General features: G+C 39.3%; 3 protein-coding genes across 3 annotated transcripts; 2 read left to right on the forward strand and 1 right to left on the reverse strand.

Annotated features, from left to right (window-relative positions):
• Positions 1-60,135: 60,135 nt before the first annotated feature.
• On the reverse strand, positions 60,136-71,040 carry LOC137287028 (parkin coregulated gene protein-like). The gene is made up of 5 exons (XM_067819130.1): positions 70,843-71,040; positions 68,112-68,246; positions 66,920-67,091; positions 61,483-61,632; positions 60,136-61,165 (listed from the first exon to the last, which is right to left on the reverse strand). Exons 1-5 carry the CDS (start codon positions 70,888-70,890, stop codon positions 61,005-61,007), a joined length of 666 nt encoding a protein of 221 aa, XP_067675231.1. The 5' UTR covers positions 70,891-71,040; the 3' UTR covers positions 60,136-61,004.
• An 81-nt stretch (positions 71,041-71,121) lies between these two features.
• Positions 71,122-101,683, forward strand: LOC137287027 (small ribosomal subunit protein uS15m-like). The gene is made up of 7 exons (XM_067819128.1): positions 71,122-71,357; positions 81,519-81,581; positions 88,290-88,368; positions 92,400-92,448; positions 97,169-97,253; positions 97,445-97,503; positions 98,115-101,683. The coding sequence occupies exons 1-7, from the start codon at positions 71,210-71,212 to the stop codon at positions 98,526-98,528; spliced, it is 897 nt and encodes a 298-aa protein (XP_067675229.1). The 5' UTR covers positions 71,122-71,209; the 3' UTR covers positions 98,529-101,683.
• Positions 101,684-122,810: 21,127 nt separating this feature from the next.
• Positions 122,811-124,601, forward strand: LOC137287030 (nuclear apoptosis-inducing factor 1-like). Its single transcript, XM_067819132.1, has 4 exons — positions 122,811-122,994; positions 123,663-123,795; positions 124,100-124,247; positions 124,459-124,601. Exons 1-4 carry the CDS (start codon positions 122,845-122,847, stop codon positions 124,520-124,522), a joined length of 495 nt encoding a protein of 164 aa, XP_067675233.1. The 5' UTR covers positions 122,811-122,844; the 3' UTR covers positions 124,523-124,601.
• The last annotated feature ends 19,578 nt before the right edge of the window (positions 124,602-144,179 follow it).

The raw sequence follows: 144,179 nt of genomic DNA on the forward strand, positions 1-144,179 counted from the left end.
ATGCCTACACGGTTTCAGTCGAGCTGATTTATTAGAATCCCACCGGGATGATTGTCAAGGTGTGGGGCAGACGGCCATACGAGTCGACATGCCTAAGGAAGGTGAAAATATCCTAAAATTCAGTAACCACAAGAACCAAATGTCTGTACCTTATATTATATACGCCGACTTCGAAGCCTTAGTGGCTGCCGCCGGCGAGGCTCCCAGTGGTAGCTTCACCCACAAGACACAAGAGCATAAAGCCTGTTCGTTTGGATACATTGTCGTCCGTTGTGACGGGGAAACGAAAGCTCCGGTAGTGTATAGGGGCCCTGACGCGGCTGAAAGGTTTCTAAAGTGTTTGCAGGAGGAAGAAAAAATTATTAGGAATGCATTGTATAGAATCGCTCCCATGCGTATGACCCGAGTCGACAGGCTAGCTCACGCTAGTAGCACTAACTGTCACGTGTGCGACTCACCACTTAACGGTGATTCGGTGAGAGATCACTGCCACATAACTGGTAAGTATAGAGGCGCCGCTCACAGCGCGTGCAACCTCAAGCTTAAAATCAACCCTAGGACAATAAACATCCCCGTTGTCTTTCACAACTTGAGAGGGTACGACTCACACTTGATCATGCAGGCCATCGCGAAAATCGATGGTAATATAACGTGCATCCCCAACAACATGGAGAGATACATCTCCTTCAGCTTAAACGGACTTAGGTTCATTGACTCGTTTCAGTTCCTCCTGTCGTCACTCGACAGTCTGGTCAAGGCCAACAATACCTTCCCTATCACCAATCGATACACAGACGCCGAGACTAGACCCCTGCTTATGAGGAAGGGTGTGTACCCCTATGAGTACATGGATAGTTGGGCCAAGTTCACCGAGACCAGACTACCCCCTATTGACTGCTTTTATAGCAAGCTGAATGAGGCGTCCGTCTCACGAGATGATTACTCGCACGCGACTAACGTATGGAATAAACTGGGTTGTAAGAACCTGGGTGATTATCACGACCTGTACTTGAGGACAGATGTACTGCTGTTAGCCGACGTGTTTGAGACGTTTAGGCAGACATGTTTAAAGCAGTATAAACTCGACCCCGCATGGTATTACACCAGCCCAGGTCTGTCGTGGGACGCCTTGCTTAAAAAGACCGGAGTTAATTTGGAATTGCTCACAGATTACGACATGCACCTATTCATTGAGAAAGGCTTGCGAGGTGGGATTTCCATGGCATCCAAACGATACGCGAAAGCAAATAATCAATACGTGAAAGGTTACGATCCTAACAAACCAACCAATCACATTCTATACCTCGACGCAAACAACCTGTACGGCTGGGCCATGAGTCAGTATCTACCTACAGGGGGATTCGAATGGGTACCCCACGTTGATGTTATGGAGGTTGCACCAGATTCGAACAAAGGGTATATCCTCGAAGTTGACTTAGAGTATCCCAAGGAATTACACACATCGCACAACAGCTATCCCCTTGCACCCGAACGTATGAGGGTTAACACAGACTGGATGTCTGAGTACCAACATAACTTGTCAGGTGGTCGTGTGACAGACGTTGAAAAACTCGTGCCTAACTTAATGAATAAGACCAAGTACATCGTTCACTATCGCAACCTACAGCTGTACCTGTCGTTGGGTATGAGGCTGACCAAAATACACAGGGTGCTCATGTTCGACCAGAGCCCATGGATGGAGCCCTACATCAGAATGAACACAGACCTACGAAAAAAAGCCACCAGTGATTTTGAGAAAAATCTCTACAAGCTCATGAATAACTCGGTGTTTGGTAAGACTATGGAAAACCTGAGGAAACGCGTAACCGTGAAGCTGGTTAGATCTAGTGAGGAAGACAAGCTCAGGAAATTGATAGCCAGTCCGGCATTCAACCGTAGTAAGATATTCACAGACAACTTGGTTGCCCTACACATGAAGAAAAGTCACATAAAATTCAACCGGCATGTTTACGTGGGGATGAGCATCCTCGATTTATCCAAACACCTGATGTACGACTTTTACTACAACGAGCTCAAGAAACAGTACGGCGACAGGTGTGAAGTGCTGTACACTGACACGGATTCCCTGCTGATGGAGATTCGAACCGAGGACGTGTACGAGGACATGAAAAAACACCTCGATTTATACGACACCAGCGATTACCCTAAGACCCATGCCATACACAGTACTGTAAATAAAAAAGTCCTAGGTAAGATGAAGGACGAGTGTGCTGGCACGCCCATAGCCGAGTACATAGGGTTGAGACCGAAGATGTACTCCATACTGAAAGCCGACAATAGTGAGATCCGGAAGGCTAAGGGGGTTAAGAAGTATGTGGTGAAACAACACATCAAACACGCCAGATTCAAGGAAGCCCTGTTCAAGACCCGTACCTTTAGGCATAAAATGAACACACTTAGAAGTGATGGACATAAGATATACGGACTGACTATAAACAAGACGTCCCTGTCGCCTATGGACACGAAACGTTGGATAGCTATTGATGGGATAAACACATATGCATATGGACATGAAAAAATTTGAGGCTATTTACTACAGCCCGCGTGGGTACTGGAAAGGAGCTAGCGCAGTAGATAAGCTAGCTAAAATAGCGCGAGTACCCCCGGAGGAAGCCAAAGCGTGGCTTGAAAAACAAGCCCTGTGGCAGATCTATTTACCGGCACCACGCTACGTGCCTAGAAGGAGGTTCGGTATTAACATACCTAATAGCATTCACCAGGCAGACCTACTGTTCCTACCCAACGACAAGAGGTACAAGTATGCCTTAACCGTAGTGGATGTAGCCAGTCGTTACAAGGAAGCCGAACCCTTGACCACGAAAGATTCGGCCCAGGTAGCCAGAGGATTCGAACGCATATACAAACGCAGTCCGCTGACGTGGCCAACAGAGCTGCAAGTTGACCCCGGACGGGAGTTCATGGGTGCCGTGTCACAACTGCTAGCCAAACACGATACAAAGGTCAGGCGTGGCACGGCCGGAGCCCATCGCAGCCAAGCGATAGTTGAGAGATTTAATAGGACTTTGGCTGAGCGCTTGTTCGGCTATCAGTATGCTAGGGAGATGACCACCCCCGGAAAACGATCGACTGAATGGGTCACGAGGTTACCCAAGGTGGTGTCGGCAATCAACCATGAAGTCACCCGTCTCACCGGTAAGAAACCGGCAGACGCTATCAAACTAAAATCAATAGTTGCAGAGTCGGCCGCTCCATTGCGTGGGAAGGAGAAACAGATACCAGATAGGGCCCTAGTGAGGTATCTATACCAGCCGGGGGAACACGAGGGTGATAGCCGTAAGCGGGCCACCGATCCTATATGGTCAGTCAAAACTTACAACATAGATAAAGTGGATATGGAAGCCGACGAACCTAACTTGTACTACTTGAGGGATGGGCCGGGTAGGGGGTTTGTAAGAGAAGAATTATTGATCGTACCGTACGGCACAGTGTTACCTCCTACCAAGGCACAGTAATTACCGCCAACTTTTTTGTAGTAGGGGTAATAGTAGCAAGAGCTAAGGGGCCCACCAACGTCTTATTTAATAAATAAGGCGTTGTAGAGACATTTCTTGAAAGTGAGCCAGAACTATCATTCCCTATACTACTACTTATGTACGACATGTTTACTCTATCACACGCTGTTGTAATGTTAATCCGTTGTTAGTCACAACATATCATGTGTATAAGCTTCTCACTATTTGGTTGAATTCACACTTAGCTTGAAAATGATTCAAAACATCGCTCAACGTAATAACCAAGACGTAATCCATAAAGCTGTATTTCTTTTTTGACTCATCAACTTCTAGAATGCCCACAAGTAACTTACAAGATTCTACAGAAAATTTTGATGCCAAACTCATTGAAGTACTAGAGACACTCTTTCCAAAATAGATTTCCAATGTTTTAATGAAATCAGTACTCACATTTGAGAAATAATCCATTTTTTACCATAATGTTCCAAATATGCTCCAGCATGAATCAGAGCTTATGAGTTTTCTAATCCACACAAGTTTGATCACTTTGACATTTGCAAATGTGTTCATCATTCCTTAACCCCCTTCTTTTACTGGTTTACACACAAGAGCCCTCTGTACTCTATCTGGGTTATTTAAAAAAAGCAGAACAGCCCATTTAAACAAAACAATGTATTGGCATGGGAAAACTTAAAAACACAGTGATCACAGTCTCCACACACTCTGCAGAAGTGATCAGATTATAAAAGAAGCAACTAAATATTCAAAATTATGATTACTTTTAATTACTGTATGGATGGACATTTCAAAAACAAAAACTGCTTACACAAAAGCATCCAATCACAGCTGTCAGAAGATTCAGTCAGCACTGAAGGCTGTACACAATACATTTCAAGGATAGCCCAAGCAAAAACGAAGATCCCTTTCATTTCCTACAAGTCTTCTGGGAGGATTTGGGCTGGATGAAATGCTCCTGGACTGCTGGCAGCAGGTGTAAGGTGCACACTAACTGTCCACCCGATGTGCTGAGGGAGCAGCCCATGTGACCTGAAATGAGAGAGAAAATGATTGAAATGTTGAGTCAACAGGGGTTTGTACATGGTGAAAAGGATGAGGTGGGGCCTCTGCACCAGCCAGATACAGCTAAGAGCATGGAGGAAGGGGCCAAGACATCATTGTGCATTTAAGGCTTTTCTGTGCACTTAACAACTCCTATACAAGACCTTAAGTGCACAGAAAGGTCTTAAGTGCACAATGGATATTTTGAGAAAAGACAGAGCAAATACAAGATGCATTTCATTTCCTACCAGTCCTCTGGGGTGCTTGGGGCTGGATGAAGCTCTCCTAGACAGCTGGCAGCACCTCTATGGTACACACTGACTGTTCGCCTGACCAGCCGAGGCAGTCACCCATGCTGGCTGAAATGGGAGAGAGAGTGAATGAAATATTCAGTGTAGATGGGTTTGTAGATGATAGTCAAAGGGATGAGGTGGGGTCTCTGCACCAGCCAGAAAGAACCAAGAGGGTGGAGGGAGGGGCTGAGACTTCATTTTGTACTTAAGGCTTTGTTGAGTACATAAGGACAGCTACCTGTAGATGACCTTAAAAATATTTCTTCCCATCCTTGGCTACTCTGTGGATAGAATTTTATAATGGTAAGACATCCCTTTTCCCCTCTTAAATTTTATTCTAGTGAAAAATGTCATCTGATTACATATTCCTCTTATGATAACAATATTTTCAACATGTTTTTTAAAATGTATCCTAACATACTGAAACATATTAAAGTTACGTATAGTCTCCCTGCTTTGGTATGCAGAATGAATGAATGAATGAATGAATGAATGAATGAATGAATGAATGAATGAATGAATGAATGAATGAATGAATGAATGAATGAATGAATGAATGAATGAATGAATGAATGAATGAATGAATGAATGAATGAATGAATGAATGAATGAATGAATGAATCTCATTATTTCCTCCAGACTGCAGTCCGAAGATTATTGTAAACATATACATAAAATATTTACAGCAACATTATCACAGCAATATATCTACAATACATTGATATAGTCATATATAACTATATCATATGTACAAAGAAAAATAATGAAAGGCCTAGAATGCAAGGTTTAGAGAGGGAAGCAATGAATATAAGTATTTACAGAAGAGGACAATCATGCATCTCCATGACATTTCATCAATATCGTTAGTTATTGGTAGTTCACCCCAAGAAAGCAGTGACAACATTTCATCTTCACATAGTAGTTCTATTTGTACATAAACATCCACATCAAGGAGATCAATGAGTTTTGAAAATACTATCTAAGTATTGCATCTGTTTGTTGTTACTAGTTAGTCCCACTCGACATTGGAGTCATCACTAGTGCTCTTTGTTGTCTTAGTTCCCCACTGGCCTCCTCCACTTATGTACGACATGTTTACTCTATCACACGCTGTTGTAATGTTAATCCGTTGTTAGTCACAACATATCATGTGTATAAGCTTCTCACTATTTGGTTGAATTCACACTTAGCTTGAAAATGATTCAAAACATCGCTCAACGTAATAACCAAGACGTAATCCATAAAGCTGTATTTCTTTTTTGACTCATCAACTTCTAGAATGCCCACAAGTAACTTACAAGATTCTACAGAAAATTTTGATGCCAAACTCATTGAAGTACTAGAGACACTCTTTCCAAAATAGATTTCCAATGTTTTAATGAAATCAGTACTCACATTTGAGAAATAATCCATTTTTTACCATACTGTTCCAAATATGCTCCAGCATGAATCAGAGCTTATGAGTTTTCTAATCCACACAAGTTTGATCACTTTGACATTTGCAAATGTGTTCATCATTCCTTAACCCCCTTCTTTTACTGGTTTACACACAAGAGCCCTCTGTATTCTATCTGGGTTATTTAAAAAAAACAGAACAGCCCATTTAAACAAAACAATGTATTGGCATGGGAAAACTTAAAAACACAGTGATCACAGTCTCCACACACTCTGCAGAAGTGACCAGATTATAAAAGAAGCAACTAAATATTCAAAATTATGATTACTTTTAATTACTGTATGGATGGACATTTCAAAAACAAAAACTGCTTACACAAAAGCATCCAATCACAGCTGTCAGAAGATTCAGTCAGCACTGAAGGCTGTACACAATACATTTCAAGGATAGCCCAAGCAAAAACGAAGATCCCTTTCATTTCCTACAAGTCTTATGGAGGATTTGGGCTGGATGAAATGCTCCTGGACTGCTGGCAGCAGGTGTAAGGTGCACACTAACTGTCCACCCGATGTGCTGAGGGAGCAGCCCATGTGACCTGAAATGAGAGAGAAAATGATTGAAATGTTGAGTCAACAGGGGTTTGTACATGGTGAAAAGGATGAGGTGGGGCCTCTGCACCAGCCAGATACAGCTAAGAGCATGGAGGAAGGGGCCAAGACATCATTGTGCATTTAAGGCTTTTCTGTGCACTTAACAACTCCTATACAAGACCTTAAGTGCACAGAAAGGTCTTAAGTGCACAATGGATATTTTGAGAAAAGACAGAGCAAATACAAGATGCATTTCATTTCCTACCAGTCCTCTGGGGTGCTTGGGGCTGGATGAAGCTCTCCTAGACAGCTGGCAGCACCTCTATGGTACACACTGACTGTTCGCCTGACCAGCCGAGGCAGTCACCCATGCTGGCTGAAATGGGAGAGAGAGTGAATGAAATATTCAGTGTAGATGGGTTTGTAGATGATAGTCAAAGGGATGAGGTGGGGTCTCTGCACCAGCCAGAAAGAACCAAGAGGGTGGAGGGAGGGGCTGAGACTTCATTTTGTACTTAAGGCTTTGTTGAGTACATAAGGACAGCTACCTGTAGATGACCTTAAAAATATTTCTTCCCATCCTTGGCTACTCTGTGGATAGAATTTTATAATGGTAAGACATCCCTTTTCCCCTCTTAAATTTTATTCTAGTGAAAAATGTCATCTGATTACATATTCCTCTTATGATAACAATATTTTCAACATGTTTTTTAAAATGTATCCTAACATACTGAAACATATTAAAGTTACGTATAGTCTCCCTGCTTTGGTATGCAGAATGAATGAATGAATGAATGAATGAATGAATGAATGAATGAATGAATGAATGAATGAATGAATGAATGAATGAATGAATGAATGAATGAATGAATGAATGAATGAATGAATGAATGAATGAATGAATGAATGAATGAATGAATGAATGAATGAATGAATCTCATTATTTCCTCCAGACTGCAGTCCGAAGATTATTGTAAACATATACATAAAATATTTACAGCAACATTATCACAGCAATATATCTACAATACATTGATATAGTCATATATAACTATATCATATGTACAAAGAAAAATAATGAAAGGCCTAGAATGCAAGGTTTAGAGAGGGAAGCAATGAATATAAGTATTTACAGAAGAGGACAATCATGCATCTCCATGACATTTCATCAATATCGTTAGTTATTGGTAGTTCACCCCAAGAAAGCAGTGACAACATTTCATCTTCACATAGTAGTTCTATTTGTACATAAACATCCACATCAAGGAGATCAATGAGTTTTGAAAATACTATCTAAGTATTGCATCTGTTTGTTGTTACTAGTTAGTCCCACTCGACATTGGAGTCATCACTAGTGCTCTTTGTTGTCTTAGTTCCCCACTGGCCTCCTCCACTTATGTACGACATGTTTACTCTATCACACGCTGTTGTAATGTTAATCCGTTGTTAGTCACAACATATCATGTGTATAAGCTTCTCACTATTTGGTTGAATTCACACTTAGCTTGAAAATGATTCAAAACATCGCTCAACGTAATAACCAAGACGTAATCCATAAAGCTGTATTTCTTTTTTGACTCATCAACTTCTAGAATGCCCACAAGTAACTTACAAGATTCTACAGAAAATTTTGATGCCAAACTCATTGAAGTACTAGAGACACTCTTTCCAAAATAGATTTCCAATGTTTTAATGAAATCAGTACTCACATTTGAGAAATAATCCATTTTTTACCATAATGTTCCAAATATGCTCCAGCATGAATCAGAGCTTATGAGTTTTCTAATCCACACAAGTTTGATCACTTTGACATTTGCAAATGTGTTCATCATTCCTTAACCCCCTTCTTTTACTGGTTTACACACAAGAGCCCTCTGTATTCTATCTGGGTTATTTAAAAAAAACAGAACAGCCCATTTAAACAAAACAATGTATTGGCATGGGAAAACTTAAAAACACAGTGATCACAGTCTCCACACACTCTGCAGAAGTGACCAGATTATAAAAGAAGCAACTAAATATTCAAAATTATGATTACTTTTAATTACTGTATGGATGGACATTTCAAAAACAAAAACTGCTTACACAAAAGCATCCAATCACAGCTGTCAGAAGATTCAGTCAGCACTGAAGGCTGTACACAATACATTTCAAGGATAGCCCAAGCAAAAACGAAGATCCCTTTCATTTCCTACAAGTCTTCTGGGAGGATTTGGGCTGGATGAAATGCTCCTGGACTGCTGGCAGCAGGTGTAAGGTGCACACTAACTGTCCACCCGATGTGCTGAGGGAGCAGCCCATGTGACCTGAAATGAGAGAGAAAATGATTGAAATGTTGAGTCAACAGGGGTTTGTACATGGTGAAAAGGATGAGGTGGGGCCTCTGCACCAGCCAGATACAGCTAAGAGCATGGAGGAAGGGGCCAAGACATCATTGTGCATTTAAGGCTTTTCTGTGCACTTAACAACTCCTATACAAGACCTTAAGTGCACAGAAAGGTCTTAAGTGCACAATGGATATTTTGAGAAAAGACAGAGCAAATACAAGATGCATTTCATTTCCTACCAGTCCTCTGGGGTGCTTGGGGCTGGATGAAGCTCTCCTAGACAGCTGGCAGCACCTCTATGGTACACACTGACTGTTCGCCTGACCAGCCGAGGCAGTCACCCATGCTGGCTGAAATGGGAGAGAGAGTGAATGAAATATTCAGTGTAGATGGGTTTGTAGATGATAGTCAAAGGGATGAGGTGGGGTCTCTGCACCAGCCAGAAAGAACCAAGAGGGTGGAGGGAGGGGCTGAGACTTCATTTTGTACTTAAGGCTTTGTTGAGTACATAAGGACAGCTACCTGTAGATGACCTTAAAAATATTTCTTCCCATCCTTGGCTACTCTGTGGATAGAATTTTATAATGGTAAGACATCCCTTTTCCCCTCTTAAATTTTATTCTAGTGAAAAATGTCATCTGATTACATATTCCTCTTATGATAACAATATTTTCAACATGTTTTTTAAAATGTATCCTAACATACTGAAACATATTAAAGTTACGTATAGTCTCCCTGCTTTGGTATGCAGAATGAATGAATGAATGAATGAATGAATGAATGAATGAATGAATGAATGAATGAATGAATGAATGAATGAATGAATGAATGAATGAATGAATGAATGAATGAATGAATGAATGAATGAATGAATGAATGAATGAATGAATGAATGAATGAATGAATGAATGAATGAATGAATGAATGAATGAATGAATGAATGAATGAATGAATGAATGAATGAATGAATGAATGAATGAATGAATGAATCTCATTATTTCCTCCAGACTGCAGTCCGAAGATTATTGTAAACATATACATAAAATATTTACAGCAACATTATCACAGCAATATATCTACAATACATTGATATAGTCATATATAACTATATCATATGTACAAAGAAAAATAATGAAAGGCCTAGAATGCAAGGTTTAGAGAGGGAAGCAATGAATATAAGTATTTACAGAAGAGGACAATCATGCATCTCCATGACATTTCATCAATATCGTTAGTTATTGGTAGTTCACCCCAAGAAAGCAGTGACAACATTTCATCTTCACATAGTAGTTCTATTTGTACATAAACATCCACATCAAGGAGATCAATGAGTTTTGAAAATACTATCTAAGTATTGCATCTGTTTGTTGTTACTAGTTAGTCCCACTCGACATTGGAGTCATCACTAGTGCTCTTTGTTGTCTTAGTTCCCCACTGGCCTCCTCCACTTATGTACGACATGTTTACTCTATCACACGCTGTTGTAATGTTAATCCGTTGTTAGTCACAACATATCATGTGTATAAGCTTCTCACTATTTGGTTGAATTCACACTTAGCTTGAAAATGATTCAAAACATCGCTCAACGTAATAACCAAGACGTAATCCATAAAGCTGTATTTCTTTTTTGACTCATCAACTTCTAGAATGCCCACAAGTAACTTACAAGATTCTACAGAAAATTTTGATGCCAAACTCATTGAAGTACTAGAGACACTCTTTCCAAAATAGATTTCCAATGTTTTAATGAAATCAGTACTCACATTTGAGAAATAATCCATTTTTTACCATAATGTTCCAAATATGCTCCAGCATGAATCAGAGCTTATGAGTTTTCTAATCCACACAAGTTTGATCACTTTGACATTTGCAAATGTGTTCATCATTCCTTAACCCCCTTCTTTTACTGGTTTACACACAAGAGCCCTCTGTATTCTATCTGGGTTATTTAAAAAAAACAGAACAGCCCATTTAAACAAAACAATGTATTGGCATGGGAAAACTTAAAAACACAGTGATCACAGTCTCCACACACTCTGCAGAAGTGACCAGATTATAAAAGAAGCAACTAAATATTCAAAATTATGATTACTTTTAATTACTGTATGGATGGACATTTCAAAAACAAAAACTGCTTACACAAAAGCATCCAATCACAGCTGTCAGAAGATTCAGTCAGCACTGAAGGCTGTACACAATACATTTCAAGGATAGCCCAAGCAAAAACGAAGATCCCTTTCATTTCCTACAAGTCTTCTGGGAGGATTTGGGCTGGATGAAATGCTCCTGGACTGCTGGCAGCAGGTGTAAGGTGCACACTAACTGTCCACCCGATGTGCTGAGGGAGCAGCCCATGTGACCTGAAATGAGAGAGAAAATGATTGAAATGTTGAGTCAACAGGGGTTTGTACATGGTGAAAAGGATGAGGTGGGGCCTCTGCACCAGCCAGATACAGCTAAGAGCATGGAGGAAGGGGCCAAGACATCATTGTGCATTTAAGGCTTTTCTGTGCACTTAACAACTCCTATACAAGACCTTAAGTGCACAGAAAGGTCTTAAGTGCACAATGGATATTTTGAGAAAAGACAGAGCAAATACAAGATGCATTTCATTTCCTACCAGTCCTCTGGGGTGCTTGGGGCTGGATGAAGCTCTCCTAGACAGCTGGCAGCACCTCTATGGTACACACTGACTGTTCGCCTGACCAGCCGAGGCAGTCACCCATGCTGGCTGAAATGGGAGAGAGAGTGAATGAAATATTCAGTGTAGATGGGTTTGTAGATGATAGTCAAAGGGATGAGGTGGGGTCTCTGCACCAGCCAGAAAGAACCAAAAGGGTGGAGGGAGGGGCTGAGACTTCATTTTGTACTTAAGGCTTTGTTGAGTACATAAGGACAGCTACCTGTAGATGACCTTAAAAATATTTCTTCCCATCCTTGGCTACTCTGTGGATAGAATTTTATAATGGTAAGACATCCCTTTTCCCCTCTTAAATTTTATTCTAGTGAAAAATGTCATCTGATTACATATTCCTCTTATGATAACAATATTTTCAACATGTTTTTTAAAATGTATCCTAACATACTGAAACATATTAAAGTTACGTATAGTCTCCCTGCTTTGGTATGCAGAATGAATGAATGAATGAATGAATGAATGAATGAATGAATGAATGAATGAATGAATGAATGAATGAATGAATGAATGAATGAATGAATGAATGAATGAATGAATGAATGAATGAATGAATGAATGAATGAATGAATGAATGAATGAATGAATGAATGAATGAATGAATGAATGAATGAATGAATGAATGAATGAATCTCATTATTTCCTCCAGACTGCAGTCCGAAGATTATTGTAAACATATACATAAAATATTTACAGCAACATTATCACAGCAATATATCTACAATACATTGATATAGTCATATATAACTATATCATATGTACAAAGAAAAATAATGAAAGGCCTAGAATGCAAGGTTTAGAGAGGGAAGCAATGAATATAAGTATTTACAGAAGAGGACAATCATGCATCTCCATGACATTTCATCAATATCGTTAGTTATTGGTAGTTCACCCCAAGAAAGCAGTGACAACATTTCATCTTCACATAGTAGTTCTATTTGTACATAAACATCCACATCAAGGAGATCAATGAGTTTTGAAAATACTATCTAAGTATTGCATCTGTTTGTTGTTACTAGTTAGTCCCACTCGACATTGGAGTCATCACTAGTGCTCTTTGTTGTCTTAGTTCCCCACTGGCCTCCTCCACTTATGTACGACATGTTTACTCTATCACACGCTGTTGTAATGTTAATCCGTTGTTAGTCACAACATATCATGTGTATAAGCTTCTCACTATTTGGTTGAATTCACACTTAGCTTGAAAATGATTCAAAACATCGCTCAACGTAATAACCAAGACGTAATCCATAAAGCTGTATTTCTTTTTTGACTCATCAACTTCTAGAATGCCCACAAGTAACTTACAAGATTCTACAGAAAATTTTGATGCCAAACTCATTGAAGTACTAGAGACACTCTTTCCAAAATAGATTTCCAATGTTTTAATGAAATCAGTACTCACATTTGAGAAATAATCCATTTTTTACCATAATGTTCCAAATATGCTCCAGCATGAATCAGAGCTTATGAGTTTTCTAATCCACACAAGTTTGATCACTTTGACATTTGCAAATGTGTTCATCATTCCTTAACCCCCTTCTTTTACTGGTTTACACACAAGAGCCCTCTGTATTCTATCTGGGTTATTTAAAAAAAACAGAACAGCCCATTTAAACAAAACAATGTATTGGCATGGGAAAACTTAAAAACACAGTGATCACAGTCTCCACACACTCTGCAGAAGTGACCAGATTATAAAAGAAGCAACTAAATATTCAAAATTATGATTACTTTTAATTACTGTATGGATGGACATTTCAAAAACAAAAACTGCTTACACAAAAGCATCCAATCACAGCTGTCAGAAGATTCAGTCAGCACTGAAGGCTGTACACAATACATTTCAAGGATAGCCCAAGCAAAAACGAAGATCCCTTTCATTTCCTACAAGTCTTCTGGGAGGATTTGGGCTGGATGAAATGCTCCTGGACTGCTGGCAGCAGGTGTAAGGTGCACACTAACTGTCCACCCGATGTGCTGAGGGAGCAGCCCATGTGACCTGAAATGAGAGAGAAAATGATTGAAATGTTGAGTCAACAGGGGTTTGTACATGGTGAAAAGGATGAGGTGGGGCCTCTGCACCAGCCAGATACAGCTAAGAGCATGGAGGAAGGGGCCAAGACATCATTGTGCATTTAAGGCTTTTCTGTGCACTTAACAACTCCTATACAAGACCTTAAGTGCACAGAAAGGTCTTAAGTGCACAATGGATATTTTGAGAAAAGACAGAGCAAATACAAGATGCATTTCATTTCCTACCAGTCCTCTGGGGTGCTTGGGGCTGGATGAAGCTCTCCTAGACAGCTGGCAGCACCTCTATGGTACACACTGACTGTTCGCCTGACCAGCCGAGGCAGTCACCCATGCTGGCTGAAATGGGAGAGAGAGTGAATGAAATATTCAGTGTAGATGGGTTTGTAGATGATAGTCAAAGGGATGAGGTGGGGTCTCTGCACCAGCCAGAAAGAACCAAGAGGGTGGAGGGAGGGGCTGAGACTTCATTTTGTACTTAAGGCTTTGTTGAGTACATAAGGACAGCTACCTGTAGATGACCTTAAAAATATTTCTTCCCATCCTTGGCTACTCTGTGGATAGAATTTTATAATGGTAAGACATCCCTTTTCCCCTCTTAAATTTTATTCTAGTGAAAAATGTCATCTGATTACATATTCCTCTTATGATAACAATATTTTCAACATGTTTTTTAAAATGTATCCTAACATACTGAAACATATTAAAGTTACGTATAGTCTCCCTGCTTTGGTATGCAGAATGAATGAATGAATGAATGAATGAATGAATGAATGAATGAATGAATGAATGAATGAATGAATGAATGAATGAATGAATGAATGAATGAATGAATGAATGAATGAATGAATGAATGAATGAATGAATGAATGAATGAATGAATGAATGAATGAATGAATGAATGAATGAATGAATCTCATTATTTCCTCCAGACTGCAGTCCGAAGATTATTGTAAACATATACATAAAATATTTACAGCAACATTATCACAGCAATATATCTACAATACATTGATATAGTCATATATAACTATATCATATGTACAAAGAAAAATAATGAAAGGCCTAGAATGCAAGGTTTAGAGAGGGAAGCAATGAATATAAGTATTTACAGAAGAGGACAATCATGCATCTCCATGACATTTCATCAATATCGTTAGTTATTGGTAGTTCACCCCAAGAAAGCAGTGACAACTTTTCATCTTCACATAGTAGTTCTATTTGTACATAAACATCCACATCAAGGAGATCAATGAGTTTTGAAAATACTATCTAAGTATTGCATCTGTTTGTTGTTACTAGTTAGTCCCACTCGACATTGGAGTCATCACTAGTGCTCTTTGTTGTCTTAGTTCCCCACTGGCCTCCTCCACTTATGTACGACATGTTTACTCTATCACACGCTGTTGTAATGTTAATCCGTTGTTAGTCACAACATATCATGTGTATAAGCTTCTCACTATTTGGTTGAATTCACACTTAGCTTGAAAATGATTCAAAACATCGCTCAACGTAATAACCAAGACGTAATCCATAAAGCTGTATTTCTTTTTTGACTCATCAACTTCTAGAATGCCCACAAGTAACTTACAAGATTCTACAGAAAATTTTGATGCCAAACTCATTGAAGTACTAGAGACACTCTTTCCAAAATAGATTTCCAATGTTTTAATGAAATCAGTACTCACATTTGAGAAATAATCCATTTTTTACCATAATGTTCCAAATATGCTCCAGCATGAATCAGAGCTTATGAGTTTTCTAATCCACACAAGTTTGATCACTTTGACATTTGCAAATGTGTTCATCATTCCTTAACCCCCTTCTTTTACTGGTTTACACACAAGAGCCCTCTGTATTCTATCTGGGTTATTTAAAAAAAACAGAACAGCCCATTTAAACAAAACAATGTATTGGCATGGGAAAACTTAAAAACACAGTGATCACAGTCTCCACACACTCTGCAGAAGTGACCAGATTATAAAAGAAGCAACTAAATATTCAAAATTATGATTACTTTTAATTACTGTATGGATGGACATTTCAAAAACAAAAACTGCTTACACAAAAGCATCCAATCACAGCTGTCAGAAGATTCAGTCAGCACTGAAGGCTGTACACAATACATTTCAAGGATAGCCCAAGCAAAAACGAAGATCCCTTTCATTTCCTACAAGTCTTCTGGGAGGATTTGGGCTGGATGAAATGCTCCTGGACTGCTGGCAGCAGGTGTAAGGTGCACACTAACTGTCCACCCGATGTGCTGAGGGAGCAGCCCATGTGACCTGAAATGAGAGAGAAAATGATTGAAATGTTGAGTCAACAGGGGTTTGTACATGGTGAAAAGGATGAGGTGGGGCCTCTGCACCAGCCAGATACAGCTAAGAGCATGGAGGAAGGGGCCAAGACATCATTGTGCATTTAAGGCTTTTCTGTGCACTTAACAACTCCTATACAAGACCTTAAGTGCACAGAAAGGTCTTAAGTGCACAATGGATATTTTGAGAAAAGACAGAGCAAATACAAGATGCATTTCATTTCCTACCAGTCCTCTGGGGTGCTTGGGGCTGGATGAAGCTCTCCTAGACAGCTGGCAGCACCTCTATGGTACACACTGACTGTTCGCCTGACCAGCCGAGGCAGTCACCCATGCTGGCTGAAATGGGAGAGAGAGTGAATGAAATATTCAGTGTAGATGGGTTTGTAGATGATAGTCAAAGGGATGAGGTGGGGTCTCTGCACCAGCCAGAAAGAACCAAGAGGGTGGAGGGAGGGGCTGAGACTTCATTTTGTACTTAAGGCTTTGTTGAGTACATAAGGACAGCTACCTGTAGATGACCTTAAAAATATTTCTTCCCATCCTTGGCTACTCTGTGGATAGAATTTTATAATGGTAAGACATCCCTTTTCCCCTCTTAAATTTTATTCTAGTGAAAAATGTCATCTGATTACATATTCCTCTTATGATAACAATATTTTCAACATGTTTTTTAAAATGTATCCTAACATACTGAAACATATTAAAGTTACGTATAGTCTCCCTGCTTTGGTATGCAGAATGAATGAATGAATGAATGAATGAATGAATGAATGAATGAATGAATGAATGAATGAATGAATGAATGAATGAATGAATGAATGAATGAATGAATGAATGAATGAATGAATGAATGAATGAATGAATGAATGAATGAATGAATGAATGAATGAATGAATGAATGAATGAATGAATGAATGAATGAATCTCATTACTTCCTCCAGACTGCAGTCCGAAAATTATTGTAAACATATACATAAAATATTTACAGCAACATTATCACAGCAATATATCTACAATACATTGATATAGTCATATATAACTATATCATATGTACAAAGAAAAATAATGAAAGGCCTAGAATGCAAGGTTTAGAGAGGGAAGCAATGAATATAAGTATTTACAGAAGAGGACAATCATGCATCTCCATGACATTTCATCAATATCGTTAGTTATTGGTAGTTCACCCCAAGAAAGCAGTGACAACATTTCATCTTCACATAGTAGTTCTATTTGTACATAAACATCCACATCAAGGAGATCAATGAGTTTTGAAAATACTATCTAAGTATTGCATCTGTTTGTTGTTACTAGTTAGTCCCACTCGACATTGGAGTCATCACTAGTGCTCTTTGTTGTCTTAGTTCCCCACTGGCCTCCTCCACTTATGTACGACATGTTTACTCTATCACACGTTGTTGTAATGTTAATCCGTTGTTAGTCACAACATATCATGTGTATAAGCTTCTCACTATTTGGTTGAATTCACACTTAGCTTGAAAATGATTCAAAACATCGCTCAACGTAATAACCAAGACGTAATCCATAAAGCTGTATTTCTTTTTTGACTCATCAACTTCTAGAATGCCCACAAGTAACTTACAAGATTCTACAGAAAATTTTGATGCCAAACTCATTGAAGTACTAGAGACACTCTTTCCAAAATAGATTTCCAATGTTTTAATGAAATCAGTACTCACATTTGAGAAATAATCCATTTTTTACCATAATGTTCCAAATATGCTCCAGCATGAATCAGAGCTTATGAGTTTTCTAATCCACACAAGTTTGATCACTTTGACATTTGCAAATGTGTTCATCATTCCTTAACCCCCTTCTTTTACTGGTTTACACACAAGAGCCCTCTGTATTCTATCTGGGTTATTTAAAAAAAACAGAACAGCCCATTTAAACAAAACAATGTATTGGCATGGGAAAACTTAAAAACACAGTGATCACAGTCTCCACACACTCTGCAGAAGTGACCAGATTATAAAAGAAGCAACTAAATATTCAAAATTATGATTACTTTTAATTACTGTATGGATGGACATTTCAAAAACAAAAACTGCTTACACAAAAGCATCCAATCACAGCTGTCAGAAGATTCAGTCAGCACTGAAGGCTGTACACAATACATTTCAAGGATAGCCCAAGCAAAAACGAAGATCCCTTTCATTTCCTACAAGTCTTCTGGGAGGATTTGGGCTGGATGAAATGCTCCTGGACTGCTGGCAGCAGGTGTAAGGTGCACACTAACTGTCCACCCGATGTGCTGAGGGAGCAGCCCATGTGACCTGAAATGAGAGAGAAAATGATTGAAATGTTGAGTCAACAGGGGTTTGTACATGGTGAAAAGGATGAGGTGGGGCCTCTGCACCAGCCAGATACAGCTAAGAGCATGGAGGAAGGGGCCAAGACATCATTGTGCATTTAAGGCTTTTCTGTGCACTTAACAACTCCTATACAAGACCTTAAGTGCACAGAAAGGTCTTAAGTGCACAATGGATATTTTGAGAAAAGACAGAGCAAATACAAGATGCATTTCATTTCCTACCAGTCCTCTGGGGTGCTTGGGGCTGGATGAAGCTCTCCTAGACAGCTGGCAGCACCTCTATGGTACACACTGACTGTTCGCCTGACCAGCCGAGGCAGTCACCCATGCTGGCTGAAATGGGAGAGAGAGTGAATGAAATATTCAGTGTAGATGGGTTTGTAGATGATAGTCAAAGGGATGAGGTGGGGTCTCTGCACCAGCCAGAAAGAACCAAGAGGGTGGAGGGAGGGGCTGAGACTTCATTTTGTACTTAAGGCTTTGTTGAGTACATAAGGACAGCTACCTGTAGATGACCTTAAAAATATTTCTTCCCATCCTTGGCTACTCTGTGGATAGAATTTTATAATGGTAAGACATCCCTTTTCCCCTCTTAAATTTTATTCTAGTGAAAAATGTCATCTGATTACATATTCCTCTTATGATAACAATATTTTCAACATGTTTTTTAAAATGTATCCTAACATACTGAAACATATTAAAGTTACGTATAGTCTCCCTGCTTTGGTATGCAGAATGAATGAATGAATGAATGAATGAATGAATGAATGAATGAATGAATGAATGAATGAATGAATGAATGAATGAATGAATGAATGAATGAATGAATGAATGAATGAATGAATGAATGAATGAATGAATGAATGAATGAATGAATGAATGAATGAATGAATGAATGAATGAATGAATGAATGAATGAATGAATGAATGAATCTCATTACTTCCTCCAGACTGCAGTCCGAAAATTATTGTAAACATATACATAAAATATTTACAGCAACATTATCACAGCAATATATCTACAATACATTGATATAGTCATATATAACTATATCATATGTACAAAGAAAAATAATGAAAGGCCTAGAATGCAAGGTTTAGAGAGGGAAGCAATGAATATAAGTATTTACAGAAGAGGACAATCATGCATCTCCATGACATTTCATCAATATCGTTAGTTATTGGTAGTTCACCCCAAGAAAGCAGTGACAACATTTCATCTTCACATAGTAGTTCTATTTGTACATAAACATCCACATCAAGGAGATCAATGAGTTTTGAAAATACTATCTAAGTATTGCATCTGTTTGTTGTTACTAGTTAGTCCCACTCGACATTGGAGTCATCACTAGTGCTCTTTGTTGTCTTAGTTCCCCACTGGCCTCCTCCACTTATGTACGACATGTTTACTCTATCACACGCTGTTGTAATGTTAATCCGTTGTTAGTCACAACATATCATGTGTATAAGCTTCTCACTATTTGGTTGAATTCACACTTAGCTTGAAAATGATTCAAAACATCGCTCAACGTAATAACCAAGACGTAATCCATAAAGCTGTATTTCTTTTTTGACTCATCAACTTCTAGAATGCCCACAAGTAACTTACAAGATTCTACAGAAAATTTTGATGCCAAACTCATTGAAGTACTAGAGACACTCTTTCCAAAATAGATTTCCAATGTTTTAATGAAATCAGTACTCACATTTGAGAAATAATCCATTTTTTACCATAATGTTCCAAATATGCTCCAGCATGAATCAGAGCTTATGAGTTTTCTAATCCACACAAGTTTGATCACTTTGACATTTGCAAATGTGTTCATCATTCCTTAACCCCCTTCTTTTACTGGTTTACACACAAGAGCCCTCTGTATTCTATCTGGGTTATTTAAAAAAAACAGAACAGCCCATTTAAACAAAACAATGTATTGGCATGGGAAAACTTAAAAACACAGTGATCACAGTCTCCACACACTCTGCAGAAGTGACCAGATTATAAAAGAAGCAACTAAATATTCAAAATTATGATTACTTTTAATTACTGTATGGATGGACATTTCAAAAACAAAAACTGCTTACACAAAAGCATCCAATCACAGCTGTCAGAAGATTCAGTCAGCACTGAAGGCTGTACACAATACATTTCAAGGATAGCCCAAGCAAAAACGAAGATCCCTTTCATTTCCTACAAGTCTTCTGGGAGGATTTGGGCTGGATGAAATGCTCCTGGACTGCTGGCAGCAGGTGTAAGGTGCACACTAACTGTCCACCCGATGTGCTGAGGGAGCAGCCCATGTGACCTGAAATGAGAGAGAAAATGATTGAAATGTTGAGTCAACAGGGGTTTGTACATGGTGAAAAGGATGAGGTGGGGCCTCTGCACCAGCCAGATACAGCTAAGAGCATGGAGGAAGGGGCCAAGACATCATTGTGCATTTAAGGCTTTTCTGTGCACTTAACAACTCCTATACAAGACCTTAAGTGCACAGAAAGGTCTTAAGTGCACAATGGATATTTTGAGAAAAGACAGAGCAAATACAAGATGCATTTCATTTCCTACCAGTCCTCTGGGGTGCTTGGGGCTGGATGAAGCTCTCCTAGACAGCTGGCAGCACCTCTATGGTACACACTGACTGTTCGCCTGACCAGCCGAGGCAGTCACCCATGCTGGCTGAAATGGGAGAGAGAGTGAATGAAATATTCAGTGTAGATGGGTTTGTAGATGATAGTCAAAGGGATGAGGTGGGGTCTCTGCACCAGCCAGAAAGAACCAAGAGGGTGGAGGGAGGGGCTGAGACTTCATTTTGTACTTAAGGCTTTGTTGAGTACATAAGGACAGCTACCTGTAGATGACCTTAAAAATATTTCTTCCCATCCTTGGCTACTCTGTGGATAGAATTTTATAATGGTAAGACATCCCTTTTCCCCTCTTAAATTTTATTCTAGTGAAAAATGTCATCTGATTACATATTCCTCTTATGATAACAATATTTTCAACATGTTTTTTAAAATGTATCCTAACATACTGAAACATATTAAAGTTACGTATAGTCTCCCTGCTTTGGTATGCAGAATGAATGAATGAATGAATGAATGAATGAATGAATGAATGAATGAATGAATGAATGAATGAATGAATGAATGAATGAATGAATGAATGAATGAATGAATGAATGAATGAATGAATGAATGAATGAATGAATGAATGAATGAATGAATGAATGAATCTCATTATTTCCTCCAGACTGCAGTCCGAAGATTATTGTAAACATATACATAAAATATTTACAGCAACATTATCACAGCAATATATCTACAATACATTGATATAGTCATATATAACTATATCATATGTACAAAGAAAAATAATGAAAGGCCTAGAATGCAAGGTTTAGAGAGGGAAGCAATGAATATAAGTATTTACAGAAGAGGACAATCATGCATCTCCATGACATTTCATCAATATCGTTAGTTATTGGTAGTTCACCCCAAGAAAGCAGTGACAACATTTCATCTTCACATAGTAGTTCTATTTGTACATAAACATCCACATCAAGGAGATCAATGAGTTTTGAAAATACTATCTAAGTATTGCATCTGTTTGTTGTTACTAGTTAGTCCCACTCGACATTGGAGTCATCACTAGTGCTCTTTGTTGTCTTAGTTCCCCACTGGCCTCCTCCACTTATGTACGACATGTTTACTCTATCACACGCTGTTGTAATGTTAATCCGTTGTTAGTCACAACATATCATGTGTATAAGCTTCTCACTATTTGGTTGAATTCACACTTAGCTTGAAAATGATTCAAAACATCGCTCAACGTAATAACCAAGACGTAATCCATAAAGCTGTATTTCTTTTTTGACTCATCAACTTCTAGAATGCCCACAAGTAACTTACAAGATTCTACAGAAAATTTTGATGCCAAACTCATTGAAGTACTAGAGACACTCTTTCCAAAATAGATTTCCAATGTTTTAATGAAATCAGTACTCACATTTGAGAAATAATCCATTTTTTACCATAATGTTCCAAATATGCTCCAGCATGAATCAGAGCTTATGAGTTTTCTAATCCACACAAGTTTGATCACTTTGACATTTGCAAATGTGTTCATCATTCCTTAACCCCCTTCTTTTACTGGTTTACACACAAGAGCCCTCTGTATTCTATCTGGGTTATTTAAAAAAACCAGAACAGCCCATTTAAACAAAACAATGTATTGGCATGGGAAAACTTAAAAACACAGTGATCACAGTCTCCACACACTCTGCAGAAGTGATCAGATTATAAAAGAAGCAACTAAATATTCAAAATTATGATTACTTTTAATTACTGTATGGATGGACATTTCAAAAACAAAAACTGCTTACACAAAAGCATCCAATCACAGCTGTCAGAAGATTCAGTCAGCACTGAAGGCTGTACACAATACATTTCAAGGATAGCCCAAGCAAAAACGAAGATCCCTTTCATTTCCTACAAGTCTTCTGGGAGGATTTGGGCTGGATGAAATGCTCCTGGACTGCTGGCAGCAGGTGTAAGGTGCACACTAACTGTCCACCCGATGTGCTGAGGGAGCAGCCCATGTGACCTGAAATGAGAGAGAAAATGATTGAAATGTTGAGTCAACAGGGGTTTGTACATGGTGAAAAGGATGAGGTGGGGCCTCTGCACCAGCCAGATACAGCTAAGAGCATGGAGGAAGGGGCCAAGACATCATTGTGCATTTAAGGCTTTTCTGTGCACTTAACAACTCCTATACAAGACCTTAAGTGCACAGAAAGGTCTTAAGTGCACAATGGATATTTTGAGAAAAGACAGAGCAAATACAAGATGCATTTCATTTCCTACCAGTCCTCTGGGGTGCTTGGGGCTGGATGAAGCTCTCCTAGACAGCTGGCAGCACCTCTATGGTACATACTGACTGTTCGCCTGACCAGCCGAGGCAGTCACCCATTCTGGCTGAAATGGGAGAGAGAGTGAATGAAATATTCAGTGTAGATGGGTTTGTAGATGATAGTCAAAGGGATGAGGTGGGGTCTCTGCACCAGCCAGAAAGAACCAAGAGGGTGGAGGGAGGGGCTGAGACTTCATTTTGTACTTAAGGCTTTGTTGAGTACATAAGGACAGCTACCTGTAGATGACCTTAAAAATATTTCTTCCCATCCTTGGCTACTCTGTGGATAGAATTTTATAATGGTAAGACATCCCTTTTCCCCTCTTAAATTTTATTCTAGTGAAAAATGTCATCTGATTACATATTCCTCTTATGATAACAATATTTTCAACATGTTTTTTAAAATGTATCCTAACATACTGAAACATATTAAAGTTACGTATAGTCTCCCTGCTTTGGTATGCAGAATGAATGAATGAATGAATGAATGAATGAATGAATGAATGAATGAATGAATGAATGAATGAATGAATGAATGAATGAATGAATGAATGAATGAATGAATGAATGAATGAATGAATGAATGAATGAATGAATGAATGAATGAATGAATGAATGAATGAATGAATGAATGAATGAATGAATGAATGAATGAATGAATGAATGAATGAATGAATGAATCTCATTATTTCCTCCAGACTGCAGTCCGAAGATTATTGTAAACATATACATAAAATGTTTACAGCAACATTATCACAGCAATATATCTACAATACATTGATATAGTCATATATAACTATATCATATGTACAAAGAAAAATAATGAAAGGCCTAGAATGCAAGGTTTAGAGAGGGAAGCAATGAATATAAGTATTTACAGAAGAGGACAATCATGCATCTCCATGACATTTCATCAATATCGTTAGTTATTGGTAGTTCACCCCAAGAAAGCAGTGACAACATTTCATCTTCACATAGTAGTTCTATTTGTACATAAACATCCACATCAAGGAGATCAATGAGTTTTGAAAATACTATCTAAGTATTGCATCTGTTTGTTGTTACTAGTTAGTCCCACTCGACATTGGAGTCATCACTAGTGCTCTTTGTTGTCTTAGTTCCCCACTGGCCTCCTCCACTTATGTACGACATGTTTACTCTATCACACGCTGTTGTAATGTTAATCCGTTGTTAGTCACAACATATCATGTGTATAAGCTTCTCACTATTTGGTTGAATTCACACTTAGCTTGAAAATGATTCAAAACATCGCTCAACGTAATAACCAAGACGTAATCCATAAAGCTGTATTTCTTTTTTGACTCATCAACTTCTAGAATGCCCACAAGTAACTTACAAGATTCTACAGAAAATTTTGATGCCAAACTCATTGAAGTACTAGAGACACTCTTTCCAAAATAGATTTCCAATGTTTTAATGAAATCAGTACTCACATTTGAGAAATAATCCATTTTTTACCATAATGTTCCAAATATGCTCCAGCATGAATCAGAGCTTATGAGTTTTCTAATCCACACAAGTTTGATCACTTTGACATTTGCAAATGTGTTCATCATTCCTTAACCCCCTTCTTTTACTGGTTTACACACAAGAGCCCTCTGTATTCTATCTGGGTTATTTAAAAAAACCAGAACAGCCCATTTAAACAAAACAATGTATTGGCATGGGAAAACTTAAAAACACAGTGATCACAGTCTCCACACACTCTGCAGAAGTGACCAGATTATAAAAGAAGCAACTAAATATTCAAAATTATGATTACTTTTAATTACTGTATGGATGGACATTTCAAAAACAAAAACTGCTTACACAAAAGCATCCAATCACAGCTGTCAGAAGATTCAGTCAGCACTGAAGGCTGTACACAATACATTTCAAGGATAGCCCAAGCAAAAACGAAGATCCCTTTCATTTCCTACAAGTCTTCTGGGAGGATTTGGGCTGGATGAAATGCTCCTGGACTGCTGGCAGCAGGTGTAAGGTGCACACTAACTGTCCACCCGATGTGCTGAGGGAGCAGCCCATGTGACCTGAAATGAGAGAGAAAATGATTGAAATGTTGAGTCAACAGGGGTTTGTACATGGTGAAAAGGATGAGGTGGGGCCTCTGCACCAGCCAGATACAGCTAAGAGCATGGAGGAAGGGGCCAAGACATCATTGTGCATTTAAGGCTTTTCTGTGCACTTAACAACTCCTATACAAGACCTTAAGTGCACAGAAAGGTCTTAAGTGCACAATGGATATTTTGAGAAAAGACAGAGCAAATACAAGATGCATTTCATTTCCTACCAGTCCTCTGGGGTGCTTGGGGCTGGATGAAGCTCTCCTAGACAGCTGGCAGCACCTCTATGGTACACACTGACTGTTCGCCTGACCAGCCGAGGCAGTCACCCATGCTGGCTGAAATGGGAGAGAGAGTGAATGAAATATTCAGTGTAGATGGGTTTGTAGATGATAGTCAAAGGGATGAGGTGGGGTCTCTGCACCAGCCAGAAAGAACCAAGAGGGTGGAGGGAGGGGCTGAGACTTCATTTTGTACTTAAGGCTTTGTTGAGTACATAAGGACAGCTACCTGTAGATGACCTTAAAAATATTTCTTCCCATCCTTGGCTACTCTGTGGATAGAATTTTATAATGGTAAGACATCCCTTTTCCCCTCTTAAATTTTATTCTAGTGAAAAATGTCATCTGATTACATATTCCTCTTATGATAACAATATTTTCAACATGTTTTTTAAAATGTATCCTAACATACTGAAACATATTAAAGTTACGTATAGTCTCCCTCCTTTGGTATGCAGAATGAATGAATGAATGAATGAATGAATGAATGAATGAATGAATGAATGAATGAATGAATGAATGAATGAATGAATGAATGAATGAATGAATGAATGAATGAATGAATGAATGAATGAATGAATGAATGAATGAATGAATGAATGACTGAATGAATGAATGAATGAATGAATGAATGAATGACTGAATGAATGAATGAATGAATGAATGAATGAATGAATGAATGAATGAATGAATGAATGAATGAATGAATGAATCTCATTATTTCCTCCAGACTGCAGTCCGAAGATTATTGTAAACATATACATAAAATATTTACAGCAACATTATCACAGCAATATATCTACAATACATTGATATAGTCATATATAACTATATCATATGTACAAAGAAAAATAATGAAAGGCCTAGAATGCAAGGTTTAGAGAGGGAAGCAATGAATATAAGTATTTACAGAAGAGGACAATCATGCATCTCCATGACATTTCATCAATATCGTTAGTTATTGGTAGTTCACCCCAAGAAAGCAGTGACAACTTTTCATCTTCACATAGTAGTTCTATTTGTACATAAACATCCACATCAAGGAGATCAATGAGTTTTGAAAATACTATCTAAGTATTGCATCTGTTTGTTGTTACTAGTTAGTCCCACTCGACATTGGAGTCATCACTAGTGCTCTTTGTTGTCTTAGTTCCCCACTGGCCTCCTCCACTTATGTACGACATGTTTACTCTATCACACGCTGTTGTAATGTTAATCCGTTGTTAGTCACAACATATCATGTGTATAAGCTTCTCACTATTTGGTTGAATTCACACTTAGCTTGAAAATGATTCAAAACATCGCTCAACGTAATAACCAAGACGTAATCCATAAAGCTGTATTTCTTTTTTGACTCATCAACTTCTAGAATGCCCACAAGTAACTTACAAGATTCTACAGAAAATTTTGATGCCAAACTCATTGAAGTACTAGAGACACTCTTTCCAAAATAGATTTCCAATGTTTTAATGAAATCAGTACTCACATTTGAGAAATAATCCATTTTTTACCATAATGTTCCAAATATGCTCCAGCATGAATCAGAGCTTATGAGTTTTCTAATCCACACAAGTTTGATCACTTTGACATTTGCAAATGTGTTCATCATTCCTTAACCCCCTTCTTTTACTGGTTTACACACAAGAGCCCTCTGTATTCTATCTGGGTTATTTAAAAAAACCAGAACAGCCCATTTAAACAAAACAATGTATTGGCATGGGAAAACTTAAAAACACAGTGATCACAGTCTCCACACACTCTGCAGAAGTGATCAGATTATAAAAGAAGCAACTAAATATTCAAAATTATGATTACTTTTAATTACTGTATGGATGGACATTTCAAAAACAAAAACTGCTTACACAAAAGCATCCAATCACAGCTGTCAGAAGATTCAGTCAGCACTGAAGGCTGTACACAATACATTTCAAGGATAGCCCAAGCAAAAACGAAGATCCCTTTCATTTCCTACAAGTCTTCTGGGAGGATTTGGGCTGGATGAAATGCTCCTGGACTGCTGGCAGCAGGTGTAAGGTGCACACTAACTGTCCACCCGATGTGCTGAGGGAGCAGCCCATGTGACCTGAAATGAGAGAGAAAATGATTGAAATGTTGAGTCAACAGGGGTTTGTACATGGTGAAAAGGATGAGGTGGGGCCTCTGCACCAGCCAGATACAGCTAAGAGCATGGAGGAAGGGGCCAAGACATCATTGTGCATTTAAGGCTTTTCTGTGCACTTAACAACTCCTATACAAGACCTTAAGTGCACAGAAAGGTCTTAAGTGCACAATGGATATTTTGAGAAAAGACAGAGCAAATACAAGATGCATTTCATTTCCTACCAGTCCTCTGGGGTGCTTGGGGCTGGATGAAGCTCTCCTAGACAGCTGGCAGCACCTCTATGGTACACACTGACTGTTCGCCTGACCAGCCGAGGCAGTCACCCATTCTGGCTGAAATGGGAGAGAGAGTGAATGAAATATTCAGTGTAGATGGGTTTGTAGATGATAGTCAAAGGGATGAGGTGGGGTCTCTGCACCAGCCAGAAAGAACCAAGAGGGTGGAGGGAGGGGCTGAGACTTCATTTTGTACTTAAGGCTTTGTTGAGTACATAAGGACAGCTACCTGTAGATGACCTTAAAAATATTTCTTCCCATCCTTGGCTACTCTGTGGATAGAATTTTATAATGGTAAGACATCCCTTTTCCCCTCTTAAATTTTATTCTAGTGAAAAATGTCATCTGATTACATATTCCTCTTATGATAACAATATTTTCAACATGTTTTTTAAAATGTATCCTAACATACTGAAACATATTAAAGTTACGTATAGTCTCCCTGCTTTGGTATGCAGAATGAATGAATGAATGAATGAATGAATGAATGAATGAATGAATGAATGAATGAATGAATGAATGAATGAATGAATGAATGAATGAATGAATGAATGAATGAATGAATGAATGAATGAATGAATGAATGAATGAATGAATGAATGAATGAATGAATGAATGAATGAATGAATGAATGAATGAATGAATCTCATTATTTCCTCCAGACTGCAGTCCGAAGATTATTGTAAACATATACATAAAATATTTACAGCAACATTATCACAGCAATATATCTACAATACATTGATATAGTCATATATAACTATATCATATGTACAAAGAAAAATAATGAAAGGCCTAGAATGCAAGGTTTAGAGAGGGAAGCAATGAATATAAGTATTTACAGAAGAGGACAATCATGCATCTCCATGACATTTCATCAATATCGTTAGTTATTGGTAGTTCACCCCAAGAAAGCAGTGACAACTTTTCATCTTCACATAGTAGTTCTATTTGTACATAAACATCCACATCAAGGAGATCAATGAGTTTTGAAAATACTATCTAAGTATTGCATCTGTTTGTTGTTACTAGTTAGTCCCACTCGACATTGGAGTCATCACTAGTGCTCTTTGTTGTCTTAGTTCCCCACTGGCCTCCTCCACTTATGTACGACATGTTTACTCTATCACACGCTGTTGTAATGTTAATCCGTTGTTAGTCACAACATATCATGTGTATAAGCTTCTCACTATTTGGTTGAATTCACACTTAGCTTGAAAATGATTCAAAACATCGCTCAACGTAATAACCAAGACGTAATCCATAAAGCTGTATTTCTTTTTTGACTCATCAACTTCTAGAATGCCCACAAGTAACTTACAAGATTCTACAGAAAATTTTGATGCCAAACTCATTGAAGTACTAGAGACACTCTTTCCAAAATAGATTTCCAATGTTTTAATGAAATCAGTACTCACATTTGAGAAATAATCCATTTTTTACCATAATGTTCCAAATATGCTCCAGCATGAATCAGAGCTTATGAGTTTTCTAATCCACACAAGTTTGATCACTTTGACATTTGCAAATGTGTTCATCATTCCTTAACCCCCTTCTTTTACTGGTTTACACACAAGAGCCCTCTGTATTCTATCTGGGTTATTTAAAAAAAACAGAACAGCCCATTTAAACAAAACAATGTATTGGCATGGGAAAACTTAAAAACACAGTGATCACAGTCTCCACACACTCTGCAGAAGTGATCAGATTATAAAAGAAGCAACTAAATATTCAAAATTATGATTACTTTTAATTACTGTATGGATGGACATTTCAAAAACAAAAACTGCTTACACAAAAGCATCCAATCACAGCTGTCAGAAGATTCAGTCAGCACTGAAGGCTGTACACAATACATTTCAAGGATAGCCCAAGCAAAAACGAAGATCCCTTTCATTTCCTACAAGTCTTCTGGGAGGATTTGGGCTGGATGAAATGCTCCTGGACTGCTGGCAGCAGGTGTAAGGTGCACACTAACTGTCCACCCGATGTGCTGAGGGAGCAGCCCATGTGACCTGAAATGAGAGAGAAAATGATTGAAATGTTGAGTCAACAGGGGTTTGTACATGGTGAAAAGGATGAGGTGGGGCCTCTGCACCAGCCAGATACAGCTAAGAGCATGGAGGAAGGGGCCAAGACATCATTGTGCATTTAAGGCTTTTCTGTGCACTTAACAACTCCTATACAAGACCTTAAGTGCACAGAAAGGTCTTAAGTGCACAATGGATATTTTGAGAAAAGACAGAGCAAATACAAGATGCATTTCATTTCCTACCAGTCCTCTGGGGTGCTTGGGGCTGGATGAAGCTCTCCTAGACAGCTGGCAGCACCTCTATGGTACACACTGACTGTTCGCCTGACCAGCCGAGGCAGTCACCCATTCTGGCTGAAATGGGAGAGAGAGTGAATGAAATATTCAGTGTAGATGGGTTTGTAGATGATAGTCAAAGGGATGAGGTGGGGTCTCTGCACCAGCCAGAAAGAACCAAGAGGGTGGAGGGAGGGGCTGAGACTTCATTTTGTACTTAAGGCTTTGTTGAGTACATAAGGACAGCTACCTGTAGATGACCTTAAAAATATTTCTTCCCATCCTTGGCTACTCTGTGGATAGAATTTTATAATGGTAAGACATCCCTTTTCCCCTCTTAAATTTTATTCTAGTGAAAAATGTCATCTGATTACATATTCCTCTTATGATAACAATATTTTCAACATGTTTTTTAAAATGTATCCTAACATACTGAAACATATTAAAGTTACGTATAGTCTCCCTGCTTTGGTATGCAGAATGAATGAATGAATGAATGAATGAATGAATGAATGAATGAATGAATGAATGAATGAATGAATGAATGAATGAATGAATGAATGAATGAATGAATGAATGAATGAATGAATGAATGAATGAATGAATGAATGAATGAATGAATGAATGAATCTCATTATTTCCTCCAGACTGCAGTCCGAAGATTATTGTAAACATATACATAAAATATTTACAGCAACATTATCACAGCAATATATCTACAATACATTGATATAGTCATATATAACTATATCATATGTACAAAGAAAAATAATGAAAGGCCTAGAATGCAAGGTTTAGAGAGGGAAGCAATGAATATAAGTATTTACAGAAGAGGACAATCATGCATCTCCATGACATTTCATCAATATCGTTAGTTATTGGTAGTTCACCCCAAGAAAGCAGTGACAACATTTCATCTTCACATAGTAGTTCTATTTGTACATAAACATCCACATCAAGGAGATCAATGAGTTTTGAAAATACTATCTAAGTATTGCATCTGTTTGTTGTTACTAGTTAGTCCCACTCGACATTGGAGTCATCACTAGTGCTCTTTGTTGTCTTAGTTCCCCACTGGCCTCCTCCACTTATGTACGACATGTTTACTCTATCACACGCTGTTGTAATGTTAATCCGTTGTTAGTCACAACATATCATGTGTATAAGCTTCTCACTATTTGGTTGAATTCACACTTAGCTTGAAAATGATTCAAAACATCGCTCAACGTAATAACCAAGACGTAATCCATAAAGCTGTATTTCTTTTTTGACTCATCAACTTCTAGAATGCCCACAAGTAACTTACAAGATTCTACAGAAAATTTTGATGCCAAACTCATTGAAGTACTAGAGACACTCTTTCCAAAATAGATTTCCAATGTTTTAATGAAATCAGTACTCACATTTGAGAAATAATCCATTTTTTACCATAATGTTCCAAATATGCTCCAGCATGAATCAGAGCTTATGAGTTTTCTAATCCACACAAGTTTGATCACTTTGACATTTGCAAATGTGTTCATCATTCCTTAACCCCCTTCTTTTACTGGTTTACACACAAGAGCCCTCTGTATTCTATCTGGGTTATTTAAAAAAAACAGAACAGCCCATTTAAACAAAACAATGTATTGGCATGGGAAAACTTAAAAACACAGTGATCACAGTCTCCACACACTCTGCAGAAGTGATCAGATTATAAAAGAAGCAACTAAATATTCAAAATTATGATTACTTTTAATTACTGTATGGATGGACATTTCAAAAACAAAAACTGCTTACACAAAAGCATCCAATCACAGCTGTCAGAAGATTCAGTCAGCACTGAAGGCTGTACACAATACATTTCAAGGATAGCCCAAGCAAAAACGAAGATCCCTTTCATTTCCTACAAGTCTTCTGGGAGGATTTGGGCTGGATGAAATGCTCCTGGACTGCTGGCAGCAGGTGTAAGGTGCACACTAACTGTCCACCCGATGTGCTGAGGGAGCAGCCCATGTGACCTGAAATGAGAGAGAAAATGATTGAAATGTTGAGTCAACAGGGGTTTGTACATGGTGAAAAGGATGAGGTGGGGCCTCTGCACCAGCCAGATACAGCTAAGAGCATGGAGGAAGGGGCCAAGACATCATTGTGCATTTAAGGCTTTTCTGTGCACTTAACAACTCCTATACAAGACCTTAAGTGCACAGAAAGGTCTTAAGTGCACAATGGATATTTTGAGAAAAGACAGAGCAAATACAAGATGCATTTCATTTCCTACCAGTCCTCTGGGGTGCTTGGGGCTGGATGAAGCTCTCCTAGACAGCTGGCAGCACCTCTATGGTACACACTGACTGTTCGCCTGACCAGCCGAGGCAGTCACCCATGCTGGCTGAAATGGGAGAGAGAGTGAATGAAATATTCAGTGTAGATGGGTTTGTAGATGATAGTCAAAGGGATGAGGTGGGGTCTCTGCACCAGCCAGAAAGAACCAAGAGGGTGGAGGGAGGGGCTGAGACTTCATTTTGTACTTAAGGCTTTGTTGAGTACATAAGGACAGCTACCTGTAGATGACCTTAAAAATATTTCTTCCCATCCTTGGCTACTCTGTGGATAGAATTTTATAATGGTAAGACATCCCTTTTCCCCTCTTAAATTTTATTCTAGTGAAAAATGTCATCTGATTACATATTCCTCTTATGATAACAATATTTTCAACATGTTTTTTAAAATGTATCCTAACATACTGAAACATATTAAAGTTACGTATAGTCTCCCTGCTTTGGTATGCAGAATGAATGAATGAATGAATGAATGAATGAATGAATGAATGAATGAATGAATGAATGAATGAATGAATGAATGAATGAATGAATGAATGAATGAATGAATGAATGAATGAATGAATGAATGAATGAATGAATGAATGAATGAATCTCATTATTTCCTCCAGACTGCAGTCCGAAGATTATTGTAAACATATACATAAAATATTTACAGCAACATTATCACAGCAATATATCTACAATACATTGATATAGTCATATATAACTATATCATATGTACAAAGAAAAATAATGAAAGGCCTAGAATGCAAGGTTTAGAGAGGGAAGCAATGAATATAAGTATTTACAGAAGAGGACAATCATGCATCTCCATGACATTTCATCAATATCGTTAGTTATTGGTAGTTCACCCCAAGAAAGCAGTGACAACATTTCATCTTCACATAGTAGTTCTATTTGTACATAAACATCCACATCAAGGAGATCAATGAGTTTTGAAAATACTATCTAAGTATTGCATCTGTTTGTTGTTACTAGTTAGTCCCACTCGACATTGGAGTCATCACTAGTGCTCTTTGTTGTCTTAGTTCCCCACTGGCCTCCTCCACTTATGTACGACATGTTTACTCTATCACACGCTGTTGTAATGTTAATCCGTTGTTAGTCACAACATATCATGTGTATAAGCTTCTCACTATTTGGTTGAATTCACACTTAGCTTGAAAATGATTCAAAACATCGCTCAACGTAATAACCAAGACGTAATCCATAAAGCTGTATTTCTTTTTTGACTCATCAACTTCTAGAATGCCCACAAGTAACTTACAAGATTCTACAGAAAATTTTGATGCCAAACTCATTGAAGTACTAGAGACACTCTTTCCAAAATAGATTTCCAATGTTTTAATGAAATCAGTACTCACATTTGAGAAATAATCCATTTTTTACCATAATGTTCCAAATATGCTCCAGCATGAATCAGAGCTTATGAGTTTTCTAATCCACACAAGTTTGATCACTTTGACATTTGCAAATGTGTTCATCATTCCTTAACCCCCTTCTTTTACTGGTTTACACACAAGAGCCCTCTGTATTCTATCTGGGTTATTTAAAAAAAACAGAACAGCCCATTTAAACAAAACAATGTATTGGCATGGGAAAACTTAAAAACACAGTGATCACAGTCTCCACACACTCTGCAGAAGTGATCAGATTATAAAAGAAGCAACTAAATATTCAAAATTATGATTACTTTTAATTACTGTATGGATGGACATTTCAAAAACAAAAACTGCTTACACAAAAGCATCCAATCACAGCTGTCAGAAGATTCAGTCAGCACTGAAGGCTGTACACAATACATTTCAAGGATAGCCCAAGCAAAAACGAAGATCCCTTTCATTTCCTACAAGTCTTCTGGGAGGATTTGGGCTGGATGAAATGCTCCTGGACTGCTGGCAGCAGGTGTAAGGTGCACACTAACTGTCCACCCGATGTGCTGAGGGAGCAGCCCATGTGACCTGAAATGAGAGAGAAAATGATTGAAATGTTGAGTCAACAGGGGTTTGTACATGGTGAAAAGGATGAGGTGGGGCCTCTGCACCAGCCAGATACAGCTAAGAGCATGGAGGAAGGGGCCAAGACATCATTGTGCATTTAAGGCTTTTCTGTGCACTTAACAACTCCTATACAAGACCTTAAGTGCACAGAAAGGTCTTAAGTGCACAATGGATATTTTGAGAAAAGACAGAGCAAATACAAGATGCATTTCATTTCCTACCAGTCCTCTGGGGTGCTTGGGGCTGGATGAAGCTCTCCTAGACAGCTGGCAGCACCTCTATGGTACACACTGACTGTTCGCCTGACCAGCCGAGGCAGTCACCCATGCTGGCTGAAATGGGAGAGAGAGTGAATGAAATATTCAGTGTAGATGGGTTTGTAGATGATAGTCAAAGGGATGAGGTGGGGTCTCTGCACCAGCCAGAAAGAACCAAGAGGGTGGAGGGAGGGGCTGAGACTTCATTTTGTACTTAAGGCTTTGTTGAGTACATAAGGACAGCTACCTGTAGATGACCTTAAAAATATTTCTTCCCATCCTTGGCTACTCTGTGGATAGAATTTTATAATGGTAAGACATCCCTTTTCCCCTCTTAAATTTTATTCTAGTGAAAAATGTCATCTGATTACATATTCCTCTTATGATAACAATATTTTCAACATGTTTTTTAAAATGTATCCTAACATACTGAAACATATTAAAGTTACGTATAGTCTCCCTGCTTTGGTATGCAGAATGAATGAATGAATGAATGAATGAATGAATGAATGAATGAATGAATGAATGAATGAATGAATGAATGAATGAATGAATGAATGAATGAATGAATGAATGAATGAATGAATGAATGAATGAATGAATGAATGAATGAATGAATGAATGAATGAATGAATGAATGAATGAATCTCATTATTTCCTCCAGACTGCAGTCCGAAGATTATTGTAAACATATACATAAAATATTTACAGCAACATTATCACAGCAATATATCTACAATACATTGATATAGTCATATATAACTATATCATATGTACAAAGAAAAATAATGAAAGGCCTAGAATGCAAGGTTTAGAGAGGGAAGCAATGAATATAAGTATTTACAGAAGAGGACAATCATGCATCTCCATGACATTTCATCAATATCGTTAGTTATTGGTAGTTCACCCCAAGAAAGCAGTGACAACATTTCATCTTCACATAGTAGTTCTATTTGTACATAAACATCCACATCAAGGAGATCAATGAGTTTTGAAAATACTATCTAAGTATTGCATCTGTTTGTTGTTACTAGTTAGTCCCACTCGACATTGGAGTCATCACTAGTGCTCTTTGTTGTCTTAGTTCCCCACTGGCCTCCTCCACCTATGTACGACATGTTTACTCTATCACACGCTGTTGTAATGTTAATCCGTTGTTAGTCACAACATATCATGTGTATAAGCTTCTCACTATTTGGTTGAATTCACACTTAGCTTGAAAATGATTCAAAACATCGCTCAACGTAATAACCAAGACGTAATCCATAAAGCTGTATTTCTTTTTTGACTCATCAACTTCTAGAATGCCCACAAGTAACTTACAAGATTCTACAGAAAATTTTGATGCCAAACTCATTGAAGTACTAGAGACACTCTTTCCAAAATAGATTTCCAATGTTTTAATGAAATCAGTACTCACATTTGAGAAATAATCCATTTTTTACCATAATGTTCCAAATATGCTCCAGCATGAATCAGAGCTTATGAGTTTTCTAATCCACACAAGTTTGATCACTTTGACATTTGCAAATGTGTTCATCATTCCTTAACCCCCTTCTTTTACTGGTTTACACACAAGAGCCCTCTGTATTCTATCTGGGTTATTTAAAAAAAACAGAACAGCCCATTTAAACAAAACAATGTATTGGCATGGGAAAACTTAAAAACACAGTGATCACAGTCTCCACACACTCTGCAGAAGTGATCAGATTATAAAAGAAGCAACTAAATATTCAAAATTATGATTACTTTTAATTACTGTATGGATGGACATTTCAAAAACAAAAACTGCTTACACAAAAGCATCCAATCACAGCTGTCAGAAGATTCAGTCAGCACTGAAGGCTGTACACAATACATTTCAAGGATAGCCCAAGCAAAAACGAAGATCCCTTTCATTTCCTACAAGTCTTCTGGGAGGATTTGGGCTGGATGAAATGCTCCTGGACTGCTGGCAGCAGGTGTAAGGTGCACACTAACTGTCCACCCGATGTGCTGAGGGAGCAGCCCATGTGACCTGAAATGAGAGAGAAAATGATTGAAATGTTGAGTCAACAGGGGTTTGTACATGGTGAAAAGGATGAGGTGGGGCCTCTGCACCAGCCAGATACAGCTAAGAGCATGGAGGAAGGGGCCAAGACATCATTGTGCATTTAAGGCTTTTCTGTGCACTTAACAACTCCTATACAAGACCTTAAGTGCACAGAAAGGTCTTAAGTGCACAATGTATATTTTGAGAAAAGACAGAGCAAATACAAGATGCATTTCATTTCCTACCAGTCCTCTGGGGTGCTTGGGGCTGGATGAAGCTCTCCTAGACAGCTGGCAGCACCTCTATGGTACACACTGACTGTTCGCCTGACCAGCCGAGGCAGTCACCCATGCTGGCTGAAATGGGAGAGAGAGTGAATGAAATATTCAGTGTAGATGGGTTTGTAGATGATAGTCAAAGGGATGAGGTGGGGTCTCTGCACCAGCCAGAAAGAACCAAGAGGGTGGAGGGAGGGGCTGAGACTTCATTTTGTACTTAAGGCTTTGTTGAGTACATAAGGACAGCTACCTGTAGATGACCTTAAAAATATTTCTTCCCATCCTTGGCTACTCTGTGGATAGAATTTTATAATGGTAAGACATCCCTTTTCCCCTCTTAAATTTTATTCTAGTGAAAAATGTCATCTGATTACATATTCCTCTTATGATAACAATATTTTCAACATGTTTTTTAAAATGTATCCTAACATACTGAAACATATTAAAGTTACGTATAGTCTCCCTGCTTTGGTATGCAGAATGAATGAATGAATGAATGAATGAATGAATGAATGAATGAATGAATGAATGAATGAATGAATGAATGAATGAATGAATGAATGAATGAATGAATGAATGAATGAATGAATGAATGAATGAATGAATGAATGAATGAATGAATGAATGAATGAATGAATGAATGAATGAATCTCATTATTTCCTCCAGACTGCAGTCCGAAGATTATTGTAAACATATACATAAAATATTTACAGCAACATTATCACAGCAATATATCTACAATACATTGATATAGTCATATATAACTATATCATATGTACAAAGAAAAATAATGAAAGGCCTAGAATGCAAGGTTTAGAGAGGGAAGCAATGAATATAAGTATTTACAGAAGAGGACAATCATGCATCTCCATGACATTTCATCAATATCGTTAGTTATTGGTAGTTCACCCCAAGAAAGCAGTGACAACATTTCATCTTCACATAGTAGTTCTATTTGTACATAAACATCCACATCAAGGAGATCAATGAGTTTTGAAAATACTATCTAAGTATTGCATCTGTTTGTTGTTACTAGTTAGTCCCACTCGACATTGGAGTCATCACTAGTGCTCTTTGTTGTCTTAGTTCCCCACTGGCCTCCTCCACTTATGTACGACATGTTTACTCTATCACACGCTGTTGTAATGTTAATCCGTTGTTAGTCACAACATATCATGTGTATAAGCTTCTCACTATTTGGTTGAATTCACACTTAGCTTGAAAATGATTCAAAACATCGCTCAACGTAATAACCAAGACGTAATCCATAAAGCTGTATTTCTTTTTTGACTCATCAACTTCTAGAATGCCCACAAGTAACTTACAAGATTCTACAGAAAATTTTGATGCCAAACTCATTGAAGTACTAGAGACACTCTTTCCAAAATAGATTTCCAATGTTTTAATGAAATCAGTACTCACATTTGAGAAATAATCCATTTTTTACCATAATGTTCCAAATATGCTCCAGCATGAATCAGAGCTTATGAGTTTTCTAATCCACACAAGTTTGATCACTTTGACATTTGCAAATGTGTTCATCATTCCTTAACCCCCTTCTTTTACTGGTTTACACACAAGAGCCCTCTGTATTCTATCTGGGTTATTTAAAAAAAACAGAACAGCCCATTTAAACAAAACAATGTATTGGCATGGGAAAACTTAAAAACACAGTGATCACAGTCTCCACACACTCTGCAGAAGTGATCAGATTATAAAAGAAGCAACTAAATATTCAAAATTATGATTACTTTTAATTACTGTATGGATGGACATTTCAAAAACAAAAACTGCTTACACAAAAGCATCCAATCACAGCTGTCAGAAGATTCAGTCAGCACTGAAGGCTGTACACAATACATTTCAAGGATAGCCCAAGCAAAAACGAAGATCCCTTTCATTTCCTACAAGTCTTCTGGGAGGATTTGGGCTGGATGAAATGCTCCTGGACTGCTGGCAGCAGGTGTAAGGTGCACACTAACTGTCCACCCGATGTGCTGAGGGAGCAGCCCATGTGACCTGAAATGAGAGAGAAAATGATTGAAATGTTGAGTCAACAGGGGTTTGTACATGGTGAAAAGGATGAGGTGGGGCCTCTGCACCAGCCAGATACAGCTAAGAGCATGGAGGAAGGGGCCAAGACATCATTGTGCATTTAAGGCTTTTCTGTGCACTTAACAACTCCTATACAAGACCTTAAGTGCACAGAAAGGTCTTAAGTGCACAATGTATATTTTGAGAAAAGACAGAGCAAATACAAGATGCATTTCATTTCCTACCAGTCCTCTGGGGTGCTTGGGGCTGGATGAAGCTCTCCTAGACAGCTGGCAGCACCTCTATGGTACACACTGACTGTTCGCCTGACCAGCCGAGGCAGTCACCCATGCTGGCTGAAATGGGAGAGAGAGTGAATGAAATATTCAGTGTAGATGGGTTTGTAGATGATAGTCAAAGGGATGAGGTGGGGTCTCTGCACCAGCCAGAAAGAACCAAGAGGGTGGAGGGAGGGGCTGAGACTTCATTTTGTACTTAAGGCTTTGTTGAGTACATAAGGACAGCTACCTGTAGATGACCTTAAAAATATTTCTTCCCATCCTTGGCTACTCTGTGGATAGAATTTTATAATGGTAAGACATCCCTTTTCCCCTCTTAAATTTTATTCTAGTGAAAAATGTCATCTGATTACATATTCCTCTTATGATAACAATATTTTCAACATGTTTTTTAAAATGTATCCTAACATACTGAAACATATTAAAGTTACGTATAGTCTCCCTGCTTTGGTATGCAGAATGAATGAATGAATGAATGAATGAATGAATGAATGAATGAATGAATGAATGAATGAATGAATGAATGAATGAATGAATGAATGAATGAATGAATGAATGAATGAATGAATGAATGAATGAATGAATGAATCTCATTATTTCCTCCAGACTGCAGTCCGAAGATTATTGTAAACATATACATAAAATATTTACAGCAACATTATCACAGCAATATATCTACAATACATTGATATAGTCATATATAACTATATCATATGTACAAAGAAAAATAATGAAAGGCCTAGAATGCAAGGTTTAGAGAGGGAAGCAATGAATATAAGTATTTACAGAAGAGGACAATCATGCATCTCCATGACATTTCATCAATATCGTTAGTTATTGGTAGTTCACCCCAAGAAAGCAGTGACAACATTTCATCTTCACATAGTAGTTCTATTTGTACATAAACATCCACATCAAGGAGATCAATGAGTTTTGAAAATACTATCTAAGTATTGCATCTGTTTGTTGTTACTAGTTAGTCCCACTCGACATTGGAGTCATCACTAGTGCTCTTTGTTGTCTTAGTTCCCCACTGGCCTCCTCCACTTATGTACGACATGTTTACTCTATCACACGCTGTTGTAATGTTAATCCGTTGTTAGTCACAACATATCATGTGTATAAGCTTCTCACTATTTGGTTGAATTCACACTTAGCTTGAAAATGATTCAAAACATCGCTCAACGTAATAACCAAGACGTAATCCATAAAGCTGTATTTCTTTTTTGACTCATCAACTTCTAGAATGCCCACAAGTAACTTACAAGATTCTACAGAAAATTTTGATGCCAAACTCATTGAAGTACTAGAGACACTCTTTCCAAAATAGATTTCCAATGTTTTAATGAAATCAGTACTCACATTTGAGAAATAATCCATTTTTTACCATAATGTTCCAAATATGCTCCAGCATGAATCAGAGCTTATGAGTTTTCTAATCCACACAAGTTTGATCACTTTGACATTTGCAAATGTGTTCATCATTCCTTAACCCCCTTCTTTTACTGGTTTACACACAAGAGCCCTCTGTATTCTATCTGGGTTATTTAAAAAAACCAGAACAGCCCATTTAAACAAAACAATGTATTGGCATGGGAAAACTTAAAAACACAGTGATCACAGTCTCCACACACTCTGCAGAAGTGATCAGATTATAAAAGAAGCAACTAAATATTCAAAATTATGATTACTTTTAATTACTGTATGGATGGACATTTCAAAAACAAAAACTGCTTACACAAAAGCATCCAATCACAGCTGTCAGAAGATTCAGTCAGCACTGAAGGCTGTACACAATACATTTCAAGGATAGCCCAAGCAAAAACGAAGATCCCTTTCATTTCCTACAAGTCTTCTGGGAGGATTTGGGCTGGATGAAATGCTCCTGGACTGCTGGCAGCAGGTGTAAGGTGCACATTAACTGTCCACCCGATGTGCTGAGGGAGCAGCCCATGTGACCTGAAATGAGAGAGAAAATGATTGAAATGTTGAGTCAACAGGGGTTTGTACATGGTGAAAAGGATGAGGTGGGGCCTCTGCACCAGCCAGATACAGCTAAGAGCATGGAGGAAGGGGCCAAGACATCATTGTGCATTTAAGGCTTTTCTGTGCACTTAACAACTCCTATACAAGACCTTAAGTGCACAGAAAGGTCTTAAGTGCACAATGTATATTTTGAGAAAAGACAGAGCAAATACAAGATGCATTTCATTTCCTACCAGTCCTCTGGGGTGCTTGGGGCTGGATGAAGCTCTCCTAGACAGCTGGCAGCACCTCTATGGTACACACTGACTGTTCGCCTGACCAGCCGAGGCAGTCACCCATGCTGGCTGAAATGGGAGAGAGAGTGAATGAAATATTCAGTGTAGATGGGTTTGTAGATGATAGTCAAAGGGATGAGGTGGGGTCTCTGCACCAGCCAGAAAGAACCAAGAGGGTGGAGGGAGGGGCTGAGACTTCATTTTGTACTTAAGGCTTTGTTGAGTACATAAGGACAGCTACCTGTAGATGACCTTAAAAATATTTCTTCCCATCCTTGGCTACTCTGTGGATAGAATTTTATAATGGTAAGACATCCCTTTTCCCCTCTTAAATTTTATTCTAGTGAAAAATGTCATCTGATTACATATTCCTCTTATGATAACAATATTTTCAACATGTTTTTTAAAATGTATCCTAACATACTGAAACATATTAAAGTTACGTATAGTCTCCCTGCTTTGGTATGCAGAATGAATGAATGAATGAATGAATGAATGAATGAATGAATGAATGAATGAATGAATGAATGAATGAATGAATGAATGAATGAATGAATGAATGAATGAATGAATGAATGAATGAATGAATGAATGAATGAATGAATGAATGAATGAATGAATCTCATTATTTCCTCCAGACTGCAGTCCGAAGATTATTGTAAACATATACATAAAATATTTACAGCAACATTATCACAGCAATATATCTACAATACATTGATATAGTCATATATAACTATATCATATGTACAAAGAAAAATAATGAAAGGCCTAGAATGCAAGGTTTAGAGAGGGAAGCAATGAATATAAGTATTTACAGAAGAGGACAATCATGCATCTCCATGACATTTCATCAATATCGTTAGTTATTGGTAGTTCACCCCAAGAAAGCAGTGACAACATTTCATCTTCACATAGTAGTTCTATTTGTACATAAACATCCACATCAAGGAGATCAATGAGTTTTGAAAATACTATCTAAGTATTGCATCTGTTTGTTGTTACTAGTTAGTCCCACTCGACATTGGAGTCATCACTAGTGCTCTTTGTTGTCTTAGTTCCCCACTGGCCTCCTCCACTTATGTACGACATGTTTACTCTATCACACGCTGTTGTAATGTTAATCCGTTGTTAGTCACAACATATCATGTGTATAAGCTTCTCACTATTTGGTTGAATTCACACTTAGCTTGAAAATGATTCAAAACATCGCTCAACGTAATAACCAAGACGTAATCCATAAAGCTGTATTTCTTTTTTGACTCATCAACTTCTAGAATGCCCACAAGTAACTTACAAGATTCTACAGAAAATTTTGATGCCAAACTCATTGAAGTACTAGAGACACTCTTTCCAAAATAGATTTCCAATGTTTTAATGAAATCAGTACTCACATTTGAGAAATAATCCATTTTTTACCATAATGTTCCAAATATGCTCCAGCATGAATCAGAGCTTATGAGTTTTCTAATCCACACAAGTTTGATCACTTTGACATTTGCAAATGTGTTCATCATTCCTTAACCCCCTTCTTTTACTGGTTTACACACAAGAGCCCTCTGTATTCTATCTGGGTTATTTAAAAAAAACAGAACAGCCCATTTAAACAAAACAATGTATTGGCATGGGAAAACTTAAAAACACAGTGATCACAGTCTCCACACACTCTGCAGAAGTGATCAGATTATAAAAGAAGCAACTAAATATTCAAAATTATGATTACTTTTAATTACTGTATGGATGGACATTTCAAAAACAAAAACTGCTTACACAAAAGCATCCAATCACAGCTGTCAGAAGATTCAGTCAGCACTGAAGGCTGTACACAATACATTTCAAGGATAGCCCAAGCAAAAACGAAGATCCCTTTCATTTCCTACAAGTCTTCTGGGAGGATTTGGGCTGGATGAAATGCTCCTGGACTGCTGGCAGCAGGTGTAAGGTGCACACTAACTGTCCACCCGATGTGCTGAGGGAGCAGCCCATGTGACCTGAAATGAGAGAGAAAATGATTGAAATGTTGAGTCAACAGGGGTTTGTACATGGTGAAAAGGATGAGGTGGGGCCTCTGCACCAGCCAGATACAGCTAAGAGCATGGAGGAAGGGGCCAAGACATCATTGTGCATTTAAGGCTTTTCTGTGCACTTAACAACTCCTATACAAGACCTTAAGTGCACAGAAAGGTCTTAAGTGCACAATGTATATTTTGAGAAAAGACAGAGCAAATACAAGATGCATTTCATTTCCTACCAGTCCTCTGGGGTGCTTGGGGCTGGATGAAGCTCTCCTAGACAGCTGGCAGCACCTCTATGGTACACACTGACTGTTCGCCTGACCAGCCGAGGCAGTCACCCATGCTGGCTGAAATGGGAGAGAGAGTGAATGAAATATTCAGTGTAGATGGGTTTGTAGATGATAGTCAAAGGGATGAGGTGGGGTCTCTGCACCAGCCAGAAAGAACCAAGAGGGTGGAGGGAGGGGCTGAGACTTCATTTTGTACTTAAGGCTTTGTTGAGTACATAAGGACAGCTACCTGTAGATGACCTTAAAAATATTTCTTCCCATCCTTGGCTACTCTGTGGATAGAATTTTATAATGGTAAGACATCCCTTTTCCCCTCTTAAATTTTATTCTAGTGAAAAATGTCATCTGATTACATATTCCTCTTATGATAACAATATTTTCAACATGTTTTTTAAAATGTATCCTAACATACTGAAACATATTAAAGTTACGTATAGTCTCCCTGCTTTGGTATGCAGAATGAATGAATGAATGAATGAATGAATGAATGAATGAATGAATGAATGAATGAATGAATGAATGAATGAATGAATGAATGAATGAATGAATGAATGAATGAATGAATGAATGAATGAATGAATGAATGAATGAATGAATGAATGAATGAATGAATGAATGAATGAATGAATCTCATTATTTCCTCCAGACTGCAGTCCGAAGATTATTGTAAACATATACATAAAATATTTACAGCAACATTATCACAGCAATATATCTACAATACATTGATATAGTCATATATAACTATATCATATGTACAAAGAAAAATAATGAAAGGCCTAGAATGCAAGGTTTAGAGAGGGAAGCAATGAATATAAGTATTTACAGAAGAGGACAATCATGCATCTCCATGACATTTCATCAATATCGTTAGTTATTGGTAGTTCACCCCAAGAAAGCAGTGACAACATTTCATCTTCACATAGTAGTTCTATTTGTACATAAACATCCACATCAAGGAGATCAATGAGTTTTGAAAATACTATCTAAGTATTGCATCTGTTTGTTGTTACTAGTTAGTCCCACTCGACATTGGAGTCATCACTAGTGCTCTTTGTTGTCTTAGTTCCCCACTGGCCTCCTCCACCTATGTACGACATGTTTACTCTATCACACGCTGTTGTAATGTTAATCCGTTGTTAGTCACAACATATCATGTGTATAAGCTTCTCACTATTTGGTTGAATTCACACTTAGCTTGAAAATGATTCAAAACATCGCTCAACGTAATAACCAAGACGTAATCCATAAAGCTGTATTTCTTTTTTGACTCATCAACTTCTAGAATGCCCACAAGTAACTTACAAGATTCTACAGAAAATTTTGATGCCAAACTCATTGAAGTACTAGAGACACTCTTTCCAAAATAGATTTCCAATGTTTTAATGAAATCAGTACTCACATTTGAGAAATAATCCATTTTTTACCATAATGTTCCAAATATGCTCCAGCATGAATCAGAGCTTATGAGTTTTCTAATCCACACAAGTTTGATCACTTTGACATTTGCAAATGTGTTCATCATTCCTTAACCCCCTTCTTTTACTGGTTTACACACAAGAGCCCTCTGTATTCTATCTGGGTTATTTAAAAAAAACAGAACAGCCCATTTAAACAAAACAATGTATTGGCATGGGAAAACTTAAAAACACAGTGATCACAGTCTCCACACACTCTGCAGAAGTGATCAGATTATAAAAGAAGCAACTAAATATTCAAAATTATGATTACTTTTAATTACTGTATGGATGGACATTTCAAAAACAAAAACTGCTTACACAAAAGCATCCAATCACAGCTGTCAGAAGATTCAGTCAGCACTGAAGGCTGTACACAATACATTTCAAGGATAGCCCAAGCAAAAACGAAGATCCCTTTCATTTCCTACAAGTCTTCTGGGAGGATTTGGGCTGGATGAAATGCTCCTGGACTGCTGGCAGCAGGTGTAAGGTGCACACTAACTGTCCACCCGATGTGCTGAGGGAGCAGCCCATGTGACCTGAAATGAGAGAGAAAATGATTGAAATGTTGAGTCAACAGGGGTTTGTACATGGTGAAAAGGATGAGGTGGGGCCTCTGCACCAGCCAGATACAGCTAAGAGCATGGAGGAAGGGGCCAAGACATCATTGTGCATTTAAGGCTTTTCTGTGCACTTAACAACTCCTATACAAGACCTTAAGTGCACAGAAAGGTCTTAAGTGCACAATGTATATTTTGAGAAAAGACAGAGCAAATACAAGATGCATTTCATTTCCTACCAGTCCTCTGGGGTGCTTGGGGCTGGATGAAGCTCTCCTAGACAGCTGGCAGCACCTCTATGGTACACACTGACTGTTCGCCTGACCAGCCGAGGCAGTCACCCATGCTGGCTGAAATGGGAGAGAGAGTGAATGAAATATTCAGTGTAGATGGGTTTGTAGATGATAGTCAAAGGGATGAGGTGGGGTCTCTGCACCAGCCAGAAAGAACCAAGAGGGTGGAGGGAGGGGCTGAGACTTCATTTTGTACTTAAGGCTTTGTTGAGTACATAAGGACAGCTACCTGTAGATGACCTTAAAAATATTTCTTCCCATCCTTGGCTACTCTGTGGATAGAATTTTATAATGGTAAGACATCCCTTTTCCCCTCTTAAATTTTATTCTAGTGAAAAATGTCATCTGATTACATATTCCTCTTATGATAACAATATTTTCAACATGTTTTTTAAAATGTATCCTAACATACTGAAACATATTAAAGTTACGTATAGTCTCCCTGCTTTGGTATGCAGAATGAATGAATGAATGAATGAATGAATGAATGAATGAATGAATGAATGAATGAATGAATGAATGAATGAATGAATGAATGAATGAATGAATGAATGAATGAATGAATGAATGAATGAATGAATGAATGAATGAATGAATGAATCTCATTATTTCCTCCAGACTGCAGTCCGAAGATTATTGTAAACATATACATAAAATATTTACAGCAACATTATCACAGCAATATATCTACAATACATTGATATAGTCATATATAACTATATCATATGTACAAAGAAAAATAATGAAAGGCCTAGAATGCAAGGTTTAGAGAGGGAAGCAATGAATATAAGTATTTACAGAAGAGGACAATCATGCATCTCCATGACATTTCATCAATATCGTTAGTTATTGGTAGTTCACCCCAAGAAAGCAGTGACAACATTTCATCTTCACATAGTAGTTCTATTTGTACATAAACATCCACATCAAGGAGATCAATGAGTTTTGAAAATACTATCTAAGTATTGCATCTGTTTGTTGTTACTAGTTAGTCCCACTCGACATTGGAGTCATCACTAGTGCTCTTTGTTGTCTTAGTTCCCCACTGGCCTCCTCCACCTATGTACGACATGTTTACTCTATCACACGCTGTTGTAATGTTAATCCGTTGTTAGTCACAACATATCATGTGTATAAGCTTCTCACTATTTGGTTGAATTCACACTTAGCTTGAAAATGATTCAAAACATCGCTCAACGTAATAACCAAGACGTAATCCATAAAGCTGTATTTCTTTTTTGACTCATCAACTTCTAGAATGCCCACAAGTAACTTACAAGATTCTACAGAAAATTTTGATGCCAAACTCATTGAAGTACTAGAGACACTCTTTCCAAAATAGATTTCCAATGTTTTAATGAAATCAGTACTCACATTTGAGAAATAATCCATTTTTTACCATAATGTTCCAAATATGCTCCAGCATGAATCAGAGCTTATGAGTTTTCTAATCCACACAAGTTTGATCACTTTGACATTTGCAAATGTGTTCATCATTCCTTAACCCCCTTCTTTTACTGGTTTACACACAAGAGCCCTCTGTATTCTATCTGGGTTATTTAAAAAAAACAGAACAGCCCATTTAAACAAAACAATGTATTGGCATGGGAAAACTTAAAAACACAGTGATCACAGTCTCCACACACTCTGCAGAAGTGATCAGATTATAAAAGAAGCAACTAAATATTCAAAATTATGATTACTTTTAATTACTGTATGGATGGACATTTCAAAAACAAAAACTGCTTACACAAAAGCATCCAATCACAGCTGTCAGAAGATTCAGTCAGCACTGAAGGCTGTACACAATACATTTCAAGGATAGCCCAAGCAAAAACGAAGATCCCTTTCATTTCCTACAAGTCTTCTGGGAGGATTTGGGCTGGATGAAATGCTCCTGGACTGCTGGCAGCAGGTGTAAGGTGCACACTAACTGTCCACCCGATGTGCTGAGGGAGCAGCCCATGTGACCTGAAATGAGAGAGAAAATGATTGAAATGTTGAGTCAACAGGGGTTTGTATATGGTGAAAAGGATGAGGTGGGGCCTCTGCACCAGCCAGATACAGCTAAGAGCATGGAGGAAGGGGCCAAGACATCATTGTGCATTTAAGGCTTTTCTGTGCACTTAACAACTCCTATACAAGACCTTAAGTGCACAGAAAGGTCTTAAGTGCACAATGTATATTTTGAGAAAAGACAGAGCAAATACAAGATGCATTTCATTTCCTACCAGTCCTCTGGGGTGCTTGGGGCTGGATGAAGCTCTCCTAGACAGCTGGCAGCACCTCTATGGTACACACTGACTGTTCGCCTGACCAGCCGAGGCAGTCACCCATGCTGGCTGAAATGGGAGAGAGAGTGAATGAAATATTCAGTGTAGATGGGTTTGTAGATGATAGTCAAAGGGATGAGGTGGGGTCTCTGCACCAGCCAGAAAGAACCAAGAGGGTGGAGGGAGGGGCTGAGACTTCATTTTGTACTTAAGGCTTTGTTGAGTACATAAGGACAGCTACCTGTAGATGACCTTAAAAATATTTCTTCCCATCCTTGGCTACTCTGTGGATAGAATTTTATAATGGTAAGACATCCCTTTTCCCCTCTTAAATTTTATTCTAGTGAAAAATGTCATCTGATTACATATTCCTCTTATGATAACAATATTTTCAACATGTTTTTTAAAATGTATCCTAACATACTGAAACATATTAAAGTTACGTATAGTCTCCCTGCTTTGGTATGCAGAATGAATGAATGAATGAATGAATGAATGAATGAATGAATGAATGAATGAATGAATGAATGAATGAATGAATGAATGAATGAATGAATGAATGAATGAAAAGAATGAATGAATGAATGAATGAATGAATGAATGAATGAATGAATGAATGAATGAATGAATGAATGAATGAATGAATGAATGAATGAATCTCATTATTTCCTCCAGACTGCAGTCCGAAGATTATTGTAAACATATACATAAAATATTTACAGCAACATTATCACAGCAATATATCTACAATACATTGATATAGTCATATATAACTATATCATATGTACAAAGAAAAATAATGAAAGGCCTAGAATGCAAGGTTTAGAGAGGGAAGCAATGAATATAAGTATTTACAGAAGAGGACAATCATGCATCTCCATGACATTTCATCAATATCGTTAGTTATTGGTAGTTCACCCCAAGAAAGCAGTGACAACATTTCATCTTCACATAGTAGTTCTATTTGTACATAAACATCCACATCAAGGAGATCAATGAGTTTTGAAAATACTATCTAAGTATTGCATCTGTTTGTTGTTACTAGTTAGTCCCACTCGACATTGGAGTCATCACTAGTGCTCTTTGTTGTCTTAGTTCCCCACTGGCCTCCTCCACTTATGTACGACATGTTTACTCTATCACACGCTGTTGTAATGTTAATCCGTTGTTAGTCACAACATATCATGTGTATAAGCTTCTCACTATTTGGTTGAATTCACACTTAGCTTGAAAATGATTCAAAACATCGCTCAACGTAATAACCAAGACGTAATCCATAAAGCTGTATTTCTTTTTTGACTCATCAACTTCTAGAATGCCCACAAGTAACTTACAAGATTCTACAGAAAATTTTGATGCCAAACTCATTGAAGTACTAGAGACACTCTTTCCAAAATAGATTTCCAATGTTTTAATGAAATCAGTACTCACATTTGAGAAATAATCCATTTTTTACCATAATGTTCCAAATATGCTCCAGCATGAATCAGAGCTTATGAGTTTTCTAATCCACACAAGTTTGATCACTTTGACATTTGCAAATGTGTTCATCATTCCTTAACCCCCTTCTTTTACTGGTTTACACACAAGAGCCCTCTGTATTCTATCTGGGTTATTTAAAAAAAACAGAACAGCCCATTTAAACAAAACAATGTATTGGCATGGGAAAACTTAAAAACACAGTGATCACAGTCTCCACACACTCTGCAGAAGTGATCAGATTATAAAAGAAGCAACTAAATATTCAAAATTATGATTACTTTTAATTACTGTATGGATGGACATTTCAAAAACAAAAACTGCTTACACAAAAGCATCCAATCACAGCTGTCAGAAGATTCAGTCAGCACTGAAGGCTGTACACAATACATTTCAAGGATAGCCCAAGCAAAAACGAAGATCCCTTTCATTTCCTACAAGTCTTCTGGGAGGATTTGGGCTGGATGAAATGCTCCTGGACTGCTGGCAGCAGGTGTAAGGTGCACATTAACTGTCCACCCGATGTGCTGAGGGAGCAGCCCATGTGACCTGAAATGAGAGAGAAAATGATTGAAATGTTGAGTCAACAGGGGTTTGTACATGGTGAAAAGGATGAGGTGGGGCCTCTGCACCAGCCAGATACAGCTAAGAGCATGGAGGAAGGGGCCAAGACATCATTGTGCATTTAAGGCTTTTCTGTGCACTTAACAACTCCTATACAAGACCTTAAGTGCACAGAAAGGTCTTAAGTGCACAATGTATATTTTGAGAAAAGACAGAGCAAATACAAGATGCATTTCATTTCCTACCAGTCCTCTGGGGTGCTTGGGGCTGGATGAAGCTCTCCTAGACAGCTGGCAGCACCTCTATGGTACACACTGACTGTTCGCCTGACCAGCCGAGGCAGTCACCCATGCTGGCTGAAATGGGAGAGAGAGTGAATGAAATATTCAGTGTAGATGGGTTTGTAGATGATAGTCAAAGGGATGAGGTGGGGTCTCTGCACCAGCCAGAAAGAACCAAGAGGGTGGAGGGAGGGGCTGAGACTTCATTTTGTACTTAAGGCTTTGTTGAGTACATAAGGACAGCTACCTGTAGATGACCTTAAAAATATTTCTTCCCATCCTTGGCTACTCTGTGGATAGAATTTTATAATGGTAAGACATCCCTTTTCCCCTCTTAAATTTTATTCTAGTGAAAAATGTCATCTGATTACATATTCCTCTTATGATAACAATATTTTCAACATGTTTTTTAAAATGTATCCTAACATACTGAAACATATTAAAGTTACGTATAGTCTCCCTGCTTTGGTATGCAGAATGAATGAATGAATGAATGAATGAATGAATGAATGAATGAATGAATGAATGAATGAATGAATGAATGAATGAATGAATGAATGAATGAATGAATGAATGAATGAATGAATGAATGAATGAATGAATGAATGAATGAATGAATGAATGAATGAATGAATGAATCTCATTATTTCCTCCAGACTGCAGTCCGAAGATTATTGTAAACATATACATAAAATATTTACAGCAACATTATCACAGCAATATATCTACAATACATTGATATAGTCATATATAACTATATCATATGTACAAAGAAAAATAATGAAAGGCCTAGAATGCAAGGTTTAGAGAGGGAAGCAATGAATATAAGTATTTACAGAAGAGGACAATCATGCATCTCCATGACATTTCATCAATATCGTTAGTTATTGGTAGTTCACCCCAAGAAAGCAGTGACAACATTTCATCTTCACATAGTAGTTCTATTTGTACATAAACATCCACATCAAGGAGATCAATGAGTTTTGAAAATACTATCTAAGTATTGCATCTGTTTGTTGTTACTAGTTAGTCCCACTCGACATTGGAGTCATCACTAGTGCTCTTTGTTGTCTTAGTTCCCCACTGGCCTCCTCCACCTATGTACGACATGTTTACTCTATCACACGCTGTTGTAATGTTAATCCGTTGTTAGTCACAACATATCATGTGTATAAGCTTCTCACTATTTGGTTGAATTCACACTTAGCTTGAAAATGATTCAAAACATCGCTCAACGTAATAACCAAGACGTAATCCATAAAGCTGTATTTCTTTTTTGACTCATCCACTTCTAGAATGCCCACAAGTAACTTACAAGATTCTACAGAAAATTTTGATGCCAAACTCATTGAAGTACTAGAGACACTCTTTCCAAAATAGATTTCCAATGTTTTAATGAAATCAGTACTCACATTTGAGAAATAATCCATTTTTTACCATAATGTTCCAAATATGCTCCAGCATGAATCAGAGCTTATGAGTTTTCTAATCCACACAAGTTTGATCACTTTGACATTTGCAAATGTGTTCATCATTCCTTAACCCCCTTCTTTTACTGGTTTACACACAAGAGCCCTCTGTATTCTATCTGGGTTATTTAAAAAAAACAGAACAGCCCATTTAAACAAAACAATGTATTGGCATGGGAAAACTTAAAAACACAGTGATCACAGTCTCCACACACTCTGCAGAAGTGATCAGATTATAAAAGAAGCAACTAAATATTCAAAATTATGATTACTTTTAATTACTGTATGGATGGACATTTCAAAAACAAAAACTGCTTACACAAAAGCATCCAATCACAGCTGTCAGAAGATTCAGTCAGCACTGAAGGCTGTACACAATACATTTCAAGGATAGCCCAAGCAAAAACGAAGATCCCTTTCATTTCCTACAAGTCTTCTGGGAGGATTTGGGCTGGATGAAATGCTCCTGGACTGCTGGCAGCAGGTGTAAGGTGCACACTAACTGTCCACCCGATGTGCTGAGGGAGCAGCCCATGTGACCTGAAATGAGAGAGAAAATGATTGAAATGTTGAGTCAACAGGGGTTTGTACATGGTGAAAAGGATGAGGTGGGGCCTCTGCACCAGCCAGATACAGCTAAGAGCATGGAGGAAGGGGCCAAGACATCATTGTGCATTTAAGGCTTTTCTGTGCACTTAACAACTCCTATACAAGACCTTAAGTGCACAGAAAGGTCTTAAGTGCACAATGTATATTTTGAGAAAAGACAGAGCAAATACAAGATGCATTTCATTTCCTACCAGTCCTCTGGGGTGCTTGGGGCTGGATGAAGCTCTCCTAGACAGCTGGCAGCACCTCTATGGTACACACTGACTGTTCGCCTGACCAGCCGAGGCAGTCACCCATGCTGGCTGAAATGGGAGAGAGAGTGAATGAAATATTCAGTGTAGATGGGTTTGTAGATGATAGTCAAAGGGATGAGGTGGGGTCTCTGCACCAGCCAGAAAGAACCAAGAGGGTGGAGGGAGGGGCTGAGACTTCATTTTGTACTTAAGGCTTTGTTGAGTACATAAGGACAGCTACCTGTAGATGACCTTAAAAATATTTCTTCCCATCCTTGGCTACTCTGTGGATAGAATTTTATAATGGTAAGACATCCCTTTTCCCCTCTTAAATTTTATTCTAGTGAAAAATGTCATCTGATTACATATTCCTCTTATGATAACAATATTTTCAACATGTTTTTTAAAATGTATCCTAACATACTGAAACATATTAAAGTTACGTATAGTCTCCCTGCTTTGGTATGCAGAATGAATGAATGAATGAATGAATGAATGAATGAATGAATGAATGAATGAATGAATGAATGAATGAATGAATGAATGAATGAATGAATGAATGAATGAATGAATGAATGAATCTCATTATTTCCTCCAGACTGCAGTCCGAAGATTATTGTAAACATATACATAAAATATTTACAGCAACATTATCACAGCAATATATCTACAATACATTGATATAGTCATATATAACTATATCATATGTACAAAGAAAAATAATGAAAGGCCTAGAATGCAAGGTTTAGAGAGGGAAGCAATGAATATAAGTATTTACAGAAGAGGACAATCATGCATCTCCATGACATTTCATCAATATCGTTAGTTATTGGTAGTTCACCCCAAGAAAGCAGTGACAACATTTCATCTTCACATAGTAGTTCTATTTGTACATAAACATCCACATCAAGGAGATCAATGAGTTTTGAAAATACTATCTAAGTATTGCATCTGTTTGTTGTTACTAGTTAGTCCCACTCGACATTGGAGTCATCACTAGTGCTCTTTGTTGTCTTAGTTCCCCACTGGCCTCCTCCACTTATGTACGACATGTTTACTCTATCACACGCTGTTGTAATGTTAATCCGTTGTTAGTCACAACATATCATGTGTATAAGCTTCTCACTATTTGGTTGAATTCACACTTAGCTTGAAAATGATTCAAAACATCGCTCAACGTAATAACCAAGACGTAATCCATAAAGCTGTATTTCTTTTTTGACTCATCAACTTCTAGAATGCCCACAAGTAACTTACAAGATTCTACAGAAAATTTTGATGCCAAACTCATTGAAGTACTAGAGACACTCTTTCCAAAATAGATTTCCAATGTTTTAATGAAATCAGTACTCACATTTGAGAAATAATCCATTTTTTACCATAATGTTCCAAATATGCTCCAGCATGAATCAGAGCTTATGAGTTTTCTAATCCACACAAGTTTGATCACTTTGACATTTGCAAATGTGTTCATCATTCCTTAACCCCCTTCTTTTACTGGTTTACACACAAGAGCCCTCTGTATTCTATCTGGGTTATTTAAAAAAACCAGAACAGCCCATTTAAACAAAACAATGTATTGGCATGGGAAAACTTAAAAACACAGTGATCACAGTCTCCACACACTCTGCAGAAGTGATCAGATTATAAAAGAAGCAACTAAATATTCAAAATTATGATTACTTTTAATTACTGTATGGATGGACATTTCAAAAACAAAAACTGCTTACACAAAAGCATCCAATCACAGCTGTCAGAAGATTCAGTCAGCACTGAAGGCTGTACACAATACATTTCAAGGATAGCCCAAGCAAAAACGAAGATCCCTTTCATTTCCTACAAGTCTTCTGGGAGGATTTGGGCTGGATGAAATGCTCCTGGACTGCTGGCAGCAGGTGTAAGGTGCACATTAACTGTCCACCCGATGTGCTGAGGGAGCAGCCCATGTGACCTGAAATGAGAGAGAAAATGATTGAAATGTTGAGTCAACAGGGGTTTGTACATGGTGAAAAGGATGAGGTGGGGCCTCTGCACCAGCCAGATACAGCTAAGAGCATGGAGGAAGGGGCCAAGACATCATTGTGCATTTAAGGCTTTTCTGTGCACTTAACAACTCCTATACAAGACCTTAAGTGCACAGAAAGGTCTTAAGTGCACAATGTATATTTTGAGAAAAGACAGAGCAAATACAAGATGCATTTCATTTCCTACCAGTCCTCTGGGGTGCTTGGGGCTGGATGAAGCTCTCCTAGACAGCTGGCAGCACCTCTATGGTACACACTGACTGTTCGCCTGACCAGCCGAGGCAGTCACCCATGCTGGCTGAAATGGGAGAGAGAGTGAATGAAATATTCAGTGTAGATGGGTTTGTAGATGATAGTCAAAGGGATGAGGTGGGGTCTCTGCACCAGCCAGAAAGAACCAAGAGGGTGGAGGGAGGGGCTGAGACTTCATTTTGTACTTAAGGCTTTGTTGAGTACATAAGGACAGCTACCTGTAGATGACCTTAAAAATATTTCTTCCCATCCTTGGCTACTCTGTGGATAGAATTTTATAATGGTAAGACATCCCTTTTCCCCTCTTAAATTTTATTCTAGTGAAAAATGTCATCTGATTACATATTCCTCTTATGATAACAATATTTTCAACATGTTTTTTAAAATGTATCCTAACATACTGAAACATATTAAAGTTACGTATAGTCTCCCTGCTTTGGTATGCAGAATGAATGAATGAATGAATGAATGAATGAATGAATGAATGAATGAATGAATGAATGAATGAATGAATGAATGAATGAATGAATGAATGAATGAATGAATGAATGAATGAATGAATGAATGAATCTCATTATTTCCTCCAGACTGCAGTCCGAAGATTATTGTAAACATATACATAAAATATTTACAGCAACATTATCACAGCAATATATCTACAATACATTGATATAGTCATATATAACTATATCATATGTACAAAGAAAAATAATGAAAGGCCTAGAATGCAAGGTTTAGAGAGGGAAGCAATGAATATAAGTATTTACAGAAGAGGACAATCATGCATCTCCATGACATTTCATCAATATCGTTAGTTATTGGTAGTTCACCCCAAGAAAGCAGTGACAACATTTCATCTTCAGATAGTAGTTCTATTTGTACATAAACATCCACATCAAGGAGATCAATGAGTTTTGAAAAGAAGTTGTTTCTGTTGTTCACAGAGTGTTCACAGTGTAGAATTGTATGGCAGTCATAATCATTACAGTATCTTTTGCAGAGTTTGCAGTATTTTGAGAATTTTCCCCTTGAGCTGATTTGTACACAAAACAGTAATATATCTTTAAATTGTGGGTAAAAATACATCAAACAATACAATCTATGTATACCAAAGAAATGTGGGTCAGGCGATATTACATATATGATTACATATTCCTCTTGTGATAATATTTTCAACATGCTTTTTAAAATATATCCTAACATACTGAAACACATATTAAAGTTATGTATAGTCTCCCTGCTTTGGTATGCATATGTAGCCTTACTTACATTAACCCTATTAGACGTGACGCGTTTGATTAGGTGGGAATAGCTTAGGTAGATCTGGCGATATGTATGTCTATATACATTGTGTACATATTTAGTTGGTTATGAGTTGTTAATGTGTTTGGCCGGATTGTTGTGAAAAAGTTATGATTGAGCAAAGACTTGTCAATATTTCGATCGCAGTGGCTACTGGAGTACCGTGGTTGTTCTCCAGGTGACTTGAAAACAATCTGACTTTGTCACTCTGTCACTGCCGGAAGCTTTAAGAAAGAACATTACATTGAATACACGGCACACATACTTCATGTTTACATATACCTCACGTGGATATTGTAGCTGTCGCACTGTATCAGGCGTATCGGTGTATCGTTCACTCCCTCCATTAGTTCACCGGAAGATGTGACACCAGCCAGAAAGAACCAAGAGGGTGGAGGGAGGGGCTGAGACGCAGTCACATAAGCTCCGCCCACTGATGAATATTAATGCTTTCTGTGCACTTAAGACCATTGTGCACTTAAAGGGGCACTGATGCGGAGCGAATAATGCTCCTCGCCAACGGTCTGATTACAAAAGCAGACCGCAAATTGGTCAGCGCCCACTCCTTCGACCGTGACGGACAAAGGAACTGGGCTCCTGTCCATATTAGCAGAATTTCTTCACCTAAACAGTCAGGAGGCCGGATGCCCATCACATGCCATTTATTTAAAAATATCCATGGTATTCCTTGTCTGATCGTAACCATATATCCCAGCAGTGTAGTTCTTTTCGGATGCTTGGATGGTATACTTACTGATCCAATTTGATCCTATTTCTGTGTTTTTAACCTCGATATTTAGTCATGTTACATCAAAATATGATGTCTACAGTCACGTAGCAAGCCATTTGTTTCAGTACGGAAGATTGCAAAGCTTTATATTTAGGTAGTTTTGAGTGTTGGTTGAGCTGTGATAGCAAATAGCATACGTAAATTTTGGTAGCTATGGTAGCTATGGTAGCTACAATGGTTTATTATTTATGATAATAATAACACACAGTTGATGTATTTGAATTCGTAAACCAAAAAACGATGACTTTGCCTTTGGTAGAGAAATCTGAAAATTTTCTTACGTAAAAAAACCCTTATTTCACCTATTTACCAAAGTACACAGCAAATGCCTGTGTGTATTCCTTATGTAACGAAATTCCGTTGGTATCCTCAAAACAGTTTCGGCCCATAAGTGTTTTCAGGCGGCATGCGACACAGAGATTACATCTTCCTTGCTGTAACTCGCCTTTGATGGTGTAAACCTACACGTGTTATTTGTCATCATTCTCTGGATAGTCAATTCATGAATTTATAACAGGTATAATTAGTAGCAACACCACTTCGGTTACTCAACAAAGGTTCCCATTTGACATTTCTCCTGTCTGGAGTAAATACTCAACATTATAAATTAAGGTCTGTAATGGCAAATGTATTGTATGTTATGTAATATATGCATGTAAGTGATGCAAGAGGGTTTATCAGCTGAGTTACAAAAACAAACATCGATCAAAGGATTAACCGATAACACACTGATTGATTAATTACTTTTATCTTCTAGCGGATTTGTCAAAAGGCAGTGTGTGTAGATGACTACACCCTGTCGTAAAGTGTGAGTGCAAAAACAACATCCCCCCTTCAAAGAATTAACGCCGAAAACAAGTAGAGTACGTGTATTTGTTTCACTGTTCTAACAACTGCGCTCCCCCTTGTAATACAGACCAATAACAGCGAATTTGAGTCTGTGATCGTTTGTTAAACAGCTTTTACACTGAGTTGAATAAAATTCTGCCTTCACATGCTTTTCGTAATGGTAAAGAGGTGGTAGATACTTTCACTGACAATGAATATTAATTGTTTATTCAACAACATTTAGATTCACATATACAGGTTTCCTTATTCGTAGATTGGAATGTAGAACAGCCACGTAAATGATTGAATGTTGGTTTTAGATAAGCATCCAGATTGTCGGGTACTCGGGTCCGAGTCGGGTCTGAGAGCCCTACTTATTTTTCGAATATTAATGATCTTATGCCTTTGTGGAAATAACTGTTTTGTTTTTATTGTATTATATTATAGTTGATGGAGAGGCATTTACACAAGCCTTTGGCTTGTTTTGCCAATCCATATCCAAAATATGTTCATAACAAAAAAAAAAATTAAATAAATAAAAAAAAAAGAATGAATAAATAAATAAAAATAGGGATCTTGTTTACAATAGCGTGGGACAAAAATTTGTCCCTTTTCCCAATGGCCATTCTATTTCTAAAGTCATTTTTAATTTCCCGTAGCGGTGAAACCTTTTAAGAACTTTTTTTTTTCTTATTTGAGGGTGATGGAGATTATTTAGAGTAAAGTTCTTGTATCCACTCCTGAGCCTGAAGCACCCTTAAATTTCAGCCCTTAATCTGAATACCTGATGTGACAGGGAGGGCCCTGTCTATATGAGAAATAAGGTCAGACAGACCTGCAAGCACTGGAGATGCATCAGCATGACATGCATGGGAAGATGTTAAACTGCCAGAGACTTTCTTCGAACACAGAAGACAAAGGACAACCCCACACAAGACGACCAGAAGTTTGTCAGTGTACTGCGTAAGTGAGCAACTGTGGAGAAGAGACAACACAGAAGCAGACCTTGTACACAGAGTACATATGATGTCGATTTGACTGCTGTGCTACCTACTGAATAGTAGTAGCTTAATTAAAGATGAATTATTTCTATATATATAGATTAAAATATTTACCTGAAAAGATATATCTACGCTATTATTTGAAAAGCATTATGTCATTCTTGTTATCAAATAAATATATACGTGGCATTAGATATTTTTCTTGTGTTTTTATTTGGACTATTCCATAGTAATATGTAGGTAACAAGGAGTAGCTAATCTGTTGACTGAACAGTAATTGTTTTCACGTAATTGTGAAATTAATACTATTTTAGCTTACCCATTCCAACTGATGGCAGTGTATGAAATATCACAACACACAAATATTGGTATATAACTTTATTAATTGGTATATAACTTTATTATTTACAACAACTGAGGGAGTTGGTTATTTGCCAATATACAGAAGCAGTGGTTAAACTGTACAAGGCAGAGGGAGAAAGATGAAGTTATACATATGAGTGCAAGCAGATAGGACGAAGGCCTGTAGGGTAGCTGGAGGAACCACCTTCATAAAAGACACATCTAAACTGGACATCTATTGATGAACAAAATCTAGATCAAGAGATCAATAGCATCCATTCTGTTTTTATAACCTACTGGCCAATTTTGAATATGATATACTAGTTGTACCAAAACAACAAATGATGTCTGTATTTCAACATTACAGGCATAATTTCAGTCAATCTAGTACTTGTGACAGGCGTGCAGGCAACAGTACATATACATACACACACATATATATATATTTACTAAAATTGATGACACTTTTCAAACAAAACATGCCTTGGGATGTTGAAAATATTCAACCTAAAAAAACATTGTTTGTTCTTGAGTGTAATATAAACAATGAATATACAAAACATCAGGAAATTAAATAACATGCAAAACACCTTTTCTTTATTTCAAGTTCATTTTATCATGCTTCGCACTGACTAAGAATCAAAATGTACATATTTTCCAATATGTCCTAACATTTCTGGGGTATGATTCCATGAATTTTCAGCTTTAAAATCAAACAGTGAAAATTTCTAAAATGGTTATCAAAATGATTAATATGTAGTACTATGAGTTAAACAATGAAAATACTGGAAATACTGATGGATGGATATATCTTCATTTTGCAACAATGAAAAATATCCAGGGTTTGGCCAAAGTGTTTATCACAAAATATCTTCTTGTCACTGTACAATGGTTGATGTAATCCTCACTTTAAGAGTTCAATGCTTCTGTATGGCTGCTAGTTGAGCATACATGATTCGTATGTAGGAACCATGTACTTGATATTGATAAACGCATCTTCTCCACCATGACGCTCAAAGGCCTCCAATGTTTCTTCTATTAAGTCTCCTACATTTTCTCTTTTTTGCTGGCTGTAATCTATTCCATCACCAGAATTCACTGGAAAAAGAGTTCATCATACTGGGTCAATGAACTATTACATTTGGTCATCATCATCATCATCATCGTCATCATCATCATCATCATCATCAGGAAGAAAACATTTCAGGCTGTTGCAATGCTGACAGTTTACTGAAAATTTACATCATTTGTATTTAAGCAAACCTGTTATTATTAGTTACTTTTATTTCAGCAATTTGTTGTCAATTATGTACATTACCAAATTGTTTTACTGAAACTAATTAATATCAAATCATTCACTTTTCAAGTTCCACTTTCTTCATTACATAAGAAAAAAAAATATGACTAGTTCTCACAGTTCTTCGATTTGAAGATGTTAAGTATGGGAAGGATCTGGCGGTAGTATGGGACAAGGGCTTCTCCCACCATATCAGCTGAAACCACTAGATGCTGCAGGACTTTCAGAGTAGTACACAGAACAATGGGCGTACGCAAATTCAAGGCATCTGTTAAAAAAACATAAATCATTTTTACATATACATTAATGTATGCAAATTAAAATGCCATGACCATACAGAAACTAGTATGTTTTTAAAATGACTAGAGAAGGTACTTTATGGAAACATCATAACTTCATACCTTAGCATGTAAGGTAAGAAATGTATACAGGGTTGTTTCTTACCTTAAATATTAAGGTACAGTGGAAGTCTACAAGACCTGCATCTCTCCAATCAGACAGGCTCTCAATATTGACACTAGGATTGGGTCCTGACAGAAGCTACTTAATTTATTATTATTTACACACTCTCTAATCTTGTATGAGACTATTTGATATTTTGACACAACAAAGACTACCTGTTTGTACAATAATAATTGCTCCCTAAACCAGCATCTGGTATCTCGGCTCTCCTGTTCTTTGGCTGAATGCGTATAAACAACACAGTGGATTAACTTAGCATTAAGCTCATTGATGTTGCCTGATAGTGGTAAAAGAAGCATGGATAAAGATTAGGCCTAACAAGGTGAGGTAAACTTGACAGTTGAGTGACAGTTGAATGAAAACAGTAAAGTTGACAAAACTACCACAGTGATGCATGATAGGTTTTTGACTTAACTTTCCCATTTCTGGCCCTATTTTGAAAGAGAGAGCTAATCCTGCCTCCTGACTTTGACTGATGGATATGTGCATAATGAAAATGTCTTTAACTGCAACAAGATTGGTTTGTTTTTCCGTGCTTACCAGATCTTATCATTCTTGGTGAAGAAAGAATCTGATGACTATCCACATGTTCTTGAATGGTACTTAACAGCTCACTGAACATCATTCTCAGTTGAAAAAGGAATAGTTATTTAAACCGGCACGCCTTCTATACCAGATTTTTTTGCTGGTCCCAAAGGATGTGGGTTTAGAGGACTTCCACATTATATACATATACAGTGTTGTTTCTTACTTTACATTTTGTATTAAAAAAGGTTTGAGACTTTAATCAGATAGCCAGGACCATTTCAAAGGGCCTATCAGTTTGAACATGGCCCACTGGTACATGACAAACGAAAGTATAGTCTAAACTACTGTATATGACCACAGATAAACCAAACTTTTTTCTCACATTGTTTTAACAAACAAGAGTAAATGATTTTGTGAGTGAAGATGTCAAATTTGTAATTAAGCATTACTAAACATGCTTAAAAATTACTTTTCAGTTCTGATTTGCTTTTGCTAAGCATTATATTATGTGCTAAGATTATCTTAAATAAATTGGAAAAAATAATATCTGAAACTATTAATTTACCGAGAGAAATATATGCTAGCAATGTGTCATTATTTAAAATGCAGGTTTGATCTCTAAATCCTCCTGTTTAAATATATTTTTATTCCCAGAGAATCTGGTTTGGTAAACAGAACTCTTCTTATATCAATACCTCACCAGTACATAGATCATTAAACAAAATATACAAGAACTAGAAAAAAAATGACAAAATCAAATATGTATGTGCATATGTATGTTGTTGGTGCTTATAAACCTTGAGCCTGCAGCTATACTTCAATAACTGATTGCGTATAATGTCTAGAATAAATCATCAAATCATTTAGATTTAAAGATGTATCGATGCAGGGACTCTATTCTGTTCTTACTGACATCGTTGTTTGCCGGAGGTATTCCATACAACATGATTTGGAGATTGTGGCCATTTACGTAGAAGTAGGTATTATTTTTAATAGCAGCGTATAATTTACATGTAAGAGATAACAAACTGTGTCCACATTGTGATGTCCATAAGCACATACCGGGTTGTGGGAGATGTGTCTGTTTACTTTATCCACATTCAAATCACCACAGCTGAGTTTAAGTCGCCAGAGTACACTCTGACAGAACTGACTACCATAATTTATATAGGTCTAGATATTTCATTGAGTCATCATTTTTAAGCAGAGACTTGAATTAAACGATTGAATTAACGAATACTAAATTATAAGGTAACGAATTCAAAATTTTAATTGTGTCAGGTAGGAATGACTTTTCATATATTTTAGTCCAATAATTTGTTTGTAACACAGACTTATTAAGAGGATTACAATGACTGTTTTCAGAGACCAACTTAGGGACAAGCTGACTGAGGTAGTCAGGTGTGAGATCATTATTCATCTTGTGAAAAGTTATTAATCTGATATCATGCCTTCTATCTTTTAAGAGTTTAGATTTATTTTGATATATCAGGGATTAGGAAAGGCAGGAGCCACGGTCCAATTTGCACATTAGATTGAAAAATGGCCCATTAAAATTTTGCTGTTTACTATTGATACAAGGGCAATGGTGTATTCTAAATTCAGAAAATGTCTAATAATTCTGAAAATGGCCCATTGTCAAAGTTCTCTTTCCCAATCCCCAATACATAACCTACTATGATTAGTGCCTCGAACTGCACCACATATTGTATGAAGTGCATCTAGATGTAACCATTCAAGAATAAGGGACTGATCACAAATGATTTGTACATGATTTCTCGCGTTTTTCTGGAGAGGCGATATTTAAGACAGTTTATCAAGGGGTTAACTTTCTTAACAATATCATCAATATGTCTTTTCCATTCACATTCACTCTGTACAGTTATACCTAGGTGTTTATGACTATCCACAACTCGGTTCATGTTCAAGGTCGGAATCGTATAATTTTTATGTTTACGAGAAAAATTGATTGTTTCAGTTTTATCAGGGTTGAAGGTAACTTGTCACATGTCTGCCCAGCTAGATATGCGGTTTAAATCATCGTTCAGACAGGATGTGGCTGTATCATGATCATCTACAATTACATAAAGTGAGGTGTCATAAAAAACAGTAAACGTATGTGGCTTTTTATGCCATCTACTAATTCATTTATGTATACAATAAAAAGCAAAGGTCCCAATACAGAATCTTGTGGGATGCCAGCAAGTACAGGTTTATAATCAGAACTGTATCCATTAATGACAACTTTTTGTGATCTGTTTTGTAAATGACTTTCAAACCAATTCAAAAGTGATCATCCAATACCATAGTTTTAAAGTTTAGAGTGAGTGAGTTTATTTTATGCCACACTCAGCAATATTCCAGCTATATGGCGGTGGACTGTAAATAAACAACCAGACAATCCAGTGATCAACAACATGAGCATCGATCTGCGCAATTGGGAACTGATGACATGTGTCAACCAAGTCAGCGAGCCTGACCACCCGATCCCATTAGTCGGCTCTTACGACAAGCATAGTCGCCTTTTATGGCAAGCATGGGTTGCTGAAGGCCTACTTTACCCCGTGACCTTCGTGGGTATTTAAAGTTTAGAAGTGATACCCTTGTTCCATACCTTGTAAGTTGGTTAGAGGTAGAGTGTCCTGTCATAAAACCCAATTGAAAATTGGTTAAAATGGCACTATCTCTAAAGTACTTAAATACATGTTCGAGAACACATTTTTCTAAAACTTTAGACAAACGACATGTGAGTGCAACCGATTTGTAGTTGGAACATTCATTCACACTACTTTTTTATGGAGAGTTATGGTTGATGCTTCCTTCCAGACGGCTGGAAACAAAAATTTCTGAAGAGACATGTTGAATAATTTTGTTAATAGAAGAGCTAAACTTTTCGCTATGACATTCAAAAATCTATTTCCTATTCCATCAGGCCCTGTAGCTTTTGATTGATTGAGTTAGTGGGGAATATCTTGAACTTCATCAATCGTAATGTAACTGACAACATTTAGTGACTCTGTAATAAGTTCAAAATGACATTGAGGAAGCTGTAAATGTGGATTTTCTGTTGTAGACTTACAAAGACATTATTCACAAAATTTGCAATTTCTTTGGGGTTGTCGTAGATAATGTCATTTGATATGTTTGGAGGAAAGTAGTTACTTTCAGACTTTTTGTTTATATATTGTTTAACCAAACGCCACCATTTTTTGTACCCACAGAGTAATTTATCCTATTGTCTAATTCTGAATCGCATTTTCTTTTAGAATCACGTATTAAGTTGACAACTTTCTGACTAATTGGAAGTTAGCCCAATCAGAGAGACGGTTTTGGCTTTTTTATGAAGACAGTTTCGCTTCTGCATTTCACAATTCATCCATAAGGGATCTTTAGCTCTAACATTGACCACTCTGTTTGGTATACTAGCTGATGTTTCATATGTACTTTATTTTTTCCATTAGGATTTCAACTGCACTTTAATATTAAAATGTTTGTATTAAGAAAGGTAATGTGGGGGTACTTTGGTGTCGTGTCGGATACTTTCTATGGATGGGACAATTTGTCCTGTCACCAATATGGTTTTGCACAACCTTCCTATTCCCTAAAACAGTGGGGGAATATAAAACTTGCTATTTTGTTTGGAAGCATCATGACTCTGATGTCTTGTTCTCAATTGCTGTTCCGTTTCCGTTTCAATTTCTGAATTACAGTTACAATCAATCAACCCTGGAACAGTTCCTGAATCTTCTCTGTCACTTTTTTTTTGAAAAACAAAGGTTTTCAAGACTGACACTTCACAACAGCAGACAATTTGGCCCCAGACATTTTGTTTGAGAACAGCCTTCAAATTCAGTCATCATCCTTCGGTACAGAAAATTACTGCTAAGGGGCATAACTCTTAATGTATAAACAAACAGCATGGCTTTAATAAGCTACATATAATAAGCTCCAAGCATTGATATAGGCACCACAGTAGATGTTGGAAAGCATGCATTGTGATGTGAGGATTATGAATGCTGATTGATTACTAGAAAATGTGAAAACAAGTTGAAAATATTGGCAAGTTTGGCAAATTATGTTTATGCATGACTGTTACATTTCACTTTGTTGTTATGCGCAGATGGAAGAGCACAGTCTCTAACAGACTGTTCAAGATACCTGCGCTCATCCTACTTTTCAATTTATTTCACCTTGTCATTGCACTGGACTTCACATTTACACAAAACTGTCATGCCATAGTATTTTTTCAGAGTTCTGTAGCAGCCAGTCTGATTGGACTTTATTTTTAACCCATCTACACAAGGGCATCTGACTTTCCATTTAGCATGAATATCATGCTCCAATTAGTATCTTTATTTATTAGGGGAATAGTCTAAGGCAGGTGTGTCAGCAGATGAACACTGATTTAAGACCTGTAAGAGAACATGTACATAATAAGGAAGAGAATCTTGAGATACACAATTGATGGACAAATATGATCCCAGGTATTTGTTGCTAACAAAGTGTGGAACATTTTTGTATGTGGAATATTTGCTGCATCTGTCCTGTGGCAACTGAGAACTTACTTTTTATAGGGATGATTAACTGAGGAATGACAGGTAGAATCTTCGAGCCACCATGCTCCAGCATATCATGGACACCCTGTCTGGCAAAGAACTCATATGGATGATCGATCTCACACAGACCATCATAGAACAGGGGCAGGTAGTGGTGGTAGTCTAACTTCTCTATCTCCACCTAGAAACATGTCAGTTGACATTAGCAATTAGTAACGGATTCTTTCCAAACTATGAGTTACAGTGGTGTAGTTACTAATCACACAAAAGATGTGTTCACATTGTGAAAACAATATAAATAAACAATAATGTACTATAGTGTGTTCCTTCAGTTGTAATAGTAACACAGTCTTTGGATAATTTGCAGGGTGACCTCGCTGTGAGTGTGAAAATGTTAGTAGAATAGTTACTCCGATATTGTCATGTTTGCTTGTTGCAATAGCTTCTGAGGACACTTCTTACATATTCTTGTACAAAGCAAACTCGTTCACCAACTCTTTGCATAAAGGGATATTTAAATTCTTTTCGACAATGTCATATGTGGCCCCATATGCAGCATGCAGCATATTTTGAACAGTACTTCCATCATACCATACCAAAGGAATGTCACCTTAATGTGTGTACAAGGCAGCTATCACTACTGGCCATTTACCTGGTAGAATTTGTTTAAATTCACTTAAATATCAATATTTTCAATACTTGAGGTAACACCATTATTTAGAAACTAAAAATGATATTCTATGAGCTAGAATCTAACGATTGACTATGAGCTTACAATGATTCTAAGAAATCCCATCTCATGTTGGGATGGAGCCATTCATACTTTGAGAATGTGTATCCACAAACACTTTAAGTGTAAACTCTATAATGGAAGAGGAACTTTATTTATGACTAAATCATTTGAGACAACTGAAGATGAATGGATACTGTTCATTGATATTGTTAATAAGAACCAAAAAATAGAATTAAATCTTTGTAAGGATAATAGATTTGTTTATCCTGAAAAGAAATGTTCACAGTGCCAAGTCATTTGAAGGGAAGTTAAAGTGCAAAGATCCAATCAAAATCCTAACTTCAAATAATGCAACAATTTATGCAAGGCATACTATTACTGTAAATCCAAACAACAACCTTTCCACATGAAAAAAAGCCCATTACAATAATGATCATACATACGCCCAAAACATTTAAAACATTTTACCTTCCAAGCAATTTTATTGCCCTTCGTGTCATGTTCTAGTGCTATTGGAAAGTCTCCTCTTTCATAGAACTTCCTGAATGCTGTTGGCTTGCTAGGTCTCTTTTTGAAGGCTCCAGCTACAGGTGGTCCTTCAACCTGCAAGAAGTATCACACAGACATCAAAAACAAATACATCATAAAATTAATCCAGCCGTACGTCACTTGTCAGTGAGACAGGCAACCAGTTTGTGAGAACCCGTCCGACTCGAACCCGTGACCTTCGGATTGTTAGCCCGACAGCTAACCGACTGAGCGACGTCCACATTGTTGCACAACATTCAAATTTAGCTAGTCATTCCTGTGACGTCACGGAAATGAACGGAAAGAATCGAATTGCTTGCGGACAATTACAAAGGTTACGGGTAGACTTGGTGCCTCATGCTTTCAGTCTACTGATGGTAGCCGAATGGTCCTGATATCATTTGGCACGATCGTCCTATTCTGTAATCTACAAGATACCATGCTGTGTTGAATGAGCTCATATGGTTCGAACTGAAAACAGTTGTTGACGTCAGGCGTCAGACGTTGATTTCACGGTGCATGCATGAATGACGTGCTTGTATAAAAATCATACTTTCGTGACAGAAAAGTGTTGTAGGGAACCCAGTAAGGATAATGTGGATCACGCTAAGGAATGTGTGAGACATGCGCATGTTCGGTGACGACACGAGGGTGAGTTAGACTTCAAATCATTATTGAAAATATGTAGATCTAGAGGTGAAAGTTGCTGGAGGCAGATTTCCATCAGCCCTAAATTTTGACATTAAACCATTTCAAGCATCATCTATTTAACTTTTGACGTTTTTGGTCTCCCGTTTTTCTTTATGAACAAAATATTAAAAATGGAAAAGGAAAACAATGGGTACTCATGCATTTACCTACTATATAGGATTTGGTCCCTTACCCTAACCCTAAACCCTAACCCTAAACCTTGGAATAATTCTAATAAATAGAATACGCTCACCAAACCGGCACAAAAATGGCTGACGAATCCAGTGTAATGAATTCTTACCACTTCGAAAAATAAATATTCCCTTGTAATGGTGCAAATTACTGAATGACAAAGATATATATGTATATTAGTTTACAATTATAATTCATTTGATCCAAATAGTTACGTTTGAAACCAAAATATAGAATATATTTAGATTATTTTAATTGACCAAAACTGCAAATAATAAAACATGGCACAATGCGACCAATGGTGCGAGCAAAAAATTGCGACTCCGCCAGGACTACTACTGGAAACTCACAACATTGTTGGGTTTCTGTAATGACATGGCTGGTAGAGATGAAACATCAGTGAGCGGAGCTTATACGCACACGCTGAGCTTGACGAACTTGTTGCTATGCCGCCGTCATAGGGCATTGTTTCAAGAACGTGCTTTTGAACAAAATCACTTGCAATTACGTAAAATAGTATTATGACGTGTCTTTAAAGTTTGTGGTGCTGTATTCTAAAGGTAGGCCTATTCAGCAAATACATTTTACATTCCACAAGCCTGAAGTTGTCATATGTGACATATCACACTTGTTTATAAATGTTATGGTCAGGTTTATGAATGTTACGGTTGTTCATAATTTCAAAGCAAATTATAATAAATGTTAAATCTGAAATTTGTGTTTAAATTTTATCCTAGATGGGTCCTGTGAATTTTCAGGGACATCTGAAACTTAAAGGACCAAATGTTCTGTTTGTTAGCAAAATGGCCACACTGACCCTAGTCAAAATAGCTGCACAAAAAGTCAAAATGGCCATACCAAAAAGTCAAAATGGCCAAATGACCCCTCTGATACAGATTCATCAACCAATTCCCAACGCTTTTGGACAACCCAGAAGTGTTGGGAATTGGTTAACATAACTTCTTGTCTGTTCCATTTTGCCACTGTTTATCTTACACTGCATATTGTAACTAAATAACAAGGCAAGGTAAACACTAAAAAAGATGCCTCACTGGCTGTGGTTCACTCAAGTAGCCTCCTTGTCATAAAGAGCAGTTGCAAGTTTTCCAGGATTGTAAGCATTTACATGATTTTAAAAATCTGCCAGAGACAAGAGTCAATATAGTTCCAACTCAGTCTTGTTTCTTTGTCAGTGGCATAACCTGGTTCATACAGGCAAATAGACAGTTACCTGAATAAATTGTTTGTCAGTTACAGGGCTGTGACTGACCCGACCCAAGTACCCCTTCTATAATATATAAATGCTTACAATTCTGGAAAGCTTGCAGTGCCAATGGCAAGGAAATGTTTGATCTAAGATGAGAACAAACCATTATCAACAGTGGAATTGAGAATCCGCTTAAGATTAAGAGGTTATGCTTGGGAATGGAAAATACCCTGTATTAGGATCCGCAATAGGAATAAAAACAATGGATCTAACCGTCAAACCACTGCTAAATACAATGTTTATATTCCGAAAGCTGAGGATTCAACATCCCCACCCCACCCCAAACTCCCTGCATATGATACACTTTTAAATTTAATCTTTCGTGAATAAAAAAACAATCATATATATGCAGCAGGCATCATACCTCCAACGATGCTGTACAGTTACGGAGACACTCTTAAGCATAATAAAAAACAAACTACAGGTTAATTAGACGTAGTTAGTTATCAAACCCCTGTTGACAACCATACTAAAATTGGATTGTGGTCGACAACTCATCGATGAAGTGAGTAATTTAGTTACCTTCTGTCTTACTATTCCTTTCTTGGTCTGTAGTGAACAGGTGTTCATCTTGCTTGTGTGTCGAATTCTGCGCGAAAAGGCAAAATCACTTAACAAATGTGAAATTCTTTTCGAAAGACCTACCGAGTAAAGGCGAACCCCACTATAATATGGAGAGCGGACATCGGTATCTTAGCAACAGACAAACAACCCGGATGACTAAGTTTACGCATGGGCTGTTGCTATGGTAAGTACTTCCGGGGTCAACCCACCGACCTTCACCAGCGCAGGTTTCCCAACACTCCGGTGCAGCGATGTCTTAGCATGGAACTCTGGGTAGGAAAGTGAGGTTTCCTCGTTATCCATTTCCGGTCAATATTCGACAAGCATGTGTATCAATATAACTTCCGTGCATGTAATTGCTCGAAGATTGTTAACACGGAAATTGGTAACTGATTCTTTGTGCAACAAACAGCGCAACTTTCAACAGCACACCAACGTAAATAAATTAGATCACCGATTGCTGGACTGTCAAGGTTGGTTACCGTTTGATAGAAGTTTTAGGGTAGACTTTTTACCGATCTTGTGAAAGAACTTGTTTATTATTTACACACGACGTTTCTGGGCTAATACTTCTTTCATCAGGTGTATGAAGGTAAATGGTTACAGAGGAAATATAGCATGTACAGGAAACCACAGGGTTGTTTTTACAATATGATTAGTGAAGGGATTAAGATCAAGGGTTCAGGCTAAAACGTCACCACAAAACGGCAACTGGCGAAAACATCATCATTTGGACATAACGAAATCTCCCTTGGCGAAAACGGCACCAAATGTTATGGCGAGAACGGCACCATGTAAAATTTGGAGGATGAACATGGATATGATGACTTAAGTGTTTTGTGAAATAAAAAATATATTAGGTAAGTATGATCAACGTTCAACTAAGCCGTGTCACTGACAAAGTTAAAGAACACTCACCATCCAACAAAGATTATTATTATTGTACTGCAAGCGGCTTGCAGTATGTTTAAATAATTAATGCGTCTACTCTGCTGACGATGATTGAAAAGTGAAAACATCACACCCTTTGATGTTTTAAGTACATTTACTCAACTGGATTCACTCAAACTCAGTGTCAAAATGAAACTGTATTAAAAACAGAAATGTACCCATTACACATCATTCATCACAATGTCTCACCCCTGTGTTGTATGCGATAAGACTGTCTGATAACTTGATAAAAATAAAACATGTAAATAAAATATTAAAACAATACAGTCAACATAACAACATGTTTTTATATGGTGCCGTTTTAGATCTTAAATCAGTAGCCGTTTTCACCAATATAGTGCCGTTTTTGCCAAATGATTTAGGTGCAGGTCTGCTGTGGTTCTGTTTTAGCTATAACCCTAAGATAAATAGATTGTACTGAATGTGTGGATAAGCGTTCCTCCCATTCCCCCATCCCCCCATCCTAAATAATATTTATGAATTAATATATGCTAAAATTACCAACACAACAAATGCGTAAAAAAAAGAAATTAACTAAACCCCCCAAGTTACCCAAGATTACAGAATACTGGTCACCACCTGCTGTCTTGGAAAGCAAACAAGTTTACTTGTTAGGGTTAAGGTTTTGGGTTAGGGTGACATGACACTAGGTATCCAGCATTCTGTAACTCTACTCAAAATTAATTACAATGTATAGGGTCAAATCAAGTTGCGGTACTCCTGTTAATCTGTGAATTCAGAGAAAGGAAGGAACTCTTTTCAATTTTTGTACAACATTGCCACTATGCTGGTTCAGAAAAGTGGATGACACTTTCACCATTGTGCCTCTCAACCATCACAACAAGCAGCATCAAGGTATTCAATTTACAATGGAAACTGAAAAGCAACACCAACTCCCCTTCGTCGATATCTCCATTCGGAAGTTCAACACCTCTGTCTACCTCAGACCGACCCACATTGACCAAATATATACACCACCACTCTAGTCACCACCACAGATAAAGAGAGCCATATCTACATTAGTCAGATGGGCCGAATCTATCTGCAGCCCCTCCCATCTTCAACATGAACTAGACCACCTCAAGACAACTTTTATAACCCTCACTGGCTGCCTAAGACAACTATTGGAAACCCACAATTTTAACTCTACAACATGAAGACCAATCCAAACCCAAGCCTGAATCATCCCCTTTCTACTTAACATTTCATCAGGATCAGTCAGCCATCACATCAGCCAAATGCTGAAGAAAACTGCCAGAAATGACTCCACATTCTCATCTGGTAGAACACCATAAATCTTAATACAGGCCAGTGGCAAAGGCAGCTGCAACATCACTCCCAACCCAACAAACAAATTGGAATGCAGTTGTGGTGAGACTGGCAGACCTATTGCCACCAGGATCAAAGAGCACAAAATATCTGTCAACAAATCAGACTTAAAATAGGACTTTCAGAACTCTTAGTTAAGAATCCTGACCATATCATCAGCTGGCAACACAGAAATCTTAGCTGTGAACATTAGCAATTACCGTTAACGTAAGTTACTGGAAGCTCTCCTCATGGTCTAAACCTGAGTTGAATAGGGACAAGGGTGTCCTCCTTCCCAATGGCTGGTGCATTAACTGATTTCCTTGAACAATGACATTTACTTAAACATGCTGTGCATCACAGTCACCTATTGTACATCCTAATTTCTATCGCTATGCTTTACTGATTTTATCCAGGGTCATTCACCCTATGTAAGCATCTTGTACAAACATTATGTATACTCTGTTTTAATTTAATTCCCCCACTAATCTATAAAATCTCAGTGGATTCCTGTGCATACCATATATACCACAACTCTCTGGCTTCCTGTACATAACTATGTATATCTCTGTAACTATTCGCTGTCATTCACCTGTTGAAGGAGCAAGTGTTAGCACAAAAACGTCATTGTTCTTGCCAGTGGTGGATCTTGTTGGGGATATGATCTAATTTTATAAATTTTTGCAAGTAGTTCCTATTAGAGCCTACATCATCAATTGTTCAGCTTAAGTGAAATTCAAGTGAACCTTTGTCATGGATAGCGTAAGAGCCTGGACTGGCTTGAAACAAGCTACATTATCAAGCAATGTTGTGCATATTTTGGCACATGTCAAAAGATTTGGAACTTAATGAGTCGATACTTCTTCATTGCTCATGTTTAATGTCTTTGACATCTCATAAAGTGGACTGGCTTGGTAACAAATGTTTGCCAAATTGATACTTGGTGGCAGGAAGGCTCATATTTTGCACACAGGTGAACTATAGTATTCTAAACATAAAATGATCTGGAGGCAGGCCATATTTACTCCAGTTTTAATTATATTGATTAATGAAATTGCTAGACTTGAAACACTGGTGACTGAAGGATCATAAAATCCCCATTTTTCTCATACTTACCTCCCATACATGAAAGTGGCCTCCCTTTACACACAAATTACCTCTGTTCATGAACATGAACATGAGAGTGCCCTCCCTTTGGTATCTTCTGCATGGAATTTCGGAGCATCTTTAGAATTCAGCACCACAATTTCTCGCGAGGACGTTCCCAGCTGTAGGTCACGTCAGTGAGACAGGCAACCAGTTTGTGAGAACCTGTCCGACGCGAACCCGTGACCTTCGGATTGCTAGCCCGACAGCTAACTGACTGAGCTATGTCAACTTGTTGCACAATGTGCAAATTTAGCTTATCATTCCTGTGACGTCACGGAAATGAACGGAGAGAGTCAAATTGGTTGTGGACAATTACAAAAGTTACAGGTAGACTTGGTGCCTCATGCTTTCAATCTACTGACAGTTGCCGAATGGTCCCGATATCATTTGGCACGATTGTCCTATTCCGTAAATATCTATAAGATACCATGTTGTGTTGAGCCGATTTGGTTCAAACTGAAAACAATTGTTGACGTCAGGCGTCAGACGTTGATTTCATGGTGCATGCATGAATGAGCGACATGCTTGTATAAAAAAATGATTGTGTGCTGTCGTGACAGAAAAATGTTGTAGGGAACACAGTATGGTTAATGTGGATCGCGCTAAGGAATGAGTGAGACATGGGCATGTTTGGTGACGACACAAGGGTGAGTTAGACTTCAAATCATTATTGAAATGAAAATATGTAGATCTAGAGGTAAAAGTTGCTGGAGGCCGATTTCCACCAGCACAAAATTTTGACATTAAACCATTTCATTGGTTATTTAACTTTTGACGTTTTTGGTCTCCCGTTTTTCTTTGTGAACAACGTATTAAAAATGGAAAAGGAAAACAATTGGTACCCATGCATTTAGCTACTATATTGGATTAGGTCCCTTACCCTTACCCTAAACCCTAAACCCTAACCCTAACCCCTAAACCTAACCCTAACCCTAAACCTAACCCTTGGAACAATTCTAATAAATAGAATATGCTCACCGAAACGGCATGAAAATGGCTGACGTATCCATTGTAATGAATTCTTACTGCTTCGAAAAATAAACAATAAATATTTCCTTGTAATGATGCAAATTACTGAATGACAAAGATATATATGCATATTAGTTTACAGTTATAATTCATTTGATCCAAATAGTTACGTTTGAAACCGAAATATAGGATATATTTAGATTATTTTAATTGACCAAAACTGCAAATAATAACATGTGACCAATGTAAGTCATTCTTACTAAATTTAAAAATACAAAATATATAAATACACAAAATATAACACCTCAGCACCTCTTAATGCAAAGAAATATGACCATGTTAGTCAAAAAAGAAAAAATATTTAAAACTGGTGCTAACAAAATATTGCGCATCCGACAGGAACTACTACTGGAAACTCGCAACATTGTTGGGTTTCTGTAATGACATGACTGGTAGAGATGAAACATCAGTGAGCAGAGCTTATACACACTCGCTGAGCTTGACGAACTTGTTGCTATGCCGCCGTCATAGGGCATTGTTACAAGAACGTGCTCTTAAACAAAATCACCTGGAATTACGTAAATTAGTATTATAACGTGTCTTTAAAGTTTGTGGTGCTGTATTCTAAAGGTAGAGCCGAATTTCAAGAAAGGTTTCTGATGTTTTGGGGCGTAATTGTGAGTGAGAAAGGTTAATAACTTTGTGAAATGTTTTGAGTCATCACATACTGACCAGTAATGCAGGCTTACCAACCATTTGCTCATTAGATACTAGCAAGTTGAAAACAAATTGGTCAGTATGTGCATTGTGTCAGATAGAAGATGACAGCAAATTAGTTGATCCATCCTATGTCACAAGACAAATCATGAAAGGTGCTTCAGGAAACTAATTTGACCAAACTTTTTGAGCTGCATTCATTACCACTGAATATTGAACTGTCAGGGTTTGGTGATTGGATGGAATCCAGAATACTTCAGAAAAAAATCAAGCTAAATGGCACAAGCACCGTTTTGACAAGTGTGGGGATAGAGCAGTTGAAAGAACTATGAAAAGGGCACATAGATTAGGTGCAAATGAACATCTACCAACAACCCCTGTGTGGAAAAGAAACTTAGAATATGTGTAAGTAATTCTGAAAAAGAAAATGAATTATCCACAGACACAATCCACAGTTCTGAAAAAATCTGTGTGTTTCTTTTGTCACTTACCAACAGTTAGTAATGACCCTGTGGCTCAAACCATGACATTTGATTCGTACATTCGTTTGATGGCTCATGAACTTCAAGATGAAAGCTGATAAAAGGTTATCTGCAGGTGATGTAATGGCACTTGATGTTGTGTATCACAAACATTGCTACACAGATGTGTATACAAAATACAGATCATCCCTGAGAGCCAAAAACAAACAACGAAAGAATGAAACCGGATCATATACAATAGCTTTTGCATAATTAATTTCATATGTTAAAGAACACAGATATGAGGCAAATTCAGTGTTGAATTCGGCAGACATTGTGAAATTACTTCAGCAACTTGGTGACAATAGAACTGTTAACACCTTCAGACTGAAAGAAGCTTTGCTTGCTGAAATAGCTGCCTTAGAAGCACTAACATCAAAAAAGGGTATTCTCCCATTTAAAATTGGTGATACCTTGTTATCAGATAAAAGTTAAGACAGCGATGCTGTAACTATTGTGCGGGCAGCTAAAATTATTAGAAGAGATATTTCTTAAATCAATCAAAGTTTAATAAAAAATCAGAAAACCTATTGAAATGAAATCAGTCCCACCAGGAACCACTGACACTACCGACTCTCATACAAATGATACTTGGTGGTACTTGCTTCACAGGTAAAAATGATTATACAACAGGTATCTCAGAAGCCACATCTTCCATTTCCCATCTACTGATATTCAACTGTCTGTGAAGAGAGAAAGGAGAAGATGTTTTATTTCACACGTCATCATAATTCAGACAGAGAAACTGCATTACCATTATACTTAGGACTTCTCATTCACACTAAAACTTGGAAACGTGACTTGGTGGATAGTCTCTTTGAAAGAGGACTGTGTGTATCCTATGACAGAGTTCTACAAGTGTCAACGAACCTTGCCAACCAGATGACTGCCGGATATGAGCAGGAAGGAGTCATTTGCCCATCTCAGCTTAAAGCCCATGTTTTTACAACTGTCAATTTTGACATCATAGATCACAACCTAACATCAACTTTTGCCAAGTCAGCTTTTCATGGCAGTGCCTTGTGTCTTACAAATCATATCACTTATGAGAGCCCTGGATTTGATAGAGCGTTTCAACCAGAAGTCGATATGAAAATCAAGGAAGATTGCACCATTGCCTAAACACTAATGTAGCACCAGCCCTCTTTCCCATCCAAACCTCGTGGAGCAACACTGCTACAACAGGTCACATTGATTTGGAACAGATACAGTGGCTGGAAGAAGTTTCCCTGCTGCTGAACAGTGGACAAATACACACGAAAGTTAACATTTTCTGGTCAGCTTACCTTGCAGACAAGATGTGCCATCACCTAAATGGCCACCAGCTGTCACTGGTATGTTGCCTTTTTTCAGACACACTGCTCATTCTCCAGCTATGGTACTGCACACCATGAATGTAATCAAGAGTGCAATTCAGTATTTGAATCCTGGGCAAATACTTGAGTTTACTGTTAATCAACCGCTTTTTGCATTAGCAAAGATGATTCAGTGGACATGGCCAGAGGTATAAGTTTGTAGTTTTGATGGGTGGACATCAGTTCTCGCCAGCTCCAATGTGATAACGGAAGCAAGGGCCTCTGCACTTGAAAAGGGGTCACATGTATCCAGATGTCAGTGGGCTCATCAAGTTACAGTAGCTGGCTGCACTGTGGCATTTGCAACAGAAAACCTTCTCTGACTTCCTTGCTGAAACTTAAGACACTCTCTCATTTGATGATTGGTATAAGGAATGGAAGAGCATATCACCACAGTTTTGCTTCTGGAACACCACTATAAAAGCTTGAAATTCTCTTCCTCAAATTCTTGCCCTCACAACGTGAGGGAAGTTACAAGACATATGTCAAATCTATCAGATATGATTCCATGGATGTTTGCTCTGGACCATGTTCATTATGCAAGATGGATGATAGTACACCTTTGTGACCTTCTCCAACTGGAACACACTGCGCCTTTCCATTCCAGGGAGTTTGAGAAAGGACATTTTGTAACCCAGAAGGCTCAATGCAAGTTCAGTATGCTTCCTCACGATCAGATTCATGAACAAGTTAATGCTGTGTTGAAAGGAGATGGTGGTGTGATTTGAATCATAGAAAAAGAGTTAGCATTGACAAGGTTGATGGTAAGTGGTCCAAACATCCCACACTTGTCAAATGAGTATGAGACCAACTGCAGAACACAGATGCCAAGTACAGAGTGCCATCATGAGCAAACACTAAACATCCAGAGACAGTCTACGTAAACTTATCCTCAGTACTTTTTGTTACACTCCACCACTAGTCTAACGAAACCTTATGGGAGGTCGCGTCAGGTAACCTTTGAGATTGACCAATCAGAACACAGCTTACCAAATCGCGAAAGTGCACATTCGCTCATACCTTTTGAACTTTTTATCTCGAAAAGGTTCATACCCGAACGATTCCGAATGCTATTTAGTGTACGCTCGCTTCCGGGTGATGCACACGACGTACGTACAACCATGAGTAAACAATCGATGAAAATGGTGTTTTGGGCAATATTCAAAGATGTTATCTTTCAGAAATTTTGGCTAATTGTCATGAAACATTGTCAACAGAAACCCCAAAGCCTATATACTGCAGGTCAAATAACTATGTTATATGCAGATTTTTGTTTGTGGAGAGATCTGTGTCAGTGACCTGGATATTTTGAAAGTCCCTCCGATCCCTAAATAGTAGTCATTGTCTGATTGGTTAAATCTCTTTAACCGTCTCGTGTTTGATTGGACGGTGATTGGTCGCTCAAAGGTTACCTGACGCGCCCTTCTACTAGGTTTTGTTAGACTCAGTGGTGGAGTGTAACAAAATACACTGAGACTAAGTTTACTAAGACTGCATCCAGAGACAATTTGCAAGGAATGTCCAAGATGATGTTGCAGCCATTTCAGATCAAGGCCACCCATTCTCAGATGACACAAATGAAATTCTGACACTGGATACAAGGGTGATCATGAGTTATGATGTTTCTGACAATGTAAGAAGCAGAAGCAGCTGGAAGGAGGCAATATCAGGAATTTGTAGATCCTTCCTCGAAGTTTTATGACAACATCTCTAAGAACAATTTCACCCTACTTGCAACGGCATTAGGAAGTCTGCTTCTAAGAAAAACAGAACAGAAAGAGTCAAACATGAGGAAAGATGTACAGCTCTTCCCCAGATTGTACGCTTCTTGTCAGAACAGGGATGGTGATATGGAAACATTCTTTCAGCATGAGAATCATGCCTGGCCACCTTCACTCGCAGAAAACAATGAAATGAAACTAACTGAAAGTAAAGCTGAAATTCTCAAATCATTAGAGCCTTTAGCCACACCTCAGTTTGTTGAACCATCTGATACAAGTCAAGATATTTGATGGTGCTGCTATAGTTCAAACTATGGATCCCGTGAGAATCAAACAGGAAAGAAACATTGTATTTCAAACATTTGATGATTTCTCCAAGAAGGTCTTCACTCCATATGTTCTGTGTCGGTTGAGTACTGTAGAAAGATTGGAGATCGTATGGGATCGTTTTCTTCAAGACAGTTTGAAATCACACACCAGACTAATACGTGTGGAACTCATGGCACTAAGGGTTGAGGCCCAAACCCACTTACCATCTTACAGGAAATCATTCCTCAGTATGAACTCCAACAAGACAGGTCTGTTTCATTTTTTGGCAAAGAGTGCATCAAATGCTAATGTTCCAGATGACAAAGTCCTCTGTACTACTCTTAAAGACACTGCACTCAGCAGGCAGACTGATGTGTCTGGTCTCCAGCCATGTAATCATGAAGAGGCAAATTCAAAGATGCTTCTGCACTGTAAATGTGTGGCAACTCAAGGCTACAAGAAAATTCTGGTGGTTGCAACAGATACAGATGTTGTTCTCCTCAGCATTGCCATGGCCTCTTGTTTTGACTGTTAGCTGTGGGTGAACTTTGGTCATGGTGCCCATAAAAGATACATTCCTTCTCATATGATTGCTCAAAAGCTTGGACTAAGTATATCCAGAGGTCTTCTCTTCTCCCTTGCTGTTACAGGCTGTGACACAGTCTCCAAATTCTGCGGTATTGGGAAGACTACAGCATGGAATGTCTGGATGTCAATGAAAGATGTCATCACTCCAGTTTTTACTCATCTGTCAATGGCATCAGCACAGATTGGTGAAACAGAATTGTCTCAACTGGAACGATTTACTGTGGCCATGTACAAACGCACTTTGTCCATACTCAGCGTGAATGAGGTACGCATGAATCTGTTCACCCATGGTGATAGGAATATTGAAAATATTCCACCAACTCAGGACGTGCTAATCCAGCATGCCAAAAGAGCAGCCTATCAGAGTGGACATATATGGGGACAAACTCTTGACAAACACACAGTCATTCCTTGCCTGTCTGAAAGTGGATGGACTTGGGAAGAGACATAGTAGGTTCCAAAATGGACTTCATTGCCTGAAGCAGCAAAGCTATGCAGAGAACTGATCAAATGTGAATGTAAGGCCTACTGCAGTGGGCAGTGTAAATGTAGCTAAGCAGGACTTCAGTGCACACACTTGTGTTCCTGTTCTGGACAATGTGTGCAGTAAATTGAGCAATTGTAGCAAGTAAAATCCTTGAAGTACTGCCTAAGTATGCTAGTTTATGATCTTAAAATTAGGATTTTCATTTTAACTCACATAATTATTCTGAATTTAACACATAGGGCCTTTAATGTCTTCGAAAAAATAGCAGTATGCAAAACACACATTTTTCGCATTTTTGCCCCCTAAAGTAGGATGCATTTTCCAAAACTATTGCCTTCTGCTTGTTTTGTGGTTATGGGCTATTGGACTATGTCTGTGCCAAATTTCAGCTTTCCTGCCACAAGTCCACATAAATTTAAACAAGCAGCTCCACTAATACAGCTCCTTCTCTGTGTGGCTTAAAATGCCCAACCTTGAAACCAGTCATCATGTTCAGTTTGGTGCCAATAGTCTCCAAAGTCCAAACAGTTTATATTCAGGCAATAAATTATTGTTTCAGGTACCTGGCTGCAGTTCGTTATTAGAAACTATGCATCAAAGAATAACATATTTGCCTACTCAGGTAAGTCCCTAAGATCAGCTTGGTACCCAAAGGGTGTCTTTGCAAGAATAACTATTTCAGGTAAGCTTTGTTTAATCTTAGTGGCAATGAAACATGCTAAATGCATTGGATGGTTAGCCTCGGAAAGCTTGGTTGAGTATCTATTGCCTGGATTGATGCGTATGACATCAATCACTAGGTTGGTTTGATCATGTTCAGTCCACAGTCATACAGCTGGAATATTGTCATGGCAGTGGTAAACAGTAAACAAGGAACTTCTTGAAGAGAAGGTTATTTCTACTCTTAGTATTATGAAATGTATTACTGTCTACAGTGTATTGTGACCTCATTTTGTAGAATACCTGTGAAATAGCTGACACCATTAAATCCAGATTCATCATCATTACTTCCAAATGACAGTACATTTTTACAGCAGTTTCAAAGGCAGCAGTTCAAATAAATTTAATAACACAATATAACCATCAGTAGTTCATAATCTTTCCAAATTCCTTTTCCTGTCTTCATGTCAGTGAGAATATTTTCTGTCAACATCCACTTTGTTGTGAACTAGAATTCCATATTGATATTATAGTCTTGTATTAAATACCGAAATAGCGTATACTCTGTCTAATTCGGACTCCCTTTGGAACGTCAAGAAAGTCCAAATTAGACAGAAGTCCGGATAGTAGAGTATTGGGTTAAAAAATGGAGTTACGTCTCTTACCTTGACAGATACATGTACACATATGACAAATACAACAGGAACACAGATAAACAATTCATTTCTTATTATTGACATACATGTACTACTTAAAGAAATCTGTCAGCAAGGATTGAGAACTGGTTATCATCTTTTGTTTGATGACCATATTTTCAGTGACAGACTCAAGATGCGCGACATTGTGAAGCAGATGTTCATTTTTCACCATGGCAAAATGTTTGATCTCTCGGAACATTTTCAAGACTTGTGCATACGTTAGGGCTGTGACTGATGGCTCATCATCATCACCTGCATCATCACAATCCTCCATACATTTCGCATCGTCAGTAAAACTTTACAAAATGTCATTTTCCCATTCCTTGTCATCTGGGTCTTCCGTTGGAATATCTGCAATGCAGTCGACAAAGTCTTGAGCTGTACAGGCTGTGTTTGCCATGTTTGCAACAAGCATTATCAACGGAATGTCATCATCCTCACTGTCACCATCAGGATTAGAACCACGACCAATGGAAAATCCACATGCACCGAAACACTTGGTGATGGTCAAACTTGTAGTTTCCTGCCATGAGGTATGAATCCATTGCACAGCATCCAACACAGTGATTGATTTCGCAAGTTCAGTAGCACTCTCACAATCGTCAATACGTGACAGCAAAGATTTCATTAACAGCTTCCTATAATGATGCTTGAAAGCACGGATTATGTATTGGTGAAGCGTCTGAAACACAGATGTGGTTTCTGGTGGGAGATACTTCACGGTCACATTGCTAAGACACAGGTCACGAGGGTGTGATGGTGCATTGTCAATAAAAAGTAGGATCCGCCTCTTTTGTTTCTTCATCTGTCTGTTAATTTGGTTCATTCAATCAGTGAAGAGATAGGATGTCATCCACGCCTTTTTGTTTTCTCTCCAAAAAACTGGGAGTGTCTCTTTTTTGACATTCTTAAGACAACGTGGATTGTCTGATTTTCCTATTGTGAGAGGTTTCAGTTTTTCACCACTTGTGCTGCAACACAAGTCAGTCTTTCCTTGGATACTTTTCCTCCTTTAGCTGCTGCCTTTTTCTCAGATAATGTCTTGTCTGGTAGTGTTCTAAGAAATAACCCAGTTTCATTACAATTGAACACGTCTTCTGGATTATAGTCGCTGATGATTGATGGGAGTCAGTCTTTAAAATCAACCACAACATCTTCCCCTACGTCAGCACTCTCGCCACTCACTTTAAATTTGCTTTATGGTGTATCTTATCTTCCAAGAGGCCAGCAAACCTTCCGATGCCTTGAAGTCTTCAATTTTTAGTTCAACGGCAAACTGCATGGCTTTTTACTTCAGTATTGGTCCTGACAGCGGTATGCTTTTTGTTCGTGCATGTACGAACCATTCATGCAAAGCGTGGTTGATATCTTCATATTTACCCTTGTTTAGTCTCTTTCTGTCGGATGCAATATTCGTCTCAAACTGTACCTTGTACTCATCCTTTTTCTTCAAAATATCGGATACAGATTGCTAACTTATCTTGTATTTTTTGGCCAAGTCTTTCTGAAGGGGTTTGAGAAGAGTTTTGGAATCTTTGGTCGACTTTATCTTTGTGCCAAGTTACAGCTCAATTCAACGACGTTTCATTGGTTGGTCCGCCATTTTAGCATATAATGTTCATGTTAGATGCTTGAAGTCTTTTAACAGGTGTCGAGAGTGACACTTAGTTGACATCATCATCTCAGTAATAACCGGGGTTAATGTCATTTGCTAATAATCAAGTGCCACTAAGTACCACTAATTGGCCGGCTGACTGTCTATGACAGTCTGGATTATAGGGTTTGTTTTCATAGTAAGTTAGTCTGTCGGGCCGAGACATCAGTCCGAGATCTGACATAGAGAGAGTCCGGATAATAGAGAGATGATTTAATGATAATATAGAGTATTGAATTCGGGACTGTAATCTCAGACCGATTTTCAGACAAATCCGAGATAGAAAGAGACCGAATTAGACAGAGTACACTGTATGTTTGAAACACTGGAAACTATGGCACATGCCACAGTTAATTAGCCTTCAACAAGCCTTTGATACCACCTCGAATTTCACAAAGTGATTATCATGATTATTAGCTGGTGATCAGATGTTACATGGGATATGTGAGTAGGTGCAAATAACATACACCGTCCAGTAATTGCTTTCACCAGTCTGAGTTATCTGGCGATATTGAAAAAGGTCATTATTATGAGGTAAAGTGATAGTTGTCATATTTATGTACTGTCAAAGATAGAAAAAAAACAACAACTGTTTTTTCTCATTTTTATCTACAATTTATGTAGTTAATATGTGAAAGCATGGGATAACTGGTAAACTGAATTCCACCTGACTAGAGTCTCAGTGGGAGGCAAATAGGAAATGTAGAAAAAGAACTTTACATCGGAGAAATTAGTGCGGAAATGAGCAAAGCTCATGGTTTTATAGAAATTATTGTGCAATGATATTGTGTCACAAACAACACATTTTAAGTACCCATTTAGAAATTAAACTTAGCTTCATTATCAATGACACTTACGGCTGAAGTAAAAATATAACTTTAATGCTGAAACTCTTAAGGGTGTAGCTACGATGGAGTCTCACCACCACTATAATGAGAAACAGGTAGGAGTGGGGTTGTCTTAAAAGATGGATATCACAGACAGTGGTTGTGGTCAGGTTGGGGGATAGAGATATCAGATGAGATAAGATAATCCTTTGGAGAATTAAACTGTCGAAGTAAACAGTGTGTCATTAGTCCTTTTGATCTTTAGATGGTCTTGACACCCACAAGGGCATTTCTTGCTTAGAAACAGGTTTAGAAAGTCATAGGTTCTGTCAATCGTGAAATTAATACGAGCATTCTATTAATGCGAAAAATGCATTTGTACTCTTGTCGCATTATTATATTGGCACTTTTCAGTCTGACCATGAGCACTGACTTCAATGACACTAATTGATATCAACTGAACTTATTCATCAGCAAATTATGTAACAACAGTAGTACACTAATACAGGTCAATTCCTAATTAATGGTATCTACAGTCATATGTAATTATCCTGGTTACAATCACTGGTCATTGTTTAAAGTCACTCAAGCACATCAGCAGACCGGACATTTATCAATGTTCCAAATGTTGTCATAAAACAAGTAGTAGAAAGCAATCACATGATCAGACATAGCAGCATAATCAAGACATCATTATCTTGTTTCCATTCCTTTCTTAACAAGCCCAATTCAGGATATTCGGTAAATAATAAGCATGAAAAGAAAAAGAACAACATCAAAGATTCAGGGTGTCACATTTTATCAACAATACACATCCCAGAGTTAGCATAAGTTTTGTGACACATTTTACACTAGACCATCTCACTCACATGAAATTCGTGACACATAAATTTCATGATTTACAGTATAAAGACTCTAGCCTAGTATTATATAAAAGGACATTACAATGAAACCACCCCCTCCTCAATCAAGGTTAGATTTCGCCATGTAAAACATTTTTTAGGCCCTGCCGAGGCTAATGGATCGAAAGTTAGATGATTTCCCTACAACATGAGCTATTAACGGTAACAATCAAATCATTGTTTCAAAACTTATATGCCACGACTCACTGAAAACACCTACCTCCACAATTCCAAATTCCAAACCAAAATTATGGATCACCCAAGACACAGGAAAACGCACCTTTTAGATTCAGTTATTTATTCCAACCACATTGACAGCATGCATGTAGGGCTTGATTCGATCAGCAGCAGCATTAGTAGTAGTATATAGAGTGATGGTTTTGTATCACCTGGCCTAGGAGCTTCCAAACTGCCACCTCGGCTCCTACAGCCCAAATAAAAAAGTAGAGAATTTGTGCAAGTCTAGTTATGAACGACAAGGAGTGTCAACACAAATTCCACTGGTGGAAGTACACTGGTGAGAGATCTGGCAGTGCTCATAGAAGGTGTGGCCCAATCACTCCAGGAATTGTTTGTCTCGGTCGGAGAGCAAGATGCAGGGTCTCAAAGACTTTGGCCATGTCAGAAGTAGTCTTTTTTTTGTGGCTCAGGTCTATACTACCTCGGATTCTTGTATATCTGCAATACATGGTATTTCCTCTTTGCTTCTTGAAGGGACAAAGGACCCAATCGGATCTCGGCATAGGTTTAGTGTGATAGCTTGGTTCCTGTCCTTTTTCTATATCCATGCACCTACAATATCTCTAACTGGAGTGAACTTCCACCAGTGGAATTGTAGTGACACTCTTTGTCATTCAGAACTAGATTTTCACAAAATCTCTATTCGATACCTTGTGTGTCTGTCCATCCATCCGTAATCATTTTGTTTCTGGAGCATAACTCAGAAACTGTTCAATATTTCTAGACCAAAATTGGTAGATACAATAATCTGAGCCTATGGTTGTGCGTTTTGCTATTTACAGATTTTGGGCATTTTGATTTTCTTTGTTTTTCCAATGAATGTTTGGGTCTTAGTCTAAAGGTGGGGTGGGCTTCGTTTCCGGAGCAGAACTCAAAAACTGTTTAATATCTTTCAGCAAAACTTGTTAGATATGTGCGGTAGACCCCAAAGTGCTGACTTTTGCTATTTGCAGGTTTTTGTGATTTATCGTTTCCTTGGTTTCCATGGAAACGTGTAGGATATAGTCTCAAAATGGGGGACGGGTTTCGTTTCCGGAGCATAACTCAAAACCTTCTTAATATCTGTCAGCAAAACTTGATAAATTTGTAGGTAGACCCTTAAGTGGTGCCTTTTGCTATTTGCAGATTTTTGTGAGTTATCATTTTCCCAGTTTCCAAGAAAATGATTGTGACTTAATCTCAAAATGGATGGATGCTCTTCATTTCTGGAGCAGAACTCTAAACATGTTCAATATTTTCCTGCAAAACTTGGTAGATATATCAGTCTTTTGCTATTTAAAGGTTTTTGTGAGTTTTCATTTACTTGTTTTACCTGGAAACGTTTCACACTTTTTCTCAAATTGACATGTGTTTTTCGTTTCCAGAGCACAACTCAAAACCTTCCCAATAACTGTCAGTAAAACTTGGTAGTTACGGAGCAGAACTCAAAAACTTCTTAATATCTTTCAGAAAAACTTGGCAGATATGCGAGACAGACCACAAATAGATGCCTTTTTGCTGTTTGCAAAGTTTTGGCATTTTTATTTTTCCTGGTTTCCATGGAAACAATACAGACTTAGTCTCAAAATGGATGGACAGGCTTCGTGTTTGGAGCACAACTCGAAAATCATTTCATATCTTTCAACAAATCGTGGCAGATTTATATGAGATAGATTTTCATGTGGTTCCTTCTGCTGTTTACAGATATATGACATTTATATTTTTCATGACTTCCATGGAAACAATTCAAACTTAGTCTAAAAGGACATTAAGTAACTGTCAGATGATTTGTCCTTTCAAATATGTTGGGGCTGGGGGGATATGTCATCTTCTGATGACTCTTGTTTCACATAGTTGACAGTGAATAGGTTTCTGTATCTGAAAACTGACAGAGTATACTGATATGTTATTTAAGTTCGTTATGTAATCGATTAATAATCCTTTTATTATTGACAATGATAACTAACGTTTGAGGTAACTTTCAGAGTGAGGTGGAACTTCTTGTAGTAATTCTTTAAAGTGTATAAAGAAATGAAACTACATTGGCTATGTTTTTATTAAACCAGAAATGGCATCATTACATGGAAAGTCATGTCACTTAGAGGAAATGCCTTGTAGTCTCACATTATGTTAACTGGAGGCAAGGTACTTTCATTTGATATGACTAAGCCTGTACTACCTAAAGTGTTCCACCCATATGAAGTTGATGGTATCAGATCAGAAATGTTTGTTTTTGTATTTTATGATTTCTGGTGCTTTCTAATAATGATGTTAAAGGTATGTTTCTGTTTTTACAGTGGCTTGAAAATACCTTTTCTGTACGCTATTTTGAGTATGGAATGATCCATCCATGTTTTTGTTACTGTTCAGGAGACTTAACCATGGAGAAGCCTCTGGAGCCACATGTTGTGCTATACAATGCTAAAGGATTGACAGGCTTTATGCAACAGTGAGTAACATGTATATATAGAGCATGTTTCATATGAATAATGCAGAGCCAAACAATTTGGCATGACACATCCTGGGTATGTTTTAGCTCATCTGATTCAAGATCAGATGAGCTTATGTCGTTGCCTGTTTGTCTGGCATCATACATCAAGTGTTAGCATTCCTTTAAATCTCTACTGAGAAATCACAGGACAAATGGAGTTTAAAGTTATTATGCTTGTCCCAACAAGAAATGAAATGATTACTCAGTGTTCCCGTTCTCCAGTAATTACCGGTTTTTGACCGATAAAAATTGGGATGATCTGGTATTTTCAACTGCCGTCGGTAGCTGCTGGTGGTAAATTTTTCATTTCATCGAGTTGCCTTTTATCGGTAACTTTAATATAATTGCAGTTGAAAACAACATCTAGGCACATCTATATATAGACTTCAGCATATGTTTGACAGATACAGACAGTCGCACACTGTTACGCCCCGTTATCTATTTATAGCTGTAGCATGTGGTAATCATTGCGTGTGTAGTGAAAAAAATGGCTTCTAGTGGTAGAAAAGTATCCGCATACACTGACAGGGTTCTTTTCGCGAACAAATAAGATGAGAAATAAAAGTAAAACATCTATTTCAGTGGTAAAGGGTATGGAAAAATATGGCGATGTTTTTTTCCAATTGTGACATGTCATAACAACCCTGTGCCTTTTCTTTTATTCTGTCATATTTACGCAATCAGAAAATTATCATAAAAAGATATCTTAAATAGTATACATAGTCGCCCATTTTCCATTATAAGAAGCATTCCACTCGCTAACATGACACAATAGTGGCAAATACCTCAGTTTTATATGGTTCGCATGAATAACATGCAAGGCGATTCGCTTGATCGATAATTGTATTTAATGTAGGTCTAATGAACATATTGTCAAAAAACAAGCAACGCACAGCACACCCTGCAACACATTTATTGACAGTATTTCATTATAAATATTGATTACTTTCTCTTCGGATAAAAACTGGTTCAGCCAGAATTTTTAGACCCTTTTGGCATAAGCCACCGGCAATTTTCAAAACCACTGGGAGCACTGGATTACTATTTTGCTGTTACAGCTTTCGCTGTGCTTCTTATCTCCAATATTCCCACCACAGAGTGGAAACAGCTGACTCCCAAACTCTCTGGAAGTCATTCTTCTGTTTGAATGTGGCTGCCCAGTTTAATCATTAACCATTTCTTCCTTGAAATACTAGTGGAGGCATGTACAAATATCATTTTGGCAGTTTAGCAAACAAGATCTTACCATCCAGGGTCACCTTTAAGTATGTAAGTGGAGCCTCACTAGGCTAACAACTAGTCTCTGCATTGAACATATTTTACTGAAAAAAGTTCATAGTATACAAAAAATAATCATATACTACCGACAAGAAATAAGGGAACTAATGAAATAATAGCGAATTTGAAACTGCTTTAAATATCCACTAAATCAATTTTAGGCGTCAAGTTCAATATCTGGTGTGTCCACCATGTTGGGCAACACATTCACGGCACCTTGATGGCATGCTGTTAATCAATTTCCGGGTAGTTGCCCGTGGTATTGCCCGCCATTCCTCTTGGAGAGCTGCACCAAGCTGGGCCAGGTTGGCGGGTCCTGGGTCCCTGGCGTACACCCTTCGACCAAGAACGTCCCAGAGATGTTCAATTGGGGACAGGTCTGGGGACTTAGAGGGCCAGTCCAATGTCTGGATACCTTCTTGTCGGAGATAAGCGGAGACAATTCAGGCCCGATGTGGTCTGGCATTATCCTCTTGGAACACAAAATTTCGGCCGATAACTCTAGCCAATGGAGCCACAACAGGACGCAATATTTGGTCAACGTATCGCTGACCAGTCATGGCTCCGTTAATGATGACCAAATCTGATCGTCTGTCATGTGTAATCCCACCCCACACCATGACACACCTATACCTCCATAACGATCATGGTCAAGAATTGCTGCTCTGGCATATCGCTCCCCGCTCCAACGCCAACAACGTTTTCTGCCATCTGTGAATCGTAGGCAAAACCTTGACTCATCAGAGAACATGGTGTAACGCCAGTGGCGCATAGCCCGTCCCTGATGCTGCCTAGCCCATGCCAATCTTTGGCGCATATGGTGAGCTGAAAGGGTGACACCCTTAAAAGGCCGTCTTGCTTTCAGACGAGCTTGATAGAGTCGGTTTTTAATGGTTGAGGTTGAAATGCGTCTTCCAGTGAGTGTGCGGAATTCTCTATTGATGGCAGGGGCCGATTTAAACCTATCGCGTAGAGCAATTAACGTAATGAGACGATCCTGTCGTGGTGTCGTTGATTTTGGTCTACCACGCCCAGGTCTCGTTGCAACCCCACCCGTTTGACGGTACTTATCCCACAGGTGTGAAATTACACTTTTTGATTTACCCATCTGTCGGGCAACTTCACATAATGATGTCCCCCCCTCTATCATCCCCACAATTCTCCATTTTGTTGCTTCACCGAGATACTGCCTTGGAGACATTTCTGTCAGTAAGTGTCAATCTCTATTGCATTAGTGATTGCGACTTCTCCAGTACATTTACAGGAGTTAACTTCTGTATGCACGTGTAGCACATGCTGGGCATGCATTATGCGAAATTCCATTGTCATTGGATGTTGCTTTTGGGAGATACGCCACGATAACGGACCCTGTCACAGTCAAAGTCATCTGTATTCAATTTCTTGGTTCCCTTATTTTCTGTCGGTAGTATATAATGAAATGGAGCCCTTAGACTTTTTCATTATACCCCCAGCATGTAATGCGGGGGATATAGTTGACACCTTGTCTGTCCATTTGTCCATAATCATTTTGTTTCCGGAACATAACTTAAAAACTGTTCAATATTTTAGACCAAAATTGATAGATATAATAATCTGAACCTATGGCACTTTTATTTTTTTTGTTTTTGCCATGGAACAGTTTGGTCTTAATCTAATGGTGGGGAGGGCTTCGTTTCTGGAGCAGAACTCAAAAACCATTAAATATTTTTATGCAAAACTGTTTAGATACATCAGTCAGAACCTAAAGTGTTGCCTTTTGGTTTTTACAGGCTCTTGTGATTTGTTATTTTCTTGGTTTTGAGGGATGCAATCGAGACATTTCATTGGCAAGGCCTGTATATTTATCATGCTTTTCCTGAATCTTGCCAGTCACATTGCTGTCAAAAGGGACAGAAAATTCAATGGTATAAATAATTTCTTTGGCTTTATTAAAAAGGACAAGATCAGGTTTGTTGGCTGGAATTCATCTCAGGCTATATATTGCTCTATTCCAGAGAAGTTTAAAAGCATCATTTTCCATGACGCCCTGGACATGTTCAGGATCGTACTATGGATGGACCTCGGGGTGCCATCATGTCTTTTAAGATAAGCTGTTTGTGCCAAGGAAGGGCATCCACTAACAAGGTGTTGGATAGTCTCTGTAAATTCATTGCAAAGACTACATTTCATGTTCACATTCTGGTGATTGCGAGTGGGAAGTGACTGGTCCTGAGCAGCGAAAAGGAAGCCCTCAGTTTCACATTTGAGACCAGCCGACTTGATCCAGGCAAAGGAGTCAGTTGGATGGTTTATTCCCATTGCTGTACTGTCAAGCAGCAGATCACCATCAACAAAATCAATCTCAAATTTCAGACTGTGTCCAACAACCTTGGCATGCTTAAAATAGTTTTGGAGTTCCTTGTTTTCATCATGAGTTTTGATGTGCATCACCAGAGGATCATCCGATAAATAAATACATGCAAAAGTACACAATAAAAATCTATCATGAAGAGCTTCCACATTAATCAAACCCCGACCTCCTATAGTCCATGGTTGAAGATATCAAACAGTTTATTGCCAAAACTGCCCCAAATAACAATATGTTGAGTTACTTTGTGACTGCTTTGTTTCACAAAAGTGGAATAGCTTGGATGTAATGGAAATTGCGTTTGCCATACTGCCCACTTTTGGTTGCAGTTGACTGTTTTTCACGTCATACAAATATGTTCCAGGGCCTCAGAAAGTGTTCAACGTCTGAGCACAGTCAGGTACGCAGATGGGGTAAGTGATCCTAAGTACTTTTTATTCCCCCGGCATGTAATGCGGGGGATATAGTCGATGCCTTGTCCGTCTGTCCGTCCGTCCATAATCATTTTGTTTCCAGAGCATAACAAAACTGATAGATATAATAATCTGAACCTATGGTTGTGCCTTTTGCTATTTATAGATTTTGGGCATTTTAGTTCATTTTTTGTTTTTCCATGGAACGTTTTGGTGGGCTTCGTTTCCGGAGCAGAACTCACAATCCATTCAATATTTTTCTGCAACTTGTGGTAGATATATCAGTCAGAACCTAAAGTAGTGCCTTCTGCTATTTTCAGGTTTTTATGATTTATTATTTTCTCGGTTTCCATGGAAACAATTCGGACTTAGTCTCAAAATGGATGGTTGAGCACAACTTGAAAAGTGTTTCATATCTTTCAACAGATCTTGGCAGATATGTGAGACAAATCTTGAAGTGGTGACCTTTTGCTGTTTACAGATGTATGGCATTTATATTTTTCATAAATTCCATGGAAACAATTCAAACTTCGTCTAAAAGGACATTAAGTAACTGTCAGATGATTTGTCCTTTCAAATATGAGGGTGCCAGCAGAGACCATATAATCGAGGGACGGTCCTCTTCAGCAGTTTATCATTAAACATCAGCGCTACGGTCTGGCATGTAACTGATACACATCAACACCCTGCTGGTAACTTCCGGTTACCAGTACACATGCGCAACAGATGCGCAGACATTTGCAAATGAGCACTCTGGTATCCATGTAAACAATATTGCGTAATATCTTGACAGGAGTTAATTCCTTAGCTGGATTTCACTGGCTGTGATTGACAGTCAAAGATTACATGAACAGCTCCAATAAACTGATTACAATAATCGTAGTCTTTATCTTGTCTCTCACATGCACATGTCAACTGACAACATCACTGAAAATGTGTATCGTTCACGAAATCCGAGCCGTTTTAGGTCAGTCAAGTAACAGTACTCTTGTCAATATCCCAGATATTCGATGAACGTATCATCAAAGTATCTCGTTTTCTTTTAAGTATCCGTTGCCACTGGTTGGTGGTTCACTTAATGACGCTATTACTCTCTGATTTTAATTTCATATTAATTCGCATAATTTTATGAATTGATAGTCCCAACGAAACACGATTTAACATTATTCAAGAACGTTACAGTAATGTTTTATGAATGCCAGTTTGGGGCTGACAGTGATATTGTTCTCGGAGCAGTACGGAGACATATGCACATTGTGGTGATTTTTGCAAAGGGAAGCCACTGAGAACTACTAAAGCCACGAGGACAATTTTCACTAATGTCAGTGTACAATGTTGCATACAGTAACCGCGTATAGCTGATTTTGTGACCATTTGACCGTTTCTTTCACAGTAGATTGAGAGAGAATGAAACAATGACTGAAGAACTTGAACTTGTCATGACATAAAGGTCATGGGGCATCCCCGCTCCACAATCATTTAATCATTTTCATAGGGTTCATAACTCTAATTTTATCGTGTTACTTACTATGAAGAATTTATCATCACATACCTTTCCGAATACATTGTATACCGGAATTGTAACTGACAGGAACTGTGCAGGTGTGATTCTGATGTTATGTATGTATATGTAGTGCTAAATACAACCATTTAGGTAATATTCTTTAATTAAAAACAAATATGAATGCCAATTGTTTGAAATTGACACTAACACTAAAGAATATACCAATTTTTAAAAATATTAAAACATGATATTGTAAATGAAAAACATCGAATCTGTACACGACTTCGTCCACGGATATCTTAAAGAGAACAACCACCAAACCACACAGTTTCAAACCTGATGATAAACACAGTTCAAAGGTCTTGCCTCTTGCAAGTAAAGTTCGAATGATGGATGCAGGAAAGATGTATATTTATGATGCAGTCAGGTTCAATATTTGGTCATGATCAAATTCAAACTGCAAAAGCCCTCAGTAGAGATTCCGATGTAATAAATGATTTTACAGTTGAAGAAAAGAAAAGCTATATGGATAGTCAATTTCTTTATTTATTCCATTGTTATTGTGACAATAAAGTTACACCATGTGTTCAATGGGTTTGGCCACTGAAGCTCATTATCAAGCAACAGAGGGGTACTTTGGATCATATATCATCAGATGTGCATCAGGAAGATTTTATTTAGAGTATGCACACCTGTATAGAAGTCAGCAGCCCTCATAGACTTATTCACATCTTCCGCAGTTTTTGCTAAACCGCACAATTTATGGCAGAACAACCATCAGAATCTGTCTCTTATTGCGGGCATGGGGTATCTGTGCGGTCATCAGTGAGGTCAATGAAGAATGACTGCCATGCTCTGTCACATATTAAAGAAAACTTAAGAAGCAATATTCATTCTTGATTGTACAAACGCTTTGATATTTTAAACTTATTTCTGCTGGTAACGGATAATACAAATACCAATAAAATAATAACTACCAATAACTACAAATTATCAACTTTTTATCAGCAAGTTTTCATTCAATAAAATGATATTTCTTTGGTGTGCACCCTGATATAAATACAAAGTTGAAGAAGGTGATTTAACTAATAATTAAACTTCATTAAGAGGAATAATGATAAAAAGAGAAAAAAATATATTAATTCAAGATAAATATGGATACTGGCTGCAACCATATTCATCACAATGAACAAAAATGAAAATATGTACAATTATTGTCATCCCATCAGTGCATGAGACTTTTGTAGAATGAATAAATTATATGTTCGTGTCATATTAATAAACAAAATGAATGCTGTGTCATCTGCTACATGGTATTTGAAATGTGCTGTACATGATGCAAATGTGGGTTTACGTACAAAAGCCATCAAAAATAATATATCGATCGTAGCCATATAAATTTGGTACCAAACAAAAGAGGAAATCGCTGTGAATGTTCACAATTTTATTTTAAAAGTGCTACTAGTATGCTGTTATTGTGAAAGCATGCGAAAATTAAGTAAATATTTCAGAAAACGTTCATGCTTCGTCGTATTGCATGAGTCAAAATAATGAATTACACGACCTCCACAGACTTATAAATACCACTAATCCAGACTTTAGCTAGTCTGCTTTTATAACATCCCAGTAACTAAGGACTGGTATTGAGAATTAGTAGTTATTGAAAATAAAAATCGGGACTTTCGCTGATTTTGCGCCGTCGCCATTGTCCTTACAGAACAACCATCACACATGACAGCATTCATCAAATACAAAGACATGTATATGCTTTAGCACCCCAAATAAACCTCAGACGCACTGTTGCAAATATAAGCATGTACACGAGAATAAGTGACAAAAATTACATCTTACCTTTGTAATGAAAATATGCGAAATCTATGACTGAAGCAAACACGTTTCAGTCAGCTTACGGATAGGCTGCACAGTACAAGCCACAGCGCTGATGGTTTCGCGCATTGGCTTGAGGGCCATCCCTCTATTGTATGGTCTCTGGCGCCAGGGAGATGTGTCATCTTCTGTTATTTTTCCTGGTTTCCATGGAAACGATTCTGACTTTATCTCAGAATGGAGGAATGGGCTTCATTTCCTGAAAGCAATATGATATCTTTCGGCAGATCTTGGCAGATATATGAGACAGATCTTGAAGTGGAGCCTTTTGCTATTTACAGCAAAAACACATCAAGTAACTGTCAGATGATTTGTCCTTTGAAATATGTGGGGGCCAGGAGGATATTTCATCTTCTGATGACTCAAGTTTGTTTTGTAAATATTTTACAAATATAGTTAGAACTGTTGTAGGTGTTTAAATTGATATTTTAATGTTTATATGTACCGCAATGACAACTGTATGCAAAGAATCTGCAACCTCTACAGGTTTGTTTGAGTTTCAGTGGAACAACTTGCTTCCAGTTGTCACTGGGGCTTGCACAAAATATTTGCAAACTTCTGTTTAGGTGACTTTCAGCTATATTTGGAAGGGATCCACCAGTGTATGAAATAAGCCCAAAGCCCAGCCCACTTCCGGACTGTCAACTTCAAAATGTTACCAGCCACAAAAGGATTTAACCAGACCAGATCTAATTATTGCACAATGCCATATAGAAAATGGTCAAATATGTTATAGTTGGGATTACACTTTCCCAGTAAAGTACAAATTCTGCTACTTTTGTTTAGTTGAGTCCCACGCCCTAATCGCCAGCACACAAAGTCTTCCGTCTAAACCGCTCAGCCACCACTACTTCCTTAAAATGAATCATTAAAAGTTGCAGTGGCTGTTCTTTACTAAGGGTAATCCTAAATATAACATAAGTTACAGATCTGATAAATTTACTTTATTTGGAGGAATCTGCAGCCTCAAAGGAAGATGTTGATTTTCTTACTCTTGGTACAGGTTATGTAGTAAGAGATAACCAGAAATGATCTATGAATGTGGGAGGAGGGGAGAGCAGTGTTCATATTTTTGATAATAGCAAGTATTGATGACCAGAGATCATCAAGGTGAACTGAATGTACTTCTGTGGATCATGTTTTCCTGTCTGACAGTGAAGATCAAATTCATTCATCACTTGCTGTAGTGTCTTTTGGTGTGCAAATTTGACAAACAGCAAATTTCAATTTTTTTCACAAATGTTACCTACTTCATTGGGAAACTGTATTATTCAGAAGTGCACAGTTAAATCACTGGCCATCCGTCTTGAGATTTTTCTATATTTACAGAGGGAGAAGAAAAAACATTATGCTGAGCACATACAGGACAGGATTGAGGACCTTTTCGGAGTTGGTGCAGACCTCGAACTTAGGAGTAAGTCAGCTCTTTACTCCTTAAATATACCATCTGCTGATCTTTTGAGGTAACGAGTACATTTGTCCTGAAAATATTTTCCCCACTTCAAGCCAAACGCTGCCAGACTATTCGTTTAGCTGTTTGTGTGACTCTGCATGGAATGTCAGTTACCTGTCTTAGATTTCACAAAGTTTGACTTCTAATTTCAGTTGCCAAACTGACAGTGGACATTCGAACAGTCATCCCACACTGTGTCAAGTTCAGTCAGGTAACTGACATTAGCAAGGCCTGAAAACTAGTCTGTTGGAGTTACCACCATACTTAACTCTCCCTCAAAAAATGTAGGGTGTATTTTCTGCGGGTATTCTTCTAAGGGCCGGTTCTCAGACAACCAGTCATGAAAGTGGATGATTTGTTAAACTTAATGAGTTTAACTTCTGACGAAGGTCAAGGTAATCTTGAATTGTTTTGGATTCATGACAAAAAAAACCCTTATTATTCTAAGAGTAGGTGATGATAGATGTAAAGGTAATTTGCCAAGTGAAAGACTAGTGGACAGTTTGATTCTGAGTGTATGTAGATAATGTTCAGTAGCATGTTTGAAAAGAACACATTCATCTTAATGTGCAATTATTGGGGATTTGTGACTGAGATTTCAAAGCATGTTTGTTGGACCAGAGGGGAGCGATGATTATGTGATGTTTCCTGGTTTAAAATTGTACTACATCATATGTTTACTTCTGTCAGTAAAGCTATTGGTTCTCATCCAGTGGCTTTTGAAAAAAAAATGGGCACGTGGGCAGCCTTTCTGTTTTTCATGAGCTTTAATCTGGTATGAGTATTGTGCATTTGAGTTTCATTATTCTGAAATGTTTTTAGGACAAGAAGAATAAGGCTCAGCTGGTGGAGAAGATACAGATGAGAAAGAAACTGCTGAAGTATCTGCGCAAGGAGGACTACCAGCGATTCCTCTGGCTCTTGAGAGAACTGAGGATTCGCTATGTCCCCATCCAGGAGTACCATGGCCATGCAAGCAAAAGGTTCCTTAAAAGAAGTGGCACTGTCAAGGCAGCATTTGATGTGAGAAAACAGAAACTGATTGAACTTCGAGAACAACTAGATGCTGAATGGGTAGACTATGAAGTGTACAAACAAACAACTTTGGCTGACATCCAGAATGATATTGAGAAACTCTGTCTTGATAGGAAACTATTGTGGAAGCAGCAGGTGCGTGAATCAGTGACCAAAGCAGAGGTCAAATTACTTGAAAAGGTACAGGTGGGAAGGACCTAAGAGTATTTAGGGATTTATTGAACTAAGGAAACTGAAACAAGCATCAGATTCTTCTATAGTTAAAGGTTGAAGTCAGGGTGAGTCATCTGAAACCACTGAACTATTGACAGTCTACACATTGATGTCCTTAACAATAGGGCAATCAGGCCAGCCAAAAATGATGCATGGGGGTTTGTTGTTGATTTTGTCACTGGTGCTTAAAACAAAATAGATATAAACTATAATGTAGTGGTGTGTGTTTCTTAACAAAATGAACATCCATGCACAAAACAGATAAATGTTTTACTTACGTTACCATACGTCTGTAGCAAATTACCTCAAGCGTCGCTTAATAGGAGATTTGATAGAGTTGAATTGCATTCAATCTTGAGTGGCTGCCTTGCAATCACGACTGTCAGGATCTCCCCACTGCGCATGCGCACAGACTCCCCGAAAACTTCACTCTTACTTCAAGCGTTTGTCTGAGTCAGACGGGTTTGAATTGCTGGAAAATTTTTTGGATCGAATAAAGTCTTATCTTTTTTTGATAGATTCTTGTGTTTTTAAGAGAGTTTTCAAATTAGTATATTTTTCAATCGTTGTGTCGATTTTAACATAAAGTTTAAGTTTGATACACATGTTGGCTACCTTGCGTGAGACATGTCATCATGTCTCTATTCCTGCTCATTTACCTCCGTAGTTCTTCACGGATGGGTATTTGTTGGTTGGGGGCACTTATCTTTTATTATTTGTGCCCACCAGGGTCAGGATATTTTCATTTTATGCTTTGTTTAGGCAAAGGTTTTTTATGGTGTTCGCTTGTAGTGATAGTGATTTCACTTGTCTATTGCAAACATGTGTAGCACAATGTGTGGCGCAGTCCTTTTTATGATAAGGGGGTTTGTTTTTTCACCCTCTTTTTTATAGTTGGTTATTTCGATTTGTTACAGCTGTTGTGTATGACACGACATAGTTGTGAGATTTGTAAAGGTCTGAAGTCTGGGAAGGATCCTCACCTCTTTTTTCCGGATTGCGTGACCAATTCCTGCTCCCTGCTTCAGAGGTGTTGATCATTCACAGACCTATCTATTCAAGACTTCAGGACCTACTTAGCTGTTATCAGGAAGAGAAAGCCTCAACAGCTAAGGAAGATGTCCAGGTCTCCGGCATTGTCGTCAGGGTCTAGACTATCTCTCCCTTGCACTCTTGAGAGTCAACCTTCGGAGATTCCATTATCCATGTTGGAGACTACTACTCAACGGGGAGCGCCTCAAAGACCAGAACTGTTGCAGGTTCCAATGTCTAGTGCAGCGCCGACAGAGACGATGATGCATCCTCTGACACCGTTGCCATCACAGATGCCTTACACCCAGACGGGAGGAGGTCAGACGCCCTTACTCATCCAGAGGTACAGAGGATTTTGAGGGCATTACTATTACCAAGCCCAGGAGCCATTCTCCTACGTTGGGTGTGGATAGTGATAAGGCTATTAGGATTGAGCCGGAATTGATGATTCCGCCTTACCCGATGGTAGCGGATGCCATCTCCTCTTTGAATGAGGATTTCGCCAAATTATCTCTGAATGCCACGATAAAGGCGCCGAAGGTCAAGAAGCAAGAGTATAAGATTTACAGCTTAGACTTTGCAGATTCAGGTGCGGGGCTGGACGAGGCTATTAAGAGACTGTCCTTGTCAACATCCTACAAGGTACAAGACTCTAGACTGCAAGCTATAGATTCAGAATTGAGGCATAGTTTGCAACCAGTTTCGGCGTTAGCTTCAGCTACGTCGGCAGCGGCGGTGGACTTAACCGAGCACAATGAATCGAGAGTGGAGCATTTGTCATTGCTCTTTGTGTGGCAGGGCAAGGTATTACATGATTTGTTGGGCCATATCAGGACAGCTTTGGCCATGACTACAGTGGTACGCAGAGCAGGGTTCCTGGAGGCATGTTCTTGGCAGGAGTAATTCAAGAGTTAGTTGATAAGAGCGCCCTTTTCTTCTCAAGTGCTCTTTGGGGATGCTATCGTGGAGATCTATAAGGAGCATACCAACCTAAGAAATACAGAAGTATCCCTGTCAGCGTTTGAAGCGTTATTCTCTGCCTTTCGTGGCAAATCAGGATTACAGGACAGAGGCAGAAGGCGCTACATCCCTAGGAGGGAATCGGTCAGATCAGCGTTTACTAGAGGGTGAGGCCAGAGATTTGCATCTACGTATCACTGCAGACCTGCAGATTCCTTCTGCCACTCCCGGCAGAAGGAGAGGGAAGTGCCCCTACTCCAGACGTTGAGGGGGCCACCTGTCACGACTGGGACCTCCCACCCCCAGCCGTGCCAGTGTTCCCGACGCCAGTAGATGGGAGACTAGGTATCTTCTGGAGGAATAGGCCCATCCTCGGAGATCCCTATGTGACAGGAATTTTGAAAAGAGGCTACAAACTTCCATTGCTTCATCCCCAGCCATTAACATCACATCCAGAGGTGTTGAGAGACAACATCGCAGTGTTGTTGAAAAAGTGTGCCATCGAGGAAGTACCGGATCCACGCCTCTCACCAGGATTCTATTCATCGGTCTTCCTCATCCCCAAGAAAGAATCTTTGTTTACATGCTGACAGTCCTCGAGAATCTGTCACCACCGTCCATGCTGTTGCATCCATAAGCTATAGACCCATGGTAAGGTAAGTAAAAAATTTGTTAAAATCTAAATTTTTTAGATATTTAAATACTTACCTTACCATAGGGTGGTAACTCCCTCCCAACGCTGGATGCTCCTCCCCTCTTCGGATTCTTCGGACTGGGAAGTAAAAGTGAAGTTTTCATGGAGTCTGCGTGCATGCGCAGTGGGGAGATCAAGATACTTCCGTATCCTGACAGTCGTGATTGCAAGGTAGCCATTCAAGACTGAATGCAATTCAACTCCGTCAGATATCCTATTAAGCGAAGATTGAGGTAATATGCTATAGACCTATGGTAAGGTAAGTATTTAAATATCTAAAATATTTAGATTTTAATAATTTTGAACCTGTTATAATGATGCATGTTTTTTTTCTATAAATGACTTCTGTTCACAGTTGAATTCTTAGGAATACATCCCTCCAACATTTGATTGCCTATTTTCTTAAACATGTTTCTGAATCCATAGCTTTAGCTTGAATAAAATAATGTAAGCCCAAGGATTTGTGTTCCAAGGATTTGTGTCCCCTGGCATGTAATGCCGGGAAGTAACGTCATCCATCTGGCTGTCTGTCTATAATCATTGTTTTTCTGGAGCAGAACTCAAAAGCTCATCATTATTTTTCAACAAAAATTGGTCGATATAATAAACAGAACCTAAGGTCTTGCCTTTTGCTATTAACAGATTTTTGTCATTTTTATTTTTTTCAATTTCCATAGAAACTATTTGGACTTAGTCTTAATGGGAGAGAGTTGGGCTTATTTCCGGAGCCTAACTCAAAAACCATGCAATATTTTTGTGCAAAACTTGGTAGATATATCAAACATAACTTTAAGAGGTGCCTTTCGCTACTTACAGATTTTTGTGATTTCTTGTTTTCTCAGGTTCCATGGAAACGTTTTGAACTTAGTCTCAAAAGTCAGAGGTGTGTTTCTTTTCCGGAGCACAACTCGAATACTTTCTAATATCTGTCAGCAAAGCTTGGTAGATATGTGTTGTAGACCTCAGTGTGGTGCCTGCTACTTACAAGATTTTGTGATTCACAAGATCCTGTACATAGCAAAAGGCACCACTTCAGGTTCTGACTGATATATCTACCAGGTTTTGCACAAAAATATTAAACGGTTTTTGAGTTCTGCTCCGGAAACGAAGCTCATCCCTCCATTTTCACATCAAGTCCAAAACATTTCCATGGAAACCCAGAAAATAATAAATCACAAAAACCTGAACATAGCAAAAGGCACCACTTCAGGTTCTGACTGATATATCTACCAAGTTTTGATTATTCATGGACAGACAGAGAAACGACATGTCGACAATATGGAGGAAGAGCCTTTGTTTCCAGAACAAAAGTCGGAAACTATTTAATATCAGGAAAACGTGGCAGATATATGAGACACATCTTGGATGATGAGTGAGTGAGTGAGTTTAGTTTTACGCCGCACTCAGCAATATTCCAGCTATATGGCGGCGGTCTGTAAATAATCGAGCCTGGACCAGACAATCCAGTGATCAACAACATGAGCATCGATCTGTGCAATTGGGAACCGATGACATGTGTCAACCAAGTCAGCGAGCCTGACCACCTGATCGCCTCTTAGTCGCCTCTTACGACAAGCTGAGTCGCCTTTTATGGCAAGCATGGGTTGGTGAAGGCCTATTCTACCCCGGGACATTCACGGGTCTTGGATGAAGAATTTGATCTGTACCGGTGGGTGAATACGAGGAGGACGTCAGATAGAGAGAGGCGCAGGCTGCCCTAAGTTGGTGGCATGGCATTCTGCATCTAGGTCGGCAGATGAAGACTTTCTAAAGGAGGCATTGGATTCTTATCTTAGTGAGGATCTCAGGCAGTTATTTCGTCTATCGACTTTGGGGAGTTTAAGGGACATTAGTGTAGTTTCGTCACCACTACGTGTGGTAGTGCTTTCTCAACCACCAGTCGTTTCCTGCCCGATGTCGGTTGTTACGATTCCGCATCGCTCGTCGATTCAGCAGATTAATTGGCATTCTTTTACCGCTTAAATGTGATTTGATCGTCTACACGAGATCGTGACATCCCAGAGCGTTTGAGTGAGGGAGACCAAGAGAATCGTTTGAGAGCATTATCACATCCTCTGTGTGGTAGTGATTCGATTCACGGGGAGGGGTTCAACAACATGATCTGGCGTTCGCTCAACCTTCTTTGAATCAATGCGGTGATTCACAATGCGACAGCGTTCACCTTACCTCCGGTGAGTGAAGTGACAACCTGTTCTGGGGCATCGTTTATTCACCAGCATCATACAGCACTTCCTTGCATAGATTGTACTCCAGTGATTCCCAACTGATTAGTTCCAGTGCATGGGGGTGTTTCGATTCACCGATGGCGTATGTTGTGACAATAGCGCAGTATTCATCGATTCACCCGACCGATGCACAAACGCTCTAGTGATTCGGTCTACCACTCAAGGTCACGATGTGGTTGCAGCTCAGCCGATTGAGTTCGATTCGATGATTCACTTAAGTGGTAGAGGTGGCGTTTTCCCATCCACTTCACGTGAACGCTTTGATTCACTATTAAGTGATGCGCTGTCAGCAACAGCTTCGTTTGGGTGCGGTTCTCACTCAACCACTTATGGTCAATTCGGCGATTCACTCTAAAGCAGCGCTGCCCCTGCAACAGGGCAGTCTCAGTTCAGTGCTTCCTCAGCCATATCGCTGCACTGCGGCTCTGTATTCTGAAGCGCCTCTCTCTCGACAGCAGTATGGGTTCGATGCAGCGCTTTCGAATGGTGTCTGTAGCGTTGCTCAAGACTATTATCAAACCGGGAGATTTTATGGTCAGTTTGGATTTGCAGGACGCACATTCCGATTTGACCGACACATTGGAAGTTTCTGTGATTTGTGTTCAAGGGCATTCACTACCAATGGCTTGTGGTCAGGTTTGGAATTTCTTCCGCCCTGTGGCTATTCACACGGGTCACAAGGCCAATCACCAAATTTCTGCATCGCAGGGGGATTGTGGTCGAGGCTTACATAGATGATTGCATCCAGGCTGAGAACGGCGCTGCATTCTGCTACTTCACATGGAGTTTGCGATGTGGCTTCTTTGCCACTTAAGCTGGTTGGTGAATCTAAAGAAGTCAGAACTGATCCCTACACACCGTCTGCAGTTCATCGGGGGCGGTATCCGACACCCAGGTCAGCAAATTTTTTGTGTCAAGGGAGAGCTTCGAGAAGATGTTACATCTGATTCCCCTTACCTTGTCTCAGCTCAAGATGCTCCGGCAATGGCAGGAGCTTTTGGGGTTACCGTCATCTGCTCAGGCTCCCACTTTCAGGGGTCAACTTCAGATTTGACCCTTGCAAATGTCTGCATTGCTCATGTTACCAAGGGAGCTTCATTCTCATCTACTATGGTGGATGCAAGAATCGAACGTTTGCGGTGGAGTTTGTTTAGAGCTGTTGGTGCTGTTTCACCACCTGTATGTGGATGCTTCACTACATTTGTGGGGAGCTCACCTTCTCAATCAGCAAGTGGCATGGCAGTGGTCTCCCGCAGATAGCGCATGCCACATGAATGTCTTGGAACTCAGGGCAGTAATTTTGGCGATCACTCATTGGCGAGAGCATCTAAGAGGTTTGCTTTTCATGATAAGGTTGCACAATGCAGCGGTTGTTTGGTACATCAATCGGGTGGGATCGACAGGGTCGACCCAACTTCCGAGGTGGACTCAACAGTTTTTTAACCTGGTAGACTCATTAAGCATAGCGGTTCGAGCCAATCACATTCCAGGGGTAAAAAGGTCATCGCAGGTCTGTGTCACGTCCGAAGCATCCGTCCCCAACGGAATGGAAGCTGCATCCGGAGGTGTTCAGGGCTGTTCGCCTCCCGCTGATGGAGCTGACTATAGACCTGTTCGCCACCAGATTCAATCATCAATTACCACTGTTTGTGTCTCTGATTCAGGATCCATTAACCTGGGGACTAGAGGCCTCGCAATTCCATGGGACGGTCTCAACGCTTATGCATTTCCTTTAGAGCTGTTGGTGCTGTTTCACCACCTGTATGTGGATGCGTCACTACATTTGTGGGGAGCTCACCTTCTCAATCAGCAAGTGGCATGGCAGTGGTCTCCCGCAGATAGCGCATGCCACATGAATGTCTTGGAACTCAGGGCAGTAATTTTGGCGATCACTCATTGGCGAGAGCATCTAAGAGGTTTGCTTTTCATGATAAGGTTGCACAATGCAGCGGTTGTTTGGTACATCAATCGGGTGGGATCGACAGGGTCGACCCAACTTCCGAGGTGGACTCAACAGTTTTTTAACCTGGTAGACTCATTAAGCATAGCGGTTCGAGCCAATCACATTCCAGGGGTAAAAAGGTCATCGCAGGTCTGTGTCACGTCCGAAGCATCCGTCCCCAACGGAATGGAAGCTGCATCCGGAGGTGTTCAGGGCTGTTCGCCTCCCGCTGATGGAGCTGACTATAGACCTGTTCGCCACCAGATTCAATCATCAATTACCACTGTTTGTGTCTCTGATTCAGGATCCATTAACCTGGGGACTAGAGGCCTCGCAATTCCATGGGACGGTCTCAACGCTTATGCATTTCCTTCCTTCCTTATGCGGCCCTTCTTCCACGTGTACTCCTCAAGTTACGTTTGACTTGGCAGATGACACTGTGTCCTTTTGGCCAACAAGGCGTTGGTTCGTAGATCTTCAAGAGCTAGCCGATCCAGATCCAGTGCCTTTTCCTGTTTGGGCAGATCTACTGGTGCATCCACACTCTGATCAACTACACCGGTCTCAACTAACGCTCCATCTGCACATTTGACGCATTTGGCCATTAACGGGCCAAGGTTATTCTAAACCTGTCACTTTTGCCATCACTACAGCCCATCACACATCCACGACGTCAATTTATGATGACAAGTGGAAGAATTTCAAGTTATATTGCAGAGGGAAGGGCATTATGTCTCCCATGACAGCAGCACCACAGATGGTTGCAGAGTATCTTCAACACTTACCGTCTATTAGGAAGTTGAAGGGTGCTATGTTATCTACCTACTTAGCCGCACTTAACACAGTTATTACAGCGGCGTCGGAAGTAAAGTTGTCTACTGTCCCTGAGTTCCAGTCTCTGTTGAGATTGTATAAATTGGCGGATCAATCATAGAAGTTTCGAGCCCTGGTTTGGGATTTGTCCATTGTCTTGGCTCATCTCACATCGAGTGAACATGAACCATTGACTGGGAAAGATTTGGAGCATATCACTTTCAAGACCTTCTTCCTTCTGGCCTTGGCTAGAGCTGCGCATATATCCAAGATACATGCTTTGGATGTTTCGCAGGTACTCTTTGAAAGGTCTCAACATGCTAGAGTGTTCCTAGGCTTAAGGTGGGATTTCTTTGCCAAGAACCAGTTACCGGGACAGCCAGATCATATCTTCAGTATCCCTCCACTGTCATCTATCCTGGGTACAGAAGACGCTGAAGATTTATCCTTATGCTCAGTTCGGGCATTGAGGATATACTTAGCCACCTCTAAGGTCCACCGCAGACTACGCAAGGGGCTCTTCATCCCGCTTTTGACGGCTTCCAAAGCAGAAGTATCGTGTACAATCTTGGCTTTCTGGTTGAGATTCTGCGAGCATACGCCTTTGCGAAGTTGTCACCTCCTTCGTCCGCAAAGCCTCATGAGACGTGTGCTTGCTTCCAACATGGACCTCCATAGGAACTGTTCACTGCAAGCCATTATGGAAGATTGCTTTTGGAAGTCAGATACTGCGTTTGCTGCTCATTATGGGATGTATCATTCACGGACGTCGAAGGCCTTCATCAATTCGGTTCATTGGTCTTGGCGCAGCAGGTGTCGTCGACCTGTCCACGCAGATAAGCATTTCCGCGTTCTCGGTCTTGCTATGTGCATAATAATGATATTGATGTTATGTTATGTATCTTATGTTCAAATGTTCACTTAGGGAACTAGGGCATGGTGTACTGTCATACCCATGGCTGGATAGACTGAGCGGGCAGTCTTGTGCATGTGCTGAGATGACTGACACTCCGCTTATTGACCTCTACTCTCTGAGCAATCATGTCAGTGAAGCGTTGAATTCAGATTACCTAATGGTTTTCCAAGTGTTTGCATTTCCTTTCTCACCATGGTAAGTAGGGAGATCTGTACCAAACCTTAAACTAGTTGAGCATCCAGGCTACTCCTCCTTCCATCACCGTCCAGCATGTGTCTGTGGGGGTAGTTCAGAAGCAGGGACGTGCCAGATCACTGGGGTCTCCTGATAAATCGTGGGCGGCGGCGTTAATTCCTTGCCAAACTGCATCCTTTTGCAAACGTTGAGGCTGAACCCACATTTACTCAGGACCTCCCACACCCTAGAATTTTTGTGCCGTGTAAGCCAAGAGGTTTCCGAAACAATCCATCACAAATACAGAGTAGCATATTGGGAGTTGGTGCTACTCTTGGCCTCCTTGTGGAATGCATCCTCTCCTGTGCAGTGTGTCAGAGGGTAATCTGGGGCCCTCCAGACAACTATGGGATAATGCATAAAGTGAGATGGGATAAGTTTAAAATTTTGGAAATTTTAACTATAAATTGTATATTTATATACTGTAAGATCATTTATTTTCGTGTGGCTTAATTTTCGCGGAAACAGAAAAATTGACAAATTGGCGCGGTTTAATTTTCGTGCATCATCAAAGTACAGAAATCATGAGAGTATAACAACACAGGAAACTGTAAACTGTAAAGAGAACACTTACCCTAGCTGTCGTCCTGTCACCTGCCTAATTAGTTGGGGAAACATGGGCCTTCCGCTACGTTGAGAAGTTGTTTGTTCAATGATGGGTTTAAAGCATCTGCACATACTGTGTTCTGTCAGGATGGCATTACAAAAGTGGCTTATGAAGACTGTTTCAAAAGCAAAGACACCCGGCCTCCCAGATCCGAGTCTATGTGACAATGAAACTGAAGCGCAATTTGTCATGGTAGCTAACATTGATGTAGATTTGTTGGAAGAGGAGAGAATGCCTGACCTCACAAAGAAAAAGCGAAAACGTGGAGAGTATGGCCTGTATGATGAGGAACTTTGTGCTAAAATCGCTGTTTATGCCATTGAAAATGGAGTCATGAAGGCAACAAGAAAATTTTCCAGTGAAATAAAGAGGAAAGTCAGTGAATCAACTGTTCGAGGAATGAAAGCTAGCTTTTTAAAACAACAACAAGCTGGAGAAGGCCCTCACTGATTGGTCAAGGCAGTCAGGGGTCAAAAGGGCAAAGTTAGGGAAGGACAAAGAAGACACAAGAAAGTGGATTAGAAAAACAAGATTGGCTGGCAGTGCAGTAAATGTCTGTACGCTGCTTGCAGCTGCCGATGGGATAATAAAGAAGTTCCATATATCAAAGCTAAAAGAACTTGGAGGCAGCATGTTTGACAAGCGTCTGTTGCAGGGGCAGAGGTCAAGAAGATTTGATTCAACTTTCGACACTGGGTCAAAGAGAGGAAGAGAGATGCATAACATGAGATAAGTATACAGATATATATAAATATACAATTTATAGTTAAAATTTCCAATTACATAAAGCACACCTTGATCTTTCATTTCTGAGACTATGTCAAGTTCCGACACGTCAGCAAACAATCGATCACAATCTCTGGTGATACCTTCACTTGTATTCAGTGTTTTATTAGCAGAGACCATGACTGGAATGCCCACGAAAGATTCAATACTCTTCAGATTGGGTGCTTGTTGTATTTTTTCTGCTCTCAACTAGCAGCGCACCTGAACGTAAGTGTCTAATGTTCTTTACATCCACCACAATACCCGGAATACCCTTAGATGCTGCAAAATGGTTTCAGCTTTAATGGTGTCTTGTCAGGAGTCTCAGTCACAAGGAAACTTGCCCGTGGCCAATACCCAATCAATAGAGATAGACTGTGGTCAGTATCAACAGCATCAATTTTGAGTTGATGTTTTGATTTTGGGGCGAGGGGATTTCATAAGCCATGGTTAATATGGTTCATCATCAGAGCTCCCCACCCACCACAGAGTATCACAAGGACATTGCTAAAACCAAGTGAGTCTCCAATTTGCTGCAAGGATACTCAGATGATTTACTCCAGTAGAAGAATAAAAAATAATTAATCTGCCAGAATGGCCAATGAGCCACCGCCTTCATGGCACAAGACTCTAGGACGAGTTCAGAACATTACATATTTTGAAGTCTAAAACGTTTTCAATGAACTATAAGGACAAGACCAAAATTCCAAATTCCAAATCAAATTTGTGCAATGGTATATATATGCACGCACAGGGCTTGGCATGACCAGCCAATTGGTTGAACCGGGCCCATTCAACCACCCGTCTAGATGAAGTCAGGGTGAAAGTGGTGTGGTGAGCAATAGGAACACCGTTCCATGCCTTCAACCACCAGGATCCCTTCCTCAACCGACACAGGGCTGCAACCCACGGCAAACGGGTTGGTGGACCAAATATGCCCCAGGTCCACAAAGGGGGGTTGGCGAGCACTTAGCGTTACCCACCACCCACCATGGGTGCCCCTTGTCTGCAGTCTTTTTCAAGATTAAAATAATTTGAAATGTGCCCTTTGCTTATTATTGCACTGTTACTATTGTATTGAAACAATTTAATCCATTGTCTGAAAGAAGGTCCAAAATTGAATGCTTCCCGTGCTTTACCTACAAAATGCCATTCTACAGTGTCAAAGGCTTTTTCAAAATCTACCGTTATAAGAAGTCTAGTCTTTTTGTGTATTTCACAATATTCTTGTATTTTCCCCATTGAATAGCCCCTAAGAAAGGTGGTTTGTGTTTAACTTATGATACTTAGTAGAACATTTTATTTTTTTGGCTTTTTGCTATTACTGCAGACACTATTTTATAGTCTACATTTTGATAAAGTCTCTGTTTTCTTTAGGAATGCAGGTTATTATACCCTGGTTTTGAACATTTGATAAAGTTTCAATATAGAAAGCATGTGTTATAGATCTTAGGAAAATATTTCCCCTATCTTTCCAGAAGAACTTGTAGAATTTTGTTGGAATACCGTCGGATCCTGGACTCTTTCAGGTTTTCATTGAGTTTAAAACCAGGCACATTCTTTTATTGTATTAGGACCCTCGCAGCTGTTTCTCTCATTTTCATTTAATTTCATATCAATATTGGTAAACTGGGATGCATAGTATTCCCAACTGGTATCATGCTGGGTACTATATACGTTTTTATAATATTTTTAAGTTTCAGCACCTGTTTGATCAATGCTAGTTACTCTCTTGTTATTTGTATAAATTATTTCTTTCATATGCCTGACGATATAGTTACTTTTCCCAAAGTTCTGGAAATATTCTGTGTTCTTTTCATGGTCTTCGTACCGTTTACCCTTACTTCTAAATATAATTCCTTTTATTTTTCTGTATGAGTAGCTTCCAATCTTTCCCTTTTTTATCTAATTCGTTTTAGATATTATTTGAAAGGATATCATAGTCTGATTTTAGCTTATCATTTTCAAGTGACTTTTCTTCTTTGTCAATGGATTTTTTTGCTTTATTGTAGATGCTATTGTTTCACTTCTTATTCTCATTTATAACAAATACAAACTGGTCATTCATTTTGAAAGTCATATTGGCAATATCATCAGTATTTCCCAATATGTGACTTCATTTTAAGTATTTTGTAGTTTCCTTTGCCAGTTTTACATATCATTATCATGCAGTTGGTTAGAGTTGAATTTCCAATATCCAGGGCATCTTACAATTGGGTTAAGACCAAGCATAATATATGAATTATCAGATTTGGAACTTATTCCTATGCATACAGTTTTACCAGAGAGAGAATATCCTCAGAAATTAAGAAGTAGTCAAGTGTACTTTGCTTTAAAGGGGTGAGTTGACACCATGGATATTGCCTAGTGTCAGGAGTAAGTATTCACCAAGGATCGACCAGTCCTAAATGGGCTTTGATATCAAGTATTTTGTCATGTGACTTTTGGTTATTATTGTGTTTGTAATTATAAGTATCAGTGTAATAATCTTGCACCACACTCCAGGCTCCACCTGAAATTGATCCTGAAAGTTTACTCAGTTCGTTGGCAAGATCCTAAATAAAATCTGGCGAGTCGATATTTGGTCCCTACATATCTTTAAGTGAAAATCAAATGTCTTCTACAGTAATGTAGAGAATTATGAAATGGTCATTGTCATCTACCATTATTTCATGCATATGATACTTGCAGTTATTGTTTATTAGAACCATAACTCCTAAACGTTTACTTGTGCCGTGTGAATTGTCACATCTATAACCCTATTCAGCCACCCACATCAGTGTGCTATGTGTTTCTTAAAGGAATAATATTGACGCTTTGTTACTATGAACAAAGTGGAACATATCTCTACGTTTGGCTCCCAGGGTAGAATAGGCCTTCAGAAACCCATGCTTGCCATAATAAGCGACTGTGCTTGTCGTAAGAGGCGAATAACGGGATCGGGTGGTCAGACTTGCTGACTTGGTGGACACAGGTCGTCGGTTCCCAATTGCGCAGATCGATGCTCATGTTGTTGATCACTGGATTGTCTGGCCGATTATTTACAGACTGCTGCCATATAGCTCGAATATTGCTGAGTGTGGCGTAAAATAAAATCACTCACTCACTACCTTTGGGTAAATCCATTTTATGCCCCTGACATTCATAGATAGCAGTTTCAAATTACTCATTATACATCAAATTATATACTTTGATGTATATAACGACATGGCTAAAATTACATTTGCATGTGTAAACAAAACCAGTGTTTGACCAAGAGAGAATTAGAAGAGAATGGGTAGGATAGAGATAGAAAAAAGAAGGTGGAAGAAATTTGGAATAGAGAGGAGGAGGAAGTTAAAAATATAAAGGCATGGTAATGCTTCCTTAATCTACAATGTCCACGTAATTATCAGAGAGACAAGAACTGAAGTCAGAGATCTTCCTTTGCAAAAATATTGACGGCATCATCAGTACAATAATGTTTGGGCATGAGAAGAAAATATATAAAGGAAATAAAAGATCTTGTTTGGAGAGAGTATTAAATGATGTACAAAGCAAAATCCTTTTTTGGGGGGGGGTTATGAGCATTCTCTTCCCACAGAGGTTACTTGTCACATCCTCCTACGTAGGAAGATATGACAAGTAACCTCTGTGTGAAGATAATGGGTTATGAGAGGTAGTGTTCGCTATTTAAGGTGAATGAAACAACTGGATCAATAACCGAAAAAACATATCGTATGTTGATTAAATATGCGGTGTATTTGTTGAAGAAATAGAAAAAATACATTGCCAGCTAATGAGGTCAGTGTTTGATATAGATATTTCTCAATGTTTTGATAATGTCAATAGCTGGCACACCACAGACGATGGTAAACTGTCGGGTCAATCAGAAGACAATTAAACGTTCGTACAGTGAATTGTGTTGGTCATCACATTGCTTCATTAGACAGCATATAATGATTGATGCTTCTTTAATTGATGATAGCATCAATGTCATTAAAAGGGTGGAATTTAACTTCTTCCCATTGTATGTTTCTGTGTAGACCCTGCCATGAAAATACCATGCATTCTCAATGTTGTGGTGACTTTTCAGTCAGTTTATCAACATCATGTTCACTTTAGTGACATCATCCGCAAAGCGAACACAAGATTTTTCTTTGATCTGTTTCCGTACTCTTATTACCTTTGACTTGGCTTCCAAGGAACTCAAAAGGTGGAAAAATTATTATCTTGCTTTGCTCACAGGATGGGGAGCTTTTCTAGAAGGTAGGTTTTAGGGAGTTAGTCCCTATCGAGAGCAGTCTTACATGCCATCCAGCACTGGGCATTAGTCGCCAGTAATTACCACTAGTTGACATGGACAACACCATGGTAACTGCCATAATTACCATAATCAACAGACCAAGAATGAGCTATTCTTAAGTAATCATGGAAGTTAGGACAGAACTTTTTGGCCTATTGATCTGGATTACAATGATTTTGCCAGAATAATTGTGGTAATAATGGCCAGACAAAATTCTAAGGACAGAGTGGATGCTTTCAGCAGATAATGATCAAATGGGAACAACCTCACACAGATCTGTTCGTGACATCACGAAAAAATCAGTTGAAATATATCCGTTTCCTTTTGCCTGGTTGAGATCGCTTCCATCGGGGATAATCTACAACACCCTGCTTCTATGCACAATTACAGGCCAAACATGTTTGTAATGTTGAGAAAAGATTCCTGGAAATATGAAGAAACTGTCATCACTGAAATCGGAAATGAGGTTGATGATCTGAGAATTTTCTGTTTTCTGTTTCAACATATTGTTGAGTCTTATGCCTACGACTACATAATTGATTAATTAAACGAGGCTTGCCTGTAAGGTGAAGTTTGATAGCATTTCTCCGAGGGACCAGGGAACAAGTGAGATCACATGAGATTGCACATGCGCAACCGGGTTCCAGTATTTAAAGCTTTGTACTGTGGACTAATAATCATACTTCTCCAAACAAAGATCCTGGGAGGGAGGGAGGGAGGGAGAGGCATATAATCTCACTTGGTCCCTGGTACCTCAGAGAATTGCTATCAAACTTCACCTTAAAGGTAAGTCTCATTTAATTTATCAATTCTCCTTCAGTACCAGGTCACATGAGAGACCACCTGAGATTTTAAGGTTAGTCCACTGTACAAGTTTATAACATCAACAAACACGGTGTGTATAAACTACATGTATTTAATACTAAGGTACAGTTATTGTTAGATAGTCTCTATAACATATAACATGATAAACATGGCGATGATAAACTAAACGATGAAAGCTAAACATTTCTAAATCCTATCATGAATTTATCCATCAATTACATGTATATATATATCCAATGTCTTGTCCTGTTAAACAAAAAGGATTAACGAAATTACCCTTAAGGATCAAAGAGATACAAACATGATGAACTGAATATTAAGTGGGCACAATCAAATGACCTCCTATCCAACCTAGTTGGCTCTAGGAACAAACACTTTCTGAATGCTAAACATGCTAACCCAATAAGGTGAAACAGGTGAAAGTATTGGATATTCACAAACAATGCTGACTCCAATCAGTACATGAACACATGAGAAAACAAAGCTGTATCTGCTCAGTACATTAGCTAACAAGAAACTAGCATTCAGCTTGCTTAGACAGCTTGCTTATAGGATAAAACTGTACTACCAAAAGAACAATGAGGTAAGACCGGTTTTGCATAAAATTTTCAAAAACACATGTTGAGGACCACCCAGCGGCATCCATATTCTGATGGATTGGTAAACCACCACCTGATGCTGCCCTAGTTGATGCAGACTGGGTGCTGTATCCAGAGAAGAGTGTAACGTCTATACCAGAGTCTCACATCACAGTCTTTAGCCACCTGGCTATACTCTGTACCTACAGCTTTGCGTGGCTTGGAAAAACTAACCACCAACTGAGGTCAATGGTTCTCTCTAAATACTCTAACAAACACTTGACTACACACAAATTTTCTACTTCAAAACTAGTCAATACAATGGGTTTCATGTGAAACCCTGGTCTGGACTGTTTTAGGACATCAGTCACTCTAAAACTGACCTTGTCAGTACTAACAGTCATGTTATCCAGTTTAAGGCACTGTGAAGTTTGTGCTAATAACATGGTCAATTTCAATGTTAAATCTTTCAGGTGTAACAGGCTGTTCAAACCCTTCTGATCTAGAAATGTCAGTACTAAATTCACTTCCCAGGTTTCCTGGTGTCTGGGTATAGATGGTCTCGAGTTAGAAAGTCCTCATAAAAATCTTTTTACAAGAGCATGTTGTCCTATTGGTATGCATGAAGGTAAAGACAAAACAGCAGATAATGCACTTCTGGCTGTATTAATAACACTGTACCCACAACCTTTTTCATACAACTCCGTGAGAAAGGAAATAACTGATATTGGGTCTGGATCAAGCACATTTCTCCCTAATGCACCATGGAACTGCTCCCACTGAGTCAGATAAGTTTGATATTGTGTACGGGGACCACTCTGACAAGAATTCATTATGATGGAAATTTAACTGTGTGGATAGGACAAGGTTCTAAAGGCCCTCCCCGACAAGTGGCTCACACATAGTTCCATCTTGCTGTGGAGTGGATGCAACATCTGTGGCTTGTAATGCAACCCTAGAGGTTTCTTTCCATTGGGGAGGATCCTGGGTGTTGTGACACACATTTTCATTGCTGCCAAGTACCAAGTCAGGGTTGGCCAATTCGGTAAAATCACCATTCCTTCTACCTTGTCCTTGATCTTTTGGATCACAAGCTCCAGGGAACTGAGGGGAGGAAAGGCATAAAATTCATAAACTGACCAATCCCACATGAATGCGTCAACTAAATGTGCATCTGGATCTGGACGCCAAGCCATGTAATGAGGTACCTGAGCATTTAGACGGGAGGGAAAAAGATCTATGGATAGCACAAAGAAAACCGGAGTAATTCTGGTAAATATGGTTTTACACAGCATCCATTCTGTCTGTAGGAATGCACAGTGGAAGTCTTTATTAAATAAAAAAAGCATGAAAAGAAACGCAACAAACTAAACGAACTGAATCGAAAGGGTCCTAGAAACTGTGTGCAAGTAAAAATAAAATGGGTGGCCTTAGGTAAGTTTTCACAATGAAATATAAGCCCCAACAACTAAACTGACCACATGTGTTTTTCTCTCTTACATCGCATGTGGAGCATGTGCCTTTTGTGATACGTGTGCCTTTTGGTGAGTTTGGGTGTCACGTTTAATGATATGTACACGAACAGTTTCACACATGGATGCATTTTGGAGAAACCCTTCTGAACATTTCCCTCCTCCATGATAACATCATGAGATAAGTCTCTTTATAGAACTTTATCAACAAAACTATTTACATTTCAGACTATTTACAACAAAAGAATGTTCATGAAATTCAATCAGAATTCTTTATTCACCATTCCATTCTAATGGACAGATTTTTGTGATTGGTCTGGTGAACTTTGTCTTTCCCACCTGGACATCCACCACTCTGACGTGACCATCTGCACCAGGATGAATGCCAGCAATTTTTCCAAGTGGCCAACACCCTCGTTGAGTTTCAGGTGACACTACAATTACAACATCACATACCTGATAATCTGTACTGGACTCGCACCATTTTCGGCACAGATTTAATGTTGGCAACCAATCACGCATCCATCTTCTCCAAAAGTGTCTGAGAAGTTCATGAATGCGGCGCCAACGTTTCCTTGGGTTGTATGGAGAACAATCAACGTCAGGAGCCAAACTTCCTCCAAGCATGAAGGAAATGACTTGGCGGAGGGGAATATTGTCATCTGGATGAGAGCTTTGGTAAGTCAGAGGTCTTGAATTGAGAAGATCCTCTGCACCAATAAATGCAGTCGTTAGCTCCTCATCTGAAAGGTCTCCTTTTGCTAGAATTCCACATATGGCTCATTTTGCTGATTTGATAAGAGATTCGTATGCTCCACCAAAATGGGGAGCTGAAGGTGGATTGAATCTTCAAATGATAACTTTGTTAGCCAAGGAACCTTTCACCTTATCAGAATCCAGATTGCTTTGAACCAATTCTTTTAGCTTCTTTGCAGCTTTAACAAAGTTGGTGCCATTTACTGACAGTTTAGGTACTCCTCATCAACATGTGAGAATGCATGAAGAAAAGAATCAGCATCTAAGCCAAAAGCAATTTGTAGGTGGACTGCCCTTGTAGTCAGGCAAGTAACTAAACACAAATATCTCTTTGCACGATGTTTGCCTCTCCCTTGAAAGGTAATGAAGGGACAATAAAAGTCTACAGCTACTTGTTCAAAAGCTTTGGATGATCTATCTCGGACCTTGGGAAGGTTTGCCATTTTCTGAGTAGATGGCTTGGTTTTTCTACATTTACACCAGGCACATTGGCATTCCCACTCGCAGATCTAACGAGCAGATGTTACCCATAATCGAGATGATAAAACTGCCAAAGTGCCATTGGTGTCCAAATGACAATTCTTTTCATGGTGGTGTTTGACAATCAACTTTGTTGTCCAGTGACTCCTTGGAAGGATGACTGGACATCGTGTTTCATAAGGCATGACATCAGAAAATTGCAGCCCCCCCCCCCCCCCCCCCCCCCCCCCACTTGGTCTAATCAGACCATTTTCATCAAGAAATGGTTTGAGACTAAGTAACTTGCTTTTTTTGGATACAGACCTTCCCTTTGACAAGGCTGCGTAATCATCAGGAAATGATTGTTTCTGACAATCTAGCAAAACCAGACTCTCTGCATCCTGTAATTCCTCAACCTTTAATTCTCCACATGTTCTTTTGGAGCTGGTTAAACAAACATTGTTGAGGAATCTACATGTCCAAGACATTACACAACAAAGTCTCTTCCCATCTGAAAAATTGGAAGAGTCTAATCTCCAAGATGATCTGCCAATCTTGGTCAAAAAGGTAACAGAGACAGGCAAACTGGGTAGTTTGCATTCAGACGTTTTAGTGTTGTGAAACCATTCTGGTCGTTCAGGCCATTCATCTTCACAATGACTAGTGAAATCTAGTCCATTTTGCCAAATTATGCTGTTCAAAAATTCAAGTGTTGAACCTCTCGAACATCTGCTGGGTTGATACTTGTTGGAATATATTTCCATTGGGAAGGCATTGTGTTTTCATGAATAAAACCAACCCGATTAGCAATAAATTGCTTAAAGTATCTGCTTTGGTTTCTTATCCAGCTCGCCGCCATATAGCTGGAATATTGCTGAGTGCGGCGTAAAACTGAACTCACTCACTCTTATCCAGCTCAGGACGTTCTGACTATCTGACCAGAAGGTCATAGATGATAGCTTACATCTCAAAGCATCAGCCAATACCAAGAACAGCTGCAAGTAGTTCCATTTCTGGTATGCTAAGAGCTTTTATAGGTGCTACTTGATCTTTTGAAGCAACAAGATGACCACAAATGTTTTTCGCTATGGCATCAACACTGTATACCACAGCGCCATATGCTTTCTCTGAGGCATCGACAAAAACATGAAATTTTACATCATCAATATTGTTTCTTGTCAAGATGCACCTTTTGTATGATAAAGATGCCAAGTCTTTCATTTCATCATACCACTGACAACATCTGCTGTCAATGCCTTGGTCAAAGTTGTGATCCCAATCTTCACCCAGTAGCCACATACATATCTTGCAAGAGCATTTTTGCTCTGACAGTAAAAGGAGCAAGAAGGCCTAAAGGGTCAAACAACTGAGCTGTTTCTCTAAGGAAACTTCTCTTTGTAAAAGATTGTACTTCCGTAGTGTTACTTTGAGCAAATCTGAAAAGATCTCGTTCAGGATCCCAAATAAGACCAAGTTTCTTGAGTTGAGGCAGCTTGGACATGCAAATATTGACTTCTGTTTTACATGACAATCAAGGAATTGGATACCCACTTCCTTACGTGCATGCCTGCCATATTCCAAAGTTCCATAAGTTCATGATACAGTTTGATCGCTATATTATCTGTCTCAACTGAATCTAAACTATCATCCATGAACGTTGAGGCAGCAACAGTCTCTGTTGCAAGGGGGAACTCAGTAACATAAGTTTTGCATGTGTTACGTACTGAGCTAAGAATGGTGAACAGTTCATTCCGAAAATGACCCTAGAAAACTTGTATACATCGGTGGTCCACTTTTATCTTTTCGCCAAACAAACCTACAGAATTTTTTATCTTCTTCCGAAATCTCAATCTGTAAATACATTTCAGCAATGTCACAGACAATAGCCACTGCATGTCTACTAAATCTGAGCAAAATAGCAAACAAATCGTTTTGGGCCCAGCATATATAACATCATTCAATGAAACACCTTTCTCTTTAGCAGATGCATCAAAGACTATTCTGACTTTTGTTGTTTCCCTATCAAGCTTTACAACAGGGAAATGAGGTAAGTACCATTGTGTTTCAGCCTTCTCTTATTCAGACACCTTCCTGATGTACCCTTTAGCTTCATACTGCTCTATCACATTTGAATATGCCTTTGCAATAGCTTCATCTTTATTCAACTTCTTCTGAGCCATGTCATAATTGTTATGAAGAGTGTCAACATTGTCACGCCATGGTATACTCACCTGATACCGGCCATTGCTGTAACAAAGACTGTTTTCCACAGTTTTTACAACCTTTTCATCCTCAATACTGAAATTTTGACATGTATTTAGAAGTGAGTCAACCTCCCAAACTGTATGCATAAGTTTTTCTAAAGAACTCTCTTGTTTATCATTTCTTTGGATAAAGAAGGAGTTCGATGTTGATCCAGCTAACTGATTTATGCTGCCAATACAACACCAACTCAGTGGTGTATGTCTGGCTATAGGCTCACCTGGACATCTGCTGATGTCTTTTTGGGAACAATGTAGGATTGCATAATCAACACCTATCAATATATCTACCTTTAGACGTGAAGGGAATTTTGGAAATGGTATGTCTATCAAGCGAGGATAATGTGTTTTGTACTGCTGCCAATCATTCACTTCTAATGAAGCAGTGACCTTGGAAGCTGTCAAGCCTGTGATCATCATATCAACAGAGCCATCATCACTCTCAAAACCAAACTCAATGAAACAACGATCAAAGCTTTGTTTCCGGTTGTTTAACACATACCTTTTCCCGAGTTCCAGTAGACCTAATTCTGAAGCTATGTCATCGTTGATGTATGTCTGTGTACTTGCATCGTCTAACAATGCATTTACAGTTATTTTCCTGATACCATTCTTCAGTACTACTGGAATTGTTCTCAAAGCACAGAAATGTTGATTTGCATTGCTGGTTGACATGGAGACTGTGTTCTGTCTTTGATCACTCTCTGTTTTAAGCAAAGTACTGTCGTTGTTTTCCAATATGACTTTCTGCTGAAAGCATGCAACAAATGATGGTGGTTAGCTTTACAGCCATCAATACCACAAGTCTCATTCATACTACATGCTTTCCTGACATGATTTGGCCCCAAACAATGAAAACAGAGTCTTAGCTGTTTGGCCTTAGCCCAACGACTGGCGACATGTAAAGTATTAAATTTCACACAGTTTTGTGCAATATGATTTGTGGCCTGGTATATGTGACAACGAAACGTGACAACCTTTGGATCAGCACCAAAGAATGAATTAGATTTTGACAAACCGTTATTCTCAGATCCTTACAGATTGGAAACAGTTTGTCCAAATAAATAAAGCTATGTCCCACAGTGAAGTTCTGGCCTGTGGTGTCCCTCAAGGGTCTGTGCTAGGTCCAATCCTTTTCACCATGTACACGAGACCTTTGGGACACTTGATATCAGAGAAGCATGTGGCTCATCATTTCTATGCCGATGACTCGCAGCTGGTAGACAGTTTTAGACCCACATTTGCAAGTCAGATGGAATCATTGCATAACATGGAAAGTTGTCTCAACAATGTCAAATCCTGGATGTCAACCAACATGCTTAAATTAAATGACAAAAAGACAGAGGCCATCATCATCGCTCCACCTTCTAGACAACAAAAATCCCGGCTAACCCACCTGCAAATTGGACAGTCTCTCATACCTTTCTCGCCTCATGTAAAAAATCTTGGTGTTTTTATTGACTCTTCTCTTACTATGGATAAGCAAGTGGACCATCTCTGCAAAGCATGTCACTTTCATTTGAGAAACATAGGATCAATCCGTCATCTTCTTACAGCTGAAACCACAGCCACTCTGGCTAGATCGCTCATACTTTCTCGTCTGGATTACTGTAACAGCTTACTGGTGGGAATATCAGGAGATCAGCTGAACAGACTGCAGAGGATACAGAACAGGGCTGCCCGTATAATAACCAGGACTAAGGACTAAGCTCCATTCTCACATCTCCCCAGCTCTAAAGTACTGCACTGGCTCAGGATCCGTGAAAGGATTGACTTAAAGATCCTTTCTTTGGTCTACAAGTCTTTTCAAAACACTGGCCCTGTCTATCTTCAGGACATGTTTGCCCACTACAAGCCCTCTAGAAATCTCCGATCAGCTGACCAACTGGTCTTGACTGTACCAGTATATAAACTGAAATCTATTGGGGCTCGATAATTCTCACATGCAGCTGCCTCATTATGGAACTCTCTCCCATTTAACCTCAAGAGTGCACCTACGCTATCTTTGTTTAAATCTGGACTAAAAACGTATCTCTTCCAACGCTACCACTAACTGTATCCACTGTTGCCGCCCTGTGCATATGCATACATGTCATACGCGCTTTGAGCATGTCCCTCAGTGATGAGGAACTAGCGCTTTATAAATACCCTTATTATTATTATTATTATTATTAGATCGTGACTTTTCAGATAATCCGTGTTTTGTTTCACTGGCAATTGTGAAAAACTCAAATTCCTGCAGCACCCATTCTCTGAGGGTTTCAACAGACTCTTGTCTTTGTTGTTAAAACATGAACCTTTGGTACTGCACGAGCATCGACTCAGTCATCTTTTGCTTTAAAATTACATGCAAACAGCTGTCGCCGAGTTTCTCCATTTTGTCATTTTGCCTAAGGTTAACAACCACAACATCTAACATATCTGCAAATCTCTCAAAGTCTTTAATCTTGCCTGGACGTATTGGTCTGCAATTTGCAATTTCCTCCAGCTGCAAAGACATCTGCCTACTTTTACCCCAATACTTTCTATCAAGTTTTTCACATTGCCAAAAGCTGTTTTGTTTCATTGATGTTGTTTCGACATTCAGTATTTTTGACCTTGAAGATAGGAGTCATCAATGTATGAAACCGAAAGAAAGCCTCTCTATCTCAGAACAATGTAAACTGGCTTTAACAACTTGGTAAAAATGCGGGGAGCAGAGGTCAAACCAAATGGCATGCATGTGTAATGGTAAGTGGTCCCTCGCCAAATGAATCTCAGGGAATTTCCATCTCTTAAAGCGATGTTGATTGAATAGAATGGGTCTTTTAAATGAGTTGATCCCATGTAACAGCCTGGTGTCATTAGTCTAATTGCTGATAATAAATGTTCCATTTTGAAATGACATTTTTCTACAGAGTGATTGAGTAATTTCAAATTGAGGATAACTCTGAAACTTTTGTCAGGCTTGGGAACAAGAAAGACTGTGCTGACATACTGGTCATCAGCCATGTCAGAAGGATGAGCTATTTCTAACACTGCTTTGTAACATCTTTGACACTTCCTGGTCAAGAAATTCCGCTTGCATTCCACCTAGTTTGGTTCAGTTGTTAGGGGATGTCTATAAATTCAATATGATACCCTTTCACAATATTGAGAATGTATGGATCTGGGGCGGTATTTATAAAGAAACTAAGATTTTTCCTAAGTCGTAACTTAAGGTTTTGAAAACTGACTTAGCTAAGTCTGAGACTTAAGTTGATATTCATAAAGCAACTTAGTCAGAGACTTAGCTAAGTTTTTTCCATAGTGTGTACCCGCGTGATCACCAGGGTGATTCCGAGTTATTTTTAGACTTCCGGTGGAACTCTTTCACAAAAAGGTGTGAAAATCGCTTTTCGGGGATTTCCCACTGGTTATCTATGGCAGACGACAGAGTGAGGGTTCTGCGCTTACGGTATTTAAACATTGTCAAAGAGAATGTCGGAGGCAGAAGCGAAGAGGAGAAAACCTAACTGGAACAAAGACGAAGTACTGCTTTTGACCGAACTCATCAAAACAAAAGCCAGTGTGCTGGAAGGAAAGTTTGGTCCGGGTGTGACATCGGCGAAGCGGCAAGAGGCGTGGCAGGTAATGTAAACATTCGGTCCGACTGTCAAATTGTAGTCAAGAATACAGAAATGCCTTAGACTACGTGCCACACATAGATCTTATTTGTTTTGAATTATATGTAAGCCTTGGATATGTACGATTTTCCCTTTTCTATCCTGAGTTACGACGCTAGTCTTATGAAACAAACAAATATTCATCGAACACTGGAGAAAAATACAGCCGAAATAGACTGATGATTAGCCGAGGTCACACGACGAATGAAAAGGAACATGCATAAACGGAAAATGTTTTCAAAGTGAACATGATCTCAAACAAATAATTTGATGGGGCTACAGCATATATTATCTTGAATAATTGTAAATGTTTTGATTGTTTTATTTCCTGACAATTCACTGCCTGCAGAACTGGGACTAAAATTTAATGTGAAAGCTTTAAGTGATACCTGTTAAAGTATTACCATCAAAAGTTTTGGATCGATTTATAAACTTTAAAACAATGCCAAGAATGTATGGAAAATTTAAAAATAGGATATGCTTTCTCCCAAATGCACTGCATCTTACTTGTTCACAACAGTAAAACAGTAATTTGATTTCAAACATGTTTTGGCTGTGAGACAGCAATTCATAAGCAGATAGTAACACATATATATCATAATAAAGGATGACAGTTTTCATTCAAATCAACAGGTTATTACAGCAACCCTGAACTCTTCTGGTTTGCATCCAAAAACTAAAGAAGAGGTAGAAAAAAAGTGGAAGAACATAAAGAGTCTGTCAAAACAAAAATATTCGGACTTCAGCAGAATGACTAAAGGAACAGGCAAGTAACGGACTTCAGTTCATAAATACTGTATATGTGTCACAGGTGTTAAATGATAACAATCAGTCTTCTGCCAGTTGTCTTGATAAAGAAGTTATTACTGATGGATTAATATTCAGTAACAATCTTCTCTGCATATTTGTTGTTGTATTTCTTTTATGAAGGGTAATATTTTTTTTAAAAATGTGATCCAGAACCAAATGGAACAGTGATTGTCCTATTTTCTTATTCCAATGGATATATATATGAAGTTATTTTACATAAAATATATCAAATTAATGATTGTGATTAAATTTTAATATAGGAGGTGGACCAGCCCCAACACCAGTCAGCCCAGTGACCAATGCTGTCATTGATGTTTTAGGCCAGGACAATGTGGCACTGACAGGAGTGCCTGGGTCACTTGACTCAACAATGCTGCATGTACTTGACTTTGTACCAACTGATGAAAGGTAAACATGAATGATACGAAGTACCGTTTAGAACATGATCACATAACTTGTGCATAAATGCGATCACACACTGTTGGTGTGGCATATGTGCACTCTCTATTGTAATAAATGTAATGAACAACTTCCATTATTACTTATATCTACTTGTAATAACATGAAACAAGTCCAGTTATTACAGAAACAATATGTATATAAATGTTGTTTTTTGTAGACAGATTTATGCAGCCGTGTGTGACCCCCCATGCACAGCCAGAGGGAGCGACAGTGGGTCCTGAGGAGCCGCCAGCAATCCATCACAATGCTACAGGACGCCCCACAGTTGAAGCTCTGTTAAAACAGAAATTGCAACTAGAAATAGAATGCCTCAAATTGAAAAAGGAGTACCTAAACAGAAGATAATGAAACTGAATTAATTTAAACTGCCATAAATGTTGATGTTGAATATTAGACATATGTACATACTTGGATAGTCATATTCCATTTTCTTCTAAATATATGGATAAAACAGATTCAGTTAGAAACGAGAAGTATTTTGCGACTTAAATTTAACAGAACATTATCTACCATTTATAGTCCAAACTCAGACACTATGAAATAAGATCCTAATTTCCTACATGGAATGTGTGTATAGGCGAAATGCTCCCTGTATCTCAGTGCAGCCACTGGTGTAGGGATCCCTGGTACACCTCCATTATGCTCATCCTGCCTCCCAGATCCATCATTCCCATCTGTGGGTGGTACTTTTTCTGTCCTTGCATATGTTGTGTAGGACAGTACATGCTATGATCACCTGATATAGTTAGGGATAAATGAAATTACATTCAAACATCAATTAAGGCAAAGCCAGGCAATATATATTTTGAGATGATGAACTATTCTATACATACGCTACCCATCAAAAGTTTAGAATCACTAGTGTAAATGTAGCCACATACTTCAGTCAACTGTTCAAAAATATATTTTGCAAAGTAATACATATTGTTGAAATAACTGTTTACATATGAATTGATGTATTGTGAAACAAATTTGTAACATTGAAAAGATTATTGACATGTGCTCAATAAATGATTAGACTCTAGCTGTGAAAAATGCCATTTCCTTATAAAAAAATTACACCAAACTGCAGCTTTTCACATGTACAATACTTGTACATACTTTAAACAGTTTGATGAATGATCCTCATGCAGTTAATCATACATCCTGCAAAACTGTAATTTCTTCATCATAGTTTTGCCATTCAGCTTTGTTACCTTGTCATTTTTTTTGTATAATTTATGAAGCAAGTAAAGTGTGCTAAAGACATAACTGTTGTTGATTATATTTTTCTTACCTTGCAAGCCTTATCAGGTTTTAACCTGATTTCCCCATGAAGAACAGGAAATCTGCGCTTGAGTTGGCCAATTGCCCTTTCAACTGGGCTCCTTGTTCTTTTATGTGATCTGGGTTATGAAAACAACATAATAGAGTAAGCCTGTACATAAATCTGCAGCACTTCAAGAATTGTTTGTCTTACCATTGTAAACTGCCATTTATTCAGTAAGTAACTCTGAAAATTAAAAATAACTAGTAATTCATTAACATAGTTTATTTTGGTGGATTATTATGTTTTTGGAAAAATAATTCCTAGTATTATTCAGCATACTCATAAAGAGCCTACATCCTGATTACGGTTATATTATTTATATACATCATTTTATATGCGTAATTCTTATATCCTTATAAAAATTTCGCATGTTACTTACACTGTTTTTGTATTTTTCCGTACCGCTTTGGTTATCCAGACTAAATGTAACAACTATTATGCTCTATAATAATTAATGACAACGAGTCCCCAATGTTTATGCGAGGTAAATACAAGGGACACCACTCTATGTTGCAATTAGCAACTGTACACGGAAGTTGACGTACCTGTTGTAGAAAAAATGGTTTGCATCTGCACTAGGCCAATCTGTGACTTATGTACTGTATATACATGTAACTTCTCAGAAAAAAAATAAAACTGCATGAAACCTCAATATTTTTTCTGTCCAACATATATTTTATGGCAAAAGAATAAAGAGATTTGCTGCACTGATAGAGGTGTAAGAGTTACATCATCTCTACTTCATCAAAGCTTTGCAAAAATGCATTTCTGCTTTCATAGAGAATGTTTTCAAATCATGTATATACCATGGGAGTTTACTCCTATTTCACAAAAGAAGGGGGTCATGGGTTGATTCTATACATGACTGGGGCTGCCTAGATCATATCAACCCAGAATATATTTTGAACGACCAAAATCATGGAATACAGGCCAGAAATTGGAGAGATTTCATATTAAGCAGCTTTAGCATCTTGACATATGTAAGGCTGGTTGATGAAGTTTGTCAGAAAGTATTAAGTGAGGAGATGCATAATGCCTAGCTGTCTGGAACACTGATCAGAGTACCCTGCCGCCTGTTCATCGATCAAGGCAAATGACCCCTTAAACTGATGAAGTCACTTTTAGACCACAGCATGATAGGAACTTATGCTTGAATCTATTGATTCATCAAGCTAAGACTTTAAAAAACTTCCAGGAAATCAAAACTGTTTACTGTGTATTGTTTTGAGGTTGTTAGACTTGACAGTTTCATGTATAAGCCAGTTTACAAGGTACAAAGTGAAAATATCCTCATAATTTTGGAAATTGATTGGTTAACCTGCCCAAAACTGAATATTTCTATTCAGAGTTAACAGTATTTGACAGTATCAGCTTAAAACAGTGTTTCTCTGCAATAATTTATGGGTTACTGGGTGACAAGAAGACATATTGTCTATGGGTAAACAAGGGAGATAATTTAAAGACATCACACACTCTCATGTCAATAAAATTTGTGGTCAGACCCACTCTACAGGGGTCAGTTGTTATTATTTACATCTAATCAACTTCTTGGGTTCATGTACAGCCCTTAATTCATGTCTGGCAAAAAGAAATACTGCACAGTGAGGCATTAAGAGAGCATGGTCAGAAACCTCTAATGGATGATGATGACTGAGTGGTGGAAGTTACCAGTCAGACACTGTGGTGTTTTAACTGGACTGGGGTACTTAAATGTACTGTATGTACCTATATATCCAAGTACTGCAACTGCTACAAGGTGGTAAGGCATATCGAAGAAAAGGGCGTGTGCTTGATTAGACGCAGTCAACAACAGACTTCAGACCGGCTTGTCGAAATACCACACTGGATGTGAAGGCTTCTGTTTCTGCTGTATGTGTGCATACACACCTCCCCACTCATCAACAGGCATTCTGCAAGCTGAAAATAATGTTGCTATTACATTAAATGTCAAATCATAAAATCCAAATCAGCAATGAGACAGTTGTAGATAAAACAAAAAATAATTTTGAAAGTCATATGTGTTAAAAAGGGGGATTTTTTTTAAAAAAAGGAAAGAAAATTAAGTTGATTCACATGCAAAAGGGGTCAGACAGAAAGAATTGACCATATGCTTCAGTGTTTACATTTAAAACAAGGGTTTGTGACACGTTCAGCTGTCCAGTGAACATATTTCATGATTTTCTTATCATTTAACTTTAATTTGACCCTCAGGGGATTACCTCAGACACTCACATTGTTATAATAGTGTTGATTTTGGCTTACTTTGTTGTCAAATTCATCAGTTCCAACAAATTCAGAAGCAGGTAACCATTAATCAAGGGTAGAACTCACCATAGGGGTCTATTACCACTGTTGCGCCTCAAAACGAAGCAACGTTCATATTCACAACACTAGAACAATCTATTCCACTTAAAACAACCCTATCTTTACTCCAATCACCTTTAAATTTGCCTCCACATTACTACTGACTTGTTTCCATGGTGAAATAAACACAGGAAGGCATGTAAAGTATGACTTACTGAAATGTGCTCGAACCCTACAGGTTACACAACACCAAATGTTTTCCCATAGACTTCTATAGTAACCTTATATTTTTAAAAAAAATATCCAGGCTATCAACAGCCATTCCATGTACACATGGGCACAGTTTGGCCTCTAAGCTACAATAAAACACAAGTTGTGGCCAACTTGTCCGGCACATTTGCCAAGCACAGGAAGCGGAACACATCAACCCCCAGCTCCGAACCTATATGTACACACATAAGCATAACCCATGGTGATAAAAATGACAGCACTAAATACTTAAAATTGTGGTCAGTTTTAATAACAGGGTGGATGTGCTTTTAAAACACATACACATCTTACACTATTTCATCCAATCACAGCTGTCACAGGCCTCTGTCCGTTTGAGTTGTTTCCATACGGTCCTCGCTCGGGCAGCATGTGATACTGATATAGTGTAGTGGAACCTGTAGTTTGTTTGTGGTCCAGCCAATGGTCTTAGGAAAGGGGTTAGTAGCCACTTCTTACAGGGGTAACAACTGTCACCGAGAAGGTGACATCCGATAGGGACAACACCTCGGTCGAATAACTGGTAGAGACCGCTGTTAGTCAATATGCGCGAATCGTGTGTCGATCCAGGCCACCGAGCGACGTCAATTATCGTGTCTTCGCTATCGAAAGCGATTTGTGTATTGATGCTGTGGTAATTATGCCGGTTTACAAACTCATTTTCGTTTTCTGTTGGAGCTTGAATCTGAACGTGTGTTCCGTCGATCATCCCCACAACTCCGGGAAAGTGTGCAATCTGATAAAGTTTTCACGCCTGATGTCACGAAGTTGAAGGGGGAAGCAAACGAACTGTTTGACAATCCTGTCAGATGACAAACTTCGTATGCAGTCATTCACAACTCTGGAAATAGTTGGCTGACTGACACCTTGGTCGTCCGCATTACACAACTGAAATTTTCCGGTGACAAAATACCTCAGTGTGATGAGTGTCTTGTGTGGCATCCAGTGCGTGGTTACGGGTGGTTGTGGGCTCTACGTCTGGCGCTATTAGACTGGCAACGAATCTAATGCCATTCCCATCAAGATGGTATCACCGAATTAGTTCTTCATCACTGTTATTCAACGAGACGTGGCCTTCTTTGTTGAAATCAACGACGCCTCCTCGCTAAGGTAGCCATGTTGTTTACTGACTTAAGTCAAACACCTTCTAGTTAAGCCAACCCCTGCCCGGTCTAAAGATTTAAGTCAGAAATTGCCAAAACTTAAGCCTAAGCTGCTTTATGAATATGACTTAAGTAAAATCACAAAACTTAAGTCAGAAAGAGTGAAAACCTTAGTTTTTCTAAAAAACTTAAGTTTTTTTTCTGACTTAAGTTCTTATATGAATACCGCCCCTGAACTGATTGTCCACATGGTACATCGAACTTCTATTGAAGTAAAACTTGCTTAGTGTCCATCTGGGGCAATGAGCCTGAACTGAGATACAGCTGACTGAGTGTTCACCTGGTACACCGAACTTCTACTGAGATAAAACTTCCTGAGTGTCCACATGGCACAATGAGCCTGAACTAAGATACAGCTGACTGAGTGTACATCTGGTACACCAAACTTCTAATGAGATACAACTACCCGTGTGTCGGCCTAGTACAATAAACCTGAACTGACATATAACTTGCTCGGTGTCCACCTGGTACAATGAGCCAGAACTGAGGTACAACTTGCTGGGTCTCCCCTGGTACAATGAGCCTGAACTGAGATACAGATGACTGGGTCTCCAAATGGCACACCAAACTTCTATTGAGATACAACTTGCTGGGTGTCCACCTCGTATAATGAACCTGAACTGAGATACAGCTGACAGAGCGTCCACCTGGTATACCAAACTTCTACTGAGGCAGAACTTCCTGACTGTCCATTTGGTACAATGAGCCTGAACTCAGATACAGTTAGCTGAGTTTTCAAGAGGTACAATGAGCCTGAACTCAGATAAAGCTGACTGAGTATCCACATGGTACACTAAACTTATAATGAGATACAACTACCCGTGTGTCGGTCTGGTACAATAAACCTGAACTGACATATAACCTCCTGGGTGTCCAACTGGTACAATGAGCCTGAACTGAGACACAGTTGATTGAGTGTCCACCTGGTACACCGAACTTCTACTGAGATAAAACTTGCTGGGTCTGCCCCTGGTACAATGAGCCTGAACTGAGATACAGTTGACTGAGTGTACATCTGGTACACCAAACTTCTAATGAGATACAACTACCCATGTGTCGGCCTGGTACAAAAAACCTGAACTGACATATAACATGCTCGGTGTACACCTGGTACAATGACCCTGAACTGAGATACAACTTGCTGGGTCTGCCCCTGGTACAATGAGCCTGAACTGAGACACAGATGACTGGGTGTCCACCTGGTACACCATACTTCTATTGAGATACAACTTCCTGGGTGTCCACCTCGTACAATGAACCTGAACTGAGATGCAGATGACTGAGTGTCCACCTGGTACACCAAATTTCTATTGAGACACAACTTCCTGACTCTCCATCTAGTACAATGAGCCTGAACTCAGATACAGTTAAATCAGTTTTCAAGTGCTACAATAAACCTGAACTGAGATACAGCTAACTGAGTGTTTGCCTAGTACACCAAACTCCTAATAAGATAGAACTTGCTGAGTGTCTACCTCGTACAATGAGCCTGAACTGAGATACAGCTGATTGAGTGTCCACCTGGTACACCAAACTTCTAATGAGATACAAGTGACCAGGTGTCGGTCGGGTAAAATAAACCTGAACTGACATATAACCTCCTGGGTGTCCAACTGGTACAATGAGCCTGAACTGAGGTACAACTTGCTGGGTCTCCACTGGTACAATGAGCCTGAACTAAGATACAGCTGACTGAGTGTACATCTGGTACACCAAACTTCTAATGAGATACAACTACCCGTGTGTCGGCCTAGTACAATAAACCTGAGCTGACATATAACTTGCTCGGTGTCCACCTGGTACAATGAGCCAGAACTGAGGTACAACTTGCTGGGTCTCCACTGGTACAATGAGCCTGAACTGAGATACAGATGACTGGGTCTCCAAATGGCACACCAAACTTCTATTGAGATACAACTTGCTGGGTGTCCACCTCGTATAATGAACCTGAACTGAGATACAGCTGACAGAGCGTCCACCTGGTATACCGAACTTCTACTGAGGCAGAACTTCCTGACTGTCCATTTGGTACAATGAGCCTGAACTCAGATACAGTTAACTGAGTTTTCAAGAGGTACAATGAGCCTGAACTCAGATACACCTGACTGAGTATCCACGTGGTACACTAAACTTATAATGAGATACAACTACCCGTGTGTCGGTCTGGTACAATAAACCTGAACTGACATATAACCTCCTGGGTGTCCAACTGGTACAATGAGCCTGAACTGAGATACAGTTGATTGAGTGTCCACCTGCTCCACCGAACTTCTAATGAAATAAAACTTGCTTAGTGTCCATCTGGTGCAATGAGCCTGAACTGAGATACAGCTGACTGAGTGTACATCTGGTACACCAAACTTCTAATGAGATACAACTACCCGTGTGTCGGCCTAGTACAATAAACCTGAACTGACATATAACTTGCTCGGTGTCCACCTGATACAATGAGCCAGAACTGAGGTACAACTTGCTGGGTCTCCCCTGGTACAATGAGCCTGAACTGAGATACAGATGACTGCGTGTCCACCTGGCACACCAAACTTCTATTGAGATACAACTTGCTGGGTGTCCACCTCGTACAATGAACCTGAACTGAGATACAGCTGACAGAGCGTCCACCTGGTATACCGAACTTCTACTGAGGCAGAACTTCCTGACTGTCCATTTGGTACAATGAGCCTGAACTCACATACAGTTAACTGAGTTTTCAAGAGGTACAATGAGCCTGAACTCAGATACAGCTGACTGAGTATCCACATTGTACACTAAACTTATAATGAGATACAACTACCCGTGTGTCGGTCAGGTACAATAAACTTGAACTGACATATAACCTCCTGGGTGTCCAACTGGTACAATGAGCCTGAACTGAGATACAGTTGATTGAGTATCCACTTGCTACACCGAACTTAGACTGAGACAAAACTTGCTGCGTGTCCACCTGGTACAATGAGCCTGAACTGAGGTACAACTTGCTGGGTCTCCCCTGGTACAATGAGCCTGAACTGAGATACAGATGACTGTGTGCCCACCTGGCACACCAAACTTCTATTGAGATACAACTTGCCGGGTGTCCACCTCGTACAATGAACCTGAACTGAGACACAGCTGACTGAGTGTCCACCTGGTACACCAAACTTCTGTTGAGATAAAACTTGCTGGGTGTCCAACTCGTAGAATGAACCTGAACTGATATACAGATCACTGAGTGTCCACCGAGTAGACCAAATTTCTACTGAGACACAACTTCCTCACTCTCCATCTAGTACAATGAGCCTGAACTCAGATACAGTTAAATCACTCTTCAAATGGTATAATGAGCCTGAACTGAGATACAGCTAACTGAGTGTTTGCCTAGTACACCAAAGTCCTATTAAGATAGAACTTGCTGGGTGTCCACCTCGTACAATGAACCTGAACTGAGATACAGCTGACAGAGCGTCCACCTGGTACACCGAACTTCTACTGAGACAGAACTTCCTGACTGTCCATGAGGTACAATAAGCCTCAACTCGGATACAGTTAACTGAGTTTTCAAGTGGTACAATAAACCTGAACTGAGATACAGATGACAGAGCGTCCACCTGGTACACCGAACTTCTACTGAGACGGAACTTCCTGACTGTCCATGTGGTACAATGAGCCTGAACTCAGATACAGTTAGCTGAGTTTTCAAGGGGTGCAATGAGCCTGAACTGAGATACAGCTGACTGAGTGTCCACCTGCTCCACCGAACTTCTAATGAAATAAAACTTGCTTAGTGTCCATCTGGTGCAATGAGCCTGAACTGAGATACAGCTGACTCAGTGTACATGTGGTACACCAAACTTCTAATGAGATACAACTACCCGTGTGTCGGCCTAGTACAATAAACCTGAACTGACATATAACTTGCTCGGTGTCCACCTGGTACAATGAGCCAGAACTGAGGTACAACTTGCTGGGTCTCCCCTGGTACAATGAGCCTGAACTGAGATACAGATGACTGGGTCTCCAAATGGCACACCAAACTTCTATTGAGATACAACTTCCTGGGTGTCCACCTCGTACAATGAACCTGAACTGAGATACAGCTGACTGAGTGTCCACCTGGTACACCAAACTTCTGTTGAGATACAACTTGCTGGGTGTCCAACTCGTAGAATGAACCTGAACTGAGATACAGATCACTGAGTGTCCACCTGGTAGACCAAATTTCTACTGAGACAAAACTTCCTGACTCTCCATCTAGTACAATGAGCCTGAACTCAGATACAGTTAAATCACTTTTCAAGTGGTATAATGAGCCTGAACTGAGATACAGCTAACTGAGTGTTTGCCTAGTACACCAAAGTCCTAATAAGATAGAACTTGCTGGGTGTCCACCTCGTACAATGAGCCTGAACTGAGATACAGATGACAGAGCGTCCACCTGGTACACCGAACTTCTACTGAGACAGAACTTCCTGACTGTCCATGAGGTACAATAAGCCTCAACTCGGACACAGTTAACTGAGTTTTCAAGTGGTACAATAAACCTGAACTGAGATACAGATGACAGAGCGTCCACCTGGTACACCGAACTTCTACTGAGACGGAACTTCCTGACTGTCCATGTGGTACAATGAGCCTGAACTCAGATACAGCTGACTCAGTGTACATGTGGTACACCAAACTTCTAATGAGATACAACTACCCGTGTGTCGGCCTAGTACAATAAACCTGAACTCACATATAACTTGCTCGGTGTCCACCTGGTACAATGAGCCAGAACTGAGGTACAACTTGCTGGGTCTCCCCTGGTACAATGAGCCTGAACTGAGATACAGATGACTGGGTCTCCAAATGGCACACCAAACTTCTATTGAGATATAACTTGCTGGGTGTCCACCTCGTATAATGAACCTGAACTGAGATACAGCTGACAGAGCGTCCACCTGGTATACCGAACTTCTACTAAGGCAGAACTTCCTGACTGTCCATTTGGTACAATGAGCCTGAACTCAGATACAGTTAACTGAGTTTTCAAGAGGTACAATGAGCCTGAACTCAGATACAGCTGACTGAGTATCCGCGTTGTACACTAAACTTATAATGAGATACAACTACCCGTGTGTCGGTCTGGTACAATAAACCTGAACTGACATATAACCTCCTGGGTGTCCAACTGGTACAATGAGCCTGAACTGAGGTACAACTTGCTGGGTCTCCCCTTGGTACAATGAGCCTGAACTGAGATACAGATGACAGAGCCTCCACCTGGTACACCAAACTTCTATTGAGATACAACTTCCTGGGTGTCGGTCTGGTACAATAAACCTGAACTGACATATAACCTCCTCGGTGTCCAACTGGTACCATGAGCCTGAACTGAGATACAGCTGATTGAGTGTCCACCTGGTACACCGAACTTCTACTGAGACAAAACTTGCTGCGTGTCCATCTGGTACAATGAGCCTGAACTGAGATACAGATGACTGGGTGTCCATCTGGTACATCAAACTTCTGTTGAGATACAACTTGCTGGGTGTCCAACTCGTACAATGAGCCTGAACTGAAATACAGATGACTGAGTGTCCACCTGGTACACCAAATTTCTACTGAGACAAAACTTCCTGACTCTCCATCTAGTACAATGAGCCTGAACTCAGATACAGTTAAATCACTTTTCAAGTGGTATAATGAGCCTGAACTGAGATACAGCTAACTGAGTGTTTGCCTAGTACACCAAAGTCCTAATAAGATAGAACTTGCTGGGTGTCCACCTCGTACAATTAACCTGAACTGAGATACAGATGACAGAGCGTCCACCTGGTACACCGAACTTCTACTGAGACAGAACTTCCTGACTGTCCATGAGGTACAATAAGCCTCAACTCGGACACAGTTAACTGAGTTTTCAAGTGGTACAATAAACCTGAACTGAGATACAGATGACAGAGCGTCCACCTGGTACACCGAACTTCTACTGAGACGGAACTTCCTGACTGTCCATGTGGTACAATGAGCCTGAACTCAGATACAGTTAGCTGAGTTTTCAAGGGGTACAAAGAGCCTGAACTGAGATACAGCTGACTGAGTGTCCACCTGCTCCACCGAACTTCTAATGAAATAAAACTTGCTTAGTGTCCATCTGGTGCAATGAGCCTGAACTGAGATACAGCTGACTGAGTGCTTGCGTAGTACACCAAACTTCTAATAAGATAGAACTTGCTGAGTGTCCACCTGGTACAATGAGCCTGAACTAAGATACAGCTGACTCAGTGTACATGTGGTACACCAAACTTCTAATGAGATACAACTACCCGTGTGTCGGCCTAGTACAATAAACCTGAACTGACATATAACTTGCTCGGTGTCCACCTGGTACAATGAGCCTGAACTGAGATACAGATGACTGGGTCTCCAAATGGCACACCAAACTTCTATTGAGATATAACTTGCTGGGTGTCCACCTCGTATAATGAACCTGAACTGAGATACAGCTGACAGAGCGTCCACCTGGTATACCTAACTTCCACTGAGGCAGAACTTCCTGACTGTCCATTTGGTACAATGAGCCTGAACTCAGATACAGTTAACTGAGTTTTCAAGAGGTACAATGAGCCTGAACTCAGATACAGCTGACTGAGTATCCGCGTTGTACACTAAACTTATAATGAGATACAACTACCCGTGTGTCGGTCTGGTACAATAAACCTGAACTGACATATAACCTCCTCGGTGTCCAACTGGTACCATGAGCCTGAACTGAGATACAGCTGATTGAGTGTCCACCTGGTACACCGAACTTCTACTGAGACAAAACTTGCTGGGTGTCCAACTCGTACAATGAGCCTGAACTGAAATACAGATGACTGAGTGTCCACCTGGTACACCAAATTTCTACTGCGACACAACTTCCTGACTCTCCATCTAGTACAATGAGCCTGAACTCAGATACAGTTAGCTGAGTTTTCAAGTGGTACAATGAGCCTGAACTGAGATACAGCTGACTGAGTGCTTCCATAGTACACCAAACTTCTAATAAGATAGAACTTGCTCAGTGTCCACCTGGTACAATGAGCCTGAACTAAGATAGAGCTGACTCAGTGTACATCTGGTACACCAAACTTCCAATGAGATACAACTACCCGTGTTTCGGCCTGGTAAAATATACCTGAACTGACATATAACCTGCTCGGTGTCCACCTGGTACAATGAGCCTGAACTGAGATACAGCAGACTGAGTGCTTGCGTAGTACACCAAACTCTTAATAAGATAGAACTTGCTCAGTGTCAACCTGGTACAATGAGCCTGAACTGAGATACAGCTGATTGAGTGTCCACCTGGTACACAAAACTTCTAATGAGATACAAGTAGCCAGGGGCGGTCGGGTAAAATAAACCTGAACTGACATATAACCTCCTGGGTGTCCACCTGGTACAATGAGCCTGAACTGAGATACAGCTGATTGAGTGTCCACCTGGTACACCAAACTTCTAATGAGATACAAGTAGCCAGGTGTCGATCGGGGAAAATAAACCTGAAGTGACATATAACCTCCTGGGTGTCCAACTGGTACAATGAGCCTGAACTGAGGTACAACTTGCTGGGTCTCCCCTTGGTTCAATGAGCCTGAACTGAGATACAGATGACAGAGCGTCCACCTGGTACACCAAACTTCTATTGAGATACAACTTCCTGGGTGTCCACCTCGTACAATGAACCTGAACTGAGATACAGATGAGACAGAGTCCACCTGGTACACCAAATTTCTACTGCGACACAACTTCCTGACTCTCCATCTAGTACAATGAGCCTGAACTCAGATACAGTTAGCTGAGTTTTCAAGTGGTACAATGAGCCTGAACTGAGATACAGCTGACTGAGTGCTTCCATAGTACACCAAACTTCTAATAAGATAGAACTTGCTCAGTGTCCACCTGGTACAATGAGCCTGAACTAAGATACAGCTGACTCAGTGTACATCTGGTACACCAAACTTCCAATGAGATACAACTACCCGTGTTTCGGCCTGGTAAAATATACCTTTCAAGTGGTACAATAAACCTGAACTGAGATACAGCTGACAGAGCGTCCACCTGGTACACCGAACTTCTACTGAGACAGAACTTCCTGACTGTCCATGAGGTACAATAAGCCTCAACTCGGACACAGTTAACTGAGTTTTCAAGTGGTACAATAAACCTGAACTGAGATACAGATGACAGAGCGTCCACCTGGTACACCGAACTTCTACTGAGACGGAACTTCCTGACTGTCCATGTGGTACAATGAGCCTGAACTCAGATACAGTTAGCTGAGTTTTCAAGGGGTACAAAGAGCCTGAACTGAGATACAGCTGACTGAGTGTCCACCTGCTCCACCGAACTTCTAATGAAATAAAACTTGCTTAGTGTCCATCTGGTGCAATGAGCCTGAACTGAGATACAGCTGACTGAGTGCTTGCGTAGTACACCAAACTTCTAATAAGATAGAACTTGCTGAGGGTCCACCTGGTACAATGAGCCTGAACTAAGATACAGCTGACTCAGTGTACATGTGGTACACCAAACTTCTAGTGAGATACAACTACCCGTGTGTCGGCCTAGTACAATAAACCTGAACTGACATATAACTTGCTCGGTGTCCATCTGGTACAATGAGCCAGAACTGAGGTACAACTTGCTGGGTCTCCACTGGTACAATGAGCCTGAACTGAGATACAGATGACTGGGTCTCCAAATGGCACACCAAACTTCTATTGAGATATAACTTGCTGGGTGTCCACCTCGTATAATGAACCTGAACTGAGATACAGCTGACAGAGCGTCCACCTGGTATAACGAACTTCTACTGAGGCAGAACTTCCTGACTGTCCATTTGGTACAATGAGCCTGAACTCAGATACAGTTAACTGAGTTTTCAAGAGGTACAATGAGCCTGAACTCAGATACAGCTGACTGAGTATCCGCGTTGTACACTAAACTTCTAATGAGATACAACTACCCGTGTGTCGGTCTGGTACAATAAACCTGAACTGACATATAACCTCCTGGGTGTCCAACTGGTACAATGAGCCTGAACTGAGGTACAACTTGCTGGGTCTCCCCTTGGTACAATGAGCCTGAACTGAGATACAGATGACAGAGCGTCCACCTGGTACACCAAACTTCTATTGAGATACAACTTCCTGGGTGTCGGTCTGGTACAATAAACCTGAACTGACATATAACCTCCTCGGTGTCCAACTGGTACCATGAGCCTGAACTGAGATACAGCTGATTGGGTGTCCACCTGGTACACCGAACTTCTACTGAGACAAAACTTGCTGCGTGTCCATCTGGTACAATGAGCCTGAACTGAGATACAACTTGCTGGGTCTGACCCTGGTACAGTGAGCCTGAACTGAGATACAGATGACTGGGTGTCCATCTGGTACATCAAACTTCTGTTGAGATACAACTTGCTGGGTGTCCAACTCGTACAATGAGCCTGAACTGAAATACAGATGACTGAGTGTCCACCTGGTACACAAAATTTCTACTGCGACACAACTTCCTGACTCTCCATCTAGTACAATGAGCCTGAACTCAGATACAGTTAGCTGAGTTTTCAAGTGGTACAATGAGCCTGAACTGAGATACAGCTGACTGAGTGCTTCCATAGTACACCAAACTTCTAATAAGATAGAACTTGCTCAGTGTCCACCTGGTACAATGAGCCTGAACTAAGATAGAGCTGACTCAGTGTACATCTGGTACACCAAACTTCCAATGAGATACAACTACCCGTGTTTCGGCCTGGTAAAATATACCTGAACTGACATATAACCTGCTCGGTGTCCACCTGGTACAATGAGCCTGAACTGAGATACAGCAGACTGAGTGCTTGCGTAGTACACCAAACTCCTAATAAGATAGAACTTGCTCAGTGTCCACCTGGTACAATGAGCCTGAACTGAGATACAGCTGATTGAGTGTCCACCTGGTACACAAAACTTCTAATGAGATACAAGTAGCCAGGGGCGGTCGGGTAAAATAAACCTGAACTGACATATAACCTCCTGGGTGTCCACCTGGTACAATGAGCCTGAACTGAGATACAGCTGATTGAGTGTCCACCTGGTACACCAAACTTCTAATGAGATACAAGTAGCCAGGTGTCGGTCGGGGAAAATAAACCTGAAGTGACATATAACCTCCTGGGTGTCCAACTGGTACAATGAGCCTGAACTGAGGTACAACTTGCTGGGTCTCCCCTTGGTTCAATGAGCCTGAACTGAGATACAGATGACAGAGCGTCCACCTGGTACACCAAACTTCTATTGAGATACAACTTCCTGGGTGTCCACCTCGTACAATGAACCTGAACTGAGATACAGATGACAGAGCGTCCACCTGGTACACCGAACTTCTACTGAGACGGAACTTCCTGACTGTCCATGAGGTACAATGAGCCTGAACTCAGATAGAGTTAAATCAGTTTTCAAGTGGTACAATGAGCCTGAACTGAGATACAGCTGACTGAGTGCTTGCATAGTACACCAAACTTTTAATAAGATAGAACTTGCTCAGTGTCCAACTGGTACAATGAGCCTGAAGTAAGACACCGCTGATTCAGTGTACATGTGGTAAACCAAACTTCCAATGGGATACAAGTACCCGTGTTTTGGCCTTGTAAAATAAACATGAACTGACATATAACCTGCTCAGTGTACACCTGGTACAATAAGCCTGAACTGAGGTACAACTTGCTGGGTCTCCCCTGGTACAATGAGCCTGAACTGAGATACAGATGACTGGGTGTCCATCTGGTACATCAAACTTCTGTTGAGATACAACTTGCTGAGTGTCCACATGGTACAATGAGCCTGAACTAAGATACAGCTGACTGAGTGTACATCTGGTACACAAAACTTCTAATGAGATACAACTACCCGTGTGTCGGCCTAGTACAATAAACCTGAACTGACATATAACTTGCTCGGTGTCCACCTGGTACAATGAGCCAGAACTGAGGTACAACTTGCTGGGTCTCCCCTGGTACAATGAGCCTGAACTGAGATACAGATGACTGCGTCTCCACCTGGAACACCAAACTTCTATTGAGATACAACTTGCTGGGTGTCCTCCTCGTACAATGAACCTGAACTGAGATACAGCTGACAGAGCGTCCACCTGGTACACCGAACTTCTACTGAGACAGAACTTCCTGACTGTCCATGTGGTACAATGGGCCTGAACTCAGATACAGTTAGCTGAGTTTTCAAGTGGTACAATGAGCCTGAACTGAGATACAGCTGACTGAGTGTCCACCTGCTCCACCGAACTTCTACTGAGACAAAACTTGCTGCGTGTCCACCTGGTACAATGAGCCTGAACTGAGGTACAACTTGCTGGGTCTCCCCTGGTACAATGAGCCTGAACTGAGATACAGATGACTGTGTGCCCACCTGGCACACCAAACTTCTATTGAGATACAACTTCCTGGGTGTCCACCTCGTACAATGAACCTGAACTGAGATACAGCTGACTGAGTGTCCACCTGGTACACCAAACTTCTGTTGAGATACAACTTGCTGGGTGTCCAACTCGTAGAATGAACCTGAACTGAGATACAGATCACTGAGTGTCCACCTGGTAGACCAAATTTCTACTGAGACAAAACTTCCTGACTCTCCATCTAGTACAATGAGCCTGAACTCAGATACAGTTAAATCACTTTTCAAGTGGTATAATGAGCCTGAACTGAGATACAGCTAACTGAGTGTTTGCCTAGTACACCAAAGTCCTAATAAGATAGAACTTGCTGGGTGTCCACTTCGTACAATTAACCTGAACTGAGATACAGCTGACAGAGCGTCCACCTGGTACACCGAACTTCTACTGAGACAGAACTTCCTGACTGTCCATGAGGTACAATAAGCCTCAACTCGGACACAGTTAACTGAGTTTTCAAGTGGTACAATAAACCTGAACTGAGATACAGATGACAGAGCGTCCACCTGGTACACCGAACTTCTACTGAGACGGAACTTCCTGACTGTCCATGTGGTACAATGAGCCTGAACTCAGATACAGTTAGCTGAGTTTTCAAGGGGTACAAAGAGCCTGAACTGAGATACAGCTGACTGAGTGTCCACCTGCTCCACCGAACTTCTAATGAAATAAAACTTGCTTAGTGTCCATCTGGTGCAATGAGCCTGAACTGAGATACAGCTGACTGAGTGCTTGCGTAGTACACCAAACTTCTAATAAGATAGAACTTGCTGAGGGTCCACCTGGTACAATGAGCCTGAACTAAGATACAGCTGACTCAGTGTACATGTGGTACACCAAACTTCTAGTGAGATACAACTACCCGTGTGTCGGCCTAGTACAATAAACCTGAACTGACATATAACTTGCTCGGTGTCCACCTGGTACAATGAGCCAGAACTGAGGTACAACTTGCTGGGTCTCCACTGGTACAATGAGCCTGAACTGAGATACAGATGACTGGGTCTCCAAATGGCACACCAAACTTCTATTGAGATATAACTTGCTGGGTGTCCACCTCGTATAATGAACCTGAACTGAGATACAGCTGACAGAGCGTCCACCTGGTATAACGAACTTCTACTGAGGCAGAACTTCCTGACTGTCCATTTGGTACAATGAGCCTGAACTCAGATACAGTTAACTGAGTTTTCAAGAGGTACAATGAGCCTGAACTCAGATACAGCTGACTGAGTATCCGCGTTGTACACTAAACTTCTAATGAGATACAACTACCCGTGTGTCGGTCTGGTACAATAAACCTGAACTGACATATAACCTCCTGGGTGTCCAACTGGTACAATGAGCCTGAACTGAGGTACAACTTGCTGGGTCTCCCCTTGGTACAATGAGCCTGAACTGAGATACAGATGACAGAGCGTCCACCTGGTACACCAAACTTCTATTGAGATACAACTTCCTGGGTGTCGGTCTGGTACAATAAACCTGAACTGACATATAACCTCCTCGGTGTCCAACTGGTACCATGAGCCTGAACTGAAATACAGCTGATTGGGTGTCCACCTGGTACACCGAACTTCTACTGAGACAAAACTTGCTGCGTGTCCATCTGGTACAATGAGCCTGAACTGAGATACAACTTGCTGGGTCTGACCCTGGTACAGTGAGCCTGAACTGAGATACAGATGACTGGGTGTCCATCTGGTACATCAAACTTCTGTTGAGATACAACTTGCTGGGTGTCCAACTCGTACAATGAGCCTGAACTGAAATACAGATGACTGAGTGTCCACCTGGTACACAAAATTTCTACTGCGACACAACTTCCTGACTCTCCATCTAGTACAATGAGCCTGAACTCAGATACAGTTAGCTGAGTTTTCAAGTGGTACAATGAGCCTGAACTGAGATACAGCTGACTGAGTGCTTCCATAGTACACCAAACTTCTAATAAGATAGAACTTGCTCAGTGTCCACCTGGTACAATGAGCCTGAACTAAGATAGAGCTGACTCAGTGTACATCTGGTACACCAAACTTCCAATGAGATACAACTACCCGTGTTTCGGCCTGGTAAAATATACCTGAACTGACATATAACCTGCTCGGTGTCCACCTGGTACAATGAGCCTGAACTGAGATACAGCAGACTGAGTGCTTGCGTAGTACACCAAACTCCTAATAAGATAGAACTTGCTCAGTGTCCACCTGGTACAATGAGCCTGAACTGAGATACAGCTGATTGAGTGTCCACCTGGTACACAAAACTTCTAATGAGATACAAGTAGCCAGGGGCGGTCGGGTAAAATAAACCTGAACTGACATATAACCTCCTGGGTGTCCACCTGGTACAATGAGCCTGAACTGAGATACAGCTGATTGAGTGTCCACCTGGTACACCAAACTTCTAATGAGATACAAGTAGCCAGGTGTCGATCGGGGAAAATAAACCTGAAGTGACATATAACCTCCTGGGTGTCCAACTGGTACAATGAGCCTGAACTGAGGTACAACTTGCTGGGTCTCCCCTTGGTTCAATGAGCCTGAACTGAGATACAGATGACAGAGCGTCCACCTGGTACACCAAACTTCTATTGAGATACAACTTCCTGGGTGTCCACCTCGTACAATGAACCTGAACTGAGATACAGATGAGACAGCGTCCACCTGGTACACCAAATTTCTACTGCGACACAACTTCCTGACTCTCCATCTAGTACAATGAGCCTGAACTCAGATACAGTTAGCTGAGTTTTCAAGTGGTACAATGAGCCTGAACTGAGATACAGCTGACTGAGTGCTTCCATAGTACACCAAACTTCTAATAAGATAGAACTTGCTCAGTGTCCACCTGGTACAATGAGCCTGAACTAAGATAGAGCTGACTCAGTGTACATCTGGTACACCAAACTTCCAATGAGATACAACTACCCGTGTTTCGGCCTGGTAAAATATACCTGAACTGACATATAACCTGCTCGGTGTCCACCTCGTACAATGAACCTGAACTGAGATACAGATGACAGAGCGTCCACCTGGTACACCGAACTTCTACTGAGACGGAACTTCCTGACTGTCCATGAGGTACAATGAGCCTGAACTCAGATAGAGTTAAATCAGTTTTCAAGTGGTACAATGAGCCTGAACTGAGATACAGCTGACTGAGTGCTTGCATAGTACACCAAACTTTTAATAAGATAGAACTTGCTCAGTGTCCAACTGGTACAATGAGCCTGAACTAAGACACCGCTGATTCAGTGTACATGTGGTAAACCAAACTTCCAATGGGATACAAGTACCCGTGTTTTGGCCTTGTAAAATAAACATGAACTGACATATAACCTGCTCAGTGTACACCTGGTACAACAAG

Source organism: Haliotis asinina, chromosome 6, assembly GCF_037392515.1.
Source record: "Haliotis asinina isolate JCU_RB_2024 chromosome 6, JCU_Hal_asi_v2, whole genome shotgun sequence".
NCBI lineage: Eukaryota > Metazoa > Mollusca > Gastropoda > Lepetellida > Haliotidae > Haliotis > Haliotis asinina.

Coding starts and splice junctions, on each gene's coding strand:
- LOC137287027 (XM_067819128.1), top strand. CDS start 71,210: ATGTGTATCAATATAACTTCCGTGCATGTAATTGCTCGAAGATTGTTA. Junction 92,449..97,168: donor CAGTCAGGTACGCAGATGGG/GTAAGTGATCCT, acceptor CTATATTTACAG/AGGGAGAAGAAAAAACATTA. Junction 97,254..97,444: donor TGCAGACCTCGAACTTAGGA/GTAAGTCAGCTC, acceptor TTCTAATTTCAG/TTGCCAAACTGACAGTGGAC.
- LOC137287030 (XM_067819132.1), top strand. CDS start 122,845: ATGTCGGAGGCAGAAGCGAAGAGGAGAAAACCTAACTGGAACAAAGAC. Junction 122,995..123,662: donor AGCGGCAAGAGGCGTGGCAG/GTAATGTAAACA, acceptor TCAAATCAACAG/GTTATTACAGCAACCCTGAA. Junction 123,796..124,099: donor CAGAATGACTAAAGGAACAG/GCAAGTAACGGA, acceptor ATTTTAATATAG/GAGGTGGACCAGCCCCAACA.
- LOC137287028 (XM_067819130.1), bottom strand. CDS start 70,890: ATGAACACCTGTTCACTACAGACCAAGAAAGGAATAGTAAGACAGAAG. Junction 67,092..68,111: donor GCAATAAAATTGCTTGGAAG/GTAAAATGTTTT, acceptor ACATGTTTCTAG/GTGGAGATAGAGAAGTTAGA. Junction 61,633..66,919: donor GTTAATCATCCCTATAAAAA/GTAAGTTCTCAG, acceptor TTTTTTTAACAG/ATGCCTTGAATTTGCGTACG.